The sequence below is a fragment of the Rhinoraja longicauda genome, chromosome 14, assembly GCF_053455715.1.
Source record: "Rhinoraja longicauda isolate Sanriku21f chromosome 14, sRhiLon1.1, whole genome shotgun sequence".
NCBI classification, from domain to species: Eukaryota; Metazoa; Chordata; class Chondrichthyes; order Rajiformes; family Arhynchobatidae; genus Rhinoraja; species Rhinoraja longicauda.
Window position 1 is genome coordinate 49,521,812 of NC_135966.1, and position 144,179 is coordinate 49,665,990.

Below are 144,179 nucleotides of genomic sequence, written 5' to 3' on the forward strand. Positions count from 1 at the left end.
CATATGTTTAAGGTGAGGGGGGACATAGGTTTAAGGTGAGGGGGGACATAGGTTTAAGGTGAGGGGGGGGACATACGTTTAAGGTGAGGGGGGGGACATAGGTTTAAGGTGAGGGGGGGGGAGATTTAATGGGAACCTAAGAGGTAACCTTTTTGCACAAAGGGTGTATGAAACAAACTGCCGGAGGAGGTAGTTGAGGCAGTTACTTTTACAACATTTAAAAACCATTTAGACAGGTACATAGACAGGACAGATTTGGAGGGATATGGGCCTAAAGCAGGCAGGTGGGACCAGTGTAGATGGAGTATGTTGGTCAACATCACCAAGTTAGCGGAAGGGCCTGTTTCCATGCTGTATGACTATGGTTCTATAACATTTTACCATCCCACACTAACCCCATATCTCTTAAAGATCTTAAAGTACAAAGAGTGATTGAATTGTTTTGAATATACCCTATTGGTCACACCTCTTCATCATAATAATTAGCACAGACGAAGGTCATTCTGCCCATCAAGTCCCAGTAGAACAATCCCATCATTCCATTCCTTCTGTTACCACCTGTATCCCTGTAATTTAAGCACTCTGATATGCCCAGCAATTGCCCTTTGATCCTTTTTCCACCCACCTACATTCGGGTCAATTTACAGCATGCCATTTACCTAGCAGCACATCTTTGGGATGTGCCAGGAAACAGGAGCACTCAAAGGAAACCCACATGGACACGGAAAGAATGCGCAAACTCACACGGAAAGTATCGGAAAGTTGGAGATTGTGCTACAGGAGTTGTATGGCGGCTGCACTGACCGCTGTAGCAGCCCTGCAACAACCTGTACAAAGTGTAGTTTGCACAAACCACCTTCAATCTAGCCACGTAAGACTGGCGCATTCCTTCACGAAAATATCCGTACAAGGTCATCCCTCTGCCAAGGTTGGGAATACAAGCAGGTTAATTCTTAGGTTTTACAATCACCTGATATATCACCTGATAGAAGAAAATAAAGACGTGTTGGAAGGAATAGTGGATGCTGGTTTACATTGAAGATGGGCGCAATATGCTGGAGTAACTCAGCGGGACAGGCAGCTTCTCTGGGTAGAGGGGATGGGTGATGTTTCAGGTCGAGACCCTTCTTCAGACTGAAGAATGGTCTTGACCCAAAACGTCACCCATTCCTTCTATCCATAGATGCTGCCTGTATCGCTGAGTTGCTCCAGCTTTTTGTGTCTATCTTCACTGATAGAAGATATGGTGGACTGAATGGCCTGTTTCCATGTTATACGAATCCGTGATATTTAGCAAAATGGTTTTGTATCACCATCATTTGATGATGATGTTAATATTGGCTCAAAAGTATGAAAACATTCTTTTCAGTTGAGTAAATTCACAGCCTGGTTACTCAAAAGAAACTGTCTGAGGATAATCCAATGGAAGCACCAGGCTAGTGTTACCCATGGGTTTTGGACTGTCCTTGGATTCTATCCGCATTGACATTTTTGCATCGTTGTTAGGGATTCTCATGCATATTACACACGACTAAGTTGGAAACCGCAGGTAGTCACACAACATTTACAAGACCACAGAGAACATGATTTCATCATTGTCCAAACAATCAGTGTTGCAAAGTACCATAACCTAAGTGCTGGAAGTGGGCTAGGTGTGCAAGTCCCTGAGACTCCTGCTTTATCCAGTTTGTGAACCAAAAATACACAAAGACTCAACAATGTCAACTGAAGTGTGTAAACAAACTGGAGACTCGATAAATACATGCCCTTTGAATTGGCTGAAGTCACCTCACTTCAGAAGGATTCATAAAATGGTTAGAATTATCAGTCAGGCACCTGCCTCTTTGACCCAGGTACCTGGTGGGAAAAGCTGCCCATCCCCAACAAGTGAGCGATCCTCTTGGCATGGGCAGTTTGGGAGAATAACTCAAACTGGTTCTTAACTTATTCAGACCCAATGTCTCGGCAGCATCAGCTGGATGTATAAGCAGAAATAGTCATGAAACCAAGCATCCTTCATTGGTGCCTGCCCAGTCTGCTGGGGGTGATTTGATTCAATATTCACCATGATTCTTTCACAGCTTGGTTGAGGTAAAGTGCCTGAAGCGTAGAAGTTCATGGACTCATTGAACCGTGAAGCAAAAGGGAGGTTCACCAGCTGAATGGGAATGGATGCAGTTCCGTTCGACAAGGTGCTGAAGGCTTTGGCAGTGTGGGCTCATTGTGCCTCAGAGTGGTAATTGGTCGCTGCCCTCCAACCCCATCAATCTGATAGCCATTGCCCCAACAGCCAACAGCGACAAGGCAGCTGGTGTGAGAGGACCTTGTTTGTATTGTGTTCTGCCAGACACAGGTGAGCCATTTCTCTCATTACAAATCTGTCCAAGTGCCCGTTGCATCTCACGGCTATGAGTCCCGTGAAGTGGATGTTCTCGGTGTGGGTTCCTCGCCTGGGATCTGGTCACCCTCGCCTGCACCTTTCTCGGGCAGGTTTCGATCTCCAGCGTCTGATTCCCCTCCATTTTCTGATTCAGGAGGATGAAGGCAGATTCGTGCTATCTCTTTGGGAAGCTGCAGAAAGTCTGGAAGCACCAAGTCTTCTTTCTTCAGAAGGCCACGCTGATCATCCACACGGCAACTTTGTGCTTTGGACAACATCTCGAACAACGCTGCAAGAAGAGGAGCAAAAATGCCATTACATCAAAGCTCTGCAGTTCAAGTCAGTCTTCACACCTCCAGCCTCTCCCTTCCAGAATGTGAGGGCCAATTGCTACTAATTAAAAATCAATCCCAGAAAGACTTCAGTGGTTCTAATTGTTGTATCACTATTAACACTTATTAAGACTGCTGCACATCTGCACAATTTTCCTGTTCAGTAACATTCAGGTCTACGTTAGACAGTTCTCATGCCAATTGTCCTGAAATCAATCCTTAATCCTTGCCCATTATTCCTTCTGCTCGGTCTATAGAATTGGGCCTCCAAGGTTGTTGAACCATAATCAATGAGTTTGCAGGATGATTATCTGCAGGTTGGTTGCTGCATACAGGAAGGATGTGAAGGCTTTGGAGAGGGTGCAGAAAAGGTTCACCAGCGTACCACTTGCATTAGACAATAATAGCTGTAAACATTGATTGTTTTTCTCTGGAGCATCTGAGGGACGATCTTCATAAGTTCATAAGAGACAGGAGCAGGATTAGGCCATTCGGCCCATCAAGTCCACTCCACCATTCAATCATGGCCAATCTATCTTTCACTCTGAACCCCATTCTCCTGCCTCTTCTCCATAACCCCTGACACCCGTATTAATCAAGAATCTATCCATCTCTGCCTTAAAAATATCCATTGACTTGGTCTCCACAGCCTTCTGTGGATCTTGTAGAAGTTAATACAATTATGCAAGGCATAGCTTAGGTAGACAGTTAAAATCATATCCTCAGAATGGGAATGTCCAACATTGGAGGGCGTAGGATTTAGATGTGAGGGGGAAAGTTAAAAGGAGATTTACGGCATTTTTTTAAAGAGAGAGAGTCGGACATGCAGGGAAAGTGCTGGCAAGAGCGATGGTGGAGGCAGATACAGTAACATTTAAGAGGCGTTTAGACAGTTACATGGACAAGGAGAACATGGAGCTACATAGACCAAGTGCAGGAAGATGGGATTAGTTTCAAAGGGCATCACGGTCATCACGGACTTCGGCTGAAGGTCATCACGGACTTGATGGGCTGAAGGACCTGCTCCTGTGCTAAACCACTCACTCCATGTTTTATGCTCTTCAGCTAGTGCTCTAATATTTGATCACCTGACAAACGGATCACTTGGCATTTGGTCAATAATGGCAGCTGAAGTCCCCATAATCCTTCGTGCTCCAGAAACAGACCTACCCATCAGATGTTACTGAACATGCACGGACCTGGGCTGTATACTCTGGGCATTCTGCAGCCATCTTACTGTAGTTCCAACCAAACTGATTTTATTCCCCTGATCAACGATGGCTGCGTCTTAGAGATTATTTGAACCAAAGGATGTTGTGTGAGGGGGAGACCTTTGGGCCCACCGAGTCCATGCCTGCCCCTAATATACCGATCCCATCCCGAGACACACTTTCTCCCCATAACCTTGGAATTATTCTCTCTCCAATGCCAACACATTCACTTTTTGAAGCTCTAATTGATGCTGTTTTTATCACAGCGTAGGGCAGCATAGTGGAGCAGTTGGTGCCCCACAGTGCCAGAGACCCAGGTTCGATCCTGACCTCGGGTGTTGTGTGTGTGGAGTTTGCATGTTCTTCCTGCAACCACGTGGGTTTTCTCCGGGTGTTCCGGTTTCCTCCTACATCCCAAAGACAGCGAGTTTATAGGCTAATTTGTAAATTGCACAAAGTGTGTAGAGAGTGGATGAGAAAGTGGGATGATGTAGTGGTGTGAGTGATCGATGGTCAGTGTGAACTCGATGGGCCGAAGGGCCTGATTCCATCTTGTGTCTTTTAATCAATCACTCTTACAGACAGTGAATTCCAGATCCCAGCTGTAGCCTGAATGAAATGGTTTATTTTCTCTCATCCATCCCTCTTACCCAAATGGATCTTCTCCCCAAAATGTTAAATCTGCCCCATCTTGATAATCTTAAACAGGTCCTCCTTCTGCATGGCCCCAATCCCCTCCAAGAATCTCCAATGGCAAATGGGATCGGCAATGGCATCTTAAGGATAGCGGAGTCAGGGGGTATGGGGAGAAGGCAGGAATGGGGTACTGATTGAGAATGATCAGCCATGATCACATTGAATGGCGGTGCTGACTCGAAGGGCTGAATGGCCTCCTCCTGCACCTATTGTCTATCAGCTTTTGGATGGCCACTCAAACGCTGTCCCAAGCTGTATTTGGCTGCCTAGCTCCTGGAAGTACAGTGCAGCAAATTCCCAGCCTTCCTAATGCTGTGCCCAGAATCAAGCTGATAAAGCTGGAGCTGGTGCAGAATCATACAGAGCCACTTCCGTGATTCCTTGGAAGTTGTAAAACTGCTGGGCTTTTGCATTTGGATCATAGACTGCAAGCGCGAGTTCTTTGTTGCGCAAATGAGACATAAGAAAAAACCTTATCTTTCTTGGTTAATTCCTGCCTGGAGATACTTCCTATTTATTTGTAATCCTTGGTGATTTGCCTTGTCTTTTTGTATGCTATAAAATGATGTTAATGATTTAAGTATGTTGTAAAACATACTTGGCTAATAAATTACTATGATCTGGGCAGCACGGTGGCGCAGCGGTAGAGTTGCTGCCTTACAGCGAATGCATGCGCCGAAGACTCAGGTTCGATCCTGACTACGGGTGCTGTCTGTACGGAGTTTGTACGTTCTCCCCGTGACCTGCGTGGGTTTTCTCCGAGATCTTCGGTTTCCTCCCACACTCCAAAGACGTACAGGTTTGTAGGTTAATTGGCTGGGCAAATGTAAAAATTGTCCCTAGTGGGTGTAGGATAGTGTTAATGTGCGGGGATCGCTGGGCGGCACGGACCCGGTGGGCCGAAGGGCCTGTTTCTGCGCTGTATCTCTAAATCTCTAAAATCTCTAAATGATTATGAAGTCATTATTACATGCATATAACTCATTTTTAATACCATATTTTCTCTACTCCTGCTTTACTGATCCCCCTTGTTCATCAGATCTTCTGTTGCTTTTTAGAATAGAATCTGCACTCTCTGTGAAGTACTTAGTTTAGTTTTTTAGTTAAACAGGCCCTTCAACCCATCAGGTCCGCACTGACCAGCGATCCCCGCACATTAACACTATCCTACGCTAGGGACCATTTTTTACATTTATGCCAAGTTATTTAACCTACAACCTAGTACGTCTTTGGAGTGTGGGAGGAAACTGAAGTTCTCAGAGAAAATCTACACAGGTCACGGGGAAAACATACAAACTCCGAACAGACCAGCACCCGTAGCCAGGATCGAACCCGGGTCTCTGGCGCTGTAAGCGCCGTAAGGCAGCAACTCTACCGCTGCGCCAATGTACAGCCCACGGTGTCTCTGTGATCACTAGGTGAATCTTTAATTCTGGGAAAGCGCAGGTCTTAAGGGTCATGTGGGTGACCCTAATTTATTCAGACTGCCCTGTTCCCAACAGCCGTTCCCAACCTTGCTTAGTGTTGTGAGATGTGTTGTGACTACCTTGCACACGTCTAATAAACTCCCCTGAAACTCATGACTGGAACCTTTGAGCTTTCAACCCTCATGGCATTTATTTCAGTCGTAAATAAGTGGTTCATACGATTTACCTTCAACATCGTAAGTATTTCGGTACATTTCCTTTCTTTCTTCAGCAGTTCCCTTGTGTCTGTATCTTCTGGTGGGCTGTGAGTTTGTGGAGAGACTCTCCCAAGCATTGTTTACATTTGTGGGTGACTCCTGCTGCTTCTGTTAATGAGGAGATTGGATAAGTCACAATATTTCTTTGTTTTAATGCACCATTACCCCTCCATCCCAATGAAATATCATCTCATCTTTACACCCCACACCCCCCAACGTCAATTCTGCATTTCTTCATTGCAGGTTGTATATTGGCTCAAACTGGGTTTCAAAGTAATAATAGTTCGACAACAAACATGCTCATCGATATGCTATCATATCATATCATATATATACAGCCGGAAACAGGCCTTTTCGGCCCACCAAGTCCATGCCGCCCAGCGATCCCCGCACATTAACACTATCCTACACCCACTAGGGACAATTTTTACATTTACCCAGCCAATTAACCTACATACCTGTACGTCTTTGGAGTGTGGGAGGAAACCGAAGATCTCGGAGAAAACCCACGCAGGTCACGGGGAGAACGTACAAACTCCTTACAGTGCAGCACCCGTAGTCAGGATCGAACCTGAGTCTCCGGCGCTGCATTCGCTGTAAAGCAGCAACTCTACCGCTGTGCCACCGTGCCGACATAGACCTATTTTATATGCCATTCTGGTCATACCACGATTTTAAAATGTTCACCTGCACCTCCTCCAACCTCATCTATTGCATCTGCTGCTCTAGATGTCAACTTATTTACATCGGCGAAACCAAGCGCAGGCTCGGCGATCGCTTCGCTCAACACCTGCGCTCGGTCCGCATTGACCAAACTGATCTCCCGGTGGCTGAGCACTTCAACTCCCCCTCCCATTCCCAGTCTGACCTTTCTGTCATGGGCCTCCTCCAGTGCCATAGTGAGGCCCACCGGAAATTGGAGGAACAGCACCTCATATTTCGCCTGGGCAGCTTGCAGCCCAGTGGTATGAACATCGACTTCTCCAACTTTAGATAGTTCCTCTGTCCCTCTCTTCCCCTCCCCCTTCCCAGATCTCCCTCTATCTTCCTGTCTCCACCTATATCCTTCCTTTGTCCCGCCCCCCTGACATCAGTCTGAAGAAGGGTCTCGACCCGAAACGTCACCCATTCCTTCTCTCCTGAGATGCTGCCTGATCTGCTGAGTTACTCCAGCATTTTGTGAATAAATACCTTCGATTTGTACCAGCATCTGCAGTTATTTTCTTATACTTAAAATGTTAGTCAGTCTTTATGTATGTAACATCTTCTATACTACAATTGTTTGTGACTTTCACGCTCCTTGACTTCCATTGCATTGTTTATCCCCAATCTTGTTTGCTCCAATGTTGGTGGCTGTAGCTTTTACTATCAAGCCTTTAAACTCAGTAATTCCCTCCCAAACCAACTTTCCTTCCACCTCTCTTTCCTCAACTACAATATTTCTAAAAACACATCGATATATACACCCGTGTTTCTGTGTCAAATTGTGTCCATCTGCTCCACAAATAAAGGAACAGAGACATCTCACAACACTCAAGGGTGTTGTAAATGCATGGCTTTGTTGTTTAGTTGTTGTTGTGCACAATTACTAAGTGTGTTGAGTAAAAGGCCAAAATCTATTTTAATCACGCTTGATATGAAGATTGTTAAATGGTGTGGTACTTACAAGATATGTAGAGGATTGTTTTAAACTCATTCTTGCTTCTGCTGTGCCTATGAACAATGAAAACAGAACTGATGGTCAGAGAGCATTCGTTCAAGATTGTGTCAGATCCATTTCCCTTTGTTGAGTTTCCATCACACAGGAAAACAAGAGGCGAACGGGAGTAAAAACAAGGAATTGTAGATGCTGGTTTACCAATGAAAAAGACACAAAGTGCCGGAGTAACTCAACAGGTCACACAGTATCTCTGGAGACCATGAGTAGGTGAAGTTTTTGGCCAGGCCCCTTTTACTGACTACCCCAGTACTTTCTGTCTTTTTAGGCTGCAGAGAGTGTTGGACTGAACCCAGACCATCATGGGCACATCCCTCACCACCGTCGAAAGCATCTCAACAAGTCGCTGCCTGAAGAAGGTGGTGTCTATCTTCAAGGATCTCCATTAGTCAGGCCATGCCCCCTTCTTCTTGCTACCATCGGGCATGAGGTACAGAAACCTGCATGTCACCAGGGTCAAGAACATCTACTTCCCTACAGCTATCATTTCTTGCAGACCTGCACAATCCTAATCGGCAACAAAACAGCAAGGCCCACCTCTCCCCCAACCGTCTTTTATTTTCTCTCCAATTGTTCTTTGCACTAATGTATTGTTTTTATTGTAATTTTTTTCCTTTTAACTATCTTGCAGAATTTAGTACAATTTTTGCACGATTTATGTATAATTTGTTTTTGTGTGTTGTCCGAGTCTAGATGACTGTGATGTAGCTTCAAGCAGGATTTTCATTGTGTCTAGACCTTGTGGTAGGTGTGCATACGGCAATAAACTCAACTTGAGGAATACTGGACTATTCTGGATGAGAATGACCCACCTATTTCACCTGATCAGAACAAGTCTAGGAAGAGTCAATGGTTTCTTGCTCCTGGTTATATCAGATGGCTGCCACTAGACATCTATGTCATGGATATTCTCCACACTACCTACAACATTCCTCACCTTCTGTTCCACTGGCCAGAACTTGGAGGCAGGAAGTAGTCTGATTGGAGATTTTTTTCCCCCCCAGGATATAGACAATAGACAATAGACAATAGTTGCCATTCGGCCCTTCGAGCCAGCACCGCCATTCAATGTGATCATGGCTGATCATTCTCAATCAGTACCCCGTTCCTGCCTTCTCCTCATACCCCCTGACTCCGCTATCCTTAAGAGCTCTATTTAGCTCTCTCTTGAATGCATTCAGAGAATTGGCCTCCACTGCCTTCTGAGGCAGAGAATTCCACAGATTCACAACTCTCTGACTGAAAAAGTTTTTCCTCATCTCCGTTCTAAATGGCCTACCCCTTATTCTTAAACTTATCTTTTCTCTGGAGCGCTGGAGGCTGAGGGGAGACCTGATCGAAGTTTATAAAATGATGAGAGGCATAGATAGGGTAGACAGTCAGAACCTTTTTTTCCCAGGGTGGAAATGCCAAAGAACTAGGGGACGTATCATTAAGTTGAGAGGGGAAAATTATAAAAGAAATACGCGGGGTGTTGTTTTTACGCGGAGAATGGTGGGTGCTTCTAAATGCTGCCAGGGGTGCTGGTGGAAGCAGAAAAGATAGTGGCGGTTAAGAGGCTCTTAGATAGACACGTGTATATACAGGGAAGGTAGACACAAAATGCTGGAGTAACTCAGCGGGTCATGCAACATCTCTGGAGAAAAGGATTAGGTGACGTTTCGGGTCAAAACCCTTCTGAAGAAGGGTCTCAATCCAAAACCTTTCGTTTTCTCCAGAGATACTGCCTGACCCATTGAGTTACTCCGGCATTTTATGTCCATCATCGTTGTAAACCTGCATCTGCAATTCCTTCCTACACACGATGTATATGCAGGCGGCACGGTAGCGCAGCGGTAGAGTTGCTGCTTTACAGCGAATGCAGTGCCGGAGACTCAGGTTCGATCCTGACTACGGGTGCTGCACTGGAGTTTGTACGTTCTCCCCGTGACCTGCGTGGGTTTTCTCCGAGATCTTCGGTTTCCTCCCACACGCCAAAGACGTACAGGTATGTAGGTTAATTGGCTGGGTAAATGTAAAAATTGTCCCTAGTGGGTGTAGGATAGTGTTAATGTGCGGGGATCGCTGGGCGGCACGGACTTGGAGGGCTGAAAAGGCCTGTTTCCGGCTGTATATATATGATATAATATGATATGATAATGTGGGGATCTGGATCACGTGCAGGTAGAGGAGATTAATTTAACTTGGCATCATGTTTAGCCTGGGCATTGTGGGCCAAAGGGCTTGTATCTGTGTTTTTTACTATTCTATGTTTTCTGACGGGTTATAACTCTGTAAATCATCAATCTGATTTTCAGAGGAGAAATAAATGACTAGAAGCTTACAGCAGAGGGAAGTGAAAAGCAGGAAGTGGGGTAGGACTTGGGGAAGCAACTAAAGTCTGTCAAGAGAGATTACTCCTGTGGTAACAGAAACAGGTAGAGTCAAGAGGTATGGACCAGTCCACTGTGAGGAACAACTAAAGAGCCCCCTCCTACTCTCATTCCAGCAGCTATTTTGACATTGCTGGCAACCTTGGCCTAATCATTTCACTGCTGCATCACTAGCAAGAGAGAACAAAGGATAGAGAAACTTAGTTTAGTTTAGTTTAGTTGGGCGGCACGGTGGCGCAGCGGTAGAGTTGCTGCCTTGCAGCGCTTGCAGCACCAGAGACCTGGGTTTGATCCCGATTACGGGCGCTGTCTGTATTTTTTACCTTCTCCCCGAGACCGCGTGGGTTTTCTCCGAGATCCGAGTGAGCTAGCCAATAATATAAAAGAGGATCGCATGAGTTTCTACGGATATATAAAGAGTAAGAAAGAGGCAAGAGTGGAAGTTGGGCTGCTGGAGAATGAGGCAGGAGAAGTGATAAATGGGGAAGAAAGAAATGGCAGAGGAATTGAATAACTCTTTTGCATCAGTCTTCACAGTGGAAGACACCAGCAACATGCCTGAAATTCAAGAGAGTCAGGGGGTGGAAGTTAGTGGAGTGGCCATTACCAGGGAGAAGGTGCTTGGGAAGCTGAAAGGTCTGAAGGTGGATAAGTCACCTGGGCCGGATGGACTGCATCCTAGGGTTCTGAAAGAGGTGGCTTTAGAGATTGTGGAGGCATTGATAGTGATATTTCAAGAATCACTAGAGACAGGAGAGGTCTCAGATGATTGTAAAATTGCCAATATTACCATGCTGCACAAAAAGGGAGCAAAGCAGAATAGTGGGAACAATAGGCCGATTAGTCTGACTTTGGTGGTTGGTAAGATTTTAGAGTCCATTATAAAGGATGAGGTTACGGAGTACTTAGAAGTTCACGACAAAATAGGCCGCAGTCAGCATGGCTTTGTGAAGGGAAGGTGTTGCTTGACACATTTGCTGGAATTCTTTGAAGAAGTAAATAGCAGGACAGACAAAGGTGAGTCAGTAGATGTTGTTTACTTAGATTTTCAGAAAGCCTTTGATAAGGTGCCACACGTAAGGCTGCTTAGGAAGATGAGAGCCCACGGTATCAAATGGCAGATACTAGATGGACAGCAGGTTGGCTGGATGGCGGAAGGCAAAGAGTGGCAATAAAGGGGGCTTTTTCTGGTCGGCTGCCAGTGACTAGTGGAATTCCGCAGGGCTCGGTGCTGGGGCCGCTACTCTTCACGTTGTATATTAATGGTTTGGACGAGGGGATTGAAGGCTTTGTGGCCAAGTTTGCAGATGATACAAAAATAGTGGAGGGACTGGTAGTGGAAAGAAAGCAGGGACTCTGCAGAAGGACTTGGACAGGTTGGGAGAGTGGGCAGAGAAGTGGCAGATGGAATATAGCGTAGCAAAGTGTGGAGTCATGCATTTTGGTAATAGGAAGAAAGATAGATTCTTGAATAGTACGGGTGACAGAGGTTATGGGGAGAAGGCAGGAGAATGGGGTTATGAGGGAGCGATAGATCAGCCATGATTGAATGGTGGAGTAGACTTGATGGGCCGAATTCTACTCCTATCACTTGTGACCTTATGATCTTCAGTTTCCTCCCACACTCCAAAGACGTACAGGCCTGTAGGTTAATTGATGTGGAATAAATGTAAATTGTCCCTAGTATGTGTTGGAAAGTGTTAATGTTTGAGTTGAGTTGAGTCGAGTTGAGTATAGGAGCAAAGAGGTCCTTCTGCAGTTGTACAGGGCCCTAGTGAAACTGCACCTGGAGTACTGTGTGCAGTTTTGGTCTGCAAATTTGAGGAAGAATATTCTTGCTATTGAGGACGTGCAGCGTAGGTTTACTAGGTTAATTCCCGGAATGGCGGGACTATCATATGTTGAAAGACTGGAGCGACTAGGCTTGTATACACTGGAATTTAGAAGGATGAGAGGAGATCTTATCGAAACGTATAAGATTATTAAGGGGTTGGACACGTTAGAGGCAGGAAACATGTTCCCAATGTTGGGGGAGTCCAGAACAAGGGGCCACAGTTTAAGAATATGGGGTAGGCCATTTAGAACTGAGATGATGAAAAACTTTTTCAGTGAGAGAGTTGTGAATCTGTGGAATTCTCTGCCTCAGAAGGCAGTGGAGGCCAATTCTCTGAATGCATTCAAGAGAGAGCTGGATAGAGCTCTTAAGGATAGCGGAGTCAGGGGGTATGGGGAGAAGGCAGGAACGGGGTACTGATTGAGAATGATCAGCCATGATCACATTGGTCTTTGAATTGCTGCAAAATCTAACTGTGTTTTGCAATGATAGGCAAGACTAGTTTTAGTAATGCACTGTGTGAATTAGCAATACATATCAGGGGCTATACTTCATTTCAGATACTTTGGCCTGCTGCCCATGAATATCAAGTGTCTAAATGAATGGAAGCCTCGAGAAGCAATAGGTAGCGAAAGGAAAAGCTTTCAGCAGCTGTGGGGCAAGATGTATGAGACAACCTTCTGGAGGCACAGAGAGATCCTGTGCAATTGGCCAGTGAAAGGTCAGCACTGTGGGAGCCCACTTAGAGAAGGTTGTTTAACATTTACAGCTGATATCTTGCGGCTCACACACAAAAAGAAGCAGGCAGCTCACCCCACCATCCAATTATTGCCTGCTATTTGAGTCTGTTCACAGATAGAGGCCGTTTATTTCTCACACTATATAATGCAACCATCCACCATTGCTCAGTGTGTGCATGGCTCAATGTGAAGTGATCGCAGTTATGGAGAGCGAGCAGGCTCCTGATTCTGCATTGTTGAGACAACTAGTCTTTGTGTTGATAAAGGCAGACATGATGTGCTGTTAGAATCCGCACAGTCATTGCTGTTATTACAGATTGGTTAGAGTTCTAATGGTGAGATTTCCAAGTCACATCTACCACAGGAATGCAACAATCCCGGATGATGGTTCTGGATCGTTTGACGGCACAGGGCCAGTATTCGCTGGAGTTTAGAAGAATGAGGCGGGACCTCATTGAAACGTACAGAACAGTGAAAGGCCTGGATAGAGTGGATGTGGAGAGGATGTTTCCACTAGTGGGAGAGTCCAGGACTAGAGGTCACAGCCTCAGAATTAAAGGACGTTCTTTTAGGAAGGAGATAAGGAGGAATTTCTTTAGTCAGGGGGTGGTGAATCTGTGGAATTCTTTGCCACAGATGGCTGTGGAGCCAGAGTCAGTGGATATTTTTAAGGCAGAGATAGATAGATTCTTGATTAGTACGGGTGTCAGAGGTTATGGGGAGAAGGCAGAGAATGGGGTTAGGAGGGAGAGATAGATCAGCCATGATTGAATGGCGGAGTAGACTTGATGGGCCGAAAGGCCTAATTCTACCCCTATCACTATTGATCTTCTGATCTAATGATCTTATGGATGGTATGGTGATTACTTGCAGGTAATGTCTTCCGGATAAGATGTCAAAGTGAGACACCGATTGCCCTCTCAAGAAAACATCACAAAATAACGAGGTATTATAATTTGTAGAACAGCAGGAAAGTTGTCCCTTGTGTTCTGATCAATACTTGCCCCTCATTCAACATCACTAATCATGAATGCGATTGTTTGCACAGTGTGCTTTGTGTGCTTTGTCACAGCTTGCCATACACAATATTGCTGCTCAGTTTTGTTCATATCAGGCACTAACTATCCTTCCATACACAAACGTGAAATACCACTTATTAAATGCATTAATGAAGAAACTGTGTCGTGTGACTTAAAATACTTTGCAGATCGTGCTTTCCTGGGAGCTGCCCCTTGTTGAGGTGGGAAGACTCTGAAGCATTCACAACCCTGAAGAGTTTCACCAGTTCCATTGCCAGACAGGCCAAAAGCTGGTTACTGGAAGATCTCTCTGCCTCTCCACACTGCAACCCCACCTCTTTCTACCTCTCCACCCACCCAGCTTCTCTATAACAGCATTTAGTTATTTCCTCCCATCCCCACCCATTCCGTCCCCTTTCACTCGTCTGTCTCCACCCCAATGACACCCAGTCCCTCTTCCCACCCACCCACCATCTCCCTTTCCTTTTCTCTCTGATCCAACTTTCAATTCTCTCTACTCCAACTATAAAGTATTTCTCCCACCCCTTTGCCCTACATTTCCTGCCTCTCTTCATCGCTAATATCCACTCTCTTCCTCTCTCCAAGACCCTCACCCACTTTTATCTCATCCTTGGAGTCCCACCTTCTTCCCCTATACCCGCTGCCTCTCTCTCCTCGCCCTCCTATTCACAGTGCATCCCCACTCTCTCCCTCTCACAGGTCCACCTACCATCACTCAGTGAAAGACAGTAGGTGGTAGAGACAACACCTGTACTTCCGTAAGGGCAGGTAAGATACCTTGATTACAAATACACTCCTGCTATTGGGATGGCAAGAAGGAACGAAAGGGTCCTTTTTGGACAACAAAGACCATCTTGAGGGATGGGTGAAGGGGGTGCAGAAGAGGATCAGAGGATGATGGGTGAGAGGGCATCCATTTTCTAACATGGGTGGCGCAGCGGTAGAGTTGCTGCCTTATAGCACTTGCAGCACCAGAGATCCAGATTTCATTCTGACTACGGGTGCTGTCTGTATGGAGTTTGCACGTTCTCCCCGTGACCTGCGTGGGTTTTCTCTGAGATCTTCGGTTTCGTCCCACACTCCAAAGATGTACAGGTTTGTAGGTTAATTGGCTTGGGTTTGTATACTTAGTATAAATGTAAATTGTCCCGAGTGTGTGTGGGCTTGTGTTAATGTGTGGGGATCGCTGGTGGGCCGAAGGGTCTGTTTCCTCACTGTATCTCAAAAAACTACAAAAAAGGTACAATGGGGCAGCATCCGTGTGTTTCACAATGGTTCCATTTTAAAACCACAGTGAATTTAGTTTTATTTTATTTTCGGAAACAGGCTTTCTTATTAATGGATGCGATTAACAACAAAAAAAGCCATATCCATTAGTCGTGATTAACGCATCACCCAAATTGATCTTTAAACATGTTCCTTGCCAGTTTAAAAGTTAGATAGGATGCAATGGACTTTACGGAATACTTAAGGCAACTTTAATTGCATCTTATTGCTTCCCGCTCCAGTTATCCATCTATTTCCTCTCCCTAGTCATTCTTAATTGGCCAAGAATCTGAAGCAAGAGAACTAATCTCTGAGGTGTTTGCTGGAGGCAGCCCAGCAGAAAGAGCATTAAACAAAGAGAAAGAAAGATGTGTACAAGATACATACCCTTAATCCTGTCAAGGATCACTCGCTGATTGTCCAGGCAGGACACAGTGTCGTACATTTTCAGAGGTAGGGGCTCTCCACTCTGTTTTACACAGATTTAAAGAAATTATATCTTATATATATCCAAAATATAAACGTGTAAATGATATCAAATTATCACCCGTTAACTTATAGAGTTATAGAGACGTGTAAAATTATAAAAGGACTGAACAAGCTGGATGCAGGAAAAATGTTCCCAATGTTGGGGGAGTCCAGAACCAGGGGCCGCACTGTCTAAGAATAAAGGGGAGGCCATTTAAAACTGAGGTGAGAAGAAACTTTTTCACGCAGAGAGTTGTGAATGTGTGGAATTCTCTGCCACAGAAGGCAGTGGAGGCCAATTCACTGGATGAATTTAAAAGCGAGTTAGATAGAGCTCTAGGGGCTAGCGGAATCAAGGGGTATGGGGAGAAGGCAGGCACGGGTTACTGATTGTGGATGATCAGCCATGATCACAATGAATGGCGGTGCTGGCTCGAAGGGCCAAATGGCCTCCCCCTGCACCTATTGTCTATGTTTCTATGTTTCTATGTAACTCAGCATTCATCAATAGACAATAGACAATAGACAATAGGTGCAGGAGTAGGCCATTCAGCCCTTCGAGCCAGCACCGCCATTCAATGCGATCATGGCTGATCACTATCAATCAGTACCCCGTTCCTGCTTTCTCCCCATACCCCCTCACTCCGCTATCCTTAAGAGCTCTATCCAGCTCTCTCTTGAAAGCATCCAACGAACTGGCCTCCACTGCCTTCTGAGGCAGAGAATTCCACACCTTCACCACCCTCTGACTGAAAAAGTTCTTCCTCATCTCCGTTCTAAATGGCCTACCCCTTATTCTCAAACTGTGGCCCCTTGTTCTGGACTCCCCCAACATTGGGAACATGTTATCTGCCTCTAATGTGTCCAATCCCCTAATTATCTTATATGTTTCAATAAGATCCCCCCTCATCCTTCTAAATTCCAGTGTATACAAGCCCAATCGCTCCAGCCTTTCAACATACGACAGTCCCGCCATTCCGGGAATTAATCTAGTGAACCTACGCTGCACGCCCTCCATAGCAAGAATATCCTTCCTCAAATTTGGAGACCAAAACTGCACACAGTACTCCAGGTGCGGTCTCACCAGGGCCCGGTACAACTGTAGAAGGACCTCTTTGCTCCTATACTCAACTCCTCTTGTTACGAAGGCCAACATTCCATTGGCTTTCTTCACTGCCTGCTGAACCTGCATGCTTCCTTTCATTGACTGATGCACTAGGACACCCAGATCTCGTTGAACTCCCCCTCCTCCTAACTTGAGGAAGCCCAAATCCCAAGCCAAGGGCATTTCATGCCTGACTTCATTTTAGGACATGATGAACTGACTATGAACGTACAGAGACTGAACCTGCTTCTAACTTGCACACTAATCACGTTTTAACAGAGGGGAAAATTCTGACAGGTTATCAGCAGCATGCTAGTCATTTCCTGGATGTGGTCCCAATCCCACAAGGGCGGCCACGGTGGCGCAGCGGTAGAGTTGTTGCCTTACAGCGCTTGCAGCGCCGGAGACCCGGGTTCGATCCCGACTACGGGTGCTGTCTGTACGGAGTTTGTACATTCTCCCCGTGAGCACATGGGTTTTCTCCGAGGAGCTCACGGAGTTTTCCTCCACACTCCAAAGACGCACAGATTGGTAGGTGAATTGAATTGGTGTTTGTGTAAATTGGCCTGAGTGTGTGCAGGATAATGTTAATGTGCGGGGATCACTGGTCGGTGGGGAGTTGGTGGGCCGAAGGGACTGTTTCCGTGCTGTATCTCTAAACTAAACTAAACCTGAGACAGGAAGCCATGGGGCAATGTTTTTTTCCACTGGATAGATGAGAATTTTAGTTCATCTTTTGACTTCTTCCTGGAAACTGCTTGTCTTCCACTTCTGGTTGAGAAATGAACGCACAATGATGCGTAAGAGCGGCTTGATGGGACCCAGCATTTTTCTCCATGTTGCTGTTTTCACCAGTAAACAATAAGAACACTGTCAGTCCAATCTTGGTGAAGCTAATCTTCGAGACGTGGCTTGCAAGTTGGTGGTCAATGGCTGTACGATAGGTCACATTAAACCTATTCCTAATCGAAGAGGTCGGAGAGCAGGTTTCACCTTGAGCAATTCATATCTCACAAAGCAACAGGTCGAGGCAGTCGGAGAGGGACGAAGGCCAATCAGAGAGCGGTCGGAGAGCAAGGACCGCCAGAAATTTTGGGGACCCAGCAAGGGGCCGCTGAGAAAAAAGGCGGGACCCAGGATGGGGAGGGGGGGGGGGAGGCACCGAGAACAAAGGAGAACTGGCAGGGGGGGGTTGTAGGGTGGGATGCAGCCACAAGCTCGTCAGGCAGTAGACAGGAATGTTCGGTGACAAACCTTTGTAGCTTTGTCGGTGCCAACACATGGCAATACTTGTGTACTGCCTAGGTGAGGTCTGCTACATGATTTTACCAGGCTGCATGCACTGTACTTGGGAACATGTGACAATATAGTACTATTGAATCATTGAACACCTATAACGGTTCAGTTTGGGCTGAAACCGGACAGACAATTACTGTCATATTTCCTCCAATGCCTGTGTCCAAAATCATTAACTGAACCACTTTGGGGTATCCTGAAGTGTGAGGTGCTATGTAAACGGAAAGTCATTTTGCCCTTGTTGATACGTACAATCCTTGCCTCCAGCTCCTTGGCGTTTAAGTTGTACTTCATCATGAATGGCTGTAGAGCCTCGGACACTGTTTTGGTAGGTTTTGCCGTCACCCAAAGTTTTTGATTTACTGTAACAAGCTCCAATCTGAAAAGGAATCAGAAGGAAAGATGTGAAGAAGAATTTATGTCAGCACTTAACAATCTCCCCGGACTTGAGGTTTAAAGATTCACCAACAACATAGGTTAGGGAATAATCTATAACAGTCCGATCCAAATTCAACATTCAATTCTCGTCTGGACCCATCAATTAAAATTTCTACACCAGAAATTCCTAACCATAATTCTTGCCAGTTCTTTACCATCGAAGTCTCTCTACGGTCCAATAATGAACATTCTAGTATGCCATTGATCATATGTTAATATGTAACTTACTCAAATAGTACTTTCTTCTCAACACGAACTTCCTTGTCACACAAGATCATACTATCTTGATCCAGTACAAGAGGTTTCTGCAATTTAAAATAAAAACGGTCTTAAATCAAGATATATTAAGTCAGAAATGATGATTTTTGGAACTGCACAGAAGCATTATAAGGTGCAGGAAAAACCCCCTGCAGATGTTGGTTTAAATCGAAGATAGACACAAAATGTTGGAGTAACTCAGCGGGTCAGGCAGCATCTCGGGACTGAAGGTCTCGACCCGAAACATCACCCATTCCTTCTCTCCCGAGATGCTGCCTGACCCGCTGAGTTACTCCAGCATTTTGTGTCTACCTTCGAAGTATTATAAGGCTTTTGTGGATAGGAGTAGACAGGGGACCCATGGTTAAACCTTCCTCTGACACGAGGAAGCACGCAAGTTGGCTTTGATAATCGGGCAGGAGAAGCAGCAGAATCCAAGTCTGGGCTCATTTTCACGCCTATTTGCTACACATTAGAAACATAGAAACATAGAAAATAGGTGCAGAAGTAGGCCATTCGGCCCTTCGAGTGGTCACCTGTGGTATCATCAGTCACTCCACTCTGGTCTGTCTGTATGTCAAAATAACTTACCACATGCGATATCTAGGTTAATCCACAAGAAAAGACCCACATAACCAAGAATGGAAAACTCCTAAAGATTGTTGGGAACTTTCTCAACATAAACATGCAGGCAATTAGGAAATAGGTCAAATTGCTTCAGTTTATTTGTGTTCTCCATATTGTTGGCATCATTGAGACTTGCTAATGTCACTGATTCACTTTATTGTGGTGTAGCAATTATTGCAAAGAATGAGACATTCATAGAAACATAGCAACATAGAAAATAGGTGCAGAAGTAGGCCATTCAGCCCTTCGAGCCTGTACGCACCGCCATTCAATATGATCATGGCTGATCATCCAACTCAGTATCCCATACCTGCCTTCTCTGCATACCCCCTGATCCCTTTAGCCACAAGGGCCACATCTAACTCCCTCTTAAATATAGCCAATGAACTGGCCTCAACTACCTTCTGTGGCAGAGAATTCCACAGATTCACCACTCTCTGTGTGAAAAAAAACTTTCTCATCTCGGTCCTAACAATTCATTGGTTGAGAATTTTGTCATCTCGTTTCAGTTTCAGATACAAAAATGAAATTATAATAATAGACAATATTAACAATGTTGGATTGAGCAATATTGGCAATGCTGGTACAGTAGTTGTCTTGTAGCTCCAATGACCCAGGTTCAATCCTGACCTCCTCCAGCCTCCTTGCACTTCCTTCAGGCACTCCTATTTCCTCGCACACCCAAAGACGTGTGGGTTGGTAGGTACATATCCGCTGGCCAGCTGTTTGACCGCAGTGACAAACCAGAACACAAGCGGAATGACACCAAGAGCAAAGGTTGGAATCACAGGTAATTGTGTTAATGGTGGAACAGGGTGTTTGACAAGGAATGTTCTCTGCAACTGTTTTGTGTCTAGCAATTGCTCAGATATATAACTGGTATAATACTTTGTCAAAGTTATACACTGTGGCGAGCAGAGAAAGAATGCTTTGTTTTTAACGTAATACATGCAAGAGGCTTGGAATCTTCACTTATGCTGTGTTTCGGTGGCTCAAGAAGAGAAGTGATAAATTACCCAGGAAGGCGCTCACAGTTCCTGACACAACTGGGCAGACAATTGAGGTTAGGAAGGAGGCAGAAAGAAGTTAAATATATGTCTTAGACACACAGCAGTAGAGCAGGTAAAGTTGCTCCCCTGATACTAATAGCCTCACCATTATGCTTATTGTCTGTATCTATTGCAATGATCCGCAGTAGTCTTTCTCCTGAAGGTGCTCCTTACTAGGATTTAGACAGAGTGACAATGAAGGAGTGGTGACACACTTGCTAGTCAGGGTGAAGTGTGATGTCAAAGGGTTACTTGATGGTCATGGTGTTTCCGAGCCTCAGCTCCTCCTGTTGACCCTAGTGGGACATTGCTAATGGTCGTGGATGAAAAGGTGGTAAAGGAAACTTAGATTATGCTGAGTAACAGTCGTCTAGAATGGTGGAGCAGGCTGAAGTGATTGAATGACATATTTCTATTATCATGAATCAACCATGGAACTGCCAGCCTCCACAAAGCCTACAATAGGAGATCACCTGGTCCAAAGCCACTCGGAGAAGCTCTCTGTAAATTATATGGCCTGCACAATTATATTCCAACTTACCTTCTCACTCCCAGCAAGATAAATGCTTGTGGCAGCCAAAGGGATTCCATGCCTTTCACATACCCCAGACAACATGTCTCGGATGGTCAGCCCAGGCCGAACTGTTGCTAAGGAGGCAGTTTTGTCAGGCAGGTAGACACAGCAGTATTTCACCTTGTGCTCTGTTTCAGATTCCGCAGTTGCCTTCTCACTCTGCAAGCAAGAGAACAGATTGCGATGAAAATCCCGCAGTTCGCCGTTGTCCATGTCCCAATCCAATGGTCTTTCTGGGAATCCTTGCTGGAAACCCTTCACACCACTGACAATATTCATCGCTCTCTGTGGCAAGGCTTCCTCTAGCCCGAGAAGCCTCCAACTTTGGATTCCTGCAAGTATTTTACCCCTTTCACTCCCGCCTATGCCATCAGCTGGCTACACTCCAAATCTCTCCAATTCCCCAATTTTACGACATTTCTTAATATCCATAGGGCAAGCTTTTCATTTGGATCGACTTGGCAACTCTGGCTTAAATAGTGTTCAGATTTCCCAAAGATGGAATGGAATGGAATACTTTACGTGTGACCAGGCACAGTGCGATTTGTGCTTACATACCCAATGTATACAAATAGCGACCACCTACAGTGCTGACAAAGTTACACAGCACGTCGGCTCCCCCTTTTGTTCGCCTCCCGCCCCCGCACCTGGTCCCCGTTGTCCTTTGTTCTCCCACCCTCCCAATTGTCCATTGTTCTCCCCCCACCTCCCTCACGATGTGCAGGTTGGTAGGTTGATTGGCCAATGTAAAATGCCCCAAGTGCTGGCTCGAAGGGCCAAATGGCCTGCTCCTGCACCTATTGTCTATTGTCTAGGTGAATGATAGAATCTGGGTGGAGCTGATGATGTTGACGTGGGTGTTAATATTGGGTTACTGTAAATGGATGGTTACAGATCAGCACAGAGATGATGGTCCCTAGGGTCTGTTTCCATGCTGCATTTCTCTATAACTCTATGACAATCTATCTACCATTGCCTTAGAAACAAGCAACGACTCTGCTTCTACTATTTTTTTAAGGAAGAGTATTCCTCCGCCAGGCCACTACATGGAGGACAATTTCCTCCAGGTATGGTCTCACCGATGCCTAATATAAGCATAACCTCCCTACTTCTGCATCACTTCCCCCCTGCCTTCTGTAAACCATGCATGGGGGGTAGTCAAACCTTTCAGCAGGCAATACTGAGGGATAGTGAGGGAACAGTTTCTCCAGCATACATGGCTGTAGAGGGCAAAGATACTAGAGGAGCAAGATGAACCACTCCGTTGAAATCGCCTATACTGAAGCGTAGTACGCAAAGGAGCGTAACGTCCGCCATTTTAGTAGGCAAAACCCGCCGCTCGTTATGCCTCTCGCAGTGTAATCAGTGTTTTGGGGGAACAGTGTGTGTGATGATACCATTAAAATGCAGAATATATCTCATCTATCAATTCACAGATTTTTGTTATTTTTACTTTTAAATGTTTCTGCAAGTTTCTGCCTACTAAAATGGCACCATGACATACTACGGTGTTTAGGGTCGAGTGGTCTATCTTGCTCTGCTCTATTGTCTTTGGTAGAGGGTAAGTCGCTGTAGATATCCAAGGAGAAGGTGGATAGCTTTACAGCCCCGATTGAGGGATATGGGGGGGGGGGGATAGTGGGGATATGGAGGGGATAGTGGGAATATGGGGGAGATAATGGGAATATGGGGGGGATAGTGGGAATATGGGGGGGATAGTGGGAATATGGGGGGATAGTGGGAATATGGAGGGATAGTGGGAATATGGAGGGGATAGTGGGAATATGGGGGGATAGTGGGAATATGGGGGGGATAGTGGGAATATGGGGGGATAGTGGGAATATGGGGGGGGATAGTGGGAATATGGGGGGATAGTGGGAATATGGGGAGATAGTGGGAATATGGGGGGATAGTGGGAATATGGAGGGATAGTGGGAATATGGGGGGGATAGTGGGAATATGGGGGGATAGTGGGAATATGGGGGGGATAGTGGGAATATGGGGGGATAGTGGGAATATGGAGGGATAGTGGGAATATGGAGGGATAGTGGGAATATGGGGGGGATAGTGGGAATATGGGGGGATAGTGGGAATATGGGGAGATAGTGGGAATATGGGGGGATAGTGGGAATATGGAGGGATAGTGGGAATATGGGGGGGATAGTGGGAATATGGGGGGATAGTGGGAATATGGAGGGATAGTGGGAATATGGGGGGGATAGTGGGAATATGGGGGGATAGTGGGAATATGGGGGGATAGTGGGAATATGGGGGGATAGTGGGAATATGGAGGGATAGTGGGAATATGGAGGGATAGTGGGAATATGGGGGGATAGTGGGAATATGGAGGGATAGTGGGAATATGGAGGGGATAGTGGGAATATGGGGGGATAGTGGGAATATGGCATTGAGATAGAAAGTCCAGCAATGATAGTGGTAAATGGCAGAGCAGATTCAAGAGACTAAATGATCACCACCTACTCTTATATTTCTGCCATCACGGAGATGGTAATTTCTCACTATTTAGATAACATGATTCTTCTTTATTGAAGGTATAGAAAGCTGGAGTAACAGGCAGCATCTCTGGATAGAAAGAATGGGTGACGTTTTGGGTCAAGACCTTTCTTCAGTCTGAAGACTGCCGGTCCTGCTGAGTTACTCCAGCATTTTGTGTCTGTCTTTGATTTAAACCAGCATCTGCAGTTCCTTCCTACACATTCTTCTTCATTGTTCCCGCCAAAATTGATAATTTTCCATTTTCCCACTTTCTATCCTATTTGACAGATCTCACCACATTTATATTCACTTTTCGGCTTCTTATGCCCACTTCACAACTTAATCTCCATCCAATCTTTATAACTGAGGTAACTATAATGAGCCTCATTGAAAATACCGAGAGGATGAGCCAGAGTAGTGTTTGACAAGTTTAGTTCTGAATGTCAGTCACAAGAAAACATTGTACAATTAACTTTCGACAGTCACAAAATGCTGGAGTAACTCAGCGGGACAGGCAGCATCTCTGGAGAGAAGGAATGGGTGACGTTTTGGGTCGAGACCCTTCTTCAGAAGAATCTGCAGTGCCTTCCTCTAGAATTAAACAAGTAAACTCTCCTTGGCCCTGTTCTGGGCTGACTTTAACCATGGCTGGTGTGGCTAGAGAAAGGCTGCCAACTTAATGTCAACTAGACCAGGAATGCAGTGCTACCGGTTCTGTAGAAAAAAAGCCAAAATAAACAGCGGGGAATTTTAACCAGCGGGGAATTTAACACTGGCCACTCGGGCACCAGTGACAGCTCTGGCATCTAAACAATTAGCACTGCAACACTGAATTAGACCCACAACTGTTGGAAATGGAAATTCAATTAATAAAGTCAACCCCGATCAAAATTTTCCCTTGTTAGCAAATCACATCCTACATCCAGGGTGAAATGTGCATCCAGCCCCAGATTCCCCACAATACAGAAACAACTGGTGCAAAATATCTTGATTTTAAAAGGGAAAGTAATAAGAGAACACGGGAGATCAGGCGTGTGACCTACTCCGAGCCACAGAAATGGAATTTCCAGAGGAATTTCCAGAGGAAATTCACCAACCATTAGGCACGCCAGGAGAAAAAAATACTGAATTTCAAGTATACTGGAAGGTTGTAGAGGTTGTGGAGAGATGAGATTTAGCAGAATACTGCTTGGATTAGAGGGTATTCACAATGAGGAGAGGATGGACTAATTTGGATTGGTTATTTCCGTGTTGAATGCTGAGGGGAGACCTGGTAGAAGTGTATAACATGAGAGCTAGACAGTCATGAGTTTTTATTTCCCATAGTGGAAATGTCAAAGAGTGAATAGGTTTAATATGGGTGGGGGTGGGGGACAAGATTTAAAGGAAATGTGCAGGGCAAGTTTTGTTTTACACAGAGTGGTGAATATGCTGCCGGAGATGGAGGTGGAGGCAGATTAGACAATGAGAAAGACATGTGCATTTGCAGGGAATGGAGGGATATGGATCACATGAAGGCAGAGGATATTAGTATAATGTGGCATCATGTTCAGCACGCACATTGTGGGCCGAAGGAGCTGTTCCTTCACTGTATCTGTTCAATGTTGGACATTCTATGTTCTACACATTATGTAAATGAATTCCATTCTAACCCATTGGCATAATTTCCTGAAGTAATAAAATCAGACAGCGCATAAAATATTATTATTCATTTTCTTCAAGCATTAAAGGATATTCCTTGATGCCTTGAAGATGGTGTAGGTCCTTGCAAGAATGTTATGCAGTTAAAAATGAGAATAATAAATGAGAAAGATAATTGTTATAATGTTTTACTTGTTAAAGAAACATTGTGTTGGGAACCAGCAATAAGGGAATTAATCAGGATTGTTTGTTGGCACTAATGTTTTTTGAGCTGTCAAAGAATCTCTTTAAATTATTCTTTTTGTGACATTTTTTTAAAGCTTGAACATAAAAATGTGCACTGTGGAATTGTAACCAGTAAATTGCTCTGTGTGGATGGTTTAACGTCATTTTTAGTTATTTAAAATCAGTTCATTCAAAAGATGCGGACTGCAAAATGATTGAAAATCCATCTGTTTCATTTCTAGCTGTGCCACACTAATAGCATCAACCTACCACTTCTAAAAACATAAGAGTATTTCATCATGACTTTCTTTTTCATTACGCGGACTGATTGCACTGGTTCATAAGGTTATAAAAATTAGATCGAGATGAAATCCTAACCAGGTAATCAGTTTGAAAACCTTTGTTGATTGCAGCCATGCCAGAAATGCTACACCATAATTAGTCTCATCAACTGTAACTCTGTACAGCTGAATCATTTAACCTCCATCACCAAGGCTACATTTTCCTCTGTCGTACTGTACCTCAGTTCTGGAACTCGCAAAGCTGAGGTAGCCCAATTCCATGCTGGCTGTGGAATACACAGACCCCTGCGATTCACGGCGAGATAGGGAGAGACCATTGCTCTCTGAAAAATCCACTAAAACAAAAAGTGAGGTAGAGATTTGTTAGTCATAATGTAAAATGCTTCTGCATCAGAAAGTGCCTGAGTTAGCTTCTTGGAGGGAGTCGGTAGATGTGCCGACCATCTGGATTCCTAGGCCACAAGATCATGCCACAGAATCAATCCTGAAGCTTCATCAAAATAAGATACCTTGAACAGTGGATGGTGGGGTGGCTATCAATTTAGCATGTGTGTTAAGGCTTCAATCGCTATTATTATCCCCTCCACAGACATGTATGAGTGGAATAGTGGAACGACTAGCAGAGGTGTTGCCTCACATGGATGCACAGTTTGCAGAGATGCTGTCACACCTCCAGTGAGCCAGTATCAATCAATTAAATATGGAAACATTTATTCCAATGAAATCATTGTTGGTCTCTGCTTGAAGTAGGGGTGGAGGCAGATTCAATAATAACCATCAGAAAGAAATTAGATAAATACTTGAAACAAAGAAAAAAAGGAATAACTATGTGGCACAAATCTAAATGGGGTAGCAACCATAATGAGGTGATGCCAACGAATAGTGAAAGGCCTGGATAGAGATTGGACATGGAGAAGATGTTTCCAACAGTGGGAGAGTCTGGGACTAGAAGTCATCGTCTCTTGAAGGACGTTCCTTTAGGAAGGAGATGAGGGGGAATTACTTTAGCCAGAGGGTGGTGAATCTGTGGAATTCATTGCCACAGAAGGCTGTGGAGGCCAAGTCAATGGATATCGTTAAGGCAGAGATAGATAGATTCTTGAGTAGTACGGGTGTCAGGGGAGAAGGCAGGAGAATGGGGTTAGGAGGAGAGATTGATCAGCCATGATTGAATGGCGGAGTAGACTTGACGAGCCGAATGGCCTAATTCTGTTCCTATCTCTTATGAACATGTTCTGCTGTGTTAAACTATGAACTGATGCAGTCGGTGAGGTGAGATCGATTCTGAAATTCATTTGAGTAGGGAGTTGGAGAGGAATAATTCTGGAACATTGAATATTTCCAAGATGGAATGCCTGCCCTATTGGCCTGATGGTTTTGTGTGGTGAGCATTGTGGTCTGGAAGGTACTGCAGTACAAACTTTGGTGAGATTGCTCTTGTGGTGGTAAATCTGATCATTTTAGGAGTGGGTGCTAGCTCTTTTCAATGCAGCAACAGAGACGATGATTAAAATAACCCAAACATAGAAACATAGAAACATAGAAAATAGGTGCAGGAGTAGGCCATTCGGCCCTTCGAGCCTGCACCGCCATTCAATATGATCATGGCTGATCATCCAGCTCAGTATCCCGTACCTGCCTTCTCTCCATACCCCCTGATCCCTTTAGCAAAAAGGGCCACATCTAACTCCCTCTTAAATATAGCCAATGAACTGGCCTCAACTACCTTCTGTGGCAGAGAATTCCACAGACTCACCACTCTCTGTGTGAAGAAATGTTTTCTCATCTCGGTCCTAAAAGATTTCCCCCTTACCCTTAAGCTGTGACCCCTGGTTCTGGACTACCCCAACATCGGGAACAATCTTCCCGCATCTAGCCTCTCCAACCCCTTAAGAATTTTATATGTTTCTATAAGATCCCCCCTCAGTCTTCTAAATTCCAGCGAGTACAATCCCAGTCTATCCAGTCTTTCTTCATATGTAAGTCCCGCCATCCCAAGGATCAATCTGGTGAACCTTCTCTGTACTCCCTCTAAGGCAAGAATGTCTTTCCTCAGATTAGGAGACCAAAACTGCACACAATACTCCAGGTGCGGTCTCACCAAGGCCCTGTACAACTGCAGTAGAACCTCCCTGCTCCTAAACTCAAATCCTCTTGCTATGAATGCCAACATACCATTCACTTTCTTCATTGCCTGCTGCACCTGCACGCTTGCTTTCAATGACTGGTGCACCATGACACCCAGGTCACGTTGCATCTCCCCTTCTCCTAATCGGTCACCATTCAGGTAATACTCTGCTTTCCTGTTCTTGCCACCAAAGTGGATAACCTCACATTTATCCACATTATATTGCATCTGCCATGCATTTGCCCACTCGCCTAATCTATCCGTCACTCTGCAGCCTCCTAGCATCCTCCTCGCAGCTAACACTGCCACCCAGCTTCGTGTCATCTGCAAACTTGGAGATATTGCATTCAATTCCCTCGTCCAAATCATTAATATATATTGTAAATAACTGGGGTCCCAGCACTGAGCCTTGCGGTACCCCACTAGTCACTGCCTGCCATTCCGAAAAGGACCCGTTTATTCCTACTCTTTGCTTCCTGTCCGCCAACCAATTCTCTATCCACCTCAACACTGAACCCCCAATACCGTGTGCTTTAAGTTTGTACCCCAATCTCCTATGTGGGACCTTGTCGAAGGCCTTCTGAAAGTCCAGATATAACACATCGACTGGTTCTCCCTTATCCACTCTACTAGTTACATCCTCGAAAAATTCTATAAGATTCGTCAGGCATGATTTGCCTTTCATAAATCCATGCTGACTTTGTTCGATGATTTCACCACTTTCCAAATGTGATGCTATCACATCTTTAATAACTGACTCTAGCATTTTCCCCACTACCGATGTTAGGCTAACTGGTCTATAATTCCCCGTTTTCTCTCTCCCTCCCTTTTTAAAAAGTGGGGTTACATTAGCTACCCTCCAATCCTCAGGAACTACTCCAGAATCTAAAGAGTTTTGAAAAATTATCACTAATGCATCCACTATTTCTGAGGCTACTTCCTTAAGCACTCTGGGATGCAGCCTATCTGGCCCTGGGGATTTATCGGCCTTTAATCCATTTAATTTACCTAACACCACTTCCCGACTAACCTGGATTACCCTCAGTTCCTTCATCTCGTTAGACCCCCGGTCCCCTGCTATTTCCGGCAGATTGTTTATGTCTTCCCTAGCGAAGACAGAACCAAAGTAGTTGTTCAATTGGTCTGCCATCTCCTTGTTCCCTATGATCAATTCACCTGTTTCCGACTGCAAGGGACCTACATTTGTCTTAACTAGTCTTTTTCTCTTATAAAAGCTTTTTCTATAAAAGCTTTTGCAGTCAGTTTTTATGTTCCTTGCCAGTTTTCTCTCATAATCTATTTTCCCTTTCCTAATTAAGCCCTTTGTCCTCCTCTGCTGGACTCTGAATTTCTCCCAGTCCTCAGGTATGATACTTTTTCTGGCTAATTTATATGCTTCATCTTTTGTTTTAATACTATCCTTGATTTCCCTTGTTAGCCACGGATGCACTATCTTTCCTGGTTTGTTCTTTTGCCAAACTGGGATGAACAATTGTTGTAGTTCATCCATGCAACCTTTAAATGCCTTCCATTGCATGTCCACCGTCAACCCTTTAGGTATAAATTGCCAGTCTATCTTGGACAATTCACGTCTCATACCCTCAAAGTTACCTTTCTTTAAGTTCAGAACACGTGTTTCTGAATTGACTTTGTCACTCTCCATCCTAATGAAGATCTCCACCATAAACTACCCAAAGTGCTATTCAGTTATGACTGGTAGAAATCAAGTTCAGTTTCAGTGTCAGGATATGAGGCAGTGCTCTACGTTATCCATCAGTGTGCCAATGTTCGCTCTCAGGAATTTCTGGATCAGTACTAGAGGCAGCAGGCCGTGGTCAAACTGTAATACAATTTGGAGCCATCATTTGCAGGAAAGGATAATGATGGTAGAAATTTGCAATAAGCACACACTCAGAAATGAGAACAAACTGTCCGAACCTGCTGGCAGCGAGAAACCACTGGATCAAACTCACAATATGGAAACAAATGACTTCAATGAAGCAGTATACATCGTGCAGCAGTTTCTGTATTGCATGATTAATGGCATCAAGCAGGGGTGCTTATTCTTACTGAAAGATGCCAATGTCTGTTAAATAATGGGAGAATCTGGCATCCTCTTACAGTAGATGTTAGAGTGCCTTATTAAAACATGCTGCATCTGTAAATTAACATTGCCAACCATCATATTGATGCCATTACAACTTAGTTTGCATTGGTTTACACTTTTCCATCATTTGTCTGACCTCCCAAGGAGTCTCCTTTCTCTTTCCTCCGGCTTAATTTGCTCGTGCTCTTCCATGGCTTATTTTGCAAGTTTGCTTCCTTTCTCACGATACTCTCCTGTCGATGGCCGCTGAAGGACTTTCCCGGCTTCAGTTTCAGCTTCTGTTTGGTGGCAGCAAGGAACATTTCATTGTAGTTATCATCCTGCTTGACTCAATACTTGGAAGGGTTATGCAATCTTATATCGACCATGTACCTTCTCTATGGTCAGCAAAATTGTCCACCACATGTATTAGAGTTAATGGAGCAGAACTGGCTGAGAGAATAGAGGTATATTTGTGGTATGCATTGTGTCAAAAGTGAGACCAAGAATAAACGTTGCATTAATCATAAATCACTTCAAGTTGGAGGACAATTTGCACTATTCAACATACCAGAGCAATATAAATCTAGAAATGAATGCTAACTTAATAACACAAGAATTAACAATAGCCAATTACTTCCTCTTTATGAGAGAGTAAGTACAGTCACATTTCTTCAAGTTGGGAATTTCAAATGTTTCAAAATTTTCCATTAATTAAACAAAATATTTATCTTATTTGCCCACTCTCTCGTATCCTGATTTTTCTTTCCTCCCTCTCTATTTAGTTTAGAGATACAGCGCGGAAACAGGCCCTTCGGCCCACCGACTCCGCACCGACCAGTGATCCCCACACACTAACACTGTCCTACACACATTAGGGTCAATTTACATATACACCAAGCCAATTAACCAACAAACCTGTACGTCTTTGGAGTGTGGGAGGAAACCGAAGATCTCGGGGAAAACCCACGCGGTCATGGGGAGAACGTACAAACTCCGTACAGACAGCACCCATAGTCGGGATGGAACCCGGGTCTCCGGTGCTGCAAGCGCTGTAAGGCAGCAACTCTACCGCTGTGCCACCGTGACCGCCCACATTTTCTATTTCTCTTCTATTTCTATTCCCTCTATTTCTCTTCCCCTACCTGAATGGGGAATAATTCACACATTCAGGATCCTGCTCCTGCATCTGTTTGCTTCACAATTACTATACGTCCTTGGCTGAGGAGATGGTTTGGTTGCCCATCTTCACCATGTCATGACTCACCCATTACTCTTGTTGCACATTATTAGTTTGCACACAAGGTAAAAATGTTTAAAATACATCAACTCCAGTTGGTGAATTTGTCAAGACAATAGACAATAGGCAATAGGTTCAGGAGGAGGCCATTTGGCCCTTCGAGGCCAGCACCACCATTCACCGTGATCATGGCTGATCATCCACAATCAGTACCCCGTTCCTGCCTTTTCCCCATATCCCTTGACTCCGCTATCATTAAGAGCCCTATCTAACTCTCTCTTGAAAGTACCCAGGGATTTGGCCTCCACTGCCTTTTGAGGCAGAGGCATTTGGCTTCAGAAGCAGGGGTATAAAAAACCAGAGGACATAGGCTTAAGTTGGGGGGGAGGGGGGGGGAGAGTTAATAGGCACCTGAGGGGTAACTTTTTCTCACAAAGGTGTATGGAAGAGATAGTTCAGGCAGGTACTATTGCAATGTTTCAGAAACATTTAGGCAGGTACATGGATAGGACAGCTTTAGAGGGATATGGACAAAACACAGGCAGGCGGGACTAGTGTAGATGGGACGTGTTGGCCGGTGTGGGCAAGTTGGGCCGAAGGGCCTGTTTCCACACTGTATGACTCTATGACTCCACAAGCAACTAGCCGCATGTCCAAATCTAAGACAAGATGGCAAGAGCTGAGGCCTGGGGAAATGCAAAAGTAGCATTTATCACGTCAGATCCAATACATACCACTGATACATTTAAAATGTATTCCAATAATAATTACGCGGTCAAAATATTCAATATACTTCAGCAAGAATGGAAAAATGAATTCCTCTTTTACGTAATCAAGGACGAGGCAACATAATCTAAAAACTAAGGTAAGGTTTTTTGGAGAAGTTTCACACCAAAGGTAGTGTAAATCTGGAATTCTTCAAAAAATGCACAATAACAGGAGTTTGTACGAGTGAGGCTGTTAAAATGTTAAAGATGTCGTTTACAAAAGATGGATGGTGGACATTTCAAAGTGCTGGAGTCTGGAATGAAGGCATAGTGGTCTCTTCCTGTTGTGGTGTTCCACTGCCGTTTTCTTTTGTTAACTTTCAGGTTATTTCATTCGCGAGGACCAGCCTACACATAAAGACGTTGACTTGCGCAGTTATCTGCTGCTGTGTGAGCTGAACGTTAGGACTACCTCATCAGTGAGCCAGGTAGGGTGATCATTCAGCAATAATAAGGCAAACTGGAAACAGGATTATGCATGTTTACACAAAGGATTGCAGATGCTGGAATCATGAGCAAAACACAAAATGCTGGCGTAACAAGGGGTCAGGCAGGCAGCAATGGGGAGGGGGAGGGAATGGAAAAACAGTTTTTTGGGTTGTGCCTCTTCATCAGTTTGGAGAAGAGTCTCGATACATAACATCGTCGATCCATTGTCTTTGTAGATAATGCCTGACCCGTTGAGTTACTCCAATACTTTGTAATGCACAGAAGTATGTTTATTAGCCGAGAAGATAATGAATATTTTAAGGATCTTATTGCTCCTTTCGCCTGAGGGATACTGTCATGTGATTGACCATGAAATTATTACATGCTCGAAGTTCTGGATGAGGACCAACTAAGAAGCCAAGAACACAAGAAATTAGGATAATGGGTACTCAGTCTCTCAGGCCTATTCTGCCATTCAATGTAATCATGGCCAGTCCCTGATAGCCTCAACTACTCTTCTGTATTCCTAGAGCTTTCAGTTTATTCCCAGCAACCGTCATTCCCAATAACCAGTGCTTCCATTTTTTACATGTTTATTGATCTCCACCTTAATAATACTTAGTGATCTGTCCACCACCACCTTCAGGGACAGATAATTACAAAGCTTCTGCACCCTCTGAAAGAAGGACTTCCTGCACACCCATGTTTTAAATGACTGGCCCCTTACTTTGTAGCTCTGTCCCCTTCTTCAAGATAGTCCCACTGGTGGAAATATCTCAACAAAGACTGATTAGAGGTAATGTTGCTATGATAAATTACAGTTGGGGTCAAACCCGAAACGTCACAGTCTCAGAATAAAGAGGAGGCCGTTTAAAACTGAGGTGAGAAGGAACTTTTTCACCCAGAGAGTTGTGAATTTGTGGAATTCTCTGCCACAGAGGGCAGTGGAGGCCAAATCAATGGATGGATTTAAGAGAGATTTGAATAGAGCTCTAGGGGCTAGTGGAATCAAGGGATATGGGGAGAAGGCAGGCACTGGTTATTGATTGTGGAAGATCAGCCATGATCACAATGAATGGCGGTGCTGGCTCGTAGGGCCGAATGGCCTCCTCCTGCACCTATTTTCTATGTTTCTATGTCACCCATTCCTTCTCTCCAGAGATGCTGCCTGACCCACTGAGTTACTCCAGCATTTTGTGTCTATCTGATTAGAGGTAATCTCAGCTGGGGACCAGTTCAGACCTCACAATGCATGACATGAGGTGGAATCAGCTCCAGGCAAGTCATCTCACCCAAGTCAAGCCCCTAGGAGATACCACAACTGTCCTCTTCAGGACGGGCAGTACGGTGGCACAGCAGGAGAGTTGTTGCCTTACAGCACCAGAGACCTGGGTTCGATCCTGACCATGGGTGCCATCTGTACTGAGTTTGCACATTCTTCCCGTGACCACGTGGGTTTTCCCCAGGTGCTCAGGTTTCCTCCCACACTCCAAAGACGGACAGATTTGTAGATAAATTGGCATTGGTAAAGATTGTAAATTGTCCCTAATGCGTGGGATGTGCTAGTGTGCGGGCATCACTGATTGGAGCACTCAGTGAGCAAAAGGGCCTGTTTCCTCGATGTATCTAAACTAAACTAACAGGACATTGAAAGCCATCAGTAAGTGATCTTACCCACTGGGAGGTGGAATCTACAAATTAAGAGCCTACAGATTGGAATACAGATTGTAGAGGTCTCCTTTCAGTGAGGCCATTCAGTAGGTTGTAGGTTAAAGGTCATAACATACGTGTAGGAAGAAACTGCATATGCTGGTTTACATGGAAGATAGACGCAAAATGCTGGAGAAACTCAGCGGGACAGGCAGCCTCTCTGGAGAGAAGGAATGGGTGACATTTCGGGTCGAGACCCTTCGTCAGACTCGAGAGACAATAGACAATAGACAATAGGTGAGGAGGAGGCCATTCGGCCCTTCGAGCCAGCACCGCCATTCAATGTGATCATGGCTGATCATTCTCAATCAGTACCCCGTTCCTGCCTTCTCCCCATACCCCCTGACTCCATTATCCTTAAGAGCTCTATCTAGCTCTCTCTTGAATGCATTCAGAGAATTGGCCTCCACTGCCTTCTGAGGCAGAGAATTCCACAGATTCACAACTCTCTGACTGAAAAAGTTTTTCCTCGTCAGTTCTAAATGGCCTACCCCTTATTCTTAAACTGAGGCCCCTTGTTCTGGACTCCCCCAACATTGGGAACATGTTTCCTGCCTCTAACGTGTCCGACCCCTTAATAATCTTATACGTTTCGATAAGATCTTCTCTCATCCTTCTAAATTCCAGTGTATACAAGCCTAGTCGCTCCAGTCTTTCAACATACGACAGTCCCGCCATTCTGGGAATTAACCTAGTAAACCTTCGCTGCACGCCCTCAATAACAAGAATATCCTTCCTCAAAGTTGGAAACCAAAACTGCACACAGAACTCCAGGTGCGGTCTCACTAGGGTCCTGTACAACTGCATAACATAACATATGGTACGTTATCATAGAATGGAGCAGGGCCTTACCTTCTTGAAGCTTTCCTGGTCATGTTTGGAATCAAAGGATGTGCTTCCTCTCAGGGAGCTGCAGCCAGGGAGTGACCAACCCTCCACCTCTGCCAGCACGCACTGCTGGTAAAGTGGGGACTTCACAAAACGGGTGTAGCTGTCAAACTTCATCAGGTTAAAGATCTATGGAGAGATATTACAGATCAATGCAGCAAACCCAAAATCAAGCATCACGGAGGTTACATCATCCACAACTATTTATGGCATTAGAATGTGACGATGCAGTTTCAAGTTCAAGGATGGAAGGGTAGATATTTGTCTTTAATGGAAATGGATGCTAAACGCGGATGAGGGATTGGTTAGCCGAATATGGATGTACAGGTCAGCCACCTTACACGGCCTAGGCACCATATATTTGGGGGTCTTCAGGAAGTGGGGGGGGGGGGGGGGGGGGATCTCAAGTGCACTTTCGTAATTTTGTCCGGATTAAAGGAAGTGCCTGAACACCAGTTGCTGGAAGATTGGTGGTGGCCCTGTACTAATGGGACGGGGTGGTGAGCGTGATGTGGTGCTGTTGACTCTGACTTGCAGTGATCCGGAGTTCATTCCTGCCCTCAGCGTTCTCTGTGTGAAGTTTGCACTACAGTGCAAACTCCACACAGCCTACAGTGTGTGGGCTTACAGCGGCCCCCGGGCCTAATACGGGACAGTCAATTCAGCCCAAAATACGGGATGTCCCGGCTAATACAGGACAGTTGGCAACCCCTACCCCCCTGTGACTGTTTTGTTCCACTTCCCAAAGATCGGCAGCTTGGTGGAATAATTGGTCGTTGTACATTGTCTCCAGAGACTGTGGGTGGTAGAACTGATGGGAAAGTGAGTAGCAAGAAACATTAGTGGGAATGGGATTGGTCCGTGAGCCAGCATCACAAGATCACAAGTTATGGGAGTAGAATTAGGCCATTCGGCCCATCGAGTCTACTCCACCATTCAATCATGGCTGATCCATCCAAGCATAGATGTGATGGTTCCGCAGAGCTCGGTGCTGGGGCCGCTACGCTTCGAGTTGTATATTAATGATTTAGATGAGGGGATTGAAAGCTTTGTGGCCAAATGTGCTGATGATACGAAAATAGATGGAGGGGCCGGTAGTGTAGAGAAAGGAGGGACTCTGCAAAAGGACCTGGACAGGTTGGGAGAGTGGGCAGAGAAGTGGCAGATGGAATATAGTGAAGCAAAGTGTGGAGTCATGCATTTTGGTAGCAGGAATATAGGCGTAGATTCTTTTCTAAATGGGGATAGAATCCGGAAATTGGAGGTGCAAAGGGACTTGGGAGTGTGGGTGCAGGATTCCCAAAACGTTAACCTGCAAGTCGAATTGGTAGTAAAGAAAGCAAATGCCCTCTATTTCTAGAGGGCTTATAATCAAAAACAGAGGTGTGATGCTGAGGCTCAATAAGGCGCTGGTCAGGCTGCATTTGGAGTACTGTGAGCAATGTTTGGCACAATATCTGAGGAAGGATGTGCTGGCTCTGGAGAGGGTCCAAAGGAGGATTACAAGGATGATCCCAGGAATGAGTGGGTTAACCTATGATCAGCGTTTGAAGGCACTGGGCCTGTACTTGTGGGGTTTAGAAGGATGAGGCGGGACTCATTGAAACATACAGAATTGTGAAAGGCTTGGATAGAGTGGATGTGGAGAGGATGTTTCCACTAATGGGAGAGTCTAGGAGTAGAGGTCATAGTCTCAGAATTAAAGGATGTTCTTTTAGGAAGGAGATGAGTAGGAATTTTTATTAACGTGGTGAATCTGTGGAATTCTTTGCCACAGAAGGCTTGGGAGGCTATGTCAGTGGATATATTTAGGCAGAGATAAATAGATTCTTGATTAGTACGAGTGTCAGAGGTTATGGGGAGAAGGCAGGAGAATGGGGTTAGGAGTGATAGATCAGCCATGATTGAATGGCAGAGTAGACTTGATGGGCCGAATGGCCTAATTCTGCTTCTATCACTTATGATCTTATGATCTTATGATCTCACGATGGTCTGAATGGCCTAATTCTAGTTGTGAGAATATATGGAGGGTTCAACCAGAAGACCTCTTTTTTTAACAGAGGGAACTTCTTCACAGGAGAATGCCTGAGGCTGCTATGTAAAAATACTTTCAGAATGCATTTGATGGAGTCCCTCAAGAGACTGTTGGTCAAACCTGAAGCTTGTGGAATTGAATGACAATGATTCACCACTCTAAATGGTGATGAGTTTACACTTCACGTTTTAACAAAGAAACTAAAATACCCGGGTGCAAATGAAGTCAAAACATTAATACTTATATTTTTTTCCCCCTTCTTGACAAAAACAACAGACAATTTGCCTTTAGTGAATCAACTCTAAAGTGATGAGGCAGAAGATTTTATTCTGACACACCACTCTCACTTTTCTTTTGGGATGTTCGTGAGATCTGTCCTCACCCTCTGGCTGTTGTGAGGTAGTGCTGCACTGGTGGAGATGCCACACTTGCAGGTGAGATGCTACATCATGGTCCAAAGGATATTAAAAATCCCCATGCCAGTACTTTATAGGAGAGCTGTTGAGTTCTTCTCATTGTCCTTGCCACTACTCATTCCCAAGCCAACATTAGTCAAGGAGATTAAATAGGTATTATCTCATTGTTACTCATTGGACCAGCATTCTAGAAGAATGAGAACATTTGGTATGTCATAAGGTCACGTGGTAGGAGCAGAATTAGGCCATTCAGCCCATCTAGTCTACTCCGCCATTCAATCACGGCTGATCTATCTCTCCCTCCACACCCCATTCTCCTGCCTTCTCCCCATAACCCCTGACACCCATACGAATCAAGAATCTATCTATCTCTGCCTTAAAAATATCAATTGACTTGGCCTCCACAGCCTTCTGTGGGCAAAGCTTGTTGATGAATACTCTTTAGAAATGCTGCAGGTGTTTGGTAGAGACCATATTGACTGGTTGCAGCATAGCCTGGTTTGGCAGTCAAATGAGGGAGATTACAGAGACTGTAAGAAAATAACTGCAGATGCTGGTACAAATCGAAGGTATTTATTTCACAAAACGCTGGAGCAACTCAGCAGGTCAGGCAGCATCTCAGGAGAGAAGGAATGGGTGACGTTTCGGGTCGAGACCGAAGAAGGGTCGAGACCCGAAACGTCACCCATTCCTTCTCTCCTGAGATGCTGCCTGACCTGCTGAGTTACTCCAGCATTTTGTGAAATAAATACCTTTGAGATTACAGAGACTGGTAGACACTGCGCAGTCCATCACATTATTGACCCCCCACCATCAAAGGCATCTTTTTTTTAAATCAAAAAGTGTATTCAATTATTAAAAATAATAATTACAATACAAAAAAAATAAAACAGAATCCACCACCATAATACCAGACATACAACTGTTATAATCCTTGTCCAGGATGCATCCAACCCCCTCCAATGGTGCCCAATGGTCCCGGAAATCCCCCAGGGTGCCCGTGGACAGCACGTAGTCCCTCCCCTACACCACCTGGGCACGGACCAAAGATGTCTTCAGGAGGCACAGCCTCAAAATGGCAGCCAATATCAGTAAAGAACATCAGCCTGGCCACACTCTCATTTTGCTCCTAACATCGAAAGGTATAGGAGTTTGAAAACCAGGAGTAGGCCATTCGGCCCTTCGAGCCAGCACCGCCATTCAATGTGATCATGGCTGATCATTCACAATCAGTACCCCGTGCCTGCCTTCTCCCCATACCCCCTGACTCCGCTATCCTTAAGAGCTCTATCTAGCTCTCTCTTGAAAACATTCAGAGAATTGGCCTCCACTGCCATCTGAGCCAGAGAATTCCACAGATTTACAACTCGCTGACTAAAAATGTTTTTCCTCATCTCCATTCTAAATGGCCTACCACTTATTCTTAAACTGTGACTCCTGGTTCTGGACTCCCCCAACATTGGGAACATGTTTCCTGCCTCTAACGTGTCCAACCCCTTAATAATCTTATATGTTTCAATAAGATCCCCTCTCATCCTTCTAAATTCCAGTGTATACATGCCTAGTTGCACCAGTCTTTCAACATACGACAGTCCTGCCATTCCGGGAATTAACCTAGTAAACCTACGCTGCACGCCCTCAATAGCAAGAATATCCTTCCTCAAATTTGCACACAGTACTCCAGGTGCGGTCTCACTAGGGCCCTGTACAACTGCAGAAGAACCTCTTTGCTCCTATACTCAACTCCTCTTGTCACAAAAGGCCAACATTCCATTGGCTTTCTTCACTGCCTGCAATACCTGCATGCTTCCTTTCAGTGACTGATGCACTAGGACACCCAGATCTCATTGTACATCCCCTTTTCCTAACTTGACACCATTCAGATAATAATCTGCCTTCCTATTCTTATCGCCAAAGTGGATAACCTCACACTTATCCACATTAAACTGCATCTGCCATGCATCCGCCCACTCACACAGACTGTCCAAGTCACCCTGCAACCTCATAGCATCTTCCTCACAGTTCACACTCCAACCCAGCTTTGTGTCATCTGCAAATTTGTTAATATTACTTTTAATCCCTTCATCCGTCATTAATGCATATTGTAAATAGCTGTGGTCCCAGCACTGAGCCTTGTGGTACCCCACTAGTCACTGCCTGCCATTCTGAAAGGGACCCATTTATCCCCACTCTTTGCTTTCTGTCTGCCAACCAATTTTCTATCCATGTCAGTACCCTACCCCCAATACCATGTGCTGTAATTTTGCCCACTAATCTCCTTTGTGGGATCTTGTCGAAGGCTTTCTGAAAGTCAAGGTACACCTCATCCACCGGCTCTCCCCTGTCCATTTTCCTAGTTACATCCTCAAAAAATTCCAGAAGATTAGTTAAGCATGATTTCCCCTTTGTAAATCCATGCTGACTCGGAACGATCAGTAACCCGTGCCTGCCTTCTCCCCATATCCCTTGATTCCACTAGCCCCTGGAGCTCTATCTAACTCTCTTTTAAATTCATCCAGTGAATTGGCCTCCACTGCCTTCTGTGGCAGAGTATTCCACAAATTCACAACTCTCTGGGTGAAAAAGTTTCTTCTCACCTCAGTTTTAAATGGCCTCCCCTTTATTCTTAGACTGTGGCCCCTGGTTCTGGACTCCCCCAACATTGGGAACATTTTTCCTGTACATTGGGAACATTTAAAAAATATTCCCAATGTTAAAGCAATATAAATTCAAGATACTTTCAAAATACTTCAGGTTACATGTGCACCAAGCAGCTTTCCAAAAAGCACCTCCTGAGGTAGTTGACCCTGTGAATGCAGATGTGAGAGATAGTTTAATCCATAGATGTTTGGACGCGTGGTCATGAAGCAGGCGGAGATGAGGACTGGTATACAGTACCTGAAGCTGTTGTGCTTTGAACATATCCGATCGGGGATCATTAAGGATATCTTCCTCCAGTTGAGCCTGACTGTCAATGTTGATGGGACTGATGGAGCTGCTGGACAGGTATGTGCTGTAGATCTCGCCAGCACTCTGTGAGAGCTGGACACAGCACAAAGAGAATTAGGTCAAAGCAGTGCCGTTCCATATGTGTGGGAGCGACACAAATACTGAGAGATAGCAGAAATTATTATTAATCTGAGATTCTCCCCTCACTCGGGTTGCCAACTTTCTCACTCCCAAATAAGGGGCAAAGGTGACGTCACCGCCCACGCCCCACGTGACCTCACCCAGCCAGCGTCCATGTGCTCCCGCTCCATCAATGGTGACCGCACGGGCTGGGAGGCAGGTTGCTACGCAACCTCCGTTAGGCAAACGCACTCGGCCCCGCTCCCACTCCGTTAGCGTACAGGGTCTGGGCCTACAGCGGCCCCCGGGCCTACAGCGGCCCCCAGGCCTACAGTGTCTCGGCCTACAGTGTTCGGGCCTACAGTGTCCGGGCCTACAGTGTCCGGGCCTACAGTGTCCGGGCCTACAGTGTCCGGGCCTACAGCGCCACCCCGGGCCTAATACGGGACAATTAATTTAGCCCAAAATACGGGACGTCCCGGCTAATACAGGACAGTTGGCAACCCCTACCCTTCACCCACTCCAATCACCCCTTCCAAATGTGCAGCCCTCCATTCGATATGATAAGATACGATACGATATGATATGATGCAATATGATACGATACGATACGATACAATACAATAGAACTTTATTTATCCCAGGAGGGAAGTTGGTCTGCCAACAGTCATAAAACACAACAAGATGCATGAAACGTTAAATTAAAGTGATGAATGGAAAGTCCAGGATTGGAGGTGTGCAAAGATTGGGGAAAGGGGGGGGGGGGGGGATGGAGAGTCAGTCTACCTCACGACAGAATGGCAGAAGGGTGAGGAGCTGTACAGTGTGATATCCACAGGGAAAAATTCACATCCTATCTCTCACAACACGTTCCCCTTTCTCAATCTTTCTGTCTGCATTTCAGGAGCTGATTTTCCACAGATTTCTAAAGCAAACCCATTATATTCCACTTGTGTAGCCTACAACCCAACATCATGAATGTTGAATTCTCCAATTATAGATCGCTATTTCCCCTCCAGCCCACCAGTTCTAAGAAGGGTCCTGACTTGAAATACCATCTGCCCACCTGCTTGCCAAGTTCTTCCTGCAGTTTGTCTCGTCAATAGTGACACCACCAAAACACTACATCTCTTCTACCCGGTGTTCTACCACCACTCCCCACCATGCACACTTGTCTCTCCAACCCCCCCCCCCCCCCCCCCCCCCCGCCTACACGCTCCTCCATCTCTCAGTCCATATCCCCTTCTCCAGTTATCCCATTTGTTCATCACCCACCTTCCCTACTCCAGGTCTCCTATTTGTCTCCACTTTCCCATTCCCTTCTGCCAGGCATCCCTCCCTTTGGTTCCATTCCCGACCTTCCTTTCTTAGCAGATTCCACCATTTGCGTCGTTTTGCGTTCTCCACCTATCGCATCCTCCTCTTCGCCCAGCCGAATTGTCAGACATTCAACCCCCATTATCTTACCAGCTCTTGCCCCAATCTCTCCCCCTTTTTCTCTCAGCTATTTCCCCAATAGCCCACCAGTTCTAAGAAGGGTCCTGACTTGAAATACCGTCTGCCCACCTGCTTGCCAAGTTCTTCCTGCAGTTTGACTGGTCAAAAGTGACACCAAAACACCACATCTATTAGATGGCAACTGCAGATATCCAGACCAGACCATCCCACACATCCCACGTGAATGACTGCTCACTAAGGCTTTTCCCTGGTGGCATCAAGGCCCATCCACCCAGCAACTGCCCCTGCGCCTGGCCAGGATGTCTACCCTTGACCTACAACTTTAGGCTGTGCACACCCTACGCAAGACGAAGAAGTTTGTCTAGTTATTGATCTTTACAATAGGTAAAGTAACAAACATGCCCAGAAATCTAAAATAAACCAATGAACAGAATCAAGACTGCTGCTTTTAAAACCAAGGAATTAAAAGTAAACATATTATAAATGCTTTTGCTCATGAATTTTTAACTTCTGATTTAAGAAATAATCATCCTCAATCAGAAAATGCCAGAGCTACTACATAATGTAGACAATAGACAATAGACAATAGGTGCAGGAGTAGGCCATTTGGCCCTTCGAGCCAGCATCTCCATTCAATGTGATCATGGCTGATCATTCACAATCAGTACCCCATTCCTGCCCTCTCCCCATACCCCCTGACTCCGGTATCATTAAGAGCTCTATCTAGCTCTCTCTTGAAAGCATCCAGAGAATTGGCCTTCTGAGGCAGAGAATTCCACAGATTTACAACTCTTTGAGTGAAAAAGTTTTCCTCATCTCCGTTCTAAATGGCCTACCCCTTACTCTTAAAATGTGCCCCCTGGTTCTGGACTCTCCCAACATTGGAACATGTTTCCTGCCTCTAACGTGTCCAACCTCTTAATAATCTTATATGTTTCAATAAGATCCCCTCTCATCCTTCTAAATTCCAGTGTATACATGCCTAGTTGCACCAGTCTTTCAACATACGACAGTCCCGCCATTCCGGGAATTAACCTAGTAAACCTACGCTGCACGCCCTCAATAGCAAGAATATCCTTCCTCAAATTTGGAGACCAAAACTGCACACAGTACTCCAGGTGCGGTCTCACTAGGGCCCTGTACAACTGCAGAAGGACCTCTTTGCTCCTATACTCAACTCCTCTTGTCACAAAAGGCCAACATTCTATTGGCTTTCTTCACAGCCTGCTCTACCTGCATGCTTACTTCCAGTGACCAATGAACAAGGACACCCAGATCTCGTTGTACGTCCCCATTTCTTAACTTGACACCATTCAGATAATAATCTGCCTTCATGTTCTTACCACCAAAGTGGATAACCTCACACTTATCCACATTAAACTGCATCTGCCGACTCACACAATCTGTCCAAGTCACCCTGCAACCTCATAGCATCTTCCTCACAGTTCACACTGTCACCCTGCTTTGTGTCGTCTGCAAATTTGCTAATGTTACTTTTAATCCCTTCATCTAAGTCATTAATGTATATTGTAAATAGCTGCGGTCCCAGCACCGAGCCTTGCGGTACCTCACTAGTCACTTAAGAAGCATTGGATCGATAGGTTACAAAATTATCGGACTTAAAAGATGAAATTGGAATAAATCCAGTCTACTGATTTGATTAGGCAGTTTGCCAGGAGGGAGGAGATAAGAGACTGATGATAGTACGTGGAATCAAATTGCCTAGTGCGACTCTGTGGGGCATTACAGGGGCTTCAACTCTGCCACAGCATTGATAGATGAAGGAGTAGGGAGAGTATATCAGTTTGCTAATGATATCAAATTAGGTTAACAGCTTTGACGAAAACAGCAAGTTGCAAAGGATCACTCTGTCATCATCGGCAGTCACTCGAAGCGAGTATGACTGTCCTCTTATTAGGACGCCTGTGCGTGAGTTTGTTTAATGTGGGGAGACTGGTGCACAGACATCCACCACACGGTCCTTGACAGATCTGGGTCAGGATCCAGTGGCCAAGACGACCGGGGATCCTTTTCTGCTGCAGCCTTCATCCATCCGCCTTCCCAGCCGTTGTGACGCTCCACTAAAGTCAGCCCTCATCCTCCGCCTGTTCCACCGTTGAGGCTTTGATCACAATGTAATGGATGGATTTTAACGTGGGGAAGATTAAGATCATCCGCTTTGTGTTGAAAAAGATGAATCAGTTAATTTTCCAAAAGGTAAGCCATGTTGAGATGCTGGGAGATTTAGGGCTCCAGAAATAAGTTGATAATTACAAAAAAATGATGATTTGAGAGCTTGGATTTCTAAAAAGCTCCCAATTACTAGTTTCCTTTACCCATATTTCCTTACAGCAAAAAATGAGGCCACATCAGCCCATCCATCTCTGCCAGCTGACACCCTTTCACTAATTATTCCTGCAATCTTTACTAGCCGCGCTCCGATCAGTTCCCTGTACCAATCCACACATCCTTGGGATGTGGGAGGAAGTCAGACCACCTGGAGGAAGCTCATTGTGGCCACAAGGAGAGCTAGCGAACTCCACACAGAAGTTTGTGGAGGTCAGAATTGAGCCCAGGTCCATGGAGTTGCGAGGCAAGCAATCTATCAACTATTCCACTGTCCTGCCCACTGGGACCACTGCCTGGGTGTGCAGAACCTCAGCTGATGCAGACGGGAGTTTTTCTCAGCTACTCTATGACTACCGGGATGCCAGATTTATTTTGAGACTCCTACCTATCAATATACGTAGGAAGGAACTGCAGATCCTGGTTTGCACCAAACATAGATACAAAATCCGACATAAAATCCAACAAAATCCGACATAAATGCTGCCCAACCTGCAGGTGTTGGGCACCATCTATGGAGAAAAGGAACAGGTGACACTTCGGGTCGAAGAAGGATTTCGACTTGAAATGTCACCTATTCCTTTTCTCCAGAGATGTTGCCTGACCCGAGCTGTTACTCCAGCATTTTGTGTCTATCTTCCTACCTACATAAAACATGGTGAAACACACTACAGCTCTACCATCGCCATGAGAACTGGACATTGATTCATGGAGCTATACAACATGGAAACAGGCCCCTCAGCCTACCTTGTCCACTCTTAACCGGTTGGCGTTCTGGGCTGGTCCCATTTTCCTGCATACACCCCATATCCCTCTAAATCCTGCCTGTCCAAATATCTTTCCAAAAGTCTTTTGTGTGTTGTACTTGTATCTGCTTCTAGAGCTTCCCTTGGCAGCTCGTTCCAGATACGGGATACCCTCTGAATGGAAAAACCTGTCCCTGAGTTTCCTCTTAAATATCTCTCCTCTTACCTTAAACCTATGCCCTCTAGACTTCAAGTTTTAGAATCCTTGAAGTGAATAGACTCCCTACCCACACAAAATATTTGCATGTGGTCTGTGTGATGGGATACAGGGCAGAGGAGATGGAAGCTCCTTGTTGTAGTTCTCTTGTCGAGGGGTGTTGAGAATGGGAACTTCATTATTCAGGCCTGGAGACAATGGTTACATGCTTGATGAGAATACTTGACTACAATCCGATCTGGAGAACCTTTTCTCATCCTTAGCTCAACTCCCTGGAGAATAATCAATAGTCAATAATCAATAGTGCTTTATTTGTCACATATGCTACTTCAATAGACAATAGACAATAGGTGCAGGAGGAGGCCATTCGGCCCTTTGAGCCAGCACCGCCATTCAACGTGATCATGGCTGATCATTCTCAATCAGTACTCCGTTCCTGCCTTCTCCCCATACCCCCTGACTCCGCTATCCTTCGGAGCTCTATCTAGCTCTCTCTTGAATGCATTCAGAGAATTGGCCTCCACTGCCTTCTGAGGCAGAGAATTCCACAGATTCACAACTCTCTGACTGAAAAAGTTTTTCCTCATCCCCGTTCTAAATGGCCTACCCCTTATTCTTAAACTGTGGCCCCTGGTTCTGGACTACCCCAACATTGCGAACATGTTTCCTGCCTCTAACATGTCCAACCCCTTAATAATCTTACACGTTTCGATAAGATTCCCTCTCATCCTTCTAAATTCCAGTGTATACAAGCCTATTCGCTCCAGTCTTTCAACATATGACAGTCCCGCCATTCCGGGAATTAACCTAGTAAACCTACACTGCACACCCTCAATAGCAAGAATATCCTTCCTCAAATTTCACAGTGAAAGAGGACAAAGATGCAAGTACACAGGGAAAGAAACACAGCAAGCGTAGTCAATAGGAGATACAAGGAACTTCTGATGCTGGTTCATTGAAAAAAATAAAAATTACTGACCTCAACAGATCAAGCAGCATCGCAGGAGAACATGGACAGATGATGTTTATGCTCAGAAGCTTTCTTTAGACTCGATCTTTTGGGTTGTGACCCTTCTTCAGATCGATGCCTAATTGATGAAGAGTCCCAACCGGAAACGTTACCTGTCCAAGTGTAGTCAGCAATGTACTTACCTGTTTGGAGTCATCTGCTGGGATCTGCTGGAAACGTTCACAGGCTTGCCAAAACAATATGTTTTCTGCACTGAATTCCTTCTTTAAAAATTCCTAAGGGAAGAGAATACAGATGAAAATGAGAACAAATCATGAGTTGGAGCAACTCAATTCCAGAATAGACATCCACCCAACTTACCCGCTAATCTCATTAATCAGTCTCCCTTTCAAACCACTGTGTTGTGTGACTATGGATCCTCTTAAAACATTGGTTAAGTCAAATGTCTATCTTATATCATCTTACAAGGGCAGTGCACAAATGCTTGCACAATTGCCTATCTGCCAAACAGTCCCACACCCATCTCCATCTCCACAGAGTTAAGCCTAAAAGCTAGTGCTTTTTCTCGCGCAGTTTTGAGGGATTGCTGTACTGTCTAAGATGTTAAACTGAGGTTTTACAAACTCCCTGAGGGACCTAAAGGAACCTATGACGCTATTTTGATTAGGATCATAAGAGTTATTAACATAACATATATAACATATAACAACTACAGCATGGAAACAGGCCTGTCCGGCCCTACCAGTCCACACCGACCATTTTCCCTGACCTAGTCTCATCTACCTGCACTCAGACCATAACCCTCTAATCCCCTCTTATCCATATACCTATCCAATTTACTCTTAAATAATAAAATCGAGCCAGCCTCCACCACTTCCACCGGAAGCCCATTCCATACAGCCACCACCCTCTGAGTAAAGAAGTTCCCCCTCATGTTACCCCTAAACCTTTGTCCCTCAATTCTGAAGCTATGTCCCCTTGTTGGAATCTTCCCCACTCTCAAAGGGAAAAGCCTACCCACGTCAACTCTGTCCGTCCCTCTCAAAATTTAAAAAACCTCTATCAAGTCCCCCCTCAACCTTCTACGCTCCAAAGAATAAAGACCCAACCTGTTCAACCTCTCTCTGTAGCCTAAGTGCTGAAACCCAGGCAACATTCTAGTAAATCTCCTCTGTACCCTCTCCATTTTGTCGACATCCTTCCTATAATTTGGCGACCAGAACTGCACACCATACTCCAGATTCGGCCTCACCAATGCCCTGTACAATTTTAACATTACATCCCAACTTCTATACTCGATGTTCTGATTTATAAAGGCAAGCATACCAAACGCCTTCTTCACCACCCTATCCACATGAGATTCCACCTTCAAGGAACAATGCACAGTTATTCCCAGATCCCTCTGTTCCACTGCATTCCTCAATTCCCTACCATTTACCCTGTACGTCCTATTTTGATTTGTCCTACCAAAATGCAGCACCTCACACTTATCAGCATTAAACTCCATCTGCCATCTTTCAGCCCACCCTTCCAAAAGGCCCAAGTCTCTCTGTAGACTTTGAAAATCTACCTCACTATCAACTACTCCACCTATCTTAGTATCATCTGCATATTTACTAATCCAATTTGCCACACCATCATCCAGATCATTAATGTAAATGACAAACAACAGTGGACCCAACACAGATCCTTGGGGTACTCCACTAGACACTGGCCTCCAACCTGACATACAATTGTCAACCGTTACCCTCTGGTATCTCCCATTCAGCCATTGTTGAATCCATCTTGCAACCTCACTATTAATATCCAACGATTTAACCTTCTTAATCAACCTTCCATGTGGAACCTTGTCAAATGCCTTACTGAAGTCCATATAGACAACATCCACAGCCTTGCCCTTATCAATTTCCCTGGTAACCTCTTCAAAAAATTCAAGAAAATTAGTCAAACATGACCTTCCAGGCACAAATCCATGTTGACTGTTTCTAATCAGGCCTTGATTATCCAAATAATTATATATATTGTCCCACAAGCAAAAGTTATTCTTTGTGCTCTGCCAAATGTCCCACAAGCAACATTTTCAAACAGCAAATTCTTTGTTCCTTATTACATAGCCACCTGTGGGGTTTTGCAGGGCACAAATTGGCTGGTGCGTTTACCATTGCAGAGACTGTGCTTCAGCAGCACTTCCTTGGTATAAAGCACATTGGGAACATAAGAACAGAGAAACAAGAGCAGGTGCAGCCATTTGTTCCCCCGAGCCTGCTCCACCAGTCAAGATGGCACGGAGGCGCAGCGGTAGAGCTACTGCCTTACAGCGCCAGAGACCCAGGTTCGACCCTAACCATGGATGCTATCTGTATGGAGTATGTACATTCTCCCCGTGACCTGCGTGGGTTTTTCCGTGATCTTCCGTTTCCTCCCCCACTCCAAAGACGTACAGGTTTTTGTAGGTTAATTGGCTTGGTATAAATGTAAATTGTCCCTGGTGTGTGTAGGTTAGTGTTAATATGTGGGGATCGCTGGTCGGTGTGGACTCGTGGACTGTTTCCGCGCTGTATCTCTAAAACTAAAAAGACTCCAACAAGATTGTGACTCATGTAATCGTGCCTTTGACTCCACTTTCCTGCCTGATCTACAGGACACACAATTCCCCTCTTGTTCAGATATCTAACTACGTCAGTAATCTCAGCTTTGAAATTACATAACGATGTATAGGGATAATTCCAAGATAATTCCAAAGCTTCACAAGAATACCTGAAAGAAATCGCCCGTCATGCTGGTTAATTGGACGTTCCTTTCTCCATCTCAACATGAGCATTACATCTAGGACTGAGAAGAGAAGCAATTTCTTCACCCTGATATCATATCATATCATATCTATACAGCCGGATGTTAGAGATTCTTTGCAATTCTCTATCTGAGGGAAGTGTGGCAGCTCAGTGAATGAGCACATGCAAGACCGAGGTTGGATGGTCTAAGAGTCAAGCGGCAGGGCATAAAAGTCATCAACATAGAGAGGTAGAACATTGACATTTTCAGCCCATCCAGTCCTCACTGACCATCAACTGCCTCAACTTCATCAAGCCCACGTTTTCATCCCCCCCCCCCACATTCTATCAGCTCCCTCCAGATTCTATCACTCACCTACGCACGAGAAACAGTTTGCAACGGCCTCTGAACTTCCCAACCCACTCACCTTTGGGATGTGGGAGTAAACCAGGATAGCTGGAAGAAATCAAGCGGGTGATGCAAAGCCACAATTGAATGGGAAGTGGAATGGGAAGAGCCGGCTGGTCTCCTGTGTCTCGCTGTTATGCTTTTATATTTAGTTTTAGTTTTAGAGATACAGTGCGGAAACAGGCCATTCGGCCCACCGAGTCGACACCGACCAGCGATCCGCGTACACTAACACTATCCTACACATATTTGGAACAATTTACATTTATACCAAGCCAATTAACCTACAGACCTGTACATCTTTGGAGCGTGGGAGGAAACCAAAGATCTCGGCGAAAACCCACACGGGGAGAACGTACAAACTCCGTACAGACAGCACCCGTAGTCAGGATCAAACTTGGATCTCTGGTGCATTAATGCTGTGAGGCAGCAACTTTACCACTGCGCCAACCTACCGCCCCTGTTCTTCTGTCACAGAAGTTCTTCTGTCACTGTTTAAGTTCCTCGCTCGCTTTTTCTCTAAAATTTATTTTAATTTTTAATGTCTCGTCATTGTGAAGTCAGATAGAAAATAATTGTTTAACTTTACCGTCTTCTTCCTCCTAAGTATGAATTAACCAACCTCAACTTTTAAGAGACCAACACTTATTTACTATTCAATTTTGTAAAGAACCATCCCATTTAGTCTTTTATTTCTAGTAAAAGCCTCTTATTGTTGGTATAATATTTCAAGGCACTCAAAACCAAGGGAGGTTGATAAGACAGGCAATGAGGCAGTCAGTTACCAATAGGTGAGACTATAGCTCTTGTTGGGACTATCACAGTGACCACAATGTTTAGCCCTCAGATTAGCTTCAAGAAAGCAAAAATACTCCTGAATATTTCTTACCCCGTGTGGATAGTTAGTTGGATATATAATCTAGAGGAAGCAAATTCTATCTGTGCAATCTGAAAATTAGAATTTAATGATTTGTTTCTAGATTACCTCGTGATGAATAAATGGGATTAGTAAGAGTGATGATGTTGACAACTCAAGCCTGACACACTTACAAAGTTCTGATCAATTTCCCATCAAAAATTAGCTACATTCAACCGTCCTTCAAATTGGCCTAGCAAGCCATGTCTCTGTGTTAAAACTCTGTATTAAAACCATTGCCCAGGCAGGGTTCAATAAGGTCACAAATTCACACATCTCAAGTGTTTGAAATCTGGGCAATAATGACCAAGCTGGCCAGCAGTGCCTTAAAAATTCAACAGGTACAATGGTCATCTAATTTAAAAAATCCCAAGCCCTCTAACATCCAGAATAATGTACAGTTATGCAACATCTCTAATATTGAAAACAGTCCCAGGATAATTCAAGGTACTATAGTGCAGTGGAGAAAATGAGGCAAAGAAAGATTGGTTAGGTGGTGTAACAGTAAGCGTGGTTAAAGATGGAGTAATGTGGTTGCAGGCTGGGGTATTTGGTGGTTATTGATGAAGGGTGGTGCATACTTACTGTGAAGTACTTCACACCAACTGGGTCCTGCAGAAGCCGTTCGAAGGAGACCGCCCAGCTGGCCACTGATCTCTCGGAGTAGCACGTGTTACCCTGAATGTTAGGCAGACTCACGTTGCTGTACAAACTCTGGTCACTTCCCCTTCCATTGACCTCGGCAACATTCAGCTCTGTGCAAAACAATTTGTGTTACTGTCTTTAGACTTATAATCTCGAAGTTCAACAACAAAATAATCATCTGAGGCCATGAATTATGATTTGCTGAAAGTTTGTGATCATGCATCTGAACAGATCCAGGAACGTAAGATTAGGAGTGGAATATTGAATCCCATAGACTATTCCACCGTGCTTTAGATTACAATGATTTGTACCTGGTCTTCCCTTATCTGGCATTGCTTAATTTGGGTCGGAAAGAACTGCAGATGCTGGTTTACACCGAAGATAGACACAAAATGCTGGAGTAACTCAGCATCTGGAGAGAAGGAATGGGTGAAACCCTTCAGGGGAGAGGGTGACATAGAGATATGGAAAGATAAGATGTGAAAACAAGACATCAAAGAGGATGAGGCTAAGGAAAATGTAGAATGGAGCATTGTTGGCTGAGGGGAAGGTGAGAACGAGGCACACAATCAACAAGATTTAATCAGGAGGACAGTGAAACTAGTTGGAGAACTAGGATGGGGGAGGGATGGAGAGAGAGGGAAAGCAAGGGTTACGTGGTTAGAGAAGTCAATATTCATACCACTGGGTTGCAAGCTGCCCAAGCAAAATATGAGGTGCTGTTCCTCCAAATTGCTTCTCTCCGGAGATGCTGCCTGTCCCACTGAGTTACTCCAGCATTTTGTGTCTATCGTTGCTTCATTTGCCTTGATCCCTATACATTGATTTATATTAATAACAATCATTTAATAAATGGCCAGTAGTTACAATCTGCAGATTTCTCGCATGCTGAGTCTATGGAGTTCTCCTAACTAAAGCCAGCATTCATTAAAGGGCTGCTACCAGGCATTGCATTTACAGATATACACGCAAAATGCTGGAGTAACTCAGCAGGACAGGCAGCATCTCTGGAGAGAAGAAACGTCACCCATTCCTTTTTTCCAGAGATGCTGCCAGTCCTGCTGAGTTACTCCAGCTTTTTGTATGTCTATCTTCAGTTTTAACCAGCATCTGCAGTTCTTTCCTGCACATTACATTACAGGTAGTTCTGCTTTAATGTGTGTCTCCAAAATGCAAATTGGATATAACACGATTGTTTAATTGGGAGAACACTAGCTGTATTTTGTGGGCCAAAATGGTGATAATGCAATTCCAATCGGAAACTGGAGACCCACTTATAAGTTACTTTGGGAATTGACAAGCAGAAAAAAAAGTCTTGATAAAAAAACAGTCCCTAAAACTTCCCTGCAGTCAAAGGTATCACAAAATGCTGGAGTAACTCAGCAGGTCAGGCAGCATCTGGGAGAGAGGGAATGGGTGACTTTTCGGGTCGAGACCCTTCTTCAGACCCGAAACGTCACCCATTCCCTCTCTCCTAGATGCTGCCTGACCTGCTGAGTTACTCCAGCATTTTGTGATACCTTTGATTTGCACCAGCATCTGCAGTTATTTTCCTACACTACTTCCCTGCAGTCAGTCATCGATCACCACTGTCTCGTAAGAACACAGCAGTCACTTTAACCGCTGGTGGACAATGAACTTAACAAACAATCACCTCGATCGAAAGCGGTGCTATGATACTCTTTAAACAACACAAAGGGTACTTTTATCTTGCAGTAACAAAGATAAACAGTAGCCATTAAGAAAACCTTTAATTTTGAATATCTTGCAGGAAAAATAACTTTATCATTGCAAGTCTGAAATTCTCTTGCCCCTTATTTCCCCTCTACTCCCCATATTATAACCTTATTTTCTATAATGCAAGATAATTGCTCAGGAAACATTACAGCAAAACTGCTGGTACAATAAGATAACTTTACGAATCCTTGGTACACAATCATCTTATTTAAAGACCAAATTAAGATATGTAAATCCTCCAGGCATTCAGCGCGGCAGGGTGTTTTATTTCAAGTGACAACAGTATGGGTGACATCCAGGTGCAGTGAGTAGACCCCATGTCTTACAGTTCCAATGAACCAGGTTCATGTCCAACCCCAGCCACTCTGGAGTTTACACTCCCTATCCCTGCGGCCACGTGGGACTTACCCAGAACAATCCAGAGTGTGTGATCCATGATTATGTTCCATGTTTCCCAAGGTGGAATATAAAAACAGGGATGAAATGCTGAGGCTTTATTGGGTGCTGGTCATACCACATTTGGAGTGTTGTGAGCAGTTTTTAGACAATAGATAATAGACAATAGGTGCAGGAGGAGGCCATTCGGCCCTTAGAGCCTGCACCGCCATTCAATGTGATCATGGCTGATCATTCTCAATCAGTACCCCGTTCCTGCTTTCTCCCCATACCCCCTGACTCCGCTATCCTTAAGAGCTCTATCTAGCTCTCTCATGAATGCATTCAGAGAATTGGCCTCCACTGCCTTCTGAGGCAGAGAATTCCACAGATTCACAACTCTCTGACTGAAAAAGTTTTTCCTCATCTCCGTTCTAAATGGCCTACCCCTTATTCTTAAACTGTGGCCCCTTGTTCTGGACTCCCCCAACATTGGGAACATGTTTCCTGCCTCTAACGTGTCCAACCCCTTAATAATCTACGTTTCGATAAGATCTCCTCTCATCCTTCTAAATTCCAGTGTATACAAGCCCAGTCGCTCCAGTCTTTCAACATACGACAGTCCCGGGAAAAGTTCCGGGAATTAACCTAGTGAACCTACGCTGCACGCCCTCAATAGCAAGAAATTTAGGCCCTGCATCTGGGCAGGGATGTGCTGGCGTTGGAGTGGGTCCGGAGGAGGTTTACAAGAATAATCTCTAGGAAGATAGGGCAAACGTATGATGGGCGTTTGAAGGCACTGGGCCTGTACTCGCTGGAGTTTAGAAGGATGAGGTGGGGGGGGACCTCATTGAAACTTACCAAATAGTGAAAGGCCTGGGTAGAGTGAATGCGGAGAGGATGTTTCCACGAGTGGAAGAGTCTAGGACCAGAAAGTATGGCCTCAGAATAAAAGGACGTACCTTTAGAAAGGAAATGAGGAAGAATTTAGTTTATCGAGCGTGGTGAATCGATGGAATTCATTGCCACAGGGGCCAAGTTATTGGATATTTTTAAAGGTTCTTGATTAATAACGATGTCAACGGTTATGGGGATTAGGCAGGAAATGGAGTTGAGAGAGAAAGATAGATCTGTCATGATTGAATGGCAGAGTAGACTTGATGGGCCAAATGGCCTATTTCTGCCCCTATGACTTATGACCTTATGAACGTATCAAGGTCGAGTGAAGTGTAGATGGATTTGATGGTGGGAAGGTGGGTCTTCATGATGTATTGTCCCACATGCACAACATTCCCATTTCTTGTGCGCTTGGCTAAAGCAATTGTCAAACAGAACTGTGATACATCCCAAAAGAATGCTTTCTATGGTGCATCTGTAGAAATTGGTAAGAGTCAATGGAGATATGCTAAATTCTCTTGGTCTTCTGAGGAAGTAAGGTGTTTGTGGGCTTTCTTGGCCACAGCATCTTGGCTTTCTTGGCAAGTGACATTTCACTTCTTGAAAGCACTGCAATGTCTCAGAACAGGAACCATTTTGAATAGCACGGCACAGCAGCAGTGGGGAAGAAATCAAAGCTTTCATTACATCAACACGTTGTGATTCAATACACCAGAGGATTGACAAAACTCAAATGCAAAAATAAGACAGACACAGACATTGCGGACTGAAGGGACTGTTCCTTTGCTGTACTGTTCCACACTTGGATGAATATATCGGAAGGAACTGCAGATGCTGGTTTAAACTGAAGATAGATACTAAAAGCTGGAGTAACTCAGCAGGTCAGGCAGCATCTCTGGAGAAAAGGAAGAGGTGATGTATCAGGTCAAGACTGAAAATTTCCCTCCTGAGATAAATAAAGTTCTATCGCATCATATATCATATCGTATCGTAAAAGGGGTCTCAACCTGAAACGTCACTGCTCAGAAGGCAGTGGAGGCCAATTCTCTGAATGCATTCAAGAGAGAGCTAGATAGAGCTCTTAAGGATAGCGGAGTCAGGGGGTATGGGGAGAAGGCAGGAACAGGGTACTGATTGAGAATGATCAGCCATGATCACATTGAATGGTGGCGCTGGCTCGAAGGGCCGAATGGCCTAATCCTGCACCTATTGTCTATTGTCTATTCCTTTTCTCCAGATACGATGTCTGACCCACTGAATTACTCCTGCTTTTTGTGTACATCTTAGATTAATATATAGTTCTGTTGAAGGGAATTCACTAGACCCTATCAGACATAATGACACAAACGTTCAAAATTTAGCATAAAATTCCTAGTGCTAAATATTGGGAATAATCAGGATTACTAATTAAACGAGCAAACCCCAATTGCTGACTAGAGCTTTCTCTAGCACTGGACTCCTTCGGAAAACCTGAAGCTGACACTCTTTACTTGCTCAGGGATGACCCAGTGGCTAGCTGCACTCAGTGCTCCAGGTACTGGAGTTCAATCCTCATCTCACAAGTGAAGACCAACAAAATCACTGCAGATGCTGGAATTCTGAAATAAAATTCGAACCTTTCTGGGAATGCTCAGCAGGTCAGACTGCATCTGTGGAATGAGAAACAAAGCTAAAGGTTCCGGTCGAAGACCCTTCATGTGAACTGGGAATTTAACCCAGACAAGTGTGAGGTGGTGAATTTTGCATTATTGTACAAGGGCAGGACATGGAACCATAGAAACATAGAAAATAGGTGCAGGAGTAGGCCATTCAGCCCTTCGAGCCTGCACCGCCAATATGATCATGGCTGATCATCCAGCTCAGTAACCTGTACCTGCCTTCTCTCCATACCCCCTGATCCCTTTAGCAATAAGGGCCACATCTAACTCCCTCTTAAATATAGCCAATGAACTGGCCTCAACTATCTTCTGTGGCAGAGAATTCCACAGACTCACCACTCTCTGTGTGAAGAAATGTTTTCTCATCTCGGTCCTAAAAGACTTCCCCCTTATCCTTAAGCTGTGACCCCTGGTTCTGGACTTCCCCAACATCGGGAACAATCTTCCCGCATCTAGCCTCTCCAACCCCTTAAGAATTTTATATGTTTCAATAAGATCCCCCCCTCAGTCTTCTAAATTCCAGTGAGTATAAGCCTAGTCTATCCAGTCTTTCTTCATATGAAAGTCCTGCCATCCCAGGAATCAATCTGGTGAGCCTTCTCTGTACTCCCTCTAAGGCTAGAATGTCTTTCCTCAGATTAGGAGACCAAAACTGTACACAATACTCCAGGTGCGGTCTCACCAAGGCCCTGTACAACTGCAGCAGAACCTCCCTGCTCCTATACTCAAATCCTCTTGCTATGACACATAAAGTAAAAGGAAAGAGCCCTGGAGAGCATTGTAGAACAGAGGGATCTGGGGATACAAGTGCAAAGTTTCCTGAAAGTGCCAACACAGGAAGACAAGGTTGTAAAGAAGGCATATGGCTTCTTTCATCAGATGGATTCATCAGATGCCACATTTAAATACAAGAATCTGGATACCACGTTACAACTATACTGAAGTTGGTAAGATCACACCTGGAGCAGTTCTGGTCACCACATTATAAGAAGATTATGATTAAGCTGGAGAAGATACAGAAAAGATTCACATGGATGTTGTCAGGACTGGAGGGTTTGAGTTCTAAGGAGAAACTGGATCGGCTAGAACTATTTGCCCTGGAGTGAAAGAAGCCACTGCTGACTGTACAGAGGTTTATGAAGTCATGAGAGGCATTAATAAGGTGGATGGTCACAGACCTTTCTCAATACCAGTTAGTCTAAAACAAGCGGACAATGGTATAGTTGAGGGAAAAAAGATTGTAAAAGGAGCAAGTTTTCCACTCGGAGGTTGGTGGGTTGCCAGGGAAGTGGGGGGGGGGGGGGGGGGGATTAAAGCCTGGTATTATTACAATTTGAATGTGTGGTTAGGTTGGAAACTGGCACCAAAAGTAATGAAAGTGCCAAGTTCTGCAGGAGTGTGGGAGGTAGCTCCAATGATGTACTAGAACATGAGTTGAGGGGAGGGGACTAGGTCGGACTGAAACAACGGTTGTTCCATACAGCCCACAAAAGGACAGGCAAGCCTTTGACCAAGTGAGTGGCCATCGATACACCTTTGTTCTGGGGAAAGTGAGTGGAGTTGAAGAGAAGTTCATCAATGTGAGAACAAAGTCCACCAGGTGAATGAGTGTGTGGGTGGGAGGGAGGGAGGGTACTGGTCGGGCCTCTGCCCCAGGGAGAGGAAAATCGAGAGGCCAGAGTGTTTAATTGTCATATGTACCGACAGCAGAACAATGAGATCCTTACTCGCATCACCATCTCGATGTGGGATGGAGACGTGAAGATACCAGGATGGTCCTGCTTGTAGATCTTGAGAAGGACATTGAAGTGGGCTGTGTCGGGCTGAGTCACCATAAGGCTAGAGACTGTTGGCAGAAATCTCCCATGGAAATGAGGTCCGAAACAGAATGGGAGACTGATGTTCAATGTTCAAGCACGGATCCAAAGGGAGTGTGAAGAGGTGCCTGAGAACTGACGTCTGCCCTCTGTGGCAGAGGTCATTTCACCAGACCACAACAGCACCAGCCCTGTCAGTAGGTTTAGTGACAATATCACCGTTGGTTCTTAGTGAAGTTCCAAAGGGGGTAGGTTGGGGGTGTGAGAGAGGAATGGAAATGTCAAGGCAGTCAATCTCAAGACAGCGATTATGAATGACAATAGACAATAGACAATAGGTGCAGGAGTAGGCCATTCGGCCCTTCGAGCCAGCACCACCATTCAATGTGATCATTGCTGATCATTCTCAATCAGTTCCCCGTTCCTTCCTTCTCCCCATACCCCCTGACTCCGTTATCCTTAAGAGCTCTATCTAGCTCTCTCTTGAATGCATTCAGAGAATTGGCCTCCACTGCCTTCTGAGGCAGAGAATTCCACAGATTCACAACTCTCTGACTGAAAAAGTTTTTCCTCATCTCAGTTCTAAATGGTCTACCCCTTATTCTTAAACTGTGGCCCCTGGTTCTGGACTCCCCCAACATTGGGAACATGTTTCCTGCCTCTAACATGTCCAACCCCTTAATAATCTTATACGTTTTGATAAGATCTCCTCTCATCCTTCTAAATTCTAAAGCGAATGGTATGTTGGCATTCATAGCAAGAGGATTTGAGTTTAGGAGCAGGGAGGTTCTGCTGCAGTTGTACCGGGCCTTGGTGAGACCGCACCTGGAGTATTGTGTGCAGTTTTGGTCTCCTAACCTGAGGAAAGACGTTCTTGCCTTAGAGGGAGTACAGAGAAGGTTCACCAGATTAATCCCTGGGATGGCGGGACTTGCATATGAGGAAAGACTGGATAGACTGGGCTTGTACTCGCTGGAATTTAGAAGACTGAGGGGGGATCTTACAGAAACATATAAAATTCTTAAGGGGCTGGAGAGACTAGATGCGGGAAGATTGTTCCCGATGTTGGGGGAGTCCAGAACCAGGGGTCACAGCTTAAGGATAAGGGGGAAGTCTTTTAGGACCGAGATGAGAAAACATTTCTTCACACAGAGAGTGGTGAGTCTGTGGAATTCTCTGCCACAGAAGGTAGTTGAGGCCAGTTCATTGGCTATATTTAAGAGGGAGTTAGATGTGGCCTTTTTTCTAAAGGGATCAGGGGGTATGGAGAGAAGGCAGGTACGGGATACTGAGCTGGATGATCAGCCATGATCATATTGAATGGCGGTGCAGGCTCGAAGGGCCGAATGGCCTACTCCTGCACCTATTTTCTATGTTTCTATGTTTCTATGTTTCTATGTTTCTATGTTTCTATGTTTCTAAATTCCAGTGTATACAAGCCTAGTCGCTCCAGTCTTTCAACATATGTTAGTCCTGCCATTCCGGGAATGACATGGAGACCCCAGCAGCGGCTTGAACGCTGGAGTTCGGTGGGCTAGAGGGGGGTGGGGGAGATGTTGGGTTTGGGACTGGGGAGAGGGATGGGGTCTGAGGAAAATTAAGGCAAAGATCCAGCTGGTATCGGAATCCAAGAGCTGTTGAGATTTACGATCTTTACGATCTTTGATGTCTGATCGGAACAGTCTGAATGTGGTGAACAGTAATGTGCATTGGTGCTGTTGCAGAGGGAGGTCGAGATTACACAAACACATGGTAGTAAGTGTGGATCTGACGATGTGAAGAGAGCTGAGCCTCGACAGTTGGATACTTTGCACATACACCTCCGGTTTTGTGATGCTGCCTGTGTGGAGTTTGCACGTTCTCCCTGTAACCACATGTGCCAAAGATGTGTGAGTCAGGACAAATGGCCACGGTAAGTCGTCCTAGTGTGCAGGTGAGTGCGAGAAGCTTGGCAGGAGTTGAGGTGAATGTGAGGAGAACAAAATGGGATTAGTCTCAGATTAGCATAGATGGTTGCTTGACCATTGATGTAGGGCCTGCCGCTGTGGTCTAGGGCTCTGTGACACTTTATCATATCATATCATATATATACAGCCGGAAACAGGCCTTTTCGGCCCACCAAGTCCGTGCCGCCCAGCGATCCCCGCACATTAACACTATCCTACACCCACTAGGGACAATTTTTACATTTACCCAGCCAATTAACCTACATACCTGTACGTCTTTGGAGTGTGGGAGGAAACCGAAGATCTCGGAGAAAACCCACGCAGGTCACGGGGAGAACGTACAAACTCCTTACAGTGCAGCACCCATAGTCAGGATCGAACCTGAGTCTCCGGCGCTGCATTCGCTGTAAAGCAGCAACTCTACCGCTGTGCTACCGTGCCGCTTTCTTTAGTGTTTTTAATGAATGGGAAGTGTGTGGAAAGGATTCCCTTTGTCCTCTCCGTCCACATTAAAACGCATCAGTTTTCTACCTTTGCCAGTTCAATGATCTGAATCATTAACGATTTTCTCTCTCCACATTCACCGACTAACCTGCTGAAGGTCAAAGCATTTTCTGTTTCTATTTGTGATTTAACGCATCTGATTTTTTTTGGTTTCCTGTCAGCTACAGGAGAATTTTAATGAATGACTCAGAAAGTACGAGGAATTGGTGCTCATTCACCACTAGAACAGGAGTACTGTTCCCATCTGTCGCTCATTATCCCCATCCATCCCCTGCTAGAGATGTCTCCTTAACCCTTTCATTCATTTTATGTGTGCAGTCGATTGTACAGCCTTATAAATCTTTGCACATGAATCATGACCTCAGGCATTATGTGGCGTTTGCACGTTCCCACCGTGACTGCGTGGGGTTTTCTCCGGGTGCTCCGGTTTCATCCCAAATCCCAAAGAGTAGGCAATTAACCTACCAACTCGTACACAGTGGGAACGTGCAAACACCACATAGTGCCTGAGGTCATGACTCATGTGCAAAGCTGCATTGATCTGTGTCTTTAGGACTGTGGCAAGTTAACGGATAATTGCTGGCTGAGATGCTGCCTGGATTAGATACAGATCAGGGTTCTAGTTTGCAGCTTGTGCACTGTATGCATTATGCTTCACGTCTGAGAAATGTTTCTGCTGTTATGGTGCAGACAGTGAGACAGAACCCTGCTGTCACTAGAAATGTAATGGATAGACTGTTGGCATGCTGAAGCCAATGTCCCACTGCCCTGCCAGTGCAGGACTCTGGGTGCAGCTCTCGGCCTGCAGTGGCTTTCTGCTTGATTTGCAGCGTCTCCTCATGAATGCATCCACAGTCCCTGCTCAAACTACCAGGCGAGGAGCTAATCAGCAGGAGCGAGGAAGAGGAACAGCAGAAGAAAAAGAAAGCTCAGGGGGGGGGGGGTTGGGCAGAGATAGAAGAGGCAAGAGGCAAACCAGAGGACAAAGTCACAGACAAAATGTGCAGGAAGTTAACTGCAGATGCTGGCTTACACCGAAGATAGACACAAAAAGCTGAATAACTCTGTGGGATCGGGCAGCAATCTCTGCAGAGAAGGAATTGATGATGTTTTGGGTCGAGATCCTTCTTTAGACTTCAGAACTCACACTCTTCAGACTGAAGAAGGGTCTCGACCCGAAACGTCACCCATTCCTTCTCTTCAGAGATGCTGCCTGTCCCGCTGAGTTGCTCCAGCTTTTTGTGACTAACAAAGTCACAGACGTATATTGCACAGAAAAAAAGGCCTTTCAATACCTCATCTCCATGTCAGCCATCGAGTATCTCTCTCTATTAATCGTAGTTACAAGCACATGGTCCTGAGCCTTCTGTGTCTTGGCAGTTCAACTGTTTGTCCAGACGCTTTATCATGGTGTCAGAGGCTCTGCCTGCACCAGCCCCTCAGCTAGAACATTCCAGCTTCCAATCACTTACTGGGTGAAACGTTAGAGACAGGAAACATGTTCCCAATGTTGGGGGAGTCCAGGACCAGGGGCCACAGTTTAAGAATAAGGGGTAGGCCATTTAGAACGGAGATGAGGAAAAACTTTTTCAGTCAGAGAGTTGTAAATCTGTGGAATTCTCTGCCTCAGAAGGCAGTGGAGGCCAATTCTCTGAATGCATTCAAGAGAGAGCTAGTTAAGGATAGCGGAGTCAGGGGGTATGGGGAGAAGGCAGGAACGGGGTACTGATTGTGGATGATCAGCCATGATCACATTGAATGGCAGTGCTGGCTCGAAGGGCCGAATGGCCTCCTCCTGCACCTATTGTCTATTGTCTATTTATAAATGAACTGCTCCATCCCTGGCAATATTGTGACAAATATTTTCTGCACCCTCTCCAGTGCAACCACATTTTAGTTTAGTTTAGTTCAGAGGTACAGCGCAGAAACAGGCCCTTCAGCCCACCAGGTCCGCACCCACCAGCCGTCCCTGCACATTAACACTATCGTACACACACTCGGGACAACTTACATTTATACCAAGCCAATTATCCTACAAACCTGTACGTCTTTGGAGACAGGGAGAAAACCAAAGATCTTGGAGGAAACCCACGTGGTAGAATGTACAAACTCGGTACAGACAGCACCCGTAGTCGGGATCGAACCCAGGTCTCGCTGCGCTGTAAGGCAGCAACCCTACCGCTGCGCCAACATGCCTGCCAGAACATGAACACTGGACACCAGCTGTGGCCTAACTAATGTTTTATATTGTTGTACCATAACGTGTCTGCTCTCATATTCTATGCCCTGGCTAATACAGGCAAATATTTCTAAGCCTTCTAAACTACCTCATCTACTTCTGCTGACATCTTCAAGAATCACTGGACTTATAGAAGAAGATTCCTCCGCTCCTCACTATTTCCTGAGCTTTTATTCCTGGGCTCCAATTTGACGACATTGAAAAAATCATCCACGCATTCATTTCCTCCCGCAACTCCCTATACACTGGGATCAGCCAATCATCCCTGTCCCGCCTGCAATTGGTCCAAAACGCCGCAGCGAGATTCCTGATGGGTACCCGTAAAAGGGACCACATCACCCCGATTCTGGCCTCTCTCCACTGGCTCCCAGTACGGTACAGAATCAACTTCAAGCTCCTCCTATTCACATACAAAGCCCTAAACGGGCTTGCCCCCCCCCCCCCCCCATATCAAAAATCTTCTAACCCACCACTCTATCTCCAGGTCCCTCAGGTCGGCCGACTTGGGGCTACTCACTATCCCGTGGTCTAGGCTTAAGCTCAGGGGTGACCGCGCTTTTGCGGTTGCAGTTCCTAGACTGTGGAACAGCATCCCTCTCCCCATCAGAACTGCCCCCTCCATCGACTCCAGGCTGAAAACCTATTTCTACTCCCTAGCATTTGAGGCCCTCAGAGGGGTGCTGTAAACTGTTTATGTATGTGCTATTATGTTTGTGTGCCATTGTATGTTCGTTCTTAGTACCTGAACTGATGTACAGCACTTTGGTCAACGTGGGTTGTTTCAAAATGTGCTATACAAATAAAATTGACTTGACTTGACTTTTACCATTCATTGTGTGTCTTTTCACTTTATTACTTTTCCTAAAGATAAATAACTCACATTTTTCAGTATTAAATGGGTGAAAGACTAACTTCCATGTACATAATCAGTAACCTCAGACCAACCATTGCCTTCCTTTAGTCATTGCCTTTCTAAACCGCCTCTTTGATGCATTGGAGCAGCTGCCTCAGTTGCAATGCACCTTCTTATTGACCAGTTCAATCTGTGGAACAGGTCTGGCGAACAAGTAGAGTAATGAGAATGGATCCCCTGTTGAGTGTGTCTTGCTGCTAAATATCTTAGGCAGAATTATTTGGATAAACTGACAACACAATGTTGAAAAGGTGCCTGGATTGCACTGAATGAGTATTGGGTAATTGTATATCTTGAGTCTATCTTCAAAGGGTATTCAGTTTAACCCACAATCTCTCAAATAAAACTCCAATACCATGTTGAGGTATGTCTATGGCTAAGACATTAAACCAAGTCTGTGGCTGCCATGTGAAATGATGCAAAAGTTATCCTGGTATAATTTGAATAGGGATGAGTCTGATATGATAGTGACAAAATCTGATTATTTTTTCACATGGCATGTAGCTATTGTGGGAATTTTTCTGTGCTTCCTTGGCTGTTGCAACAGACATTACACTAATTCACTCAGTTAATGGCTTTTAGAATTTTACTGAGTTATAATAGTTGCTGAGAAAATAACACCGATAAAAACAGCCTGTGAATCTATGTGAGTCGACAAGGCATAATACTTCATGAATCATTCATCGAGGTTTCAGTGTGAACAATTCCCAAAGTTCTTGATGTAGAAATCTACCCATTCAAACCTGTCCAGGTCATTTGGGCTCTGACTATTGAATTTGGATTTACGAGTACACATTCTCCCTGGGTGGATTCCCTGACCACTGACTCCTCCTTCCAAGGCATCATACCCACATGTCTCTGGAACTTTTCCCTACCTTTAATCCTTTGTGATCTCCCACATCCTGTGCATTCCTATTCCTTTGACCCATTGTTAATATACTTATCATGCCTTCAGTGCACAGCCTTTTACCTCTAGTAAGCTTTTCAAAAACTTCTCCATCTCTCTTTAATTTAGATTAGTTTAGTTTAGTTTAGTTTAATGTAGTCTAGTTTAGTTTAGTCTGGTTTAGTTTAGTTTAGAGACACAGCCTGGAAACAAGCCCTCAGACCCACCGAGTCTGCACAGACCAGCGATCCCCGCACATTAACACAATCCTACACACACTCGGGACAATTTTACAGTTATACCAAGCCAAATAACCTACACATCTGCATGTCTTTGGAGTGTGGGAGGAAACCGAAGATCTTGGAGAAAACCCATGCAGGTCACGGGGAGAATGTACAAACTCCGTACAGACAAGCACCCATAGTCAGGATCGAACTCGGGTCACCGGCGATGTATGCCAATAGCTCTACCACTACGCCACCGTGCCGTCAGGATCGAACCCGGGTCTCCAGCACTGGATGCCAATAGCTCTACCGCTACTCCACCGTGCCGTCAGGATCGAACCCGGGTCTCCGGCACTGGATGCCAATAGCTCTACCACTACGCCACCGTGCCGTCAGGATCGAACCCGGATCTCCAGCACTGGATGCCAATAGCTCTACCACTACGCCACCGTGCCGTCCTTCTACTTAATTAAGAAGCTCATCAAAACATATCACTTTGTCTGAACTTTTCCTCGGCTGTCTCAGAAATGCTTTACATGGCCAGGTGTTACATTTTCTCTGCTAAAATTCCCTCGATACCCTGGAAAGACATCTTGATATTCCAAATGCCAAACTGCTGCAAGATGTTGATGATGTTTTGAAACAAAAAAACTTTGTCTACCAGCCCCAAGGTCTATTTTGCAAAGAAATTTCTACTCAAGATGCAAAACATCTAAATTGGAATCAGAAGGAAGCCACTCCTTAAAATATTTAAGTATAATAGGGACTATACCCTGCCATAAGTGGCTGACTGCACTCATCAACCGTGTAACCTGTTTATGGGAGTGAAGATGGCATTGATTCAGTTAAACGAAAGCAGATTAAAAAACAGGCAGATAAATCACACAAATCCACAGACAGATGAAAATACCTTGCGTGTAAATCAAACTGCAGATTTAGGGAGAACCCCGACCTTTGGCAAAAAGAGGTGCAAATAAAAAATAGGAACATGTAGAAAAATGAAGAACTCTCTAAATTATTTGGAAGCAAATTGAGTTGTGTTATTATATATTAGTATCTCTGTAGTCCCTCGTTCTGCAAATATGGTTTTGTCTGTTGTGGTTATTGTTGCAGTTCCCAAGACTTCCATTCTTCTGAAAAATAAGAACTTGAACTTGGAACAGCAGTCTGCAAATATGAAGTAGCAATCTTGCTTGCATTTGAATCAGGATTAAAGGACGTCATCTATATAACCAAAGTTATAGAGAGAACAAGCAGTCCATGCACAAGGTATAGCTAAGAATATGTGGTAAAACACTAAGGTAATCGGTAAGACCAGTGGGCCAACGTTAGGTAGTGCATTGAGACTGAGGTAAATCAATGAAAGAAATCAGTCTTTGATTGCACCAGGGTCGATGGAACAGGAAGCATCAGCAGCAACACCAGCGGCAGAGGTCAATGTGACTTCCTCCACAACAGGGTTAACTCATCATCACACCAGTGGACAATTCACCACTGGGAGGAATAATTAGACCCAAGTCAATAAAATGGAGATGTAATATTTTACCCCCCCCTCCCCCGCCCCTTCCCCACGTCCACCTCACCCCCAACCCCAGGGGTCACAGTTTAAGAATAAGGGGTAGGCAGGCCATTTGGGAATGAGATGAGGAAAAACTTACTTGCCCTCTACATTTCCCATCCATGTTACCCCTCTCAGCTTGACGCTATCCCTTTTAGTCTCCTCCCTGGGGAAAAGATTCTCACTTTGTACCCTTTCCATGATGTATATATTTCCATCTAGCTTCCCCTCAACCTCTCCTTACCACAGATACTCTCTAATCCAGGCAGAATTCTGGCCCCTCTTAGAAAATAGATAATAGACAATAGGTGCAGGAGGAGGCCATTCGGCCCTTCGAGTCAGCACAAGCATTCAATGTGATCATGGCTCACCATTCTCAATCAGTACCCTGTTCCTGCCTTCTCCCCATACCCCCTGACTCCGCTATCCTTTAAGAGCTCTATCCAGCTCTCTCTTGAATGCATTCAGAGAATTGGCCTCCACTGCCTTCTGAGGCAGAGAATTCCACAGGTTTACAACTCTCTGACTGAAAACGTTTTTCATCATCTCAGTTCTAAATGGCCTACCCCTTATTCTTAAACTGTGGCCCCTGGTTCCGGACTCCCCCAACATTGGGAACATGTTTCCTGCCTCTAACGTGTCCAACCCCTTAATAATCTTATATGTTTCGATAAGATCTCCTCTCATCCTTCTAAATTCCAGTGTATACAAGCCTAGTCGTCTGCACTCTCCCCAAAGTCTCCATATCCTTCCTGTCAGAGGGCATCCAGAACTCCACGCAATGAACCAAATGCAGCCTAACCAGAGTTTTATAAAGCTGCAACCTGCCTTGAAGTTCGGTGTCAAACAGACTGCCCATTATAAAGAAAGACCCAAAATACTGGGGCAACTCAGCGGGACAGGCAGCATCTCTGAAGAAAGGTCTCAACCTGAAACATCACCCATTCCTTCTATCCAGAGATGCTGCCTGTCCCACTGAGTTACTCCAGCATTTTGTGTCTATCTTCGATTTAAACCAACATCAGCAGGGCCTTCCTACCCATTAAAAGATGTTATATTGTTTGGAAAATAATATTACTTTAAGATCATGCAATGAACTCCATTGTAGATGAAGAAGCACTATTTTATACTTTTGCATTTAACTGACTTCTGCACTGTATTCTGTATAAAGAGGACCCGATGAACCCGATGAATTGGTTTATAGAATGAAAGCTGGAGAGTAAAAAGGTTGTTGAACCACAGGCATCAAAATGGTAGTTTAATTCAGAAGCAGTGCTCTGGAAGCAACAAGATGTAACAAAGTTTAACTACTACCCAGGATCCAATCAAACATCAGTTATTGTCCTCCATTCCATCCCCCCTCAAATGCTTCACCTCTCTCGTCCATAATGACTTTACATCAAAGTTTTATGCTGTCGTAAAACTGACTCTTTGCCCCACAAAGTCCACCTTAAATCGTCATTACAGCAGTCACATGAGACAAACTGGCACTTACCAGACTTGCTGAAACTGTGTCGACCTTTAAAAAATCCAAAACATCTGAAATAAGGCTTGTTAATCGCAACGCATGTCAGCATACTAACTGAGGGCTCTTCAGAATCCTGAACTGCCCCTCCACACAATCCATAGGAGGTGATGATCCGGTTTCCAGACATGTTATGTTCAGCTATTCTCACTTCTCATCAGCATTCACCACATATATTAAAAAAATCTCCTCATCGTTCCCCCTGTGTGGTTTTTAAAAAAATATAAAAGGCTTCCACGATCCCAGGCCACATCACCAAAACCAAAGTCATCCCTCGTTAATACTGAAGATAGACACACATAAGGTTGGAGTAACTCAGCAAGTCAGGCAGCATCTCTGGGGAATAGGGCTAGGTGACGTATCGGGTCGACACCCTCCTTCAGACTGAGATTCAGGAAAAAGGGAAATTAAGGTTAAGACTTCTGCTGCTTGCTAATGTGTCACTGAGTTCACTATTCTCTAGTGGGGAATACACCTCTTTATTAAGAGGAAAAGAATAGGTGATGTTTCGAGTCGAGACCCTTCTTCAGACCCGAAATGTCACCTATTCCCTTTCCCCAGCTGTCTGACCCACTGAGTTACTCCAGCTTTTTGTGTCTATCTTCAGTTTAAATCAGCATCTGCTGTTCCTACCGACACACCTCCTAGCCACATGGGGGGTGGATATGAGGTGGAATAGAGTAGTTAGGATTTCTTAAAGAACCCAAACTTTCAATGAGCTTCTACCTCCAGTGGGGCATCATTTCTATATATTTGTTAAACATTCATTTGTAGCTGCAAAACCAGAGGCCATGAGCTCCCTTACTTGCAACGTAGTGATTAAGTCTCACCTGTAGAAACATTTCAGTTCAGTTTGATTTAGTTTATTGTCACGAGTACCGAGGTACAGTGAAGAGGTTTTGTTGCTTGCTAACCAGTCAACGGAAAGACAATATGATAAGTTTTAATCTACAAATTGAGAGGGAGAAGGGAAAATCGGAAGTGTCAGTATTATAGTATAGCAAAGGGGATTACAGAGGCATGAGGCAGGAGCTGGCCAGAATTGACTGGAAGGAGGCCCTAGCAGGGAAGACGGTGGAACAGCAATGGCAGGTATTCCTGGGAATAATGAAGAAGTTGCAGGATCAATTCATCCCAAAGAGGAGGAAAGATTCTAAGGGGAGTAAGAGGCAACCGTGGCTGACAAGGGAAGTCAAGGACAGCATAAAAATAAAAGAGAAGTATAACATAGCAAAGAAGAGCGGGAAGCCAGAGGATTGGAAATCTTTTAAAGAGCAACAGAAGATGACTAAAAAGGCAATACGGGGACAAAAAATGAGGTACGAAGAGGTAAGCTAGCCAATAATATAAAGGAGGATAGTAAAAGCTTTTTTAGGTATGTGAAGAGGAAAAAAATAGTCAAGGCAAATATGGGTCCCTTGAAGACAGAAGCAGGTGAATTTATTATGGGGAACAAGGAAATGGCAGACGAGTTGAACCGATACTTTGGATCTGTCTTCACTAAGGAAGATACAAACAATCTCCCAGATATTCTAGTGGCCAGAGATCCTAGGGTGACGGAGGATCTGAAGGAAATTCACATTAGGCAGGAAATGGTGTTGGGTAGACTGATGGGACTGAAGGCTGATAAATCCCCAGGGCCTGATGGTCTGCATCTCAGGATACTTAAGGATGTGGCTCTAGAAACCATGGACGCATTGGTGATCATTTTCCAATGTTCTATAGATTCAGGATCAGTTCCTGTGGATTGGAGGGAAGCTAATGTTATCCCACTTTTTAAGAAAGGAGGGAGAGAGAAAACACGAAATTATAGGCCAGTTAGTCTGACATCAGTGGTGGGGAAGATGCTGGAGTCAATTATAAAATTGCGGAGCATTTGGATAGCAGTAACAGGATCATTCCGAGTCAGCATGGATTTACGAAGGGGAAATCATGCTTGACTAATCTTCTGGAATTTTTTGAGGATGTAACTAGGAAAATGGACCGGAGAGCCGGTGGATGTAGTGTACCTTGACTTTCAGAAAGCCTTCGACAAGGTCCCACATAGGAGATTAGTGGGCAAAATTAGAGCACATGGTATTGGGGGTAGGGTACATGGATAGAAAATTGGTTGGCAGACAGAAAGCAAAGAGTGGGGATAAATGGGTCCCTTTCAGAATGGCAAGCAGTGACTAGTGGGGTACCGCAAGGCTCGGTGCAGGGACCGCAGCTATTTACAATATACATTAATGATTTGGATGAAGGGATTAAAAGTAACATTAGCAAATTTGCAGATGACACAAAGCTGGGTGGTAATGTGAACTGTGAGGAAGATGCTATGAGGTTGCAGGGTGACTTGGACAGGTTGTGTGAGTGGGCGGATGCATGGCAGATGCAGTTTAATGTGGATAAGTGTGAGGTTATCCACTTTGGCGGTAAGAATAGGAAGGCAGATTATTATCTGAATGGTGTCAGGTTAGGAAAAGGGGACGTACAACGTGATCTGGGTGTCCTAGTGCATCAGTCACTGAAAGGAAGCATGCAGGTACAGCAGGCAGTAAAGAAAGCCAATGGAATGTTGGGCTTCATAACAAGAGGAGTTGAGTATAGGAGCAAAGAGGTTCTTCTGCAGTTGTATAGGGCCCTAGTGAGACCGCACCTGGAGTACTGTGTGCAGTTTTGTTCTCCACATTTGAGGAAGGATATTCTTGCTATTGAGGGCGTGCAGCGCAGGTTCACTAGGTTAAAACCCCCGGAATGGCGGGACTGTCGTATGTTGAAAGACTGGAGGCTTGTATACACTGGAATTTAGAAGGATGAAAGGGGATCTTATTGAAACATATCATTATTAAGGGATTGGACACGTTAGAGGCAGGAAACATGTTCCCAATGTTGGGGAAGTCCAGAACCAGGGGCCACAGTTTAAGAATAAGGGGTAGGCCATTTAGAATGGAGATGAGGAAAATCATTTTCAGTCAGAGAATGGTAAATCTGTGGAATTCTCTGCCTCAGAAGGCAGTGGAGGCCAATTCTCTGGATGCTTACAAGAGAGAGCTCAAGGATAGCGGAGTCAGGGGGTATGGGGAGACGGCAGGGACGGGGTACTGATTGTGAATGATCAGCCATGATCACATTGAATGGCGGTGCTGGCTTGATGGGTCGAATGGCCTCCTCCTGCACCTATTGTCTATTGTCTAATACATGATTACAATCGAGCCATTTACAGTGTACAGATACACGATAAAGGAATAACGTTTAGCACAAGATAAAGCCAGTAACGTCCCATCAAAGATAGTCCGAGGGTCACCAATGAGGTAGATAGTAGTTCAGGACTGCTCACTAGCTGTGGTAGAATGATTCGGTTGACTGATAACGGCTGGGAATAAATGTGGAGGTGTGCGTTTCCACACTTCTAATTTGACATTAAGCTTGACTCAACCCGACATCAATGATTCGATACAAAAAGCTGGAGTAACTCAGCGGGACAAGCAGCATCTCTGGAGAGAAGGAACGGGTGAAGTTTCGGGTCAAGACCCTTCTTCAGACTAGTTAGGGATAAGGGAAACGTAATCCTCTGAAATTTCCGCCACCTCCAACGGGATCCCACCACTAGCCACATTTTCCCATCTACACCCCTTTCTGCCTTCCGCAGAGACCGTTCCCTCCGCAACTCCCTGGTTAAATCAACCCTTCCCATCCAAACCACCCCCTCCCCAGGTACCTTCCCCTGCAACCGCAGAAGATGCAACACCTGTCACTATACCTCCTCCTCAAATCTGTCCAGGAACCCCGACAGTCCTTTCAGGTTAGGCAGAGGTTCACTTGCACCTCCTCCAACCTCATCTACTGTATCCGTTGTTCAAGATGTGGACTCTTATACATCGGCGAGACCAAACGCAGATCGTTTCGCGTAATTCCGCCCATCTGAACCAACCTGATCCCCCGGTTGCTGGACACTTTAATTCTTCTTCCCATTCCTACACAGACCTTTCTGTCCCAGGTCTCCTCCATTGAGGCTAAACGCAAATTGGAGGAACAGCATCTCATATTCCGCTTGAGCAGCTTACAGCCCAGTGGTACGAATATTGATTTCTCTCACTTCAGGTGGCCCCGACATTCCCTCTCTCTCTATCCCTCCCCCACCCAAGTCACACCAGCTTCTCATTTTCACCCTACAAACAGCTAACTATGGCCTGTTCCCTTTATCATCGTTACTTTTTGCACATCTTTCATTCATTGTTCTTTATCTCTCCACATCACCGTCTATATCTCTCGTTTCCCTTATCCCTAACCAGTCTGAAGAAGGGTCTCGATCAGAAACGTCACCCATTCCTTCTCTCCAGAGATGCTGCCTGTCCTGCTGAGTTACTCCAGCTTTTTGTGTCTATCTCCAGTTTAAACCAGCATCTGCAGTTCCTTCCTACACATCAATGGGTCGATGGTATTTTTACGTGGTTTGACATGGTTTGTCTTAACTTGATTTGTCTAAACTTGCCAGCAGGTTAGGGAAAGCAATATTTAATTGGATCCTCGTTTGTGGTCTTGTTAAAAATGCCCTCATGCCCACTCTTGCCCTGCCCTGCCCATACTGTCCTACCTCAAGAAAGGAACAGGATTCTCCAAAGAATCTTTGCGTAAAAATGTTTTAAATGTTTCATCATTTTTTGTTAATGTTACAGTGGTAAACTTGTTCCTGATTGTTTGGTAGTTTTATTACTGCAATATTGGGCTTAGTTTCAGCATTGCAACCGCTTCCTAATTTCACTAAGGGGAATTAATTACAATAGATGGCACTCATTGCACAGTTGTGTTGCTAACCTTTTCTCGTTGCTTATGATCTCAATTTGTGGGCTGAAGTCCCTTTTGAGAGGCAAGAAAACAATGAATCTGGAGCTCCGGGAGAGCCCTGTTGTATCCCAGGCACTGTCCTTGGGTAAGATGGTACATCTGCCCATTTTAAGGGGTAATAAAGAAAAGTAGGTTTGTTTCGTTTAGAGATACAGCGCAGAAATGGGCCCTTTGGCCCACCAAGTTCACACCAACCAGTGCTCCCCATTAACACTATCCTATGCACACTAGGGACAATTTACACTTACACCAAGCCAGTTAACCTACAAACTTGAACATCTTTGGAGTGTGGGAGGAAACCGAAGATCTCGGAGAAAACCCACGCAGGTCACGGGGAGAGCGTACAAACTCCGTGCAGACAGCACCCGTAGTCCGGATGGAACCCGGGTTTCCGGCGCTGTAAGGCAGCAACTCTACCGCTGCGCCACCGTGCCGCTCCACGAGGGTAGGATTGAACAAGTGCAGGGAGTTCTGGTTTGATGCAGCTCGATGTAAGTGCTGCTTGTCATCTTTGTGGTTACCAACCACAATTAACTTACAGACTCAACTTCCTGAGAGCCTCCAGAATGTTTGCAATGATATGTATGAATCCAAACAGAACAATGAGTCACCTAAAATACCCACATATCCTGCCAACATATACGCACCTTTCCACCCTGTGCTAGGAATCCTGATTTGTATAAAATCCTGAGGTGTATAAAATCATAAGAGGAATAGATCAGGTAGATGCACAGGACATAGGACAGAGGACATATGTTTAAGGTGAAGGGGAAAAGATTTAACAGGAATCTGTAGAGTAACCTTTTCACACAGAGGGTGGTGGGTGTATGGAACAAGCTGCCAGCGGAGGTAGTTGAGGCAGGGACTATCCCAACGTTTAAGAAACAGCTAGGATAGGACAGGTTTGGAGGGATATGCAACTCGGCTGCGGGACTTTACATCGCCCGGTGCAGCTCGGCTGCGGGACTTTACATCGCCCGGTGCAGCTCGGCTGCGGGGCTTAACACCGCCCGGTGCAACTCGGCTGCGGGACTTAACACCGCCCGGTGCGGCTCGGCTGCGGGACTTTTCACCGCTGGTGCGGCTCGGCTGCGGGACTTAACACCGCCCGGTGCGGCTCGGCTGCGGGACTTTTCACCGCTGGTGCGGCTCGGCTGCGGGACTTAGCTGCGCAAGGCTTGGTCGCGGGCCTTTCATCGCCCGGATCGGCCGCGAGACGTTTCAGCGCCCGGTGCGGGGACTGTGCGGGACGGTCGGGGACGAGCTGTCTGTCCGTGGGCGTGGGGAAGAGAGGGGAAGTTTTGTTGCCTCCATCACAGTGAGGGGGTGTTTGGAGTCACTGTGATGGACGTTTGTGTTGGGGTCATGTGTCTTGTGTTCTTTTTTTTCTCTATGACTGCTATGTAGTTTCGTTCGGTACTTCGGTACCGAACGACAAATAAAGCTCTGTTAAGTGCAGGCAGGTGGGACTGGTGTAGCTGGGACATGTTGGCTGGTGTGGGCGAGTTGGGCCAAGGGCCTGTTTCATCACTCTATGACTATGACTCTATCTGCTCTCCCCTTGCACAGTCTTGTTCAGTGTAATAGTTCTAAACCACGTGTGACAATCCAGGAGTAAATGGTGAGTTAAGATTAAGCAACAGACTCTCACTAGGTCTGTGATCTCAATATAACCGTATTTGCTGAATCCTTTTGTGTTTCACTAAAATTGGACAGTACTTGGAATGATTGAATTAAAGAGGCTACATGATTGCTGTAAAACCAGGGAGAAGGCAGGACTGATCAAGGCTAAAGGGGGGAATTTTATGCTTGGAGTCTGGGAATGTAGGGGAGGAACTAAACAAGTTCTCCTCCACTGCAAGTTTTGCAGCTGTTTTTTCACCAAGGAGTTTTTTCACCGAGTTTTTTCACCATGGAGGTCAGTGAGATCAGTGCGGAGAATACAAATATGCAAGGGCTGTTTGAGATTAAGAAGGAGAAGGTGTTGGGGCTCTTAAAGAGCATTAAAGCGGATATATCCCCAGGACTTGAAAGGAGTTATCTCAGGTTATTGAGAGATTCAAGAGAGAAGATTGCAGGAGCCTTGATGAAGATCTTTATATCTTATCCAGCCCCAGGCAAGGTCCTGGAGGGATGGAGATAGATAATAGTGTTCCTTTATTTATGAAGGGTAATAAGAAGAATCCAGGGAATTATAACCTATGAACTGCATGTCAGTGATTGGGAAACTATTGGAGAGGACTCTTCAGGATAGGATTTACACCCATTTGGAACAAAATGGCTTAATTAGGGACAGTTAGCATGGCTATGGACACGGCAGGTGATGTCTTACTAACTTGATCGAGTTTTTTGAGGAAGTTGACAAAGGTGACCGATGTGGATAGGGCAGTGGATGTTGTCAACATGGATTTTAGTAAGGCATTTGATAAAGTCCCCCATGGTAGGCTGATTAGGAATATTTAGATACATGCTCTTAATAGCAACTTGGTTGTATTGATTCAAAACTGGCTTACCGATAGAAAACAGAGGGTTGTCATGGAAGGCCAATATTCAGGCTGGAGGTCAGTGAACAGTGGAGTTCCGATGGGATCTGTACTGGGACCACTGCTCTTTGTGATATATATAAGGGCGGCATGGTGGCGTGGCAGTAGAGTTGCTGCCTTACAGCGAATGCAGTGCCAGAGACTCAGGTTCGATCCTGACTACGGGCACCGTCTGTACGGAGTTTGTACGTTCTCCGCGTGACCTGCGTGGGTTTTCTCCGAGATCTTCGGTTTCCTCCCACACTCCAAAGACGTACAGGTATGTAGGTTAATTGACTGGGTAAATGTAAAAAATTGTCCCTAGTGTGTGTAGGATAGTGTTAATGTGCAGGGATCGCTGGGCGGCGCGGACCAGGTGGGCCGAAGGGCCTGTTTCCGCGCTGTATCTCTAAATCTAAAAAAATCTAAGTGACTTGGATGTAAACGTAAACAACTTGGTTAGTAAGTTTGCAGGCAACACCAAAATTGCTGGGGTCACAGACTGCGAGGAAGATTGTCAAGGTATACAGTGGGATATAGATTTAGATCAGCTACAGAAATGGAGTTTAATCCAAGCAAGTGCGAGGTATTGTATTTTGGGAAATCAAATGCAAGGAGAAAATAGACAATTGATGGCATGACCACATAGCAGCATGATGTACAGAGGGACTTTGGAGTCCAAGTTCATAGCTACCTGCAAAATGGCAACACAAGTAGATAGTGTGGTAAAGAAGGCATATGGTACACTGGCTTTCATAAGTTGGGGCATTGAGTGCAAGAGTCAGGAAGTCATGATGCAGCTTTATAGGACTTTGGTTAGGCCATATTTAGAGCATTGCATGCTTTTGTTCCTCCTTTACAGGGAAGATATGAAGGCTTTGGAAAGTGTGCTGTTGAGGTTTACCAGAATGGTGCTTCGGTGCTTGGATTAGAGGGTATTAGCTGCAGAGAGAGGATGGACAGACTTGGATTGTTTTCTCGGGAACATTGAGGGGAGACTTGATAGAAGTATATAAAATTATAAGAAGTATTGATAGGGTAGACGGTCAGAAACTTCTTCCCATCAAATACTGGATGGCATAGCTTTAATGTGAGAGGGGCAAAGTTTAGAGGGGATGTACAGGGCAAATCTTTAGCACAGAGGGTGGTGAGTGCCTTGAATATGCTGCTGGGGGTGGTGGCTGAAGCTGACACAATAGTGGCATTTAAAAGACTTTTGGATAGGCATATGAATATGCAGGAGATGGAGGGAAATAGGCTGCGTGCAGTTAGATAAGTGATGGTCTTGACATTATGTTTGGCATAGGCCTTGTGGGCCGAAAGATCTGTTTGTATGCTATCGAAGATATTTATTCACAAAATGCTGGAGTAACTCAGCAGGTCAGGCAGCATCTCGGGAGAGAAGGAACGGGTGACTTTTCGGGTTGAGACCCTTCTTCAGACTGTTTGTATGCTATACTGCTCTATGTTCTATGTGTTCTATGTTAACTAGTGTGAATGGGTGGTCGATGGTTGTCATGGACTCAGTGGGCTGAAGGGCCTATTTCCATGCAGTATCTCTAAAAACTAAACCAAAGAGAATTGAAATTGAGACTCACAACGTTGTGTTTGATTCTTCACAAAAACTCTCTTTCTTTGTCTTTGCACTTGTCATGATCTGAGCCTTGCTGGTGAGACCAGCATTTATTGCCTGTACTTAGAAGCTCTCGATGAGCTTTGAACCTTTGATGAAGCGGCAGAGTGGAGCAGCGGTAGAGTTACTGCCTTCCAGCACTTGCAGCGCCGGAGACCCGGGTTCGATCCCGACCACGGGTACTGTCTGTACGGAGTTTGTACGTTCTCCCCGTGACCTGCGTGGGTTTTCTCTGAGATCTTTGGTTTCCTCCCACACCTCAAAGATGTAGAAGTTTCATAGAAACATAGAAACATAGAAAATAGGTGCAGGAGTAGGCCATTCGGCCCTTCGAGCCTGCACCACCATTCAATATGATCATGGCTGATCATCCAACTCAGTATCCCGTACCTGCCTTCGCTCCATACCCCCTGATCCCTTTAGCCACAAGGGCCACATCTAACTCCCTCTTAAATATAGCCAATGAACTGGCCTCAACTACCTTCTGTGGCAGAGAATTCCACAGATTCACTACACTCTGTGTGAAAAAAGAGTTTGTGTTTCTAGGTTGATTGGTTTTATTGGTAAGTGTAAATTGTCCCTAGTGTGTGTAGGACAATGGTAATTTGCGGGGATCACTGGTCTGTGCCGACTCGGTGGGCCGAAGGGCCTGTTTCCGCGCTGTATCTCTTAACTAAACTAAAGGTGCTCCTCAGTGGCACTGGGGATGGTGGTCCAGAATAATGACTCAATGACAATGAGGGAGTGGTGATGTATTTCCAAGTCTGAAACTCTGGAACAGCCAAGTTCAGTTGTACAAAATTAACAAGGACAGAAACAAAAAAAGCAAATCTGACCCAGACTCTGGGTCCCAACTTTGAAAAGGCAAAAACAGCCAATATTAACCTCTTCCTCACTAAAATGCAGAGATTTGTTTTTCCAAAAAATAGCAACACTGTTACACAGACTAGTCAAGCAACAAGCTCGCACAACCATTCTCATGTGATCATTATGGAGTCATGGAGTCACACAGCCCAGAAAAAAGGCCCTTCAGCCCACCAGGTCCACGCCTACCATTAACGACCCATTTTTGCACTAATTGCATTTTATTCTCCTTACATTCTCGCATCAATTCTCCTCACAGATTCTGCAGGTCACGTCAACACTAGGAGCGATTTACAGTGGCCAATTAAACCACCAACTCACATGAATTTGCAGGTGTGGGTGAAATCCAGAGCACCTGTTTCATCCAAAAGGCCAGCTCTGCAACACCCAGCTGATACACCTGTGGGAACGTCTTCATTCCCTCTAGCACAACACAGTATTGCTGAGATGTGAACTACCCGCAGGGCGTTCTGCAGCAATTGACCAATCCTTCTGTGACAGCATTTCCTAAATCCATGACCTACAGCACAGGCATCAGGTGCACAGAAGCACCCACAATCTAATTGTAGTGTCCTCACTGACGTTGTGTGATGTTGCAGTATCTGACTCCCTTTCGCATGTGTCTATTGACATGACGGTCAGGCAAACAGCCATGAGCATCTACCTGCAGCTCCACTACTTCCATGACCCCATGCACATAGACAGGAAGGACGTGTTCACCCTTGGTAATGTGGTGTGATGGCACGTGATTTGATGGCGTAGCTGTGGAGAGTGATTTGAGTTGAGTAGCTTCACATTGCTGGGAGGTTGGGGTGGGGGGTGGGGGTGGGGAGTGGGGGGAGGGGGGGAACGGTGGGGTGGTTTAGAAACAGGGATTGTAGTTTCAACATAAAAGGCTAACATTTAGACCAGAGCTGAGAAGAGATTTCTTCTCCCAGAGTGGTGGCAAGTCTTTGGGTTTCGCTACCCGACAGACTGCTGAGGTTCAGTCACGCTAAGATCGGAGATCAATGGATTCTTGGACATCAGTGGCAATCAAGGGTTATGCGAGTAGTGCAGGAAAGTGTTGCTGAGGCAAAATATCGACCAGGAGCAAGCCTGGGGGCTGAATGGCCTTTTCCGCCTTCCATTGGCAGCTTTCCCATGATTTTCCCAAAGAAATAAGGGCCAAAGTCCACATGGGTAGGAAAAAAACTGCAGATGCTGGTTAAAATCGAAGGTAGACACAAAATGCTGGAGTAACTCAGCGGGTCAGGCAGCATCTCTGGAGAGAAGGAATGGGTCTGAAGAAGGGTCTCGACCGGAAACGCCACCCGTTCCTTCTCTCGCGAGATGCTGCCTGACCCACTGAGTTACTCCAGCATTTTGTGTCTACCTGCCAAAGTCCAGATCACGGGTTAAAGGCAGCTTTGAGTCATGGGAGAGGGAGACTAGAGATATGGAAGGGTAAGGTGGGAAAACTAAAGGCTTTGTGTAAATGACAATGTTTGAAAACAACACTCCTTTCCTTTCCATATCTCTAGTTTCCCTCTCCCATGACTCTCAGTCTGAAGAAGGGTCTCGACCCGAAACGTCACCCAGTCCTTCTCTCCAGAGATGCCGCCTGTCTCCGCTGAGTTACTCCTGCATTTTGCGCCTATCTTCGGTGTAAAACAGCACCTGCAGTTCCTTCCTACACACACTCCTGGGTTGAAGGGTCGGAAGCTGGGCTTTCCTTGTTCTTGCGACTGTGCCAGCAACTAGCGGAAGGATCAGAAAAGTCAGATGTCACAGGATTGGGGAAAGTCATGAGATTACTCTCACTATCTGTGCAGAGTTGCCTCTCTTTCACACTAGCATAAGACTGCATAGACAGTAAAGCTTTGGAAAATAATGACACATCTTTGTGGAAATAAATAAGTGTAGACTGGAAACTGAACGAGCTGCACCATGCCAGTTTAAAGCCTCTAAATGAGAGCCTGACCATTGTGGCAGCTCCTCCATTCCCCATCTTGCTCCCCATCCACACAGACTAGCATAAGAAGGTAAATGCAGATGCTGGTACAAATCGAAGGTATTTATTCACAAAGTGCTGGAGTAACTCAGCAGGTCAGGCAGCATCTCGGGAGAGAAGGAATGGGTGATGTTTCGGGTCGAGACCCTTCTTCAGACTGATGTCAGGGGGGCGGGACAAAGGAAGGATATAGGTGGAGACAGGAAGATAGATGGAGATCTGGGAAGGGGGAGGGGAAGAGAGGAACTACCTAAAGTTGGAGAAGTCGATGTTCATACCACTGGGCTGCAAACTGCCCATGCGAAATATGAGATGCTGTTCCTCCAATTTCCGGTGGGCCTCACTATGGCACTGGAGGAGGCCCATGACAGAAAGGTCAGACTGGGAGTGGGAGGGGGAGTTGAAGTGCTCAGCCACCGGGAAATCCAATTGGTTAATGCGAACCGAGCGAAGGTGTTCAGCGAAGCGATCGCCGAGCCTGCGTTTGGTTTCGCCGATGTAAATAAGTTGACATCTGGAGCAGCGGATGCAATAGATCATTGACTTCTCCAACTTTAGATAGTTCCTCTGTCCCTCTCTTCCCCTCCCCCTTCCCAGTTCTCCCTCTATCTTCCTGTCTCCACCTATATCCTTCCTTTGTCCCGCCCCCCTGACATCAGTCTGAATAAGGGTCTCGACCCGAAACGTCACGCATTCCTTCTCTCCTGAGATGCTGCCTGACCTGCTGAGTTACTCCAGCATTTTGTGAACACAGACTAGCATTGTCATGTTGGCATGATAATGAAAGAAGCTCTGCCACCAGAGGGTGGCTTACACTGCATTTGCTATCTTTTTTTGAAAAGTTTACCTCCTTACATTCCTTTTACAGGAGTGTCGGTGCAGGCTCGAAGGGCCAAATGGCCTCCTCCTGCACCTATTTTCTATGTACATTTGCTGAGCACCATGCAGAATGAGTGCCTGACATTCCGCTGTCAACCAGAAGGTGGCAGACCGTTTGAATCTGGGGTATCTCCAATGTTTGAACTGGATGCCTTGGTGAAGACTCACAATGAGACCCTTGTGAACGACAAAACAAAAAGGAATGCACAGCACTGTCGGGTCATTTCACCTCAATGTGAAATCAAAGGAATTAAATCAACTGCTTTATCTCTGTGTAGGAAAAAAAACTGCAGATTTAAATCGAAGGTGGACACAAAATGCTGGAGTAACTCAGCAGGTCAGGCAGCATCTCAGGAGAGAAGGAATGGGTGACGTTTCAGGTCGAGACCCAAAACGTCACCCATTCCTTCTCTCCTGAGATGCTGCCTGACCCACTGAGTTACTCCAACATTTTGTGTCTACCTGCTAAACCTCTCTGCGTCTTCCTGACTCTCAGTCTGAAGAAGGGTCTCCACTCGAAACGTCACCCATTCCTTCTCTCCAGAGATGCAGCCTGCCCCGCTGAGTTACTTCCAGCAGTACATGTCTGTCTTTGGTGTAATCCAGCATCTGCAGTTCCCTCCGATAAACAAATCAACGGCCTATTTGGCACATCTCTACTTCCTCAGAATATTTCGAAAATGTGGCACGTCTCCAAAGGCTTTCAATAATTTCTACAGTTGCACCATGGAGTCATAGAGTCACACAATCACACAGCATGGAAATAGGCCCTTTGGCCCAACTTACCCATGCTGACCAAGATGCCCCATCTACACTCGCCCCACCTGCCCGTGTTTAGCCCATATCTCAGGTAAAAACTTTTCCCATCCAGGTACCTGTCCAAATGTCTTTTAAGTGTTGTTATAGTACCTTTCTCTGGCAGTTTCTTCCATTTACCCACCACCCTCTCTGTGTGTTAAAGTTGTCACCAGGTTCCTATTAAATCCTTTCCTCTTACATTAAACCAATGTCCTCTGGTTCTTGATTCTCCTACTCTGGGTTAAAGTGTCTGTGCATCCACCCTATCGATTCCCCTCATGATCTTATACACCACAATAAGATTACCCCTCATCCTCCTGCAGATCAGAATAATGTCCTAGCCTGCACTATCCCGCGGTCTAGGCTTAAGCTCAGGGGTGACCGCGCTTTTGCAGTTGCAGCTCCTAGACTGTGGAGCAGCATCCCTCTCCCCATCAGAACTGCCCCCTCCATCGACTCCTTTAAGTCCAGGCTCAAAACCTATTTCTACTCCCTAGCGTTTGAGGCCCTCTGAGGGGGCGCTGTGAACTGTTTATGTATGTGCTGTTATGTTTGTGTGCCATTGTATGTTCGTTCTTAGTACCTGAACTGATGTACAGCACTTTGGTCAACGTGGGTTGTTTTTAAATGTGCTATACAAATAAAATTGACTTGACTTGACTTGACTAGCAGGTCTGGCAGCATCTCTCTGGAGAAAATGTGTAGGTAGCAATCGCCCATGCTGGATCACACTGAAGGTAGACACAAAAAGCTGGAGTAATTCAGCGGGGCAGGAGAAAAAGATCTCCAGAGATGCTGTCTGAACAACTGAGTTACTCCAGCTTTTTGTGTCTATCTCTTTGGAGAACATGGATAGGCAATGTTTCTGGGCGGGTCCATTCCCCACACTGATTATAGTAGGGAGGAGAAAGCTGGAAGAGAGACGTGTTTGGACGGGTCAAAGTCAGGCATGTGCTAGGTAGTTATAGATGAGCGTGGTTGTTGATTGCCAGACATTTAGACAAAGGCCAGAGATGCAAAGACAAAATGTGTGAGATGTAAATAAGGACAGAAGATGCATGAAATGTGAAGGCAGAAGAAGGAATATAGGTGGAAGGGGAGGGGGGGGGGGGGAGAAATGGGTGCACATCCAGGTGGGGCACAGAGATAAGAGGGGGGAAAGGGGTTATGGGGAAGGAGAAGTGTTTCTGGGTTAGTTACCTAAAATTGGAGAATTCAATGTATTAAATATGAACATTAATACAATGATAATATTAATATGAATGAAGTATTTGTGTTTTGGAAATCCTTTGTAAATAATAACCTATGTAGAAATTACTCATTAGAATTAAATGTGCCTCATTAGAAAATGGAATTGGGTTCCACAGTCTCGGAGCTGCAACCGCAAAAGTGCGGTCACCCCTGAGCTTAAGCCTAGACCGCGGGATAGTCAGTAGCCCCAAATCAGCCCACCTGAGGGACCTGGGGATAGAGTGGTGGGTTAGAAGATTTTTGATATATGGGGGGGGGGGGGGGGGGGGCAAGCCCATTTAGGGCTTTGTATGTGAATAGGAGGAGCTTGAAGTTGATTCTGTACTGTACTGGGAGCCAGTGGAGAGAGGCCAGAATCGGGGTGATATGGTCCCTTTTACGGGAACCCGTCAGGAGTCTCGCTGCGGCGTTTTGGACCAATTGCAGGCGGGACAGGGATGATTGGCTGATCCCAGTGTATAGGGAGTTGCAGTAGTCTAGGCGGGAGGAAATGAATGCGTGGATGATTTTTTCAATGTCGTCAAATTGGAAGAATGGTTTGATTTTAGCTATGGTACGAAGCTGGAAGAAGCTTGCTTGTCAAACTTTAATGCAGAGTCAAATATCACGCCAAGGTTTTTGACATGCGGTTTGACTAGGGAGGATAGGCTTCCAAGGCTGCCTGTTATCGTTTTTATGGAGTCGTGGGGGGAGGTGGGGGGGCGAATAGGATGACCTCAGACTTGCTCTCGTTTAGTTGAAGGAAGTTCTGTGCCATCCAACATTTTATGTCCTCAAGGCGGTGCATGAGGCTGATAGGTACCTCCAGCACTTTATATCTTTAAAAAAAAATTATACTTACAGTACTGGCAAAAAAACATACCAATAAGTTACAGACAAACAAATCGACCATGGGAGACTGAGGCTAAAGAGTGGATTCTGTGTCTTTTTTCCGTAATGCATGACCACGCTCACAGTCTTCTAACATGCACACTGTTGTTCTACCAATTGTCATCATCTGTATGCGATATTTTTGAACTACACTGCCCGGGTCAAGTGGATGGTGTGACTCGATTAAGTCAATGTGGGCCTCATCACATTCTTGAGAAGATTAGTGTAGATCTTATGGTTTATTTTATCAGTTCTTAGAACCGGAGGGTCATATTCATAAAAGGACTGGAGTAACTCAGCGGGTCAGGCAGTATCTCTGGAGAACATGGATAGGTGACGTTTCACAGAGTGCTGGAGTAACTCAGCGGGTCAGGCAGCATCTCTGGAGAACATGGAGAGGTGGAGACCATTCTTCAAACTAAATTTTTTTTTTTGAGGAGGAGTGGGGAAGTATCCTGGGACAGAGTTGAGGCAGGGCAAAGCGTGACAGGTAATAGGTGCTCACAGGTGAGGCGAGGTTGATAGGTAGATGGTGTGAACAAAGTCCAGAGACAAAAACATTCCTTCCTTTGGCTTCACAATTTGCAACTCTTCAATCCTTTTGTCTCACACCTTCTGCTTTTTATCTCTGGTCTTTGTTCCAACCATCTCCCTATCAACCCCCCCCCCCCCCCCACCCCCATGTCCTATGTCCGCCTATTATTGCCACACTTTGCCCTACCCCTCCTCTCTTCCAGCTGTTTTCCCTCCCCCTAAAATCAGTCTGACCCGAAACGTCACCGACTCATGTTCTCCAGAGATGCTGCTGCATCCACTGAGTTATTCCATCACTTTGTGTCCGTTAGTGTAAACCAGCATCTGCGGTTCCTTGTTTCTATGGTCATACAGTCATCATGGTCAGTATTGTATCTCTTGCAATGTCAAGACGATGGGCAAAGTGCACTGGCCAGAAGCTTATCTTAATGAACAAGAGGCCTTTGAACCGATATGCTTCTGCTGATGTGCCAGAAAACAAAGGCAGAAAACAAAGAAAACAGCCTTTCGAGTTGTGTAAGTTTATAAGCTATAGGAGCTGAATTAGGCCATTCAGCCCATCAAGTCTACACCGCCATCCAATTATGGCTGATCTATCTTTCCTGCTCAATTCCATTCTCCTGCTTTCTCCCCATAACCCCGGTCACCCGTACTAACCAAGAATCTATCAATCTCCACCTTAAAAATATCCATTGGCGGCCTCCACAGCCTTCTGTGGCAAAGAATTACACAGATTCACCATCCTCTGACTAAAGAAATTCCTTCTCATCTCCTTTCTAAAGGTACATCCTTTTATTCTGAGGCTATGACCTCTAGTGCTAGACTCTCCCACTAGTGGAAGCATCCTCTCCACATTCACTATCCAGGCCTTTCACTATTTGGTGAGATTCAATGAGGTCTCCCCTAATCCTTCTAAACTCCAGCGAGTACAGGCCTAATGCCGTCAAACGCTCATCATATGTTAACTCAATCACTCCTGGGATCATTCTCGTAAACCTCCACTGGCAGCACATCCTTCCTCAGATATGGGGCCCAAAACTGCTCACAATACTCCAAATGCGTTCTGACCAGTGCCATATAGAGCCTCAGCATTACATCACCTTTTTTTATATTCTAGTCCTCTCTAAATAAATGCTAGCATTGCGTTTGCCTTCCTTACTACCGATTTGACTTGCAAATTAACTTTTTGGGAATCCTGCACCAGCACTCCTGCCCCCTAAGTCCCTTTGTACCTCCGATTTTAGAATTCGCTCCACATTTAGAAAACAGTCTATGCCTAAATTCCTACTACCAAAACGAATGATTCCACACTTTGTTACGCTGTGTTATCATATCATATCATATCATATATAAACAGCCGGAAACAGGCCTTTTCGGCCCACCAAGTCCGTGCCGCCCAGTGATCCCCGTACATTAACACTATCCTACACCCACTAGGGACAATTTTTACATTTACCCAGCCAATTAACCTACATACCTGTACGTCTTTGGAGAAGTGATAATGGGGAATAAATCTGCCACTTCTTTGCCCACTCTCCCAACCTGTCCAAGTCCTTCTGCTGAATCCCTGCATTCTCTACACTACCTGCCCCTCCACATATCTTCATATCATCTGCAAACTTGGCTACAAAGCCTTCAATCCTTCAATGCCCTCATCCAAATCAATAATATACAGCGTGAAGAGGAGTGGCCTCAGCACTCTTGAATTTCAGGCATGTTGCTGATGTCTTCCACTGTGAAAACTGATGCAAAAAAAACTATTAAATTCCTCTGCCATTTCTTTATTCCCCATTATCACTTCTCCAGCATCAATTTCAAGTGGTCCAATGTCCACTCTTGCCTCTTTCTTGCTCTTTATTTATTGGGGTCCAGTACCAAACAGATTTTCCCTGTCTGCCTGCATATTGAAATCCTTCATGTCCAGCGTTACATTACCTTTCTAGTGAATATCCATCACAATGTATGATATATTTGACCATATGCATGCAAACAAAGTTTTCCATTGCCCCTCAGTGACAATGATAAACTAAGATGAATATCTATATTCTAAAACTTCCGTTTGTTTCTTTCTTTGTTTCTTTGTTCCTGAACTACAACCAAAACAGTACACGATAGGGCGACAGTTTTAGGCCCACCTGACCGGCGTCCCTTTGGTGCTAATGGAAGTTTCATTGAAATCGGTGTTATATTTTTAGTTATTTACATTTTAAAGTTTAAATCTATCTCCTAGGGAGGGAGGGGGAGGGAGGATAAGGGGGGTTGAGGGGGATGGAGTGGAGGGGAGGGGGGTGGAGGGAGTGGGGAGGGGGAGGAGGGAGGATGAGGGGGGTTGAGGGTGTTGGAGTGGGGGGGGGAAGGGAATGGGGAGGGGGTGGGGTGAGGGTTGAAGGGAGTGGGGAGGGGGAGGGGAAGGGGAAGGGGAAGGGGAGAGGGATGGAGGGTGGATAAGGCGAGTTGAGGGGGGTGGAGTGGGGGGGAGGGGATGGGGGAGGGGAGGGGGTGGAGGGAGTGGGGAGGGGGAGGGGAAGGGGGTGGAAGGAGGTGGGGAGGGGAGGGGGTGGAGGGAGGTGGAGAGGGGGAGGTGGGGAGAGGGGCAGGGGTGAAGGGAGGGGGAAGGGGAGGGTGAGGGGGTAGAGGGGGTAGAGGGGTGGAGGGGTGGAGAGGTGGAGAGGGGAGGGGGAGGGGGGAGAGGGGAGGGGGAGGGGGGGAGGAGAGGGTGCTGCACCAATGCAGGAGAGGTTTGGGCCCAACGGGTCCACTTGGTCTAGTTATATTATATTACTTTGTTCTGAAGGGTAAACAGATTCACAGATACAAATCAAAATAAAACAGGTTTCCTTCCTTCAGGATATTAATAATGTTTTGGACCCTGAATGTTAATGAAACATACAAAGGTGAATTAATTTTACGTTCATTACATACAGTAGATGTATCCAAGGCATTTGCAATTAAACGAGTGTGTGTAGGTAACATCATATCATTTTGATGGGAAATCTGCAGCTAGACAGCAATTTCTATTGGAAAGTCTTGTCTAGGTAAAAGTGCTGAGACCAATTAACCTGACACAAAATGAGGATTTATATATGGTGATTGTATTTAGGAAGTAAACATCTGAACTTAAACATCCTATTCACACTGAAACTGCCGTACCTACTTCCTCTCAAACCTTCACTTGAACCACACCTCAAACAAATTCTAAATCAGTGGAGAAATTCTAGACAAACATGGTTACTCAACCCGACCCCATTTCATCAGCTTCTAACCACCTCCCACTGAAATGTTTGGTGGTGAAGTGGGTTTGTTAATGGACATGTAATTCAGAGGAATTTGAGATTAAATCCCACATTTTGAATTGAGTTGAAAATAATTTACTGGAAATAAACTCTTGCTGTAGGTAAAATCTGCCTTTGTGTATCAATTTAGGTTAAGGAAGAAAATGTGTTACCTTCGGAAGTGTACCTCAGAATCTGTTTATCAACCAGATTCATAGTAACGTAAAACAAAAAGGCACAAAGTGCTGGAGTAACTCATTGGGTGAGCCAGCATCTCAGGAGAACATGGGTAGGTGACGTTTAGGGTCTGGACCCTACTACAAGCTGATTGTGGGGGGTGGGAAGGGTGGGGGGGCTGGGGGGGGGGCAGGGGGGAGGAAAAAATTTGGAAGAGATGGGGCAGGACAAAGCCTGGCAAGTAATAGGTGGATACAGGTGAGGTGGGTTTTTGATCGGCAGATGATTGGACAAAACCCAGAGATGAAAAGACAGGTGTGAGACAAAAGGATTGAAGTGTTGCAAATTGTGAAGCCAGATGAAAGAATGTAGGTAGAAGGTGGAGGGGAAGGAGAGATCAGATGGGGCACAGGGGAGATGAGGCACAGTCCAGATGGGGCACGATGGAGAGAGTGGGGGGAAAGAAAAGGGGAGAGTAGGGGAAGAAGGGGGAAAGGGAGATTTTAGTTACCTAAAATTAGAGAATTCATACCAATGGGCTGAGAGCTACCCAAGTGGAATGTGCTGTTTTATCAGTTTGAATGTGGCCAGAGTAGTTTAGTTTAGTTTAATTATCATCCCGTGTGCCAAGCTACATTGAAAAGCTTTTTGTTGCGTGCTATCCAGTTAGTGGAAAGACTATACATGATTACCATCAAGCCGGCCACAGTGGACAGATACAGGATAAAGGGAATAACATTCAGTGAAAGATAAAGTCCTGTAAAGTCCGATTAAAGATAGTGTGAGTTTCTCCATTGAGGTGAATGGTAGCGCAAGACCGCTTGCAAGCTGGTGATGCAAGATTGGTTTTGTGCAAGATAATAGTTGATGTAATTCCTTTGGTTTCACACTGGATGAAATAACCCAGCACTGCCCTGTACACCAGTGTTCTCTATCAAGGAATTGTGACACCAACTCAAACATGTGGATATACTCCTTTCAAATAGCCACACCTAAAACCCACCCCTGCCAACTCTTTCTGGTTCACAGCCGAGTCTATTGTATAGAGAGGGGAAAGCAAGGGTTACTTGAAGTTAGAGAAATCAATATTCGTACCATTGGGGTGTAAGCTGCCCAAGTAAAATATGAGGTGCTGTTCCTCCAATTTCAGTGTGGCCTCACTCTGACAATGGAAGAGGCCCAGGGCAGAAAGGTCAGGGTGGGAATGGGAAGGGGAGTTAAAGTATTTGGCAACCAGGAGATCGCTTCAAGTCAATTTAAAGACTTGACTCTGAAGTAATAACACTGGACCTGACTTCGAAGCAATGACTCTGGCTGATATGGCAGAGATTATTATTTTTCATTTTTTTAAACATCTAAAACAATCAATGAACTATCCAGGTCTCGACCCGAAACGTCACCCATACTTTCTCTCCAGAGATGATGCCTGTCCCGCTGAGGTATTCCAGCATTTTGTGTCTATCTAAGGTGTAAACCAGCATCTGCAGTTCCACTTCCTACACACTGATCTATTGATCAATTCATTTTGATCTTTATTGCCTTGAATTTTCAAATTTGCTCTTAATTAGGTGTATGGGAATAGATAATTTATTATATTGGATTTCCCTTTACAAATCTTTACATAACTGTCAAAATATTGAAAGTAAATATGCTGAAATCAACAAATTATCCTTCTACAACTCAGTCTGAGGAAGGGTCTCGACCCAAAACGTCACCCATTCCTTCTCTCCTGAGATGCTGCCTGACCTGCTGAGTTACTCCAGCATTTTGTGAATAAATACCTTCGATTTGTACCAGCATCTGCAGTTATTTTCTTATACTATCCTTCTTCAACTCAGTCATTTGGTGTTCATTTGCAAAATATTAAAAAATAAATCATGTCTTTGTTACAATTGCTAGAGGGCATACATCAATTAAAATAAATTATTAACAATATATTTTTTTCATCAAACTGTGACTGAGGTGAAATCAATGCTGACTCATAAAAGTCTAATGCAGCCACGAAAATGTAAGACTAGGAAAATGTTGTAGGACTAGGGCGGCACGATGGCGCAGCGGTAGAGTTGCTGCCTTACGGTAAATTTCCCCGGTACGGGACAAATAAAGGAATATATTATTATTACAGTGAATGCAGCCGGGTTCGATCCCGACTACGGGCACCGTCTGTACAGAGATTGTACGTTCTCCCCGTGACCTGCGTGGGTTTTCTCCAAGATCTTCGGTTTCCTCCCACACTCCAAAGACGTACAGGTTTGTAGGTTAATTGGCCTGGTAAATGTAAAAAATGTCCCCAGTGGGTATAGGATTGTGTTAATGTGCGGGGATCGCTGGTCGGCGCGGACTCGGTGAGCCGATAGGGCCTGTTTCTGTGCTGTATATCTAAACTATACTAAACTAGAGAGGGTTACAGCAACAATAACTGTGGATGCACAGTGTTTGAATTAAATGCACATCTGTCACAAAGGCAGATGTAAGCCAGTGGCCTGAACTCAATCCAGCTTTTAACTAATGAAACCCTGTGATACACAAAATATCTTGACTGGTTATTTGTATAGGAAGAAACTGCAGATGCTGGTTTAAACCAAAGATAGACACAAAAGCTGGGGTAGCTCAGCGGGACAGACAGCATCTCTGGAGAAAGGGGACAGGTGACGTTTTGTCTCGACCCGAAACGTCACCTATTCCTTTTCTCCAGAGATGCTGTCTGACCCGCTGAGTTACTCCAGCATTTTGGTGTCTATTGACTGGTTATTTATTTGTATTCCCTCTGGGCCTTGCATCCCTTAGGTGGAGTGCACACAGAAACATCTGTTTTCTCCGCAAACAGGCTGCGTCAGAGGTTTAGGTGAGACCGCATCTGGAGTTCCAGGGAGAGCATTGGTCTCCTTACTTAAGGAAGGATGTTAATTCATTGAAGGCAATTCAGAGAAAGGGTACGAGTCTGATACTTGGAATGGGTGGGTTGTATTACGAGCAAGGATTGGACAGGTTAGGTTTGGATGTGCTGAAGTTTACGTGTGAGAAGTGACTTGATTGAAATAAACATGGATACTGGAGTGCATTGTGGAGATGATGTTCCCATTTGTGAAAGAATCAGGAACGGGGGGGGAATAATTTTAGATTTAGATTTAGAGATACAGCGCAGAAACAGGCCCTTTGGCCCACTGGATCCGCGCCGCCCAGCGATCTCCGCATATTAACACTATCCTACACCCACTGGGGACAAGTTTTACATTTGCCCAGCCAATTAACCTACATACCTGTACGTCTTTGGAGTGTGGGAGGAAACCGAAGATCTCGGAGAAAACCCACGCAGGTCACGGGGAGAACGTACAAACTCCGTACAGACGGCGCCTGGAGTCACTAACGAACCTGAGTCTCCGGCGCTGCATTCGCTGTAAGGCAGCAACTCTACCGCTGGGCCACCGTGCCTAAGTGGGACTAACTTATATGGTAGGTCTTGGTCGGCATGGATGGGTTGATGCAGTACTGCCTGTTTCTATGCTGTGATCTACGTACAGTCATCATAAGGTCATAAGTGAGAGGAGCAGAATTAGGCCATTCAGCCCATCAAGTCATCTCCGCCATTCAATCCTGGCTGATCTAACTCTCCCCCCTACCCCATTCTCCTACCTTCTCCCCATAACCTCTGACACCCGTACTAATCAAGAGTCATAGTCAAACAGCACAGAAACAGCCCTTCGGCTCAACTTGCCCTTGCTGACCAAGATGCCTCACCTACCCGAAGTGCATTTGCCTGCATTTGGCCCATATCCCTATCAACCTTTCATATCTATCTACCTGATCAAACACCTGATAACTTTCACCATAGTAACTGCCTCGACTACTTCCTCTGGCAGACACACAATGCTGGAGTAACTCAGCGGGACAGGCAGCATCTCTGGAGAGAAGCAATGGGTGACGTTTTAGTCGAGACCCTTGAAACGTCACCCATTCCTTCTCTCCTGAGATGCTGCCTGTCCCGCTGAGTTACTCCAGCATTTTGTCTACCTTCGATTTCAACCAACATCTGTGGTTCTTTCCAACTTCCTCTGGCACCTTAGTGTAAGAAAATAACTGCAGATGCTGGGACAAATCGAAGGTATTTATTTCACAAAATGCTGGAGTAACTCAGCAGGTCAGGCAGCATCTCAGGAGAGAAGCAATGGGTGACGTTTCGGGTCGAGACCCTTCTTCAGACACCTTGCTCCTCTGGCACCTTGTTCCATATACCCATCACCTTCAGGTTTCATGTGAAAAGGTTGCCCCTCAGGTTACTGTTAAATCTTTCCTCTCTCACCTTAAATTCCTCTCCCCTACTGGTTAAAAGTGTGCATTTACCCCATCCATTCCAGCATTTGCCCGATCTCTTCCATAACACCATGACATCTATCTATTCCATGGCATGACATCCAAAGAGGAAGTTGCTTCCCATTTATGGGCCAATGTGGTGCTAATAAATATTGAGAAATCGCAGATAAGGAAATCTGAAATAAAAGCAATGGATTTGTTGCACTCAGCAGGTCAGGCAGCATCTATGGAGGGAGGAACAAGTTTCAGGTTGAAGACCTCACATCAATACTGTGAAAAAGGGAAAGTAAGTTAGTCTTAAGTTGCAGAGAGGGAGGGGTATGATAAGGGAAATAACCTTTGTTGGGTGAGAGCAGATAATGTCAATGCCAGCAAGATAAAAGATCAATGAGGAAAGATACCAAGATCACAAGCAAAGAGACGTTTAAGCTGTGCATCTCAGAAATATCGACTAGGTTCAAACCCTGACCTTTATTTTCAACGTTATTTTTCCCCGAGGTGCAGAATTAAGATCAATGAAGCACAATAATGCAATTCAGATGAAGATACCTTGGAGCAAAGTTACAAATTGTGCATTTTGTCAAAAAGTGTCAATACGCATTAGAGACTGTTCACAACAATATAAAATGGGTGATCAGACCAATTGCCATCATAAATCGACAGCTGTTTGTGGGTAGCTATGGGTAATTCGGCTAGAGATCCAGGGATCCAGGGAAGATGTCACCTGCAGCCAAAAATCCCAATCATCACATACCCTGGTGCCTGCTGAAGGAGGAAGAGGATTGTCCTAGGCAGGCTCAGTGGTGATGTTGGGACAAGATAAATAAAATTCACCTTCTGCTCTATCTGCAGATATTTTCGCTAACCTGGCCTCTTTGAACAAAGATGGCACAATGGTACATTGGTAGAGTTGCTGCCTCACAGCACCAGAGACCTGGGTTCAATCCTGACTACGGATGCTGTCTGTACTGAGTTTGTACGTTCTCCCTGTGACCCTATGGGTTTTCCACTGGTGCTCCGGTTCCCTCCCACACTCCAAAGACGTACAAGTTGTAGCTTAATTGGCTTCTGTAAATTGTAAAGTGTCCTTGTAGGTTCGTGCTAGTGTACGGGGTGATCCATAACAAGAGGAGTTGAGTATAGGAGCAAAGAGGTCCTTCAGCAGTTGTACAGGGCCCTAGTGAGACTGCACCTGGAGTACTGTGTGCAGTTTTGGTCTCCAAATTTGAGGAAGGATATTCTTGCTATTGAGGGCGTGCAGCATAGGTTTACCAAGTTAATTCCCGGAATGGCGGGACTGTCATATGTTGAAAGACTGGAGCGACTAGGCTTGTATACACTGGAATTTAGAAGGATGAGAGGAGATCTTATCGAAACGTATAAGATTATTAAGGGGTTAGACATGTTAGAGGCAGGAAACATGTTCCCAATGTTGGAGGAGTCCAGAACAAGGGGCCACATTTTAAGAATAAGGGGTAGGCCATTTAGAACAGATGAGGAAAAACTTTTTCAGTCAGAGAGTTGTGAATCTGTGGAATTCTCTGCCTCAGAAGGCAGTGGAGGCCAATTCTCTGAATGCATTCAAGAGAGAGCTAGATAGAGCTCTTAAGGATAGCGGAGTCAGGGGGTATGGGGAGAAGGCAGGAACGGGGTACTGATTGAGAATGATGAGCCATGATCACATTGAATGGCGATGCTGGCTCGAAGGGCCGAATGGCCTCCTCCTGCACCTATTGTCTATTGTCTATTGATCGTTGGTCTGTGCGGACTCGGTGGTCCGAAGGGCCCCGTTTCCAGGATGTGTCTCTAAAGTCGAAAGGGTGCATAAAGATACTCTGCGGTCAGTCTGGGAGTTGAGAACTGGCAAAAGTGACTTGGGGCCCATCTGAAAGACCCAGGGTTAAGGTGGTATCTCAGAACTTTGTTCTCCACTGTGTTTGAGATTCTCTGAGTCTGAACATTTGTACCTGTTCTCAACAACCTTTCTTCTTTAACCCCAAATACCATGACATTCACATTTCTCAGTCCTACCACAAATGTTGGCCATCGCTTGTCTCCAAACCAGAATACTAACCTCCGTCTGATATGGCGTTAGCCTGGAAAAAAAAACATAGAAGCGGATGAGAGTACTTTTCTCACACTCTAGAAAGAGTTGAACACACAGTTTTGTTAAACGGGGTATTCATATCATATACTGTACATGCTAACACTTGGTAACATTACCTTGGTTAACCTATGATCAGCGTTTGTCGGCACTGGGCCTGTACTCGCTGGAGTTTAGAAGGATGAGGGCGGACCTCATTGAAACTTACAGAATAGTGAAAGGCATGGATAGAGTGGATGTGGAGAGGATGCTTCCACTAGTGGGAGAGTCCAGGACCAGAGGTCACGGCCTCAGAATTAAAGGACGTTCCTTTAGGAAGCAGATAAGAAGGAATTTCTTTAGTCAAAGGGTGGTGAATCTGTAGAGTTGTGGAGGCCAAGCCAAGGTAAGGCAGAGATAGATAGATTCTAGATTAGTGTGGGTGTCAGGGGTTATGGGGTGAAGGCTGGAGAATGGGGTTAGGAGGGAGAGATAGATCAGCCACAATTGAATGGTGGATTTGATTTGATGGGCCGAATGGCCTTATTCTGCACTTATCACACGAACCTATGAACTTATGAACAGTAAGGTAATTGTTCCCAGCACTAACCAACAGTTATAAACATCAGTCCCTCAGGTGAGATGGTATCACTTGTAACGCAGATGAACAATCTGGATCTGCTATTCCCTTTTACAAAATACAACCCTCACAATGAAAAGTCGATTTCATTGACAAATCTTTGGGCAGCAGAATGACACGGCAGTCAATACAGCTGCCTCACAGCTCCAGTGACCTGGGTTCCAACCCGACATCTGGTGCTGTCTGGGTGGAGTTTGCACATTCACCCTATGACCACATGGATTTCCACTGTTTCCAGCACCCAAACGCCTGCTGGCAGATCAAAAGACCATGGCAAATTGCGAGTTGGGAGAGGAAAGTTCATAGGCACCAGAGAGGAAATAGTTTGCTGGGGAATAAATGGGAATAGTGTTGATGATTATGCTCCGAGAATCAGCATAGAACTCGATGGGCCAAATAGCCATTTTCTGCATCATAACTTAATACAGGTATAATGCGAATATGTAATATAATAAAAAGCTGCTCCTCAGATCCTTATTAAATCTTTTAACTCTCATCTTAAAACTATGTCCTCTGCTTCTTGATAATGTGAATATCCTGGGTAAACTACTCTGTGTAAAAAGACTCTGTGCAATTACCCTATCTATTCCAGCATTTACCCAATCTATTCCATGACAGCATGGCCACCATCTACTCCATAACATGACATCAAAGAAGCTCTTGTACATGGGCCAATGCCGAGCGAAGTAATATTGAGAATCATATTTCGCCTGGGCAGCTTGCAGCCCAGTGGTATGAACATCGACTTCTCAAACTTTAGATAGTTCCTCTGTCCCTCTCTTCCCCTCCCCCTTCCCAGATCTCCCTCTATCTTCCTGTCTCCACCTATATCCTTCCTTTGTCCCGCCCCCCTGACATCAGTTTGAAGAAGGGTCTCGACCCGAAACGTCACCCATTCCTTCTCTCCCGAGATGCTGCCTGACCCGCTGAGTTACTCCAGCATTTTGTGAATAAATACCTTGAGAATCAATAATGTGAATATCCATACTGAGAATTGGACAGAGCACAATAGATGAATTAAGGAACACTCTTTTTTATTATGTAATAAAAAGGAACCCCAGATGCTGCTTTATACCAAAGATAGGCACAAAGTGCTGGAGTACCTCAGCGGGTCAGGCAGCACCTTTGGAGAAAACGGACAGGTGATGTTTCAGGTCGACTATTTTTTATTACTCGGGCTGAAACAGGTGACGTTTCAGGCCTACTATTTTTTATTACTCGGGCTGAATTGGTTATAACACAATTTGGATTGGGATCAAGAGAAGCACTAAAAGGTTACTTTGGATATTGAAGAACAGAAAGAAAATTAGCATGCAAAAATTAGAGGGAAAAATATTGTTTCTATATAACCTCCCTGCAGTAATCAGACACCATTTCCTCTTAAGGACACAGTCTGTCAGTTTTACCGCGGGTAGCCATTGAAATAAACATACAACAGCTTCTACAGACAATTCTACTCTGTTAAACAATGTAACATGCAGCCTTTGATATTTTTATATAGGAAAATAACTGCAGATGCTGGTACAAATCGAAGGTATCACAAGATGCGGGAGTAACTCAGCGGGTCAGGCAGCATCTCTGGAGAGAAGGAATAGGTGACTTTTCGGGTCTCGACCCGAAGTCTGAAGAAGGGTCTTGAACCGAAACGTCACCCATTCCTTCTCTCCAGAGATGCTGCCTGACCTGCTGAGTTACTCCAGCATTTTGTGATACCTTTAATATTTTTAGATTGCATTAACAAACATAAACTTATAGATATTAATAAGATTCATTTTTTAAAACCCTCTGGGGAAAAATCTTTATTATTCAAACTCTTAAGTTCTCTAGCCCCGTGAACATTTCCCATTGACATCATTGTCTTTGTAAAACCCTTTCCTCTCACACAAGGTTTTGTTGAGGATGCATCTATCGTGGTGCAGCAGAACCACCTGCATATAACATATATAATACTATGTCTAAAATGTTGACCGTTTCTGTCACATCACATCATTGTAATTTGTAACATGAAGGTAAATGTCTGTGGGTTAAAGAGCAGGGTTCGGGTAAATGGATTGGAAATTGGGTAAGAATTTATGAATAATTTTAGATTTTAGATTTTAGAGATACAGCACGGAAACAGGCCCTTCGGCCCACCGAGTCCGCGCCGCCCAGCAATTCCCGCACATTAACACTATCCTACACACACTAGGGACAATTTTTACATTTTACCCAGTCAATTAACCTACATACCTGTACGTCTTTGGAGTGTGGGAGGAAACCGAAGATCTCGGAGAAAACCCACGCAGGTCACGGGGAGAACGTACAAACTCCGTACAGACGGCGCCCGTAGTCAGGATCGAACCTGAGTCTCAGGCGCTGCATTCGCTGTAAGGCAGCAACTCTACCGCTGTGCCACCGTGCCGCCCTAATGTGAATGTTGATGCATACAATGATCTTTGTTCAGTTTCCTTTCCCCTACAGGTAACCCCCTGTGTCGTCTTGTATCATTTCCATATTAATAATTCTGTGCAAATTAATATTCATGTTTTGCTGCCTTTTAATAATGTATAAGTTCTGAATCCATTGGAGAAATAAGTCTGAAGAAGGGTTCCGACCCGAAATGTCATTTTCCCATGTTCTCCAGGGATGCTGCCTGACCCACTTGAGTTACTCCAGCACTTTGTGTCATTCTTTGGAGGTCCTGGCCTTTAATTACTGGTCACCATGAATGACCACAGCTACAATCCAGCTGTCGTAGTGATTGAAGATAGTCACAAAAATCTGGAGTATCTCAGCGGGTCAGACAGCATCTCTGGTGAAAAGAAATAGGTGACGTTTCGCGTTGAGACCCTTCTAGGGATTACAGGGAATCTATCACTTTCTCTTTGTCTTGAAAGTAGAGTTTTAAAGCTTGATCTCAGCTTTGCAGGGGTTAGCGATTTCTCCCAGTGGATCAGGCCCCAATGAACATGGACATATCAGGAAGAATGGTCTTGGTAGGAGGGCTGGGGGAAGACGAAGTATCTCCGATGTGATCAACACACAGGTCAGACAGCAGTAAGGTCAGTACATCAGCAGAAGTCAGAGATAAGATGTACAGTATTTAAAAATTGCCCACATAACACCCTTGTACAAAAAGTGGTGTTAGGATAAAACAGCAACGACAGACCAGTCAATTTAGCAATCTTCAGAAGCAGAATTAGCAGTCAACGAAACAGATATCGATCGATTAGAGAAAGCCAGCATGAATTTGTCAAAGGCAAATTGCATCGAGCAAACTTGAGTAGAGTTTTTTAATTGATCATATTAGTCAGAGGGTTGATGAGATGACTGTAGTTGATGTGGTATATACAGACTTCCAAGGCATTTGATGAAATTCATGAATATCATCAAAGTTGAATCACGTAGAAAAAAAGATTATATGGCAACATCAACATCAAATTGACTAAATGGGTGGAAGCAGAGAGTAGGAGTGAAAAAAATATTTTTGAATTAAAGGACATTTGTACAGTGCAGCCTCCTGATATCAGAACCAGGACCACTACATAACTAATATATATATATTAATGACTTGGGTGTGAAGCTGCAATATCCAAATGTGCAGATGACACAAAACATGGAGGCTTAGTGGATGGTGAAGAGGGTAGAAATAGATTTCCAAGAAATAGAGGCTGGCTGATCAAATAAGTGGATGGGTAGCAGATGAAATCTCATGCTGATAAATGTGAAGAATTATATGTTCATAGTAAGAATGAGAAGGGCAATGTAAGCAAAATTCTAGAAGGGTTAATTGAATGGGGGGGGGGGAGAAGAGCAAATGTGTATGGTTTATTGAAAATGACAAAACAAGGTGAGAAAGTGTTTAAAAAACAAGCCTGAGTCCCTTTGATTTATTTATTTTAAAAAAGAAAGTCGTTATGAAACTTTAGGAAACAATTGTTTTAGCCACAGTTGGAGTAGTGCGTTCGGCAGAACACACCATGGGAACTACACTCATCCCCCTGCAGGACCTATACATCAGGAGGTGCAGATCCAGAGCAAGCAAGATCATGAGGGACCCCTGCCACCCCAGTAACGGACTGTTCCAGATGCTACGATCAGGCAAACGCCTCCGCTATCACGCTGCGAAAACGGAGAAGATGAGACGGAGTTTCTTCCCACAGGCCATCAGGACTGTCAACTTTTATAACCCCAGAGACTAAATTTTTGTCGACACTAATAGTAACTTATTAACTTATTTATATGCTGTAACTGTAATTCTTTTTTGTGCACAACCCGCAGGCATTGCCACTTTCATTTCACTGCACATCGTGTATGTGTATGTGACAAATAAATTTGACTTGACTTGAGTACTGTGACTAGTTCTGGGTCCCACAAATAGGAAGGATGTAAAGGGCATAGAAGAGACGTGCTGGAATAATACCAGGCAAGAGGGGCTTCGGTCAGAGGAACAGAATAGGACTGTAGGTTCTTACCCTTGGAGCGGAGGAGGTAATGATGGGATTTAATAGACTTACAGTAATTAAAATCAGGAAGGGGTCAGCCAGAGTGAATAGAAATAAACTTGTCTCATTGACTTGTGGATCAACAACAACAGGACATTGAATTAAGGTTCTTGGCAAACATCTGAGCAAGAGATAATGAGGGGCAACCACATAGATTGCAGATGCTGCGATCATGAACAAAAATGCAAACCACTGAAGAAACTCAGTGGGTCAGACACAAAGATACTAGAGGAGCAAGATAGACCACTCGACCTTAAAAACTGTAGTATGTCATGGCGCCATTTTAGTAGGCAGAAACTTGCAGAAACATTTTAAAAGAAAAATAACAAAAATCTGTGAATTGGTAGATGAGATATATTCTGCATTTTAATGGTATCATCACACATACTGTTCCCCCAGAACACTGATTACACTGCGAGAGGCATAGCGAACGGCGGGTTTTGACTACTAAAATGGCGGCCGCTATGCTCCTTTGCGTACTACACTCTGAAGAAGGGTCTCGACCTGAAACATCACCCATTCCTTCTCTCCTGAGATGCTGCCTGACCTGCTGAGTTACTCCGGCATTTTGTGAATAAATACCTTCGATTTGTACCAGCATCTGCAGTTATTTTCTTACACTTCAGTATAGGTGATTTCAACGGAGTGGTCCATCTCGCTCCTCTAGAATCTTTGGTCAGGCAGCACCTTGAAGGGAAACTGATATACTACAGTTCTACCTGAAATGTTACCTTGAGCAGCACAGTGACACAGCTGGTATCCTCACAGCGCCAGAGACCTGGGTTCGATCAAGTTCTTGGAGACTGTGGGTGTGCAGTGTGCACATTTCCCCTGTGAATGCTTGGGTTTCCTAAGGGTTCTTCAGTTTCCTCAAAGCCATTGCTGGTAGCAGAGGTAATAAAGCATAATTTTCCAATTTTTCTTACAAAATAGTAAGAGGCTCTTCAACACATTTGATCTATGTCAGCTCTCAGGCCAATCCCTTTTGACCCATTATCAAAACAAATAAGATTATTAAGGGGATGGACACGTTAGAGGCAGGAAACATGTTCCTAATGTTGGGGGAGTCCAGAACCAGGGGCCACAGCTTAAGAATAAGGGGTAGGCCATTTAGAACAGATATGAGGAAAAACTTTTTCAGTCAGTGTTGTGAATCTGTGGAATTTACTGCCTCAGAAGGCAGTGGAGGCCAATTCTCTGAATGCATTCAAGAGAGAGCTAGATAGAGCTCTTAAGGATAGCGGAGTCAGTGGGTATGGGGACAAGGCAGGAACAGGGTACTGACTGAGAATGATCAGCCATGATCACATTGAATGGTGGTGCTGGCTCGAAGGGCCGAATGGCCTCCTCCTGCACCTATTGTCTATTTTCTATTGTCTCTGGTCTATTTCCCCACATATTCCAGCTACCTACTGTTCCTCACATATCTATCAACTCCCCACATCCCGGATCCTCCTACCCCATCAAGTGTCTTGCTAACACTGCTGGGAACTTTTCTTAGTCAATTAACCTTCCAGCATGTCATTGAGATATGGGAGGGAAACCACATGGTCACAGGGAGAATGTGCACTGAGGGTCAGAATTTAACCCAAGTCATGAGAGCTGTAAAGAGGCAGCTCTATCAGCTGTGCTCATTAGGAAAATCAGTGATAAAAGAACCATCTAGGACTCGAAGATATCATTTTCACATTTAAGAGTAAATAAGCTTCTTTTTATGTGTAAGAAGAAACTGCAGGAGCTGGTTTAAATCAAAGGTTGACTCAAAATGCTGGAGTAACTCAGCAGGTCAGGCAGCATCTCTGGAGAGAAGGATTGGGTGAGACCCTTCTTCAGACTGAAAAGTCTCTTTTCGTAGCAGTTCCAGAGATTTGCTTGCAGAGTGATAACGGTTGGGATCTATGGTTGGGAGTTTTGGAAAATGAAAAGGATAAAAGAGAGAAGGGACATGACCTGCCAAATAACGACAGCGAATCAATGAAGATGGGAAACAGCAAAGAACAGAAAACTCCATTGGAAATAGATCCAAAGTGCTCGAGTAACTCGAAGATAAACACAAAAGGTTGGAGTAACTCAGCGAGTCAGGGGGCATCTCTGGAGAGAAGGAATGGGTGACCTTTTGGGTTGAGACCTTCTTCAGACTGAGAGTCAAGGGAAAAAGAAATGCGAGATATAGATGGTGATTATAGAGAGATATAGAACAAATGAATGAAAGATATGCAAAATGTGACATTTTTGAAAAGCAGCATTTGCAGATTTCTGAAAATAGATCAGTGGCCCAATAATAGTGTCAGTCAGAGTAGAAATTGGAACATAGAGATCAATATAACCAGCTGCATGAAGCATTAATTAAGTAGGGATTTCATCTTCATTTACATTGAAGAGATTTTCTTAAGCAATATTTAAAGAATTAGACTTGCATGTCACGTGTGGCTGTACCTAATGGCTGCGCCGCGCTGGCAGTCTGTTTGTCTTTTTTCCTTTTTTTTTTGTCTGTGCGTCGTTGTTGGGATGGTTTTTGTTTTTGTTTTTGACTGTGTATGTGTGGGGTGGGGCGGGGGGTGGTGGGGTGGGGGAAACCTTTCTTTTTTTAGGTCTCTTCCCCGGGGCGTGGCTCGGTCGCGGGGCCTTCCATCGCCCGTGGGGCCTTCCATCGCCCGGCGCGGCTCGGCCGCTGGACATAACATCGCCGGCGTGGCTCGGCCGCGGGACTTAGCAGCACCCGGTGCGGCTCGGCTGCGGGGCCTTCCATCGCCCGGCGCGGCTCGGCCGCTGGACTTAACATCGCCGGCGCGGCTCAGCCACGGGACGTTTCAGTGCCCGGTGCGGCTCGGTCGCGGGGCCTTCCATCTCCTTGCGGGGGCTGTGCGTGTCGGTCGCCTCGGTAAGGGTCGAGCTGCCTGTCCGTGGGCACGGGGGGGAAGAGAGTGGAAGTTTTGTTGCCTTCCATCACAGTGAGGGGGTGTTTGGAGTCACTGTGATGGATGTTTGTGTTGGGGTCGTGTGTCTTGTGTTCTTTTCTTTTTTGTTGTGTTCTGTGACTGCTGGAAATGTAATTTTGTTCGGTACCTCGGTACCGAATGACAATAAAGCTCTGTATAATTTGCTTCAATAGTAAAGAGAATTAGACTTGCATTCAAGAGAACTTCCTGGATTAAAAACGCAACTGACCAACTGGGGTAACTGAGGAATGAATTGGCTTCGACCTGGCACTCTGCAGTGAGTCAAGAATGATTATGATTGCCTTGTGGTAAACACTTCTCTGGGGAAGTGAACATTGCATAAGGTGTTTGAATTTGCAGCAATTCCAGATAACATGTATCACTTAATGTTATGTAAGTGCCGTCAAAATGGAGATTTTGTCCTATTGTCTCAATAGGATGCCCTGGACTGGGGGGGAGGTTTCTAATGCACCCTGATGTTGCACTCCTGATGGAGTCGAGAGGCACAACACAAAAATCATACAATTCCTCACAAAGTCATTTCATTTGAATGGAGTGGACAAGCTGTGAGAGTAGATAAATAGTAGCTAAAGGGCCTGTCCCACTTAGGTGATTTTAAGGCGACTGCCGGTGACTAGGCTGTCGCCGAACGTTTGCCGGGGTGTCGCGGGCATGATCGTGAGGAGTCTTCAATGAATCGTAGCGGATCTCGGCGCGTCGCAGAAATTTTTTCCAGGTAGAAATCTCTCGGCGACAGCTGGCTTGTCGCCAGGTATCGTAGCTTATTGCGGGCGCTGTCTGTCGCATGCTGTCCCCGGGTTTGCTAGGTTGTCGCAGATGCATTTAGAAGCACGTAATATTAAATTAAGAAAAGGCACTTGAAGATACCAGAAGATAGTTTGTGTTTAACCGATTTATTTACCATCAGGACATTTGACAGGTAGATTGGAGGCGACAGTTTGACGGTCAGGTAAGCGTGGGAATTTTGCGATGTTTCCGAAGACGGTGTAATCTATTAGCCAGGTGCAAGATTCACGAAAAAAGTAACTTGTATTGACCTGACGGCATTGTCGTGGTCATTGTCGTGGGGTAAAAGAAAATTTTGGCGACCTGCTACGACTTTGACAGTTGCCGGCAGTCACCTTAAAAATCGTGTAACTGGGACAGGCCCTTCAATTACATATTTTGATCAACTAAGTTTAAATAAATGTTTTAATTTCTGTCCTTTCTTTATTTTAATGCTTAATGATTTAATGTTTTCAATTATTCCCTTACTTTATGAGTATCCAAGTGATTCTGAATGCCAAAGAAAATTGAGATACATCTAAAGCGCTTGACATAATCGTCAGCTAAGTTTACAGTTTACTAGACGGGTGTGGACATGTTGGGTCCAAATCTCTCCTGCAACCCTCCCCCAACTGACGACACTCATCCACTCCATCCGCCCTCAAGCCCCCTTAAAACTCCCCCGGGGCGGGCGAGGAGGGAGAGGAAAGGGGAGAGGGGAGAGGGAGCCACTCACCCCGACCTCAGTGCGACCATCGCAGCAGCCAGCAGTAGGAGAGCTCTCCTCACCCCCCCCCCTCATTGGCCGCTACTCCTGTCACCCGGGCAGGTCCTGCTCGCTGGAATTTAGAAGACTGAGGGGGGATCTTATAGAAACATATAAAATTCTTAACGGGTTGGAGAGGCTAGATGCGGGAAGATTGTTCCCGGTGTTGGGGAAGTCCAGAACCAGGGGTCACAGCTTAAGGATAAGGGGGAAGTCTTTTAGGACCGAGATGAGAAAACATTTCTTCACACAGAGAGTGGTGAGTCTGTGGAATTCTCTGCCACAGAAGGTAGTTGAGGCCAGTTCATTGGCTATATTTAAGAGGGAGTTAGATGTGGCCCTTGTGGCTAAAGGGATCAGGGGGTATGGAGAGAAGGCAGGTACAGGTTACTGAGCTGGATGATTAGCCATGATCATATTGAATGGCGGTGCAGGCTCGAAGGGCCGAATGGCCTACTCCTGCACCTATTTTCTATGTTTCCATGTTTCTATGCTCCCCTCTGAGCAGCAACGCTCCCCCAACTGCGCATGCACGGATGCGGCAGCCATCTTACGCAAGTATTAGAAAAGGGATTTATTAAAGTTTAAAAAGTGATTTTTAAAGTTTAAAAAGTGAATAACCTTTTAGCAATCATTTGAACAGCAGGCCAATGGTGAGTAAGGTGGGCTTAAAATTGTTGTGCTACCGTGTACTGTTTTGGCTGTATTTCGAAAACAAACCTACAAGATGAGAGTTTTAGTAATATATAGATTATCAAATGCACAAAGTACAGCAAGGTACAGGTACAATGAAAAAAAATTAGCCTGCAGCAGCATCTCAGGCATATATATGCAGAGAGATACAAAAACGGATACACCAATTAACCATACAAATTTTAAGAAAAGATTGTGCAAAAAAGATATCTGTGCACAAATATAATTGAAAAGGGGAAAAAAGGAAACTCATAGTAGGGCAAAAGGTGTGCCATGTTATTCTATTATCAAGGTCGGATTAGGATTGTGTAGGTTGACTCAGGAACATTTACAGTTGTATGAAAGTAGCCGTTCCTGAACCTGGAGGTGTGGGAACTCAGCGTTTTTTTATCTACTGCTGAACGGTAGCATTGAGAAGAGGGCATTGCCCAGATGGTGAGGAACGTCAATGATAGATGCTGCCATCTTGAGGCAACACTTCACGGAGATTCTTTCATTAAGGTGGAGGACTGGCCTATGATGGACTGGGCTGGGTCCACCACTCTCTCTGCAAGGTAGACACAAAATGCCGGAGTAACTCAGCGGGTCAGGCAGCATCTCGGGAGAGAAGGAATGGGTGACATTTCAAGTCGAGACCCTTCCCTGACATCAGTCTGAAGAAGGGTCCCCGACCTGGAACGTCACCCATTCCTTCTCTCTCTCTCGAGATGCTGCCTGTCCCGCTGAGTTACTCCAGCATTTTGTGTCTACTGTTGATTTTAACCAGCATCTGCAGTTTGTTTACCAACACATTTTGACTCTCTCTGCAACCTCGTGCTCCTGGGGTGTTGGATTTGCAACACCAGGCCATGATGCAAACAGTCAGGCCACTTTCTACAATACATCTGCAAAGGTTTGTCTCCGAATACTTTAAACGTCTAGGAAAGTAGAGGCATCGGCATACCTTTATCATGGTTGGATTTACGTGCTGGTTTTTCAAGATGTTGAAGCCCAGCAATGTGAAGCTGCTTGATCTCTTCACCACAAACTGGTGCGTAGTCTCCCAACTTCCCCTTTCTGAAAACAACAAGCAGTTGCTTGCTTTTGGTGACGTTAAGCAAAGGATGGTGTTGCAGCACCATTCACCCAAGTGCTGGATCTCTCTCCTGTACTCTGACTCATCATCACCAATGATTCAGCCACGGTGCCATTGGCGAATGTATAGGTGGCATTGATGTTGTGCTGAGTCACACAGTCGTAGATGTCAAGAGAGTAGAGTCGGGGGGGGGGGGGGGGGGAGGGGGGGAGGAATTAAACATGCAGCCTCAAACAGCGCCTCTGTTCATGGTCAATGAGGAGATGCTGTGACTAATACGCACTGATTGAGGTCTGCTGATGAGGAAGTCAAGGATCCAGTTGCAAAGGGAGCTTCAGAGGCCCAGGCCTTGGATCGTGGCGATGAATTTATAAAGAATGATGGCGTTGAACGCCAAGCTGCAGTTGATGAACAGCAGCCTGATGTAAGTGCTCCTGTTACCCTGTGATCCAGAGCGTATTGGAGAGCCAGCGAGATAACACATGCTGTGGGAAGGCAGATTGAAGCGGATCCAGGTCATTTCTGAGGCAGGAGATGATTTGCACCATGACCAACTTGCATTGAGTCATAGAGTCATACAGCATGGAAACAGGCCCTTCAGCCCAATTTATCATGTTGACCACGTTCTGAGCCAATCCTACTTGCCTGTATTTGGTCAACATCCTCATAAACCTTTCCTATCCATGAATTACCCAAGTGCCTTTTAAATGTCGTTATAGCATCTCCCCTGGCAGTTTTATTGCATGTACCTACCAGCCTTTGAGTATAAAAGTTACCCCCTCAGGTTTGTTATTAAATCTTGTCCCTTTCACCTTAAACCTATGTCCTCTGATACTTGATTCCCCTGCCCTTGGTAAAAGGCTCTGTGCATTCACCCTATATATTCCCCTCATGATCCCCTACGCCTCTGTAGATCACCCGTCAGCCTCTTGTGCTTCAAGGAATAAAGTCCTTCCCTGCTCAAACTCTCCCTACAGTTCAGCCTCTCAAGTCTTGGCAGCAGTGGAACAGTGGTGGAGCTGCTACCACACGGCGCCTGAGACCCGGGTTCGATCCTGACTATGGGTGGTATCTGTACGGAGTTTGTACATCCTCCCTGTGACCACCAGCGTTTTCACCGCGTGCTACAATTTCCTCGAATTGGCTTCTGTAAATTGCCTCTAGCAGAATACGAAAGTGGGAAAAACATGGAACTAGTGTACAGGTGACCAATGGTCAGCGTGGATTCAGTGGGTCAAAGGTCTTGTTTGCATGCTGTATCTCTAAACCCTAAACTAAACATCCTCACAAATTTTCTCTGTACTCTTTCCATTTAATGACATGAACATTTTTAGAAAGCTTCATATGCCACTGAATATGCCAGCCACATCACAGCGGCTGTAAGTGTTACCAGACAATGGTCATTGAGACAGTTCATCTTGCTCTCCTTGTGCACCAAAACAATAAATGTTGATTTAAAGCAGGTGGGAACCTTAGGCTGCAGAAGTGAGAGGTCAAATGTTTCCTTGAATACCCCAGCCAGTTGGTCTTTAGCTCTCGGCCTGATCGCTTCCTGGGCCAGATGTTTGTTATGGATTCTCCCTCCTGACAGCCACATGAGAGACAGAGGTCACAGTGTCGTCCTGGGATGCAGGAGCTCATGTAGTTGTGTTGCTAGTCTCCCTTTCAAAGCCCACATGGAAGACATTCAACTCATCTGATGCATCATTGCCACTGGCTTTGCTTTGCATTAACCTCTTCCACAGCAGTCGAGTGGCCATCTGTTCCTTCAGTTTAGCCCGAAATCAGTTGGCAAATTGTGGCTGCGTGATTTACTTGGCTCGCCATGTTTCTCAAGCCCTTTAGCCGCACAAGACTTCACCAATTAAGGTTGAGATGGTGTCAGATAGCAAAATAACACCAGCAGATCCAGAGAAGATAAATGTGTACTTAACCCAGAAGTTAGTGGTTGATGGTCGGCAACAAGTTTTGACCCGTTAGATTTTTACATTTAGAGCAATTTAAATTAAGTGTAAAAATATATACGTATATATACAGTGTATATATGGAGTATATTCGTGTGTGTGTGTGTGTGTGTGTGTGTGTGTGTGTGTGTATATATATATATATATATGTGTGTGGAATGCGTATATGGAGTATATATATATACACACACTCTGTATACATATATATATATGGGGGTAGCAATGAAAAGGTTGGCCAGTTAGTCTAGCATGACTAGCAAGCAAGTTGATACAAGCTATCATTAGGCACACAGCAACAAAATTCTTGGAAAATAAGATTTTCTAAGAAAATAGGAAGAGTTGTTTTGCGTTTGAAAATGGAAATCAGTTTGATACATTTGTTAGGCTATTTGAATTGTGAGATAATTGATAAGGAGGACACAATGTACACTATATATTCTGATTTCATAAAGTGCGTACAAGAGGCTATCGTGTAACATTACCACGCACAGTAATAAATATTAACATGGATTGCCATCTGGTTTGTGGCAGAAAACATAGAGCCGGAATGAATGGATGATTGCAATTGGGCCCTTACACTTTTCATTCTTCTCAGTTTCATCCCTTACATTCCAATTCAACGTGATGATGAGTTCTTCTCCCACCACCTTCACCTCTTTGCCCATTACACCGGCCATCTCAGGAGACAATCTATCCACTGATATTTCCAAAAAGACAACTGACTCCCACAGCTACATAGACTGTTCCCCTTTCTCCTACTTTCCCCATTTCTGCCGCATCGACCCTCAACGCGAGGCCTTCCATTTCAAGACATATGGAAAGTACTCAATTTTCAGAAAATGTGGCTCCCCTTCTTCTCTTTTGATGATGCCTCCTCTCATATATCCTCCATTTCTCAGACTTCTAATCTCAAGCATCCTCCCTTCAAGCACGACAGTTCCTCACCTTCCATCCTCCGAGCCTCTGCTTCCAGCACTTCACTCTTCCACAACTCTACCACAAGATACGACCACTATCCTCTCCCCATCATCTCCTCCGCCTCCTGTTCACATTCCGCAGAGACTCCACCCTCCATGTTTTCCAGGTCAAGTCATCTCTCCCCACCCACACATCCCTGACCTCTGGTATTTGTCCCCGCACCACAGGAGATGCAACACTTATTCCTACACCTCTTCTCTTGCCAGTTTCCAGGGACTTAAACAGCCCTTCCAGACGAGGCAAATATTCATATGCCTCTTGGAAACGTGCTCCATCCTTGTCTACTGCATCCTTGTCTACTGCATGTGCCCTCCTCCACATTGGTGAGACCAGCGCAGGTGAGGTGACCGATTTGCAGATCACCTGCACTCTATATGCCATGGCCATCCTGAACTCCTAATTAAATGCTACATTACCTCCCTTTCCCATTCCCTCACTCTCTTGTCCAAATTCTACCTTCTCCACTTACCAGAGTGAGGCCCAATGAAAACTGGAAGAACACCACTTCATATTCTGCCTGAGGAGTTTACAATCCAATGATTGTAATCCATGATCATTGTATTTTCCAATTTCAGGAAGTGCTTTAACCCTGTGTTTCCACCCCTCTGCCCCCTCCTTCCTATCCTCCCACTCATTCCCCTTGTCAGGCCACAGTTTCATCCCCCGTCACCTATCATCGTCCCTCTCTTTGTTCCATCAACCTACTGCCCACACGTTTCACCTTCTAAACCCCTCCTCCATCAGCATCTGCTGTCTCTTAGGTCTCCAGATCAGACGTCAACGTATCTGAACTTCTGTACCTTACTGGACTCTCTCTTGCACTGACATGGAAGAGGATGAAGACTCACAAGCCTGTCTGTATTGACAGGATGGTGGTGGAGAGAGTCAAAAGCTTCAAATTCCTGGGCGTGCATATTTCTGAAGATCTTTCCTGGATCCAGCACACTGATGCAATGATAAAGAAAACCCATCAATGCCTCAACTTCCTGAGAAGATTGCGGAGATTACATAGAAAATAGGTGCAGGAGGAGGCCATTTGGCCCTTCGAGCTAGCACCGCTATTCATTGTGATCATGGCTGATCACCCACAATCAGTAACCCGTGCCTGCCTTCTCCCCATATCCCTTGATTCCACTAGCCCCTAGAGCTCGATCTAACTCGGTACGTCAGAGAAGATTCTCTTCAACTTCTACAGGTGTAAATGGAGAGCTTCACATCCTGGTTCAGCAACTTGAATGCCCAGAAGTGAAGAAGACTGAAAAAAGGTGTGAACACCACCCAGTCCATGCCCGGCTCTGACCTCCCCACCATCGAAGGGATTTACCAGAGTCGCTGCCTCAAAAAGGCAGCCAGCATCATCAGAGACCCACACCACCCTGGCCACACACTCATTTCACCACTGCCATCGGGAAGGAGGTACAGGAGCCTGAAAACTGTAACGTCCAGGTTCAGGAACAGCTTCTTCCCTGCAGCCATCAGGCTACTAAACACCACAACCTCAAATAAACTCTGAACTATATAGACTTGTGGCATTGCTTTTGTCTTTTTGCACTATTATTGATTGTGTTTATGTGTATGTATGTCTGTATACATAAATATATAGCCTGTTTCCTTTATCATCATTACTTGTTTGCATATCTTTCATTCATTGTTCTTTATCTCTCTACGTCATCTATATATCTCATTTCCCTTATCCCTAACTAGTCTGAAGAAGGGTCTCGACCCGAAACATTACCCATTCCTTCTCTCCAGAGATGCTGCCTGTCCCGCTGAGTTACTCCAGCATTTTGTGTCTACCTTTGATTTAAACTAGCATCTGCAGTTCTTTCCTACACATACATATATGCATACACACACACATCTATCTATCTCTATCTCTATCTCTATCTCTATCTCTATCTCCATCTATCTGTGTGTGCGTGTGCGTGTCCCCGTCCATATATGTATACATATATACACATACATACAAATATATATGTGTGTGTATATATACATGTGTGTATGTGTATCTATATATATACATACATACATACACACACCCACACACATATAGGCGCACAAACACACACATGTACATACACGTAAAAATATTTATACACACACTGAACATTTTCTCTCGTTATATTGTTTAAAGAGCAATTTGTTTCCATATTCTGTTGTGCTGCTGCAGGTAAGAATTGAATTGTTCTATCTGGGACATATGGCCATAAAACACTGTTGATTCTTGACTCTGGAGGGGCTGGGTGCATTGTACATCTGCCCCTCCACTTTACAGCCATGTGACCTGGCCCAAGAACAGCAACCCGACAGAGGTCCTACAGAACATGGGAAGTGTGGCAAATGCTTAATTATCTCACTTTATTTCAATTTAAATAGAATATTAATTAGTGTGTTTTGAGTTAATATTTTTATTCGGTAATATTTATTTTTATCCATGTTCATAATTTGGTTCACTTCTTGGACCCGCAGACCCTCAGCATAGGAGCACCACAAGGCTGCGTACTCTCCCCTCTCCTTTACTCTCTCTACACCAACGACTGCACCTCCGCAGACTCCTCTGTCAAGCTCCTCAAGTTTGCGGATGACACTACCCTGATTGGACTGATCCAGGATGGGGAGGAATCTGCCTACAGACGGGAAGTGACACAGCTGGCGTCCTGGTGCCATCGCAACAACCTGGAGCTTAATGCTCTCAAGTCAGTGGAACTAATTGTAGACTTTCGAAGAGATCCCCCTCCCCTCCCCCCACTCACCATCAACAACACCACAGTCACATCTGTGGAGTCATTTAAGATCCTTGGAACCATCATCTCCAGGGACCTTAAATGAGAGGCCACCATCGACTCCACAGTCAAATAGGCCCAACAGAGGATGTACTTCCTGCGGCAACTGAGAAAACACAATCTGCCACAGGCAATGATGGTCCAATTCTATACTGCTATCATTGAGTCCGTCCTCACCTTCTCCATCATGGTCTGGTTTGGCTCAGCCACCAAGCACGACATCCGGAGGCTGCAACGGATCGTTCGCACAGCTGAGAAGGTTGATGGCTGCAACCTTCCCCCCATTGACGAACTGTACACTGCAAGGGCCAGGAAGCGAGCGGGCAAGATCATCTCTGACCTCTCTCACCCTGGCCACAAACTCTTCGAAGCACTTCCCTCTGGAAGGTGACTCCAGACTGTCAAAGCAGCCACAGCCAGACATAAACACAGCTTTTTTCCCCACGAGTGGTAGTTCTACTCAATAACCAAAGGCTGTAGCCTCTTTTTTGCTCTGGTTTATTTTCACCCACATGTTTAGACCGTAATGTTGTATCCTTATTGTTTTGATGTGTTTATGCTTTATTCTTAATTGTTAACTGTATGTTTGTGTTGTCATTTGTGAGCGGAGCACCAAGACACATTCCTTGACAAATAAAGCTCTGTATTCTGTATTGTATATGCACATACTTGGCCAATAAACTTATTCATTCATTCATTCATTCATTCATTTGTTTTTGAAATTTTCATTCAATTCTGAAACTCTCTCTCGAGTATGATTATGCTGAGCCAACACAACTTTAGAAATTCCTTCCTCGGCATTTACTGTTCTATATCTGAGTTAGCATACTATGTGTTGCAAAAATTTGAAAACAATAATCTATTATGTCTAATTCCTTGAAGTCGCAGGTAGATAGGGTGGTCAAAAAGGCTTTTGGCACATTGGCCTTCATCGGTCAGTATTGAGTACAGATTTGGGAGGTCATGTTGCAGTATACAAGATGTTAGTGAGGCCACATTTGGATTATTGTGTTCAGTTCTCGAGACGATGTTCTAGGAGAGATGTTGTTAAGCTGGAAAGGGCACAGAGAAGATTTACGAGGATGTTGCCAGGACTCGAAGGTCTGAGGTTTAGGGAGAGGTTGAGTTGGCTGGGACCATTCCTTGGAGCTTAGGAGGATGAGGGGTGATCTTATAGAGGTGTACAAAATCATGAGAGGAATAGATTGGGTAGATGCAGAGTCACTTTCCCAGAGTCAGGGAATCGAGGACCAGAGGATATAGATTTAAGGTGAAGTGGAAACAATTTAATGGGAATCGAAGGGGTAACTTTTTCACACAAAGGGTGGTGGGGGTGTGGAACAAGCTGCCAAATGAGGTAGCTGAGGGAGCGATTAGCGCAACGTTTAAGAAACGGTCAGACTGGTACATGGATAGGACAGGTTTGGAGGGACATGGACCAAACGTAGGCAGGTGGCATTAGTGTAGCTGGGACATGTTGGCTGGTGTGGGCAAGTTGGACCTAAGGACACTTGGACCGACTTTGGGAGCTCCAACTGTGGGAGTCTGCAGGACAACATTGTGGAGCTGGCGGTCCCTGTCGGGGACCGACTTTGGGAGCTCCAACCGCGGGAGCCTGCGGACTTAACATCGTGGAGCTGGTGGTCCCTGTCAGGGATCGACTTTCGAGCTCCAACCGCTGGAGCCTGCGGACTTAACATCGTGGAGCTGGCGGTCCCTTGGTTTCGGGACCGACTGCGGGAGCTCCAAGCCACGGGAGCTTCGATCGCCCTGACGCGGGGGCTTCGATCGCTGTGTGCTGGAGCTCCGTTCACCCCGACTGCCCCCATCCGCGGGAGAATAAGGAGGAAAGAAGATTGGACTTTATTGCCTTCCATCACAGTGAGGAATGTGGGGAATCCGCTGTGGTGGATGCTTATGTGAACTTTTATGTAGTTGTGTGCCTTGTTGCTTTTTTTAGTTTGGCTGTATGGTAAATCGAGTTTCACTGTACCTTAATTGGTACACGTGACAATAAAATACCCTTTGAACCCTTGACTCTCCAACACGAACTCTCAAGCATGTAAGCGTGCAAACACATGCATGCACAAATACAAACATACATGCTCAAACACACCCACACAAGCCTACACAAAACTCAGACACACACACACCTGCATGCGTGCGCATGTGTACCGACACAGAAGCACTCAGGTACAAAATTAAATACCAAACCATACATGGGCACAAAATATGAAAATGGACACTGACACGCTCAGAATACAATTAGAAATTAGTTTCCACTTTATGTAGTCAGGAGGAGTGACATCTCAAGTTAAACAAGTTGAAAAGCAGAAATTTCCAAAAAGACAAAAAACAGATAAAGTGTGGGCCAGTGGTAAAAGGTCAGTCATTCCCATTCACCCACGTTATTATGGCAATCAGATACAGTTAGACTGGGCCATTACATTGTTGTGACGGAAATTCTCTGCATCTGGGATTCCCCCTGTATGATGCTGATAGATGGTCATTTTCAACACGTAGCACAAAAAGGAAAGGTAGCACCTACGCCTGATTTTAATTTATTAATTCTTGCTTTAGACGATATTTTGTACATAGCTCAGCAGAAAATAATTACCTCACTGGAATTTACAACAGTAAATTATTGAGGAGAGAGTTAGATGCGTTTCTCCAGCCTGCCAAAGCATTCAATAGGTTAGACACAAAAAGAAGCTACTAACTACCTCATTGGAGACGCTTGGACTATCTTTAATTGCACTTTACAGGTCTTAATCTTACACTAATCATTATTCACGTTTTTCCTTTTATCATGTATCTGTATCACTGTGGATGGCTTGATTGTAATCATGTATTGTCTTTCTGCTGACTGGCTAGCACGCAACATAAGCTTTTCACTGTACCTCGGTACACGTGGCATAGAAACATAGAAACATAGAAAATAGGTGCAGGAGTAGGCCATTCGGCCCTTCGAGCCTGCACTGCCATTCAATATGATCATGGCTGATCATCCAGCTCAGTAACCTGTACCTGCCTTCTCTCCATACCCCCTGATCCCTTTAGCCACAAGGGCCACATCTAACTCCCTCTTAAATATAGCCAATGAACTGGCCTCAACTACCTTCTGTGGCAGAGAATTCCACAGACTCACCACTCTCTGTGTGAAGAAATGTTTTCTCATCTCGGTCCTAAAAGACTTCCCCCTTATGAGAAATGGAACCAAGTGAATTTCAAGGGAGTCAGGAAAACACGATCAAATGAGTTCAAAGAGATGTTCCATACCAGGACATCTGAGATGTCCTCATTCTTTAGGGAACGGGGGTTCCCCTCTCCCATCATAGATGAGGCCCACACTCGTGTCTCCTCGGTACCTCGGCCCTTGCTCCCCCTCCCCATAATCGCAACAGAGACAGAGTCCCCCTAGACCTCACCTTCTACCCCATCAGCCATCGCATACAACACATAATCCTCCAAAGTTTCCGCCACCTCCAACAGGATCCCACCACTGGCCACATTTTCCCATCTCCACCACTTTCCACCTCCCTGCAACTCCCTGGTTAACACATCCCCTCCCACCCAAACTACCCCCTCCCCAGGTACCTTCCCCTGCAACCCCAAAAGATGCAACACCTGTTGCTATACCTCCTCCCTTGACTCTGTCCAGGGACCCCAACATTCCTTTCAGGTTAGGCAGAGGTTCACTTGCACCTCCTCCAACCTCATCTACAGTAACTGTTGTTCAGGATGTGAACTCTTATACATCGGTGTGACCAAAAGCAGACTGGGCCATCCTTTCGCTGAACACCTTCGCTCAGCCCACCTGAACCTACCTGATCTCCCGGTTGCTGGACACTTTAATTCTCCTTCCCATTCCTACACAACCCTTTCTGTCCCAGGTCTCCTCCATTGTCAGAGTGAGGCTAAATGCAAATTGGAGGAACAGCACCTCATATTTCGCTTGAGCAGCTTACAGCCCAGTGGTATGAATATTGATTTCTCTCACTTCAGGTAGCCCCGGCATTCCCTCTCTCTCTATCCCTCCCCCAACCAAGTCGTACAAGCTTCACTTTTTCACCCTAAAAAAAGCTAACAATGGCCTGTTTCCTTTATCATCGTTACTTTTTTGCATCTTTTATTCATTATTTTTTATCTCTCCACATCTTCGTCTATATCTCTAATTTCCCTTATCCCAAACCAGTCTGAAGAAGGGTCTTGACCCAAAACGTCACCCACTCCTCACCAGAAATGGTGTCTGTTACTCCAGCCTTTTGTGACTATCTTGAGTTATACTGTGTGCAGTTTTGGTCTCCAAATTTGAGAAAATATATTCTTGCTATTGAGGGCGTGCAGCGTAGGTTTACTAGGTTAATTCCCGGAATGGCGGGACTGTCGTATGTTGAAAGACTGGAGCGGCTAGGCTTGTATACACTGGAATTTAGAAGGATGAGAGGGGATCTTATTGAAACGTATAAGATTATTAAGGGGTTGGACACGTTAGAGGCAGGAAACATGTTCCCAATGTTGGGGGAGTCCAGAACCAGGGGCCACAGTTTAAGAATAAGGGGTAGGCCATTTAGAACGGAGATGAGGAGAAACTTTTTCAGTCAGAGAGTTGTAAATCTGTGGAATACACTGCCTCAGAAGGCAGTGGAGGCCAATTCTCTGAATGCATTCAAGAGAGAGCTAGATAGAGCTCTTAAGGATAGCGGAGTCAGGGGGTATGGGGAGAAGGCAGGAACGGGGTACTGATTGAGAATGATCAGCCATGATCAGATTGAATGGTGGTGCTGGTTCGAAGGGCCGAATGGCTTACTCCTGCACCTATTGTCCATTGAGTTTAGAGTAATAGGAATCATGGCTCGGATGTGTCAGAATCAGTACCCAATGGGACAACTGCCGAACAACCTCCCTCTCTCTCCATCTTCTCTAACTTCAGGTAACCCTTGCTTTCCATCTCTCTCCATCCCTCCCCATCCTAATTCCCCAACTAGATTCACTGTCCTTCTGATTAAATTTTACGATTTGTGTGCCTCGTTGTCACCTTCCCCTCAGCCAACAATGATCCATTCTACATGTTCCTGGGTCTGCATCTCCTTTGATCTCTCGTTTTCACACTTTACCCTTCCATATCTCTATGTCTCCCTCTCCCCTGCCTCATTGTCTGTAACTAGACCACAGCTAACAATGGCCTGTCTCCTTTATCACTGTTATTTTTTGGCATATCTTTTATTCACTTGTTGGGTGGCACGGTAGCGCAGCGGTAGAGTTGCTGCTTTACAGCGAATGCAGCGCCGGAGACTCAGGTTCGATCCTGACAACGGGTGCTGCACTGTAAGGAGTTTGTACGTTCTCCCCGTGACCTGCGTGGGTTTTCTCCGAGATCTTCGGTTTCCTCCCACACTCCAAAGACGTACAGGTATGTAGGTTAATTGGCTGGGTAAAGATAAAAATTGTCCCAAGTGGGTGTAGGATAGTGTTAATGTGCGGGGATCGCTGGGCGGCACGGACTTGGTGGGCCGGAAAGGCCTGTTTCCGGCTGTATATATATGATATGATATGATATACCTTTCTATGTCACCGTCTATATCAGTCGTTTCTCTTTCCCCTGGCTCTCAGTCTGAAGAAGGGTGTTGACCGAAACATCACCTATTCCTTTTCTCCAGGGATGCCATCTGACCCATTGGGTTACTCCAGCTTTTTGTGTCTATCTTTGGTTTAAACCAGCGTCAGCAGTTCCTTCCCACACAAGTTCTGTTTGGACTTGGCTCTTGAAAATTCCTGAAACTAGTACTGAATGTCTAGAAACCCAGGAAGAGGTCTGACAACTCGTCAGCAGGGTGAAGTATGTGACCCAGAATGCAATGGACCCCTGGTTCCTGCGCGACGTTATAATTCACCATTCACAACAGGATGTCATGCGATTATGTCACACCTCCATAAAATTACACAGCACGCACAACCAAACAAGTCTACCGCAAACCAGAGTAATACCGAGAAAACTGATGGCCAAACAAAGGGCTCCAGCTACACTGGCTGGCACAGCGAGAGAAGCACCATGGTGCTCTGTAGCCACTGTACTGGGTGCGTGCTGAATGGGGAGGGAGGAAGTGGTGAATGATAGTACGATCATCAACCTGAAGCTTTAGCTCTTCCACAGCTGCTGCCTAATCTGCTGGGTATTTTCAGTTTAATGAGAGACTTTCAACATCTACTTTGTTTTTCTATGTTCATCCTATGCAGTAATTCTTTGGACTAGTCGATTCAACGCAAACGCCGTATCAACAGAGCCCCATAAAAATAATCTTATATTTTCACAACTAAAAATTCCCTTTGTATGAAAAAGTTGATTTCTTTCTTTCGGCTGAGAGATTATTAATCAGCCACTGATGTTTAATTTTAGTTGCAATCCTAAGTACCTCAGTCAGATCACCCCTTAAACCTGTAGGAAGGAAGTGCAGATGCTGGTTTAAATCAAAGATAGACACAAAAAGCTGGAGTAACTCAGCGGGTCAAACAGCATCTCTGAAGAAAAGGAATAGGTGACGTTTTGGGTCAAGACCCTTCTTCAGTGTGAAGAAGGTATCAGCCCGAAAAGTCACCTATTCCTTTTTCCAGAGATGCTGTCTGACCCGCTGAGTTACTCCAGCTTTTTGTTTCTATCACCCCTTCAACCTCTGAAGTCTGACTTTTCAAACCATAAAAAAAGGATACGATATAGGAAGGGAAGAAGAAAAGGAGGAAGGACAGAAAAGAAAGGTAGTGCCAATAATTCTTTTTATTGTCACGTATGTTGATTGTTAACACAGTGAAATTATTTTCCTTACAAACAGTCCAGCAGAGTTTCACCATACCCTCGATCAGCAAGGGTACAGGAGTAATCTACTGAGCCAGATGGAGGAGGCATCATGTTTAGGCGGCATGAAGGAAAAGAAAAATAATAAATATTTTTAAAGTGTAAAACAGGAAATATTGCAAGCAAGTTGCATACACCGAGTTCTCCTCAGGCAGTAATGAGGCAATGATCAGATAATCTGCTCTTGGTGATGCTGATTGGCAGATAAATATTGTCAATGATACTAGGGATAACTTAAAAACAGTGTCACTGGAGAGAAAAGGCCGAGCTTCGATTTAATACCTTGTCCGAAGGAGCTCTTATACTGGTGGTGTCACCCTCTCATTTCTGGACTGGAGCCTCTGTTACTTTTTTTGTGCTCAAGTCTCTAGGGTAGGACTTGAAACAAGAACCCTCTTGTCTCAAAGGCACAGGCCCCACCAAATGAGCCCTACCAACGAGCCCTACCTAGCATCACACACACCATAAGCACAGTGTACTTTTTCCTGTTGACACAGTATGTGCGCACTAACCTGGCACTTGCAACAAGTCTGCTTTGAGACATTTCATTCACAAGGTCCAACCGCATCCTGTTTGAAGGGTTAAACTACCACATCACGACATCTCGCTTGGTGTCGTATCCCCTCTCATCACCCCACCCTACAGATGGGTGCGCATGCCACCTACATCAGCATAAATGAGAAGCAATGTCTTCAAACACAAATGACCAAGCGGTGGACAACACTTCCAGCAGTGATTTCAAGATTGAAACAAAACGACCAGCAACTTGCCAGAAAGAATAATGATCGACAGCACTTGCTATAGATATGACTGTATGTTCGTCAGTACCGTCAACTGTCTCCAGAATATGGTGTGGCTGGGACTGTCTCTGCCACAGTGAGGCTGGTGTTACAAAAGTACTTGCCAATGTTCTTCTGCAATGAGGGAAGGACACAACTCTGCTCAAACAAGACCTGTCACTTCCAGTTACCTCTGGCCTCTTGTGGCTACATCACCCAAAAGGTGACACAAAGTGCTGGAGTAACACAGCAGGTCAGGCAGCATCCTGGGAGAACATGGATAGGTGACATTATTCAAAAAATGCTGGAGTAACTCAGCAGGTCAGGCAGCATCTCGGGAGAGAAGGAATGGGTGACGTTTCGGGTCGAGACCCTTCTTCAGATGGATAGGTGACATCTCAGGTCGGACTCATCTTCAGTCTGAAGAAGGGTCCTACCTATCCAAGTTCACAGAGAATGTTGCCTGACCCGCTGAGTTACTCCAGCACTTTATGTTCTCTTTTTGTAAACCAGAAACTGCGGTTCCTTGTTTCTCCCACAAAGGTGAACTGTTTCTCATAAAGGGCAGATGATCAATAGGAAAACTAGCCTCAGTTGATAATGGTCTGACGATAATTTCATCAGCCACGGACAAAGAATTGGATTAATATGATTTTGTAGTGGGTCTGGACGCCACAGAAATCAGGCCAGACGCCAGGTAAGTAGTAACAACACTTTAATCCGCAACGAACACACACTCCGCACTCATCATGTGAGTCGAAACACTCAAAACCCTTTATAGCCCCAGACCACCTGACCCCAGGGGAATGACCCAGGAAGTGACCTAATCCCCCCGTCCACTCAGTGCCGAGGGGAATAACCAAGGGAGTGGCCTAGCCCCCGGGCACCGCCACAGGACCCCTCCCAAGAACCGGAGGCACGAAACGGACAGGGGGACGGACGAAACGACCAGCCCGCAAGCTCGCCACGGCGGGCGCAGGAACCGGAACCACCCCGCCAGGGGAAGGCACCCGCGGGAACTCCGGGGGTAAGGGCCGGGACGCAGGATGACCCCGAGGGCGAGGCCGCGCCAGTAGAACCAGCTGGCTAACGTCCACGTGCGCCCGCTTCAGCCACGAAAGAGAGACCATCTCAGGACGACCCCCCATGTCCAAAATGAACGTGGCAGAGCCCCGCTCAAGCACCTTGAACGGTCCCTCATACGGCCGCTGAAGGGGTGTCCGGTGGGCATCCCGGCGCAGGAAAACAAAAGGACAGTCCTGCAGGGCGGAAGGGACATGTGACCGCACCGAACCGTGGCGAGACGTCGGCACCGGCGCCAGCGAGCCCACCGTCTCCCGAAGGCATTGCAGGGCGGCCGAGGGCTGTTCTGCCTGACCCTGGGCCGAGGAAGGGTCGGACCAGGCGCGAGGTGGCCGCGTCGAGGGCGCGGACTACATGAAAGTACTTAGTGTCGTCGGCAGTTACGCCCCGCAGGGCGAACTGTGCCACGGCCTGGTCAAACCAGAAGTCGGGGTCGTCGGTCCACAGTGGGGGGAGCCTCACCGCCACGGCATGGAGAGCGACGCGGTCGGCAGGGTCCAGAGGCGGCTGACCGGCAGAGTCGGGTAGCGCAGGTAGGGGAGCGTTCAGGTCCATCGCGACTTGCGAGGAAAGGTCGGGGTCACCAGTGTAGTGGGTCTGGACGCCACAGGAATCAGGCCAGACGCCAGGTAAGTAGTAACAACACTTTAATCCACAACGAACACACACTCCGCACTCATCATGTGAGTCGAAACACTCAAAACCCTTTATAGCCCCAGACCACCTGACCCCAGGGGAATGACCCAGGAAGTGACCTAATCCCCCCGTCCACCCAGTGCCGAGGGGAATGACCAAGGGAGTGGCCTAGCCCCCGGGCACCACCACAATTTAAAGATTAAAATTACTTTCTCGACATCTGAAGATCCGTGAGGTGGAGCTCAACAACAGCTCCGCACCTGCCCAGCATTGAACATTAAGCCTCAAAAGGAACCCCACAAATTTACCAATCCTGGGCAATTTACAAAGAAAAACTTGAATACAAAAAAATGTTCCTCGTAAAGTTATTATTAGGAGACATTTGTAATTAAACACGAAATGGCATTGAATATTAAAGTCACACTGCAGGATTGCGTGCAAGAGTATGATAAATAACTGTCAGAAGCAATACTGTCAGACCTCTCGTAAAAACAATAAAATGTATTACTATAAAATCGTAAGACCAAAACAGATGCAGTTTCGTTTAAGTGAATTTATCATAACTATTTATATCAATTTCAGTGCCCTGTTTATCACACACGGGGTGTCAAAGTTGAAATTAGGTAGGTTTTACCCTTGACATAGTTAAGGATCGGTGAGAGACACACACATTTCTATCAAAATATGGGCACAATAGAAAATACAGCTTCGCGAAAACACACAGTAAAAACAAACACACTCAGACTGAAGGATCAATAGACACTCACCAGCCTCCCATTGATGGCAAGCATTATTTTTCCTGCCATTCTTTTGTTTAAAGCATTGGATATTTTCAACAGAGGCTTGCTGAGAAGAAAGAGGCAGCTTTATGACCGATGTGGTTCTCTAACGACTACTCAGAGTACTGCAGTCACTTTTCCTCAGGAAGGACTGTCATAGCAACAGACCACAGAAAGAAGTCGAAATCGCACCCTTCTGAGTCACATTTACTTCACTCTTAAGGGGTATGCTGCTTGAATTTCGGCAATACAACCTGAATAACATACTTAATAACCTCTTGCCAGTCGTCTGGAGATGAAGGTCACCAATGTGGCACACAGGGAAAAAATAAGGATACAGCAATGGCCAAAGGGATGATGCGCACTGATGGGCCAGGCTCACGCCATTCACACCTGAATATTCCTCAGCCTCTGCCCACTTCCATTGCTATAAGATTATTAAGGGGTTGGACACGTTAGAGGCAGGAAACATGTTGCCAATGTTGGGGGAGTCCAGAACAAGGGGCCACAGTTTAAGAATAAGGGGTAGACCATTTAGAACTGAGATGAGGAAAAACTTTTTCAGTCAGAGAGTTGTGAATCTGTGGAATTCTCTGCCTCAGAAGGCAGTGGAGGCCAATTCTCTGAATGCATTCAAGAGAGAGCTAGTCAAGTCAAGTCAAGTCAATTTTATTTGTATAGCACATTTAAAAACAACCCACGTTGACCAAAGTGCTGCACATCTGATTAGGAAAAAAAAGAAACATACAGTGGCTAGATAGAGCTCTTAAGGATAGCGGAGTCAGGGGGTATGGGGAGAAGGCAGGAACGGGGTACTGATTGAGAATGATCAGCCATGATCACATTGAATGGCGGTGCTGGCTCAAAGGGCCGAATGGCCTCCTTCTGCACCTATTGTCTATTGCCTTTGCAAAGCGTAGGGGAATCGATTGCGTTGACCATGGCTGTGGAATGGGACTGCGGTCAATTGTAAGTGGCAGAGAGGGAGCGGGGGTAGGGGTGGCTGGAGTGTTGATACAACCTAAAGATGGTCGGGAAGATGTGGCAAGGCAAATGCCCCCAAGGTAGACAATAACATTTTTTAATAAAAATGGAAAGTCAATCCCAAAATGACCATTCTATGATGTTAAAGCAAGATAAATTGCGACACAGCAACTTAATCACTGACCGGGCAAATTATGACTGGAAATTGCTTAGAAAGCAATTAAAACTGCAGATATTGGAATCTGAAACAAAGACAAGAATGCATGGAGGGATTCAGCCAGGCAAACAGCATCTGTGCAAAGAGAAAACATTGAATGTTTCAGGCCAAAGATCTTGATTTCTGATGAGTAGTGTAAGAAAATAACTGCAGATGCTGGTACAAATTGAAGGTATTTATTCACAAAGTGGTGGAGTAACTCAGCAGGTCAGGCAGCATCTCAGGAGAGAAGGAATGGGTGACGTTTCGGGTCGAGACCCTTCTTCAGACTGTTGTCAGGGGGAGGGACAAAGGAAGGATATAGGTGGAGACAGGAAGATAGAGGGAGAACTGGGAAGGGGGAAGGGAAGAGAGGGACAGAGGAACCATCTAAAGTTGGAGAAGTCGATGTTCATACCGTTGGGCTGCAAGCTGCCCAAGCGAAATATGAGGTGCTGTTCCTCCAATTTGCGGTGGGCCTCACTATGGCACTGGATGGCACGGTAGCGCAGCGGTAGAGTTGCTGCTTTACAGCGAATGCAGCGCCGGAGACTCAGGTTCGATCCTGACTACGGGTGCTGCACTGTAAGGAGTTTGTACGTTCTCCCCGTGACCTGCGTGGGTTTTCTCCGAGATCTTCGGTTTCCTCCCACACTCCAAAGACGTACAGGTATGTAGGTTAATTGGCTGGGTAAATGTAAAAATTGTCCCTAGTGGGTGTAGGATAGTGTTAATGTACGGGGATCGCTGGGCGGCATGGACTTGGTGGGCCAAAAAGGCCTGTTTCCGGCTGTATATATATGATATGATATGATATGATATGATATGATATGATATGATATGGAGGAGGCCCATGACAGAAAGGTCAGACTGGGAGTGGGAGGGGGAGTTGAAGTGCTCAGCCACCGGGAGATCAGGTTGGTTAAGGCCTAATGAGCGAAGGTGTTGAGCGTTAAGGTGGACTGAGCGGACTGAGCGGGCTGATTTCTGATGAAGGGTCTTTGACCTGAAACAGTGTTTTTTCTCCACATTAGTGCTGCATGTACGAAAGGTCCTAAATCCTTTGAGAATGCAATGAAACGATTAAGGAGCAGATATGGACTGTGATGCCTGCTGTAGTGTGCAAAAGTCCTCTTGTCCAACAAAATGGTGGAACTCGAGTAGAGGGTGAAACAATGTATGCTGGGAAGCTGCAAAGTGCCAGCCAAAGGCAGAAGAATCTGCTCAGACGGGGAGAGAAATTCTTCCAGCATTTCTCTTTCTGGTCACTGGAAATCGTTTCATGGGCAAAGGCAAACAGCACCCAGCATAAATTGGGTTTGGATCAATTTTGTGACGTATTAATTTTTTGCTGCTATCCTTTAAGCTTATGCACTAAGCATCATTTATGCACTCATTGCTCATGGGTTCAGTTTCTAGGCCCTGAACAAAACCTATGTGGTGATAGACACAAAAAGCTGGAGTAATTCAGTGGGTCAGACGGCATCTCTAGAGATGTTTTGGAACGAGACCCTTCCCCAGATTGATTGCAAGGGGATGGGGGGGGGAGAATCTTCTGTTTAAACCAGCATCTGCAGTTCCTTCCTACAAAACCCATATGGGGTATGTTTGCTGTAGCATTGGAGAAACTGAGGGGACAATAGACAATAGACAATAGGTGCATTCGGCCCTCGAGCCAGCACCACCATTCAAAGTGATCATGGCTGATCATTCTCAATCCGTACCCCGTTCCTGCCTTCTCCCCATACCCTCTGACTCCGCTATCCTTAAGAGCTTTATCTAGCCCTCTCTTGAATGCATTCAGAGAATTGGCCTCCACTGCCTTTGGAGGCAGAGAATTCCACAGATTTAAAACTCTCTGACTGAAAAAGTTTTTCCTCATATCATCATATCATCATATCATATATATACAGCCGGAAACAGGCCTTTTCGGCCCACCAAGTCCGTGCAGCCCAACGATTCCCGTACATTAACACTATCCTACACCCACTAGGGACAATTTTTTTTTTTTACATTTACCCAGCCAATTAACCTACATACCTGTACGTCTTTGGAGTGTGGGAGGAAACCGAAGATCTCGGAGAAAACCCACGCAGGTCACGGGGAGAACGTACAAACTCCTTACAGTGCAGCACCCGTAGTCAGGATCGAACCTGAGTCTCCGGCACTGCATTCGCTGTAAAGCAGCAACTCTACCGCTGCGCTACCGTGCCACCCATCTCCGTTCTAAATGGCCTACCCCTTATTCTTAAACTGTGGCCCCTGGTTCTGGACTCCCCCAACATTGGGAACATGTTTCCTGCCTCTAACGTGTCCAACCCCTTAATAATCTTATACGTTTCAATAAGATCCCCTCACATCCTTCTAAATTCCAGTGTATACAAGCCTAGTCGCTCCAGTCTGTCAACATACGACAGTCCCGCCATTCCAGGAATTAACCTAGTGAACCTACGCTGCATGCCCTCGATAGCAAGAATATCCTTCCTCAAATTTTGAGACCAAAACTGCACACAGTACTCCATGTGCGGTCTCACTAGGGCCCTGTACATGTCAGGGAAGGAGATCGTCACACCCGCATCCTCGGGTTGGTTTCAATACTGTGAGTGTCTGCTTTTATGTTACTATTGAGGAAACTGAACAATCAGTAATCTTTGCCAAACCTGCAAGTTCATCAGAGTTGGCAGTGACAACAGTGCTGCAAAGCTTGACCACATATTCCAGGTCAATATTTGAGCCCAGTTCCACCAACTGGATGCAAAACAAACTACACCATCATCTGCCTTCACGAGTACAGTTTAACAAAATCAACACCTAAACCATGTGTCGTACTCTGTGTCCGAGACGTCCTATACCCCCACCATATTAATCTCCTCAGGGACAGGGCTACTGGATGTGTAAGATACAAAGAAGATGAGAGGCTTTTACAAAGTAACTCACTCTTATTTTAATTTTTTTTTACCCTTTTTCCTAAGTCTCCCACTTTTTGTGCATGTGCACGCATATATATATTTTTAGCTTTAAAATTACTTTACTAAAAACAGCAACAAACACTTAAGTTAAATTGTGTAGGAAGGAACTGCAGATGCTGGTTTAAACCAAAGACAGACACTAAATGCTGGAGTAACTCAGCGGGACAGGCAGCATCTCTGGAGTGAACGAATGGGTGATGTTTCGGGTCGAGACCCTTCTTCAGACTCATTGGGTGATGTTTCGGGTCGATACCCTTCTTCAGACGTTCCTTCTCTCCAGAGATGCTGCCTGTCCCGCAGAGTTACTCCAGCATTTTGTGTCCCACTTAAGTTAACTTGTCCTCCATGGTGTCCTAGTTGCACATCACCACTGGAATGCCCACCAGTCTCGGAAGGCCTCAAGCACATCAGTGGATGCCACAGGAGAGGCAGGCAACCGGGGCAGATGGCACACTGCTAGGACCTGTGAATCTTGGAGAGTTTGGTGAAGAAAATAAGCATTCAAAATGGAGAGAGTTCACTCCTCGGCACCATCTTCCCCACTTTGACAAGATTAAGATGCACAAGGTAACCACAAACAGAAAGTAATGCTTGATAAAAATGTTACGTAACTTGACATTTTCTACAGTACCAGCCTTCATTGGTTTGTCTCATCACCACGTTGAGACCAGTCTTGCTGAGTTATTCAGAAAAACATGATGTGCGTGTGGCTGAGAGACCTCCAAAGTCACATTCCGCTGATCTTGTCCATATCACACTTTGCTATCACTCAAGTAAAGTCAACCTCAAACATCCTGTTGGGTTGTTTGACCCAAATTACATCACTTTTCAATAACTGGTGGGCAACCTTGGTTCGGCTTCCGGCTACAGCAGGTACAGATACAGTAGAGAACTGGTGTCAGACAAATAAAACTTAATTTTTCAGGGAGCGTTCAGATGTTCAGTTTGGTTCTACCTGCAGATGGGTTATTGCAAGTAACATTTATTGCTGTCGCCCATCATCAACTGAATAAGGCTGTCAATGTGTTTCACCCTAGGGTAGAGTGAAATTTCTATTGTGCAACACAGGGAGTGTGTTTCCTGGCACCTGAAGGGTTCAATGATGTGCGTAGTCTAGGTTCACCACAGATTGACGTCAACATACACCGATCAGCCAAAACATTATGACCACCTGCCTAATATGCTGTTGGTCCTCTGTGTGCCGCCAAAAAAGCACCGACCCGCCAAGGCATGGACTCTACAAAACCCCTGAAGGTGTCCTGTGGTATCTGGCATCAAACATTAGCAGCAGATCATTCAGCAGCACCCTACAAGCCTTGCCGTTTCAGAGATGCTCTGACCCAGTCGTCTGGCCATAACAATGTGGCCCTTGTCAAAGTCGCTCAGCTCTTTACTCCTGCCCATTTCTCCTGCATCCAACACATCAATTTCAAGAACTGACTGTTCACTTGCTGCCTAAGATAACCTACCCCTTGACAGGTGCCATTGTAGAAACATAAAAACATAGAAAGTAGGTGCAGGAGTAGGCCATTTGGCCCTTCGAGCCTGCACCGCCATTCAATATGATCATGGCTGATCATCCAACTCAGTATCCTGTACCTGCCTTCTCTCTATATCCCCTGAGGGATGTAACATAATAATAAATGTTATTCACTTCACCTGTCAGTGGTCATAATGTTTTGGCTGATCGGTGTATTACAGCACATATTGAGATTAATATCCACCTGCAAACAAGACCTGATCTCAATGCCTTTCACAAATATAGTGTTCCTTCAGTTCATCTCAAGGCAGGCCATTGAACCAAGGACTCATTGAACCAACTGAACTTCTCAATATACAACTATCACAGTCAAGAAGAGATAAAACGATCAATGAAGTCCATCCCATAGCCATGACATCTTATTTCATAACATCTGGATTATCTTGGATCACGATATCTGGATCATTTAGATCCATAACATTTAGACCATCTGGAACATGCAACCGACAGCTCAGTAATTCACTGCAAGTAGCAACAACAAACATCCCAGAGAAAACCTCAACATTAAATAGGAAAATAAAACGGTGAAATGTCCTCCTGACCAGAAGACAACATTGTTGGTGTTCATTAAACACCAGCTCATTTCTCTTTTCTGTGTTTGTGATCCATTTTTATATCAGCCAATTTTTGCATTGTGATATTCACATTGAACAAACAATGATACGCTTATGAATGAGTTAACTTATTGAATTTAAACAAATTAAACATTCTACAGCTTATTCTACAGACCCAGGCAGAATGTCCATCTCTGCAAGTTATTATGTGTTTCAGAACCTGCCTTTAGCTGCCTGACAATGCATTCATTTACAAATCTCCACTCTTTCTCTTTCATCATCAATATCAATAAATCCATCAAATAATTATTTTTCCATTGTTGTATCAAATCAGAGGGTGACTGTCACTAATTACGCCCTCTTGGGTGAAGTCTGATTGAATCTAAGGCTTAACTGAGTTAAGGAGCTCTGTCAGAATTGGGCATGGTCTAGGTACTCTAGACAGCAGCATCAATCTGTCCATGAACTCAAGGCCAGGTACTTTTGATATAGGTCAGTTGTCACTCTTGTGAATGATATGGCATTGTCCATCAAAAGGAAACAGGCAGAAATTAGTTATTTCATTTGCAATTAATACAGGGCTTTGTACTGAAAAACACCTACCTCCAACCTGCCTCTGAAAGCTTTATTTCTTCCAGATCTTCTTCTGGCAGTGGCCCATGGGAGGTGTTGTCTGAACCTCTTTGGAATATCCTCCACAGTTTTCTGCAGGAAAGGAAACGTCAGATTCAACATCACAGTATTTGTCAAAAATGAAATAAAATTTAGGGCGATTTTCTCTCGTGAAGGTGATCCAAACTTCACATCACCATTTTACCGTAATGAGCCTTGGCATGTTCGAAATGACGGGGACATTGCAGCCATTGTGGTGGACATTGTCTGGTCCATCACAGATATTGTCCTCTTCACCATCGAAGGGGTCTAAAGAAAGTGCTGCCTCAAAAGGGCAGCAAATATCATCAAAGACCCACACCACCCTGGCCACAGTCTCACTGCACCATCAGGAAGAAAGGACAGAAGCCTAATTGTTACCTTTTTAGTTAATAGACAATAGACAATAGGTGCAGGAGGAGGCCATTCAGCCCTTCGAGCCGGCACCGCCATTCAATGTGATCATGGATGATCATTCTCAATCAGTACCCCGTTCCTGCCTTCTCCCCGTACCCCCTGACTCCGCTATCCTTAAGAGCTCTATCTAGCTCTCTCTTGAATGCATCCAGTGAATTGGCCTCCACTGCCTTCTGAGGCAGAGAATTCCACAGATTTACAACTCTCTGACTGAAAATGTTTTTCCTCATCTCAGTTCTAAATGGCCTACCCCTTATTCTTAAACTGTGGCCCCTGGTTCTGGACTCCCCCAACATTGGGAACATATTTCCTGCCTCTAACGTGTCCAACTCCTTTAGCTCTTAGGGCTAAAGGAATCAAGGGATATGGGGAAAAAGCAGGAACGGGGGTACAGATTTTAGATGATCAGCCATGATCATATTGAATGGCGGTGCTGGCTCGAAGGGCCGAATATTCATATTTATATTTTATTATTTATTTATATTTCAGATACAGCGCGGAAACAGGCCTTTTCGGCCCATCAAGTCCGCGCCGCCCAACGATCCCCGCACATTAACACTATCCTACACACACTAGGGACAATTTTTACATTTACCCAGTCAATTAACCTACATACCTGTACGTCTTTGGAGTGTGGGAGGAAACCGAAGATCTCGGAGAAAACCCACGCAGGTCACGGGGAGAACGTACAAACTCCTTACAGACAAGCACCTATAGTCGGGTTGAGGGGGGATCTTATTGAAACATATAAGATAATTAGGGGATTGGACACATTAGAGGCAGGAAACATGTTCCCAATGTTGGGGGAGTCCAGAACAAGGGGCCACAGTTTAAGAATAAGGGGTAGGCCATTTAGAACGGAGATGAGGAAGAACTTTTTCAGTCAGAGAGTGGTGAAGGTGTGGAATTCTCTGCCTCAGAAGGCAGTGGAGGCCAGTTCGTTGGATGCTTTCAAGAGAGAGCTGGATAGAGCTCTTAAGGATAGTGGAGTGAGGGGGTATGGGGAGAAGGCAGGAACAGGGTACTGATTGAGAGTGATCAGCCATGATCGCATTGAATGGCGGTGCTGGCTGGAAGGGCTGAATGGCCTACTCCTGCACCTATTGTCTATTGTCTTAACAACAACAGCTTTTGTTAACAACAAAAGCTTTTCTGCTTTTCAACTTCTGAAATTAACATTGAAGTGGTCCTCCTATTCCCGATTGAAATTGTGTTATAATCAATTCGGCCCAAGTAATGCAAATAGTGTCCCCTAATTCATCAGTCACGTTATATCCAATTAACATCATGGAAGCACGTGTTATAGCATCACTACCTGTAAATGCATTATTTAATAGGGGTTTAGACAGATTAATAATATAATAATAATGATATATTCTTTATTCGTCCCACACCGGGGAAATTTACAGTGTTACAGCAGCAAAGTGGATAGCCAGAGAGCAAGACATCATTCATTATAAATAAAAGATACATAAATTGTCATCAGTTTTCTGTGTGTTCTTAGCTGTTACTGTTGACTCGTCTGCTGGGAGCAGTGCTGGTTGTGCAGTCTCACAGCAGCGGGAAGGAAGGACCTCCTATATCTCTCCTTCACACACTTGGGGTGAAGGAGTCTGTCACTGAAGGAGCTACTCAGTGCAGTGACATTGTCCTGCATGGGGTGGGAGTCTGGATTACTGGATAGGAAAGGCATGGAGGAATATGGACCTAATGTGAACAAATGGGATTAGCATCAATAGGCATTGCAGTGGATAAAGTGGGCTGAATGGGCCTATTTCTGTGCTGTATGATCTTGCAATTCAATTAGGGTTTCTCCACTGTCCTCCACCTTGATCTTGCCCTGAAGCTGGTCTTCCTGGAGGTTGCATCTTGAACCCTGTGGAAAGAACAACATGAACCAAGGCCCAGCTGACTGGCGAATGCAATGCAGGGGGAAATCATTGGGTCTGCCCTTTATGCTCTGGGTGAGACTCCACAGAAGGAGCTTTACACTGCATGTGGCTGGTGCTAAACCTACCATGGGAGTGTTTGATGAGATAGACAATAGGTGCAGGAGTAGGCCATTCGGCCCTTCGAGCCAGCACCACCATTCAATGTGATCATGGCAGATCATTCTCAATCAGTACCCCGTTCCTGCCTTCTCCCCATATCCCCTGACTCCGCTATCCTTAAGAGCTCTATCTAGCTCTCTCTTGAATGCATTCAGAGAATTGACCTCCACTGCCCTCTGAGGCAGAGAATTCCACAGATTTACAACTCTCTGACTGAAAAAGGTTTCTCCTCATCTCCGTTCTAAATGGCCTACCCCTTATTCTTAAACTGTGGCACCTGGTTCTGGACTCCCCCAACATTGGGAACATGTTTCCTGCCTCTAATGTGTCCAACCCCTTAATAATCGTATATGTTTTGATAAGATCCCCTCTCATCCTTCTAAATTCCAATGTATACAAGCCTAGTCGCTCCAGTCTTTCAACATATGACAGTCCCGCCATTCCGGGAATTAACCTAGTAAACCTACGCTGCACGCCCTTAATAGCAAGAATATCCTTCCTCAAATTTGGAGATGTTATTGAGGGAGATCTACTTTGAGTCTAATTCATGCTGTAACTTCCAGTGAATATTGGGCAGGAGAGTGTAGAAGGAAACTTAACTCAGAATTGGAACCAAATGAAAACATGACATTAAAAGTTACGCAGTGCCAACTTCATTCAGTTTGATCCCTCATGTGAAGACATAGGATGATACAGTGGCCTTGCGGTAGAGTTGCTGCCTTACACTGCCACACACCGACCGGGAGGTCCTGACTACGGGTGCTGTCTGTATGGAGTTTGTACATTCCCCCCGTGAGTGACACCCAGGGAGTTGTGAACTTGTGGAATTCTCTGCCTCAGAAGGCAGTGGAGGCCGATTCACTAGATGCATTCAAAAGAGAGTTAGATATTCAGTAGCTCTTAGGGCTAGTGGAAGCAAGGGGAATGGGGAGAAGGCAGGAACGGGGTACTGATAGTGGATGATCAGCCATGATCACATTGAATGGCGGTGCTGGCTTGCAGGGCCAAATGGCCTCCTCCTGCACCTATTTTCTATGTTTCTATGACCACTTGGTCTTTCTCCGGGTTCTCCAGTTTCCTCCCTCACTCCAAAGACTTACAGGTTTGTAGATGAATTGGATTTGGTCAAGATTGTCCCGCGTGTGTAGGGTAGTGCTGGAGAACAGGGTTCGCTGGTCGGCGCTGTAAGATTTGAGAAGTTTTCCCTCATTCTGAAAGCAACACCAAACCAAAGAGCTGCAGTTTTGGACATTTTAAACGGGAGACTGGGGCTGATAGCGGCCTACAGAAAGGCTGCGGTCAGTTTACCAAGGATGTCACAATCTGTGGGTCCTAAGAAGGCTGCAGGACCTCGTGACCAGCCACAAAAGTAAAAACCTTACAGCCCAGTCTCTAGGTTTCTGCAAAGCCACGGCCAGAACAATGGATGGGTATTGGCCATGCAGAAACCTGCGAAACCAGGTCAAAGTCCAGACACTGGGGCGCTGACATCAGCATACTCACAATGCCCCAAGCCGACCTACACAGTTAATCTCGTTAAGGGGGCACAATAGCCCATAGAAAACTACCTGGTAGGTGATGGGAAACCAGTTAAACCCATCACCTCGCAACGAAATACCAATTAACACCGTCTGGCCATCCCCGGTACCCCCGGACATAAGCGCAGATCAGAGAGAGAACTCATACATATCTTTTTGAACAAAGAGATCCCAAGATCTGGCGGGAGATAGGACGGGTCAGAATAGTATAACTGGCCACGACCTTTGGGTTTTAAACTCGTGCAAGAAGAAACCTGCAACTCACGCAAGAAGGAAGTCAAACGGATGCAGGAGGAAGAAAAGACAGGCAAGAAGAACGGATGCAAGAGAGAGGAACAGGCACGCAACTCGAGAAGAAATACTGCAAAACGAACAGCCAGTAACCCCAGTAATAGCCCCATGGTGAGCATGTACCCCGATCTTGCATATCCTGGACATAGTTTAGTGTAGAAGGGAGGGTGGTTTGAATAAACGTGGGTGTGTAAAGGAATATGTGTTGGTCAATTTTGCGATGTGTCGTACGTTCCCCATCTTACAGTCGTGTATATGTCTTGTAGAACTGTGCGTTTTAGAATTCAGAGTAAAAGGTATTCGTGTATATGTCTTGTAGAACTGTGCGTTTTATGATTCATAGTCAAAAGTATTCATGTGATTCGGTATGTGTCTTATAGATATGTCTTATAGAACTGTATAAGTATTCATGGACAATAGTCCCAAGCGCTCAATAAAAGCCTTTTTCATTTAAACCCTGGTTTTCAAATTTGGTCCGGTTAAATTTTTCTGCACTATAAACGCTCCTGCATCTAAGTCCAGTGTCTAGAACCGTAGGGGGTGAGTGGGTCGAACCACTCACGGGGAACCAGTGTGAGCGGCCTGGTCAAGGGATCAGAGCAAGGCACGGGGACCTTAGGTCGGGCGAAAGCTCGGCGCAGAAACCCCTTACAGCGCGGACTCGGTGGGTCGAAGGGCCTGTTTCTGTGACTGTGTTTCTATACTAAAATCGGTATTTCCAGCCTAATTGTGTGTTTATTCCACGGTCAGAGCAATCTATTGTGTAAGCAAAGCGATCACTACATTTCTTTGCCTAAAATTAACTATCTCCTTCTACATAGGCAGTGAGTTAGGATCCAGGATGTGTGGTGTCCAGACTGGTTGTAATGGTCCTGAAATGAGGCCAATGTGGACAGGATAGGAGGTGGCAAACTAGATGGGCAAATGGGTAGTTTTTGAAGTGGTGCATTCTACCACATTCACATGACTGCTGTGTACTCCTGATGCACGGCTCTGGGTACTTACGCCATCGCAACTTCCCCTCTCGAATGCGAGCAATCATGGGTCGAGGATTCCCAGGAATCAGTGGGCATGGTGCTTTTTTGTTTTCAAGGAAACTTTGAGGACATCTTTGAATCTCTTCCTCTGTCTGTGTTGGGAGCCCGAAGTCAGACATAGAAACATAGAAAATAGGTGCAGGAGTAGGCCATTCGGCCCTTCAAGCCTGCACCGCCATTCAATATGATCATGGCTGATCATCCAGCTCAGTAACCTGTACCTGCCTTCTCTCCATACCCCCTGATCCCTTTAGCCACAAGGGCCACATCTAACTCCCTCTTAAATATAGCCAATGAACTGGCCTCAACTACCTTCTGTGGCAGAGAACTCCACAGACTCACCACTCTCTGTGTGAAGAAATGTTTTCTCATCTCGGTCCTAAAAGACTTCCCCCTTATCCTTAAGCTGTGACCCCTGGTTCTGGTACCTGTCCACATTGGCCAATTGAGTGTAATTAGGGCCTCAAAGTTGGGGGAGATAGCCAGAGATATCCACTCTACCGCCGGATAGACCATGTGTTTTGCATCAGATTGGAGGACTTGATTTTCAAACATCCTTTTCCATCAACCATAGGCCGCATTGGCCTCTGGAAGACCACGGTGAATTTCGTCACCAATATCCTCCTCGCTGCGAGCGAGCTCTGCTTTCCAGAGTCTCACCAAGAACCATCACCATTGGATAGACAAAATGCTGGAGTAACTCAGCGGGTCAGGCCGCATCTCTGGAGAGAAGGAATGGGTGATGTTTCGGGTCGAGACCCTTCTTCAGGCTGAGAGTCAGGGGTGAGGGAGACAGAGATATGGAAGGGTGAGGTGCGAAAATGAGAGATCTCTCCAGCATTTTGTGTCTATCTTTAGTGCAAACCAGCATCTGCAGTTCCTTCCTACACCATCACTGGAGACTGGCACTGCATAGTAAAGGCAGGCTGAAAGGGAGGTTGTATCTTGCAGAAGTTGAATGGGAGGCTTATCTTTACGTTTGTTTCAGTGAATGACTGGACAATGGTTTGGAGTTTATCTTTGCGTGTGCAAGTGCAAATGGTCCTACATATGTGGAAGGGGTGACCTTGGCACTGAAGGATGGTCACTGTGCATTAAGTAGCTTTCCATTGGAAAACTACTGTAACTGCTGGAAAGCTGTTATGTAAGTGGGTGAGAAAAAAATGGTGTCTTTCTGCACCAAAATAGTTCATAGAAAGCATCTACTAAATAAGAGGAATGACTTTTAATTTAAAAAAGGAACTGCGGATGCTGGTTTATACCAATAAATGACACAAAATGCTGTGTGTGTAAGAAAATAACGGCAGATGCTGGTACAAATCGAAGGTATTTATTCACAAAATGCTGGAGTAACTCAGCAGGTCAGGCAGCATCTCTGGAGAGAAGGAATGGGTGACGTTTCGGGTTGAGACCACACAAAATGCTGGAGTAACTCAGCTGGTCAGGCAGCATCTCTGGAGAAAATGGATAGGTGCTGCTTCGGATCGGGTGTGAAGAATGGCCCTGATCCAAAACATCACCTATCCATTTTCTCCACAGATGCTGCCTGACCCGCTGAGTTACGCCAACATTTTGTTTCCATTAGAGGAACAACGCCAGCTGTCACTACTTACTATTGTACACGTCCACCTACCACGACAGCCTCCTGCCCTCCCACTAGCCCTGCTGAAACCACAGGAGCTGCAGCACAGAGGAAAAGGAAGCAAAATGTCATATGGTTTCACAAGGTCACATCTGTCGGTGCTAAAAACCACTTTGTTGCTCAAGCTTCATTTGGCTATTGGACCACAGAATCACGACAGATTTTCCGTTTCCTGTTTGCTGGCTGACAAATGGATAATTCAGCCAACTCTGACCTGAATTGATGACAGGGACTATGAAAGGGCTGTGGTTACCGGCAGGAGTGATTTATAGCTGCGGAGCGTGTGAAAGCATTTCTCACAGCACCATCCACCTCGGAGTTAGTGAAGGAGGCTACAACAAGGCTTCTTAGTCCTCCTGTAGATCCAACAAACTCTTATGTTCAACACCTCTTGCAGTTCTGCACACCTCAAGCAGGCCTCTGAAATCTGACCAGCCACATGGTGCACGTAATCAGCCAGTACAATAGAATTCATGAATCTTGTGCTGAGTTTCAACTGGGCCTCATCTCTCAGAGTTTAGCAGAAGCCAGGCACCTTGCTTGGTTTGTTTACTTTAGTTTTTAGTTTAGTTTAGTGATACAGCATGGGAACAGGCCGTTCAGCCCACCCAGTCAGCACTGAGCAGCGATCCCTGCACATTAACCATACCCTACGCACACTCGGGACAATTCACACTTATACCAAGCCAATTGACCTATAAACCTGTACTTCTTGAGTGTGGGAGGAAACCAAAGATCTCGGAGAAAATGCATGCAGGTCACGGGGAGAACGTACAAACGCCGTACAAACAAGTGCCTGTGGTCAGGATCGAACCTGGGTTTCTGGTGCAGTAAGGCAGTAGCTCCACCACTACGCCACCATGCCGCCTGTTTGATTGAATGATGTAGCATGGAAACGGGCTTTTTGGCTCACCTTAGAAACATAGAAACATAGAAAAAAGGTGCAGGAGCAGGCCATTCGGCCCTTCGAGCCTGCACCGCCATTCAATATGATCATGGCTGATCATCCAGCTCAGTAATCTGTACCTGCCTTCTCTCGATACCCCCTGATCCCTTTAGCCATAAGGGCCACATCTAACTCCAATCCTCAGGAACTACTCCAGAATCTAAAGAGTTTTGAAAAATTATCACTAATGCATCCACTATTTCTGAGGCTACTTCCTTAAGTACTTTGGGATGCAGCCTATCTGGCCCTGGGGATTTATCGGCCTTTAGTCCATTTAATTTACCTAACACCACTTCCCGACTAACCTGGATTACCCTCAGTTCCTCCATCTCGTTAGACCCCCGGTCCCCTGCTATTTCCGGCAGATTGTTTATGTCTTCCCTAGTGAAGACAGAACCAAAGTAGTTGTTCAATTGGTCTGCCATCTCCTTGTTCCCCATGATCAATTCACCCGTTTCCGACTGCAAGGGACCTACATTTGTCTTAACTAGTCTTTTTCTCTTCACATATCTATAAAAGCTTTTGCAGTCAGTTTTTATGTTCCACGCCAACCATAAATCCTCTGTTCACAATAGCTGTGTGTTATCGCACTTTCTCAATGGCCTCCTACATATTAGAGGTAACTTACAGAGGCCAATTAACCTTCAAACATGCTCGTCTTTGGGATGACGGGGGAAACCGGTGCATCTGGTGAAATATGTCGCATATATGAAATATGTTCTATGTGTTCCAGATAGAACACAGACAGCACCCAAGGTCAGGATCAAACCCAGGTCTCGGTGTTGTGAAGCACCAGCTCTACCAGCTGCATCACTTGTTCTCCAAGTGTCCCTGCTTCAAGTGATGAACAGATGGAGGAAGAGGGGTTGCTACAGGAAGCAAGCTGCAAGCTAGCTGTACAGAATCCTTACATGCATACAAAGATCCTTCTGTGGTTCCTCACCAGCTGTCTACTTAAAGCAGCATAGCTGACAAACACTTCCGTGTTCCTCAATTACCATTTCCTCGATGTGTCTTCCCTGTTGACCCCCATCCTCCAGTAAGCCAGCCAGAGCCACAGTCCCAGTCCCAGTCCCACTCATTCTGACCAATGCTGGCAACACTACCCTGCCCTTTGGCTTTGCTTGCTGGTCGCAATGCACTGGTATCTATCAATGCACTCTATCAAGCACTGGTAAAAACATGCAAGTCAGTCGATCGCAAGCAGGTCTTGATTCCAAAGGTGACAAAGGCCCCTTAGCACCAGTTTCAAAACCTCCTGAGATGTGAACATACTAAAATGTTAACTCAGGTTATCTACTACTCCTGGGTACTGAGAGCCGGGGGCAGTCTCTTGAACGTCCCACCTTTCCGCTCATCCCTGCCTTCAGATGAAGGTGTGCGAGTCAGAAGGCTCAGAAATGGAAAGCACTCGAACGCAGGCTCACTGAGAAGTTCTGAAGAAAACCCAAAATCCAAACTCAAATGGAACCGAACGTTATAGACCTGGAATCGAACGTTATAGACCTGGAATCGAACGTTATAGACCTGGAACCGACAGAACTCAGTACTGCTATTGAACAGACGGAATGCAGAACTGATAAGTCAGTACCCAATTGGTGATGATCTCAGGTATTTAAACCAAGTGATAGATTAGGGGAGCAGATTAAATGCAGGTGTAATTCCTAATAGCTCAGTGGAGGAGTGTGGAAAGAGTCTCAAGTGTCTGGAGGTGTGGCTAGCCTCCCACGGACACCTCCTGGCATCCTCTTTGGCTGGTCCGGATACTGCTGATGAAAGTCACGGATCAGGGAGGGGTCCAGGATGTCAGCCCCTCTCCTCTGGACCTTAGCCCTCCCAGTTAACCCTCTGCTACGCCACCGGGACTTCAGCAGTTGCTTCACCCTGTACACTGGACCATCATCAATGACGCAAGGTGGCGGAGGAAGCAGAGGAGAGGGAGACAGGGAGCTGGATGACACAGGCTTAACCTGGGATACGTGGAAGGTGGGGTGAATCCGCATAGACCGGGGCAGTCTAGACTGGGGTGCCAACTTACAGGGCTCCATGTGGAGGGGGAGATCCCGGGTGGACAGCCACACCCTCTGACCAGGGCGATAGCGAGGGGCAGGGGTCCGGTGAAGATCCGTCTGTTCTCTGTATCTGGAAGCGGTGCGGAGCAGGGCAGAACGGGCCTCCTTCCAGGTCCGATGACCATGGCACACAAACTCCTGGGCAGAGGGAACGGAGACGTTCTCCTCTTGGGCTGGGAACAGAGGCGGCTGATGACCAAGGGAGCAGTGGAGTGGAGACAGACCGGTGGCAGAACTGGGCAGAGAATTGTGGGCATATTCGATCCATACCAATTTGCTAGACCAGGTGGTAGGGTTGGCAGACACCAGGCAACGTAGGGTGGTCTTCAGGGCCTGGTTGACTCTCTCCGACTGACCATTAGATTGTTGATGGAACTCAAATGAGAGGCAGGCGGAGGAGCCAACCAGGGGGCAGAAAGCCTTCCATATTGTGAGGTGAACTGCGGATCCCTGTCTGAGACGATGTCTCCAGGGAAACCATGGAGTCTGATGACCTGGTTTACGATGAGGTGAGCGGGTTCTACAGCAGATGGGAGCTTAGGAAGAGGAAGGAAATGAGCAGCCTTGGAGAAACGGTGCACAACGGTAAGAATAACCGTATCACCCTTGGACAGAGGCAGGCCGGTGATGAAATCCAGGGCGATGTGGGACCAGGGACGGCGGGGAACAGGCAGGGGGTGAAGGAGACCCTGCTGACGGGCGAGGTTAGAGGAATGGGCCGACTGGAGAACTTCAGAGCGGGCGGAGACCGGTACAAATAACTTATTGGGGGGTCCAGAACCAGGATCGGGGTGATGACGTTGGGCATTGCGAACGGTTGTCTGATTCTGTGCACAGGCAGAGCAGGCAGAGACGAAAGACCGGGTGTCGGCCTCCACGGTGGGCCACCAGAACTGCTGGTGGAGCAGGTAGAGGGTGCAAGTAGAGGGTGCGGCCACCAGTTAGAGGGTGCGGCCACCAGGTGGAGGGTGCGGCCACCAGGTGGAGGGTGCGGCCACCAGGTGGAGGGTGCGGCCACCAGGTGGAGGGTGCGGCCACCAGGTGGAGGGTGCGGCCACCAGGTGGAGGGTGCGGCCACCAGGTGGAGGGTGCGGCTGGCGTCAGGATGACGGGCGAGATTAGAGGAATGGCCACACTGGAGAAGTTCAGAGCGGGCGGAGACCGGTACAAATAACTTATTGGGGGGTCCAGAACCAGGATGGGGGTGATGACGCTGGGCGTTGCAAACTGTGGTCTCCATCTCCCAGGTGATGGAGCCCACCAGGCAGGTGGGAGGCAGAATGGGTTTGTGGGAATGGTTGTCCTGGTCGGAACTGAACTGGCTGGAGAGGGAGTCTGGCTTGATATTCTTGGTGCCAGGACGGTAAGATACGGTGAAGTTAAACCAGGTGAAATACAGGGCCCACCGGGCTTTACGGGGGTTGAGCCTCTTCGCTGAACGCAGGTACTCCAGGTGGCTTGTGGTCCGTCCAGACTTGGCATGGCTGCTCAGTGCCCTGCACCCAATGCCTCCACTCCTCCAACGCCAGCTTCACTGCCAGCAGCTCTCTGTGCCAATGTCATCATCCCTCTCAGCCGGGGAGAGGCGGCGAGAGAAGAAGGCACAGGGGTGCAACTTCTGGTCCTTGGAGGAGCGTTGGGAAAGCAGACGTGGGAACGTACCTGCCATGTCCGTCTCGTCCGATGCAGAGCCAGAGTAGACAAGGATTCATCCAGGTAAACGAAGACAAACCGGTTCAACGTGTCCCGCAGCACATCATTGACCAAAGCCTGGAAGATTGCCGGGGCGTTGGTCAGGCTGAAGGGCATTATGAGGGACTCATAATGTCCGCTGGGTGTGTGGAAGGCTGTCTCCCACATCTCCTTCCTTGATGCGAACCAAATGGTAGGCATTGCGTAGATCCAGCTTGGTAAACAGGGTGGCGTGCTGCAGGCAGTTGAAGTCAGAGGAGATGAGTGGCAAGGGGTAACGGTTCTTGACAGTACTGTCATTCAGGCCTCGACAGTCAATCCAAGGGCGAAGGTCACCATCCTTCTTAATCACAAAGAAACATCCCGCCCCGGTGGGAGAGGAGGATGGACGAATTAAACCAGCTGCCCCGAAATATGTCTCTCCATGGCGTTGGTGTCAGGACCAGAGAGGGAGTACAGACGACCACAGGGTGGAGACGTGCCGGATAATAAGTCAATGGCACACTCATAAGGGCGGTGAGGAAGTAAAGAGGTGGCTCAGGACTTGCAGAAGACCTCTTTCAGGTCATGATACTCGGATGGTACTTTGGACAGGTCAGGATTGTCACTGGGAACAACAGACACAGAGGTGAGGGGAAGACAAGCGGAACAAAGACAATTAACGTGACAATCCTCCCCCCAAGTGGAGCTCTTGCCAGTGGACCAGTTCACAGTGGGGTTGTGGGTAGTCAGCCAAGGCCGACCCAGAACCACAGGGTCATGGGGTGAATTTAGCAGAAGCAACTGAATTCACTCCCGGTGGTTGCCATTAACACAAAGTTCTCGAGGGATAGTAGAGAGTGAAGCCATCCCAATAACTCTTCCATCAAGAGCATTGGCAGGGCGGGGCTCGGGGAAATTTCCGAGCAACAGTGATATCAATGAAGCTATCATCTGCACCGGAGTCAATCAGAGCATTAAGCTTCAATAGCGTGTCTCCAAAGCCTACCGCAATCGGAGTGAGTCTGGTGGAACTAGGAGGGAAATAAACGCATCTGTCAGAAGGCTCAGAAATGGAAATGGAAAGGACTCAAAATGGAAAGAAATCGAAAGCACTCGAATGCAGGCTCACCAAGAAGTACTGAAGGAAACCCAAAATCCAAACGCAAATGGAACCGAAAGATATAGACCTGGAACAGACAGAACTCAGAACTGCAATCAAATCAACAGAATGAATTAGTCAGCACCTAATTGGTGATGATCTCAGGTATTTATACCAAGTAATAGATTAGGGAGCAAATTGAATGCAGGTGTAACGCCTAATAGCTCAGTGGAGGAGTGTGGAAAGTCTCAAGTGTCTGGAGGTGTAACAGTGAGTCTACCTAGACTTCCTTTAAGAATGGAGGTACTGGTGCTGGTAGCACAGTTTGTTGCTGTGGCCGCTGGTTCTACTGCGTCTGTGGCTGCTGTGCTGATGCTGTGAGGCATGCACTGCAGCTCGTGACATGGTTGCTGCGATTGCAACGACATCATGACCAGCAATGTGGTCGCTGTGTGTGGGAAGGAACTGCAGCTGCTGGTTTAAACTGAAGATAGACAACAAAAAGCTGGAGTAACTCAGCAGGACAGGCAGCATCTCTGGAGAGAAGGATTGGACGACGTTTCGGGTTGAGACCCTTCTTCAGACTGTGTTATGGTTGCTGTGTGTTATCTTGGCTGCTCGTCCTCCTACTCTGCCTGTTGGTGCTACTGGTCTTGTGACTGTGGTGCGATTCACCCTTGTTCGCAACTGAGGTCCAAACTAACACAGCAAACTGTAGGTGGTTTCCCTGCTGATCAGCTCAGATGCTCAAATGCCACAGGAGATCCTTCCTCCCTGTGGCTATCAAACTGTACAACTCCTCCCCCTTCTGTCGAGGGGTAGACTGACTCCCCTCCCCCCCCCCCCCCACACAATCTTTGCCCGTCCCCAATCCTACCCACTCGCCACTTTAATTTTGTATTTCACGTATTTTGTGTTTTATGACTGTTGGCACATCAATTTCCCTCCTGGGATAAATAAAGTTATATCGTATGGTATCGTATCATATCATAAACTTCCAGATAGCATAAAGCCTGACTTCGAACACTCCCGTCCACACAAGCAGGTAAGAAAAGTACTGAGAACCTACTTCCTCAATATAAGTTCAACGCCCAAAGATGGCACAATCTTTCTTTGATTTGCCCACCGTCCAGGCCATGCCCTCTTGCTGGTGCTACCATTAGGCAGGAGGTACCAATGCTTGAAATCACATACCAAAGCCTTATTTTATCAATTTGCATTCTCTTTGGCAGTGCTTCCCTCCTTCAACACTAACAACTTAGGCTGCACTCTCCCAATACTAATTCTTCCCTTATATCAAACTTCTGAATGGTCCTTCCATAAGCACTCCAAAGATGGAATGGTCCTTCCATAAGCACTCCAAAGACTGTACAGCTTGTGGGTTAATTGACTTGGTGAATGTGAAACTTGTCCCTAGTGGGTGTAGGATAGTGTTAATGTGCGGGGATCGCTGGGCGGCGCGGACCCGGTGGGCAACTCTGTATCCGCGCTGTATCTCTAAACTAAACTAAAAAATAAGTCCTGATTCTCCAAACGTCCTCATTGCAGACATTGGATTTTTTTCTCTGGAACTGTTATACTACAATGCTGAAAAAAATACATTCTGCACTATGGTATCCTTCTCTTTACTCTACCTTTTGTGCTTGTGTTTGGATTGGTTGTATTCACTTATCCCCCTCAACCGGAAGTGCCGGCTCCTGCTTAGCTGATGACCTGAACTCTTTTTACGCACGGTTTGAGACGGGTAACACCACCAGCTCGCCGTTTAAAAACAGCACTGAGGGGGTGCTGGCTAGCGAGGCTGGAGGGGGATCCACCGCCGGGGATGTGCACACATTCTCGGTGTCCGAGCATGAGGTGAGGTGAGGTGGGCTCTGACACGTGTGAACACGAGGAAAGCTGGAGGCCCAGATGGTATATCTGGGCGAGTGCTAAAGTCTTGTGCTACTCAGCTTGCTCCAGTGCTCACCACAATATTCAACCTCTCCTTGGCCAAGTCCGTGGTCCCTGCATGCTTCAAAAGATCCATCATTGTACCGGTGCCAAAGAATGCCTCTCCAGCGTGTTTAAATGACTACCGACCGGTGGCCCTCACCTCGGTTGTCATGAAATGCTTTGAGAGGCTAGTCAAGAAGCACATCTGCGCCCTCCTTCCTCGCAACATGGACCCGCTACAGTTCGCATACCGTCCGAACAGGTCCACGGATGATGCGGTCTCCCAGGTTCTACACACCGCTCTCTCTCATCTGGACAGCCAGGGGGGCTATGTGAGGATGCTGTTCATTGACTTTAGTTCAGCATTCAACACAATAGTCCCCAGCAGACTGGTTGAGAAGCTGCTGGAACTGGGGCTTAGCACCCCTCTGTGTGCCTGGGTCCTGGACTTTCTCACCGCCAGGCCCCAAGTGGTCAGGATGGGAGAACACACATCTAGCTCCCTCACCCTGAACATAGGATCCCCCCCAGGGTTGCGCCCTTAGCCCCCTACTGTACTCCCTGTACACACATGACTGTGGGGCCAGGTTCAGCTCAAACTCCATCATCAAGTTTGCTGATGACACAGTGGTGGTGGGCCGGATCTCCAACAATGATGAGAAGGCCTACCGGGAGGAGGTGGCTCATCTGGCACTCTGGTGTCAGGACAATAGCCTCCTCTTGAATGTCACTAAAACGAAGGAGCTGATTGTGGACTTCAGAAGGGCTAAGCATTCAAGGACGTACACGCCACTGGAGATAAATGGGTCTACTGTGGATAGGGTGAGCAGTTTAAAATACTTGGGAGTCCGCATCACAGAGGATCTGACGTGGGCAACGCACATTGCCGCACTGGTGGGTAAGGCAAAGCAGCGCCTTTCCCACCTTAGACAGCTGAGGAAATTCAGAGTGTCTCTGAGGATCCTTCATTGCTTCTACTCTGGGGCTGTAGAGAGCATCCTGTCCGACAACATTACAGTCTGGTTTGGGAACAGCTCTGCCCAGGACAGGATGGCCCTGCAGAGAGTAGTGCGTTCAGCAGAACGCACCATGGGAACTACACTCGTCCCCCTGCAGGACCTATATATCAGGAGGTGCAGATCCAGAGCAAGCAAGATCATGAGGGACCCCTGCCACCCCAGTAACGGACTGTTCCAGATGCTATGATCAGGCAAACGCCTCCGCTGTCACGCTGTGAAAATGGAGAGGATGAGACGGAGTTTCTTCCCACAGGCCATCAGGACTGTCAACTTTTATAACCCCAGAGACTAAATTTTTGTCTACACTATAGTGACTTATTAACCTTATTTATATGCTGTAACTAATTCTTTTTTGTGCACAATCCGCAGGCATTGCCACTTTCATTTCACTGCACATCGTGTATGTGTATGTGACAAATAAATTTGACTTGACTTGACTTGACTTATCGTCTTATCTGATTTGATTTGATTTGATGCACATAAACAGAAGCTTTTCATTGTACCCCAGTACGCACGACAATAACGAACCTAAACCTATATCCAAACTTGCCTCTTGCTCAGCCATGATTCCCTTCACTCCTCCACTGTCAAACCTGCCCTGGCTCAAATCTTTGGACCTCTCTTCTAAATCTTTCCAACATCCTATCTTTCTTGTTCAGATGTTGGAACTGTTATCCGGACAACTGCAATTGGTGTCGTGAATGGTGAGCAAAAATAGTCGGGTGACCAGGTTACCTCTAGGCTCAGGTAGATCAGCACCAGAGTTGGAGTTGGGTGAGTTGGAGGCAGTGATGTGGGTGGATACAACCCCAGTGAACCCCAGCAAACGAGCTGGTGCTCAAATTAATCAATGGTGTCCATAATGAGATGGAGCATTTCGATGTCGGGAGAGACTGACGAGAATGGGTCTGTTATCCCTGGGGGTAAAGAGGTTAGAAGAGGATATGATTGAGGAATGTAAAATTGTGACAAATATAGATAGGATAAAATGCAGCAAAGATTTCCCATTGTACATTTCTTTATATAACCAAATTTAACA

The 144,179-nt window shown here is 45.7% G+C and overlaps 1 protein-coding gene across 1 annotated transcript; it reads right to left on the bottom strand.

The window, feature by feature from the left end:
• Positions 1–1,970: 1,970 nt before the first annotated feature.
• On the bottom strand, positions 1,971–120,635 carry LOC144599958 (regulator of G-protein signaling 14-like). The gene is given in 15 exon segments (XM_078411238.1): positions 1,971–2,669; positions 6,273–6,411; positions 7,970–8,016; positions 15,660–15,741; positions 18,394–18,520; positions 18,808–18,884; positions 21,055–21,246; positions 25,971–26,086; positions 30,123–30,264; positions 34,964–35,128; positions 40,349–40,492; positions 46,439–46,531; positions 50,938–51,107; positions 93,282–93,303; positions 120,514–120,635. Coding segments are annotated over 15 exon segments (1,854 nt in total). The 5' UTR covers positions 120,553–120,635; the 3' UTR covers positions 1,971–2,370.
• Positions 120,636–144,179: the final 23,544 nt, after the last annotated feature.